This window comes from Chiloscyllium punctatum, chromosome 25, assembly GCF_047496795.1.
Source record: "Chiloscyllium punctatum isolate Juve2018m chromosome 25, sChiPun1.3, whole genome shotgun sequence".
NCBI classification, from domain to species: domain Eukaryota; kingdom Metazoa; phylum Chordata; class Chondrichthyes; order Orectolobiformes; family Hemiscylliidae; genus Chiloscyllium; species Chiloscyllium punctatum.
Genome location: NC_092763.1, coordinates 70,793,088 through 70,936,577, shown reverse-complemented (window position 1 = coordinate 70,936,577; position 143,490 = coordinate 70,793,088). Strand labels below are relative to the sequence as shown.

Sequence of the window (143,490 nt, the reverse complement as noted above, 5' to 3'; positions counted from 1 at the left end):
GTTGATTTGGTTGTTACCTATCCCTCAATCAGTATCATCAATATGGATGAACTTGTTCCAACATTGTTTGTGAGGCCTTTCTGATTTTAAGTTGGCTGCCACATTAGATTACAAAGCAACATGGACTGCATCTCAAAAAGGTTTCATTGATGAAATGTGAATGTGTGCTATACAAATGCACACATTCACATTCTATCTCTTCTTTCTAAGTAGGTTTCAAATTGCACGGCAATGACAATATTCATCTCCGATCCTCCCTCCTCAGAGAATGCACCTAGTATGGTCAATCCCTGGTGTAATGATGCCAGTTTCTCATGGTTAATAAAGCCGGTGTCAGTTTTGAGTGAATATTTATCTTCCTCTGCATTTAACATTTACTGTTACTGTTACCATATACAGATCTGCTTTTCAATAAAAGCCTTCAGTGATCAGCTGGTGGACGACATGAAGAAAACCTCATGGATTGGGATATTTCTTCCCTGAAAGTTACTGAAATCATTGAACCTCTTTTTTTTAAAAAAATGTCCTTGTTGGCCATTGATGATACTCCTTCAAGATATTTGACAAAACCAACCCAGATTCCTGGTCATTCTGAGTCTCAACCCTTTACATGTCTCTACCGATGTTCCACCTTATAACAGGCTATAACACTAATAATCATTTGATTTAATTTTCTCTTTCATTTGACTTCATAATACTGATTTTACTATGAATGGAAAGTTGATGGCCTTCTTACATAAGATAAAGCTATGTCAAAAAAGGGGCGTGGTAGTCTTACTGAATTTGTTGGACAAGATTCTCTCTTTAATTTCCACATGCTCTTTACGCAGGGAAAATTAATCAGCACCTCTGAAAGCATGATATTCTGTAATTGGTGTGCTTCTGAATGAGTATAGATCAGTGAATTGTAATATACATTGTCATATATTATTGGGTCTTCCATCTCAGCTTCCTCTGAGAATAGGAGTCACATTCTATATTACCCATCTGCTAAAGGCATGGTCATCTTTGACTGAATTGTGCAGGTCAGAAGACACAGAGCAGCCCTGCACGCAGGATGAGCTGGTGAACATACCTTCATTACTCTTCCAACATGGGAGGGTACCCATTGGGAAAACCGTGAGGCCTGTAATGGTGTTGGCAGAGTTTACAATAATTGGCACAAATGCTCATGAGACCCAAAGGACAGGAAAAGAAAAACAGCTAAAATATAATTACAGGGCCAAAAGGTGACTACAGATAATAAAAAAATTCAACCTAATTAAATTTGTCCGTTCCACAAATATCCCAAATTCTCTTCATTGATAACTCCAATTGGGTCTTAAATGGTCCCTGAATCTTTGCCTGCATTATTCTTTGTTTGATTGGCCATACTACATATGTCTTTGAAGAAAATGTTAGTGATGCCAGAGCTAAATTTTCCCTTTACTAAGTCAAAACTTCCATTTTCCTTAGAACTTAAATTCAAGACAATTCCTGGATTTGCCATTGTCAAAACATTTCAAATACCTTTCTTTGGTCTTCCTGTCTTTATCCCTGCCTAGCAACCCTGGTCACCTACTGCACATGGGGAGGACTTAGATCTGATATTGAGCAAGCCAAAGTAACATGTGAGGATGGAGGGGTTACACGTTCCAATAAAGGTTGTCCTTGTTTTAAGTGAGAGCTACTACCATTGTTGGATTGACTACTGGATTAGTGGTGCTGGAAGAGCACAGCAGTTCAGGCAGCATCCAACGAGCAGCGAAATCAACATTTCGGGCAAAAGCCCTTCATCAGGAATAAAGGCAGTGAGCCTGAAGCATGGAGAGATATGCTAGAGGAGGGTGGGGGTGGGGAGAGAGTAGCATAGAGTACAATAGGTGAGTGGGGGAGGAGATGAAGGTGATAGGTCAAGGAGGAGGGGGTGGAGTGGATAGGTGGAAAAGAAGATAGGCAGGTCGGACAAGTCAAGGAGACAGTAACTGAACTGGAAGTTTGAAACTAGGATGAGGTGGGGGTAGGGGAAATGAGGAAGCTGTTGAAGTCCACATTGATGCCCTGGGGTTGAAGTGTTCCGAGGCGGAAGATGAGGCGTTCTTCCTCCAGGCGTCGGGTGGTGAGGGAGCGGCGGTGAAGGAGGCCCAGGACCTCCATGTCCTTGGCAGAGTGGGAGGGGGAGTTGAAATGTTGGGCCACAGGGCGGTTTGGTTGATTGGTGCGGGTGTCTCGGAGATGTTCCCTAAAGCGCTCTGCTAGGAGGCGCCCAGTCTCCCCAATGTAGAGGAGACCACATCGGGAGCAACGGATACAATAAATGATATTGGTGGATGTGCAGGTTAAACTTTGATGGATGTGGAAGGCTCCTTTAGGGCCTTGGATAGAGGTGAGGGAGGAGGTGTGGGCACAGGTTTTACAGTTCCTGCGGTGGCAGGGGAAAGTGCCAGAATGGGAGGGTGGGTCGTAGGGGGGTGTGGACCTGACCAGGTAGTCACGGAGGGAACGGTCTTTGCAGAAGGCGGAAAGGGGTGGGGAGGGAAATATATCCCTGGTGGTGGGGTCTTTTTGGAGGTGGCGGAAATGTCGGTGGATGATTTGGTTGATGCGAAGGTTTGTAGGGTGGAAGGTGAGCACCAGCGGCGTTCTGTCCTTGTTACGGTTGGAGGGGTGGGGTCTGAGGGCGGAGGTGCGGGATGTGGACGAGATGCGTTGGAGGGCATCTTTAACCATGTGGGAAGGAAAATTGTGGTCTCTAAAGAAGGAGGCCATCTGGTGTGTTCTATGGTGGAACTGGTCCTCCTGGGAGCAGATACGGCGGAGGCGGAGAAATTGGGAATACGGGATTTTGCAAGAGATAGGGTGGGAAGAGGTGTAATCCAGGTAGCTATGGGAGTCAGTGGGTTTGTAAAAAATGTCAGTGTCAAGTCGGTCGTCACTAATGGAGATGGAGAGGTCTAGGAAGGGGAGCGAGGTGTCAGAGATAGTCTAGGTAAATTTAATGTCAGGGTGGAATGTGTTAGTGAAGTTGATGAATTGCTCAACCTCCTCGCGGGAGCACGAGGTGGTGCCAATGCAGTCATCAATGTAGCGGAGGAAGAGGTGGGGAGTGGTGCTGGTGTAATTACGGAAGATCAACTGTTCTACATAGCCAACAAAGAGACAGGCATAGCTGGGGCCCATACGTGTGCCCATGGCTACACCTTTGGTCTGGAGGAAGTGGGAGGATTCAAAGGAGAAATTGTTAAGGGTGAGGACCAGTTCGGCCAAACGAATGAGAGTGTCAGTGGAAGGGTACTGTTGGGGACGTCTGGAGAGGAAAAAACGGAGGGCTTGGAGGCCCTGGTCATGGCGAATGGAGGTGTAGAGGGATTGGATATCCATGGTGAAGATAAGGCGTTGGGGGCCGGGGAAACGGAAGTCTTGGAGGAGGTGGAGGGCGTGGGTGGTGTCTCGAACGTATGTGGGGAGTTCCTGGACTAGGGGGGATAGGACAGTGTCAAAGTAGGTAGAGATGAGTTCAGTGGGGCAGGAGCATGCTGAGACAATGGGTCGGCCAGGGTGGTCAGGCTTGTGGATCTTGGGAAGGAGGTAGAACCGGGCAGTGCGGGGTTCCCGGACTATGAGGTTGGAAGCTGTGGGTGGGAAATCTCCTGAGGTGATGAGGTTCTGTATGGTCTGGGAGATGATGGTTTGGTGATGGGGGGTGGGGTCATGGTCGAGGGAGCAGTAGGAAGAGGTGTCCTCGAGTTGGCGTTTGGCTTCAGCGGTGTAGAGGTCAGTGCGCCAGACTACCACTGCGCCCCCTTTATCCGCTGGCTTGATGGTGAGGTTGGGATTGGAGCAGAGGGATTGGAGGGCTGCGCGTTGTGAGGGTGAGAGGTTGGAGTGGGGGAGGGGGGACGACAGGTTGAGGCGGTTAATGTCCCGGCGGCAGTTGGAAATGAAGAGGTCGAGGGCAGGTAAAAGGAGCCTTCCACATCCATCAAAGTTTCACCTGCACATCCACCAATATCATTTATTGTATCCGTTGCTCCCGATGTGGTCTCCTCTACATTGGGGAGACTGGGCGCCTCCTAGCAGAGCGCTTTAGGGAACATCTCCAAGACACCCGCACCAATCAACCAAACCGCCCCGTGGCCCAACATTTCAACTCCCCCTCCCACTCTGCCAAGGACATGGAGGTCCTGGGCCTCCTTCACCGCCGCTCCCTCACCACCCGACGCCTGGAGGAAGAACGCCTCATCTTCCGCCTCGGAACACTTCAACCCCAGGGCATCAATGTGGACTTCAACAGCTTCCTCATTTCCCCTTCCCCCACCTCATCCTAGTTTCAAAATTCCAGTTCAGTTACTGTCTCCTTGACTTGTCCGACCTGCCTATCTTCTTTTCCACCTATCCACTCCACCCCCTCCTCCTTGACCTATCACCTTCATCTCCTCCCCCACTCACCCATTGTACTCTATGCTACTCTCTCCCCACCCCCACCCTCCTCTAGCTTATCTCTCCATGCTTCAGGCTCACTGCCTTTATTCCTGATGAAGGGCTTTTGCCCGAAACGTTGATTTCACTGCTCGTTGGATGCTGCCTGAACTGCTGTGCTCTTCCAGCACCACTAATCCAGTATTTGATTTTCAGCATCTGCAGTCATTGTTTTTACATTGTTGGATTGACGCTTAGAAACTGCAAAATGATGAGGCAGTATGTTTTGTTATTGATGCATTAATTATGTTTTAACTTGAACTCTCAACAATGGAAAATCCAATCAAGGCCCGAGTGTTGAACAATTTTCTTAGTTTTTAATTATCAAAGAAGTAGTATGTGTGTGGAATAAGCTGCCAGAGGAAGTGGTAGTTGCTAGTTCAATTACATTTAAAAGGCATTTGGATGGGTATGTGAATAGGAAGGGTTTACAGGGATATGGACCAAATGCTGGAAAATGGGTCTAGACTAATTTAGATATCTGGTTGGCATGGACAAGTTGGACAGAAGGGTCTGTTCAACTCTATGACTGTGATTGAAAGATTTGTGCTTGTGTCAATGAAATCAAGCACTTAAAATGCCAACTTAGTTTCCACATGCTTTCTGTCATTTGAAGACATTGCGCCAGACTATCATGGGTTTTTCAAAGCCTTGATTATTCTTTTCTTATATATTAATAAATTGGACTTTTTGGAAGAGAGCTCTATTCAAATGAATTTTGCAGTTTAGGAAGTGTCTTTTGGTTGTAATTTAGAGATGGAACCTTCATGCAGAGTCCTAAATAACTCAAAGAGAACTTTTGGAATCACCTGTGGCCTTCTTGAACAGTTTTTGTTCCTTGAAGCTGCTCTCTTTTCTATAATTTCTGGCAAGATTAAAGTATGATTCCATTTCATTGCAAAAAACAATAAATTGTAAGAATTTATATATGTACTGAAAGTGGCATTTCTCGTACGTCTCCTTTGGCATGATCTAGTCTGTAGTCTCCTCTGTTAAAAATTGCTACCAACATAACGTTGTTTAAACTAAATGAAGTGCATTAGCAAAAGATCATGCTGAGCAATCATCTCATCCATATGATGAGATGAATTATTACATGTGATGTTATATTTTATGAGGCTGTGTAAATGTTTGTTGGCTTGACTATGCCAATTTGGCAGAAGTAACATTGGCTGTCAGAGTATATTCAATTTATGTTTAATAATATTTCCACTGCTATTAATGAACTACAAAATGAGACTCTTTCAAAGTGCACTCACAAAACTTCATTAAATATCAAGCCTAACAGTATCACAATAATGGAACACAAAAGGAAACCCATTCTATTATGAATTGTTTTTTTACCTCACTCTTTAAAGTGTTTTTTTTTGTGTGCATACACGTTGAATGCTATAGATTGAATATTAAAATTCCCTTTGGGATTGACAACGTCTAAAAGTCACAGATGCCATTTTAATGTTCTTACAGAATGTCAGCTTTTGGAAGTCATGTCCTGAGACAGTGTTCCATTATAGAATCATAGTGAATGTGACTCATTGTCTGAATGTTGATCAGAGTGCCTATAAAGTTTCAAACAGCATCAATATGCCTTATGATTTTGTTACCACTTGATTCAACTATTCCAATGCACTCTTGGCTGGTATCCCAACCTACACCCTCCATAAATAGAAGCTTATTCGGAAATAAAAACAGAAAATGCAAGAGAAACCCAGCGGATCTGGCAGCATCTGTGGAGACAGAGTCTTCCTATGGGTGTGAAAGTCTGCTTCGCTCCATAGATCTCTAATCTCTGCAACATTTTGTTTTTAGATTATTCATCCTCTGCTTCCCATATTCTAACTGGCACTAAATTCAGTTCGCCCATGCTCGCTGGTCTAAGATTGTCTAATTATACAACATAACCTTAAGAGTCATATTCTCATCTTTGAATTCTTATATGGGCTCCCTCAACCCTGCTTCCCCCTCACCCAACAATGCCAGCCGCCCTACCCCCTCCCCCACATACCCATCTCAGTGACATCCTCTAGCCCCTCAACACTTGGCAGTCTCTGCCCATTCTGGCCTCTCACTGATTTCCTTTTGGCTCTGAAATGCCTTCCTAACACACCCTGACTCTCCACCTCTCTCTCTTCTCTCCTGAAAGGCCGGTTTCTTTTCATGAGTTTTTAGTCACCTGTCCTTTCAGCTGCCTCAGTACCAAATTTTGTTTGATAATCAATGGCTCCTGTGAAGCATCTTGTAATGTCTTACAACATTAAAGGTGCTACATAAATGCAAGTTGGTTTTGGTGTTGTTACTCATTAATATTTAACCTGGAATATATTTACAATAAAACATGGAGCTTCTAAAGATTGTTCGAACTGGAAAAGGTATGTGCTTGAGCAATTCTTGCCATAGAAATGACGAAAGCAGTAGTTCTGAACGCCTGCAATAAAATAATCTCAGCGGCAGCATGTATCCAGTTTTGAGTCATTCCAAAAAGCAACAAGTAACAGTTACAGCACATATTTCAATGTCAGTTTGCAGTACATGATGTAATTGCAAGAACACGGTTCATTTATATTTGTACCAGAAGTAACGAGTCCGAAATGGTACCACATTGATATAACAGCAGATTCAGGGACACATGGAAACAGCGTAACTCCAGCCTGAAACCTCCAAGGAACGTCAGTCACTGTCGGATTGTGATTCCCCTCTGACTTTGTTTTATTTCAAACATACACTTTATTCATGAAATCATCTAATAGTTCAAACTAAGGCTTTAAATCAGTTCTGTACAGTCTTTGCAGAGAAGAAGAAAAACATACAAAACTTTGGAATTTTGACATTTCTCCGCTGTTGCAAAAAACAAAGGCATTTTCTACTGCTTCAGGAGTTTACTGAAGAAGGAAATCAGGAGGGTGAAAAGGGGGTACAAGGTAGCCTTGGCAGAGAAGATTAGGGTGAATCCAAAGAGGTACTTTTAAATATACTAAAGGAAAAAGAATATTTAGTGAGAGAATAGGGCCCTTAAGGACCAAAGAGGACGTGTATGTGTAGAACTGCAGGAGACAGGCAAGATCCTCAATGAATACTTCTCCTCTGTGTTTACCATGGAGAAAGACATGAAGACTTGGGACCTTGGGGGAGTTAGTGGTGATATCTTGGGGACAGTCCAGGACCCAGAGGGTAATAGTGGAAGGATGCTTGTCAAACTGGAGGCCTGTGACTCGTGGAGTTCCTCAGGGGTTGGTGCTGTTTGTTAACTGTATCAATTATTTGGCTGAGCATGTTCAAGGCATGCTGATAATAAGTTTGTTGATTATAAGTTTGCTGATGACACTGAAATAGGCAGTATTGTGGACAGCGAGGAAGGTTATCAGGAATTGCAGCAGGACCTTGATCAGCTGGGGAAGTGGGCTGAGAAATGGCAAATGGAGTTTAATATAGATGTGTGAGGTCTTGCATTTTGGAAAGTCAAATCAAGATAGGAGTTTCATAGTGAATGGTAGGGCCTTAAGGAGTGTAGTGGAACAGAGAGACCTCGGAGTTCAGGTGCATGGTTCTCTGAAAGTGGAGTACCAGGTAGACAGTGCAGCGAAGAAGGCTTTTGGCACACTGGCCTTCATCAATCAGGGCATTGAGCATAGAAGTTGGAAAGTTATGTTGCAGTTGTACAGGACGTTGGTGAGGCTGCATTTGGAGTATTGTGTTCCATTTTGGTCACCTTGTTATAGGAAGAATGTTATTAAACTGAAAAGAGTGCAGAAGAAATTTACAAGGATGTTGCCTGGACTGAGTTATAGGGAGAGGTTGGACAAGTTAGGACATTTTTCTTTAGAATATGGGAGACTGAGGTGGGATCTTATACAAGTGTATAAGATCATGAGAGACATGGACAGGATGAATTCATTCTTTTCCCCAGAGTTGTGGAATCGAGGACTAGAGGGAATCAGTTTAAGGTTAGAGGGGAAAGAATAGAAGGGAAACTAAGAGCAACATTTTTACCCAGAGGGTGGTACGCATATGGAATGAGCTGCCAGCAGAAGTGGTTGAAGCGAGTACATTAACAACATTTAAAAGGCATTTGGACAAATACATGGATAGGAAAGGATTAAAAGGATATGGGCCAAGTGCAGGGAAATGGGGTGAGAGTTAATGGATATATAGGTGGGCATGGCCCAGTTTGGGCCAATGGGCCTGTCTCTGTGCCGTAGGACTCTATGACTGTATGCTGCAGGAAGTGATGTATATTCATTTTGTGGCACAAACAACCATGTCCCTGTTGGGACTTTAGATCCCAGCTGATTCAATAATACAGAGGGCAGCTGAAATCCCAACAATTCCCTGGTGGTGCTGAGAGTCATGAGATGACTTTTTATTTTACAGCAGCGGTTGCTGTATTCTGAAAAGAGTATAAATGTCCCAAAACATGAACTTGTGCAATTCCAGATTTCTTTCACCCAAGACATTTTTTTTCAAGATTAGTGTCTGCAATTCTTCATTATCCCGTGGCCAGCAGTTCTTTGTTCAGGATTAATAACTCTCAGCCCAACAGTCTTCAACTCCTTCCTCAACCCCTGACAATGTTCATTCCTCACCAGCACTGACAGTGTTCAATCCCTCCCTCCCCTCTCTGACAATATTCACCCCCTCACTCATCCCTCCAATAGTGCTCATAGAGATCTATAGTAGGAGAAAAGGCCCTAAAACTCATCAAATCTACACCAATCAGAAACCACCACCTACCTATTCTAATCCCATGTTCAAGCACCTAGCCCATAGCCCTTTGGCCCTTGCATTGCAAATACACATCTAAATCTTTCTTCAATGTTGAGGGTTTCTGTGTGAGTTTCAGCTTCCCACCACGCTCTGAGTGAAAATGTGTTTCCTCACATCTCTCGAAACCTCCAGCCACTTACCTTCAATCCATTGTTCCCTCCATCCAGGGGAAAAGAAATCCTTCCCTCACTCCAACAGTACTTATCCCCTCCCTTACCCCTCAACAGTATTCACCTCCCCCTTTACACCTCAACAGTATTCACCTTCTACCTTACCCCCAAAAATATTCACCCATCCTTTACCCCCAACAGTATTCGCCCCCCCTTACCCCGACAGGATTCACCCCCGCCCTTACCCTCAACAGTGTTCATCCCCTCCCTTATCCCAACAATATTCATCCTCTCCTTTACCCCCCCAACAGTATTCACCTCCTCCCTTACCCCCGAAAGTATTCAACTCCCTTACCTCCAACAGTATTCACCCCCTCCTTTACCTCCGACAATATTCACCCCCTCCCTTAACCCTAAAAGTATTTCCCCCTTCCTTACCCCTCAACAGTATTCATCCCCTTGCTGACCCCAACTGTGTTCACCTCCTTACCCCCGACATAGTTCACCTCCTCCCTTATCCACTGATAATGTTCACCCCCTCCCTTAACCCACCCAAGTGTTCACCCCTCCATTACTCCCAACAGTATTCACCCTTTACCCTCAGATGCAAGAAGGGGTAGCTTATTGCGGGTGGGTTATGTTGGGATGAGCACTGTCTGGGGTTGAGGTTGGAGTCAAGGGAGTGTGAGCATGAGCATTGTCTTTGGGGGTTTTCAGTGGGAGGGAGCACTAATTTGGGAGTGGGGTGAGCACTGGGTGATGGTGGAGTCAGGGGCGGGGCAAAAACTGTCTTTTTGGGGTTATGCATTAGTAGAGGTGAACACTTTCTGAGGGGTTGGGGGAGTGTGGGGGAGATCTATCAGGAGGCGTGGGAAGGTGAGGGGAATGAGCAGATAGGGTTCACTACCCCATTCCCCCAACAGACCCACCCCAGACACTGCTCACACTCTTACTGCCCCAACTCAGAGTGTCCAAATGCCCCCACTCCCTGACATACCGCACTTACCTCCTTACTGGTCTGTCCTCCTTCCCCTCAGACGCCGCTTTAATTGTAAAGGCAGTGATGTTGAGAGTGTGCAGAATGAGCTGATGATGATGCCAAACCATTTAAAACTGCATAGGTTCTGTTAACGCCCTTTCTTAAATGCCCCCCGCTGAGCCCCCACTGAGATTCACAGCAAATCCTTTCACAACTCACGTCATTTGTGGTTGTTGCCCTTGGACTTTCAGCTTTGGATGAGGTGCTTATGATTCATAATTACAGTGACAGTGTAAGTGTAGATGCTGTGCTGAGTGCTATTGGAAAGAGTTGTAAAAGCTTTGGGATTTATTAGGGTCTGGTGTTGAGATTTTCACAAGGGGAAGCCCGAAGGAATTGGAAGGCTGCTCAAGTCTGCTTTCAGTGATGGGAGCAATATTTTCAGCCAGTTTTTCGTCTGTAGAACAGCAGGGAGATAGAGTGGAGGAAGCAGTAAGTGGGAGCTGTGAGCAAAGGCAGGTGGAAAGGGCTCTCTGCAGACAGTGATATCTTGCAGAGGTATTTAGGGAACAGTTCTCTGACTTCCAACTCAGTCAGAAGGCATTTATATATCAGCAAGAGGTGGTGACAGTTATCTATAATCCATCTTGCCTCTGTACTGCAGCCTGAGTGCAGCTCTGTCAGATGTCACCAAGTATACATGGCCTTCAGTTTCTCCACCCTTCCAGGTGGGAGCAGGTGACATTGGCAATGATTCACAGTCAGCCTTCCACGGCTACATCAGGCCCTAGACCCCAAAAGGGGGCATCTTATGCTTTAAATCTTAGAGATGAAGTAAATATGGAATAAAAATCATGTCTCACTAACTTGATTGAGCTTTTTGAAGAAGTAATGAAGAGGAATGATGAGGGCAGAGCGGTGGACATGATCTATATGGACTTCAGTAAGGCATTTGACAAGATTCCTCATGGGAGACTGGTTAGCAAGGTTCGATCACATGGACTGGATGGAGAACTATTTGGATACAAAACTGGCTGGAATATAGAAGACAGAGGGTGGTGGTGGAGGGTTGCTTTTCAGACTGGAAGCTTGTGACCAATAGTGTGCCACAAGGATCGGTGCTGGGTCCACTGCTTTTTGTCATTTACATAAATGATTTGGATGTGAACATAGAAGGTATGGTAAGTAAGTTTGCAGACAACACCAAAATTGGAGGTGTAATGGACAGCAAAGAGTACAACGGTTTCTTGATCAGATGTGCCAACGGGACAAGGAATGGCAGATGGAGTTTAATTTAGATAAAGGTGAGGTGCTGCACTTTGGAGAGGCAAATCAGGGCAGGACTTATGCTGAACAAAGAGAACTTGGAGTGCAGTTTCATAGTTCCTTGAATTTGGAGTTGCAGGTAGATAGGATAGTGAAGAAGGCTTTTGGTATGCTTGCCTTTATTGGTCAGAGTATTGAGTACAGGAGTTGGGAGGCTGTAAGGGACATTGGTTAGGCAATTATTGGGCTACTGCTTGCAATTCTGGTTCCCCCTGATATAGGAAGGATGTTGTGAAACTTGAGAGGGTTCAGAGAAGACTTAGAAGGATGATGCCAGGTTTGGAGGGCCTGAGCTACATGGAGAGGCTGAATAGGCTGGGGCTACTTTCTCTGGAGCTTTGGAGGCTGAGGGGTGATATTGAGAGATTTATAATATCATGAGGGGTATGGATACAGGGTGGGGGAGTCCAAAACTACAGGGCATAGGCTTAAGGAGGGACAGGAAAGATTTAAAAGTGACCTAAGGAGCAACTTTTTCACATAGAGTTAGTGTGTTTATAGAATGAGCTGCCAGAAGAAGTGGTGGAGCTTTGTACAACTACAATGGGCGACACGGTGGCACAGTGGTTAGCACTGCTGCCTCACAGCGCCAGAGACCCGGGTTCAACTCCCGCCTCAGGCGACTGACTGTGTGGAGTTTGCATGTTCTCCCCGTGTCTGCGTGGGTTTCCTCCGGGTGCTCTGGTTTCCTCCCACAGTCCAAAGATGTGCAGGTCAGGTGAATTGGCCATGCTAAATTGCCCGTAGTGTTAGGTAAGGGGTAGATGTAGATGTAGGGGTATGGGTGGGTTGCGCTTCGGCGAGTCGGTGTGGATTTGTTGGGCCGAAGGGCCTGTTTCCACACTGTAATCTAATCTAAATATTTAATAGGTATATGAATAGGAAGGGTTTACAGGAGTATGGGCCAAATGCTGGCAAATGGGACTACATTTATTTACAATATCTGGTTGCATGGATGATTTGGACTGCAGGATCTGTTTCTGTGCTGTATACCTCGATGATCTCAGACTCTAAAAATATTCAGCAGGTCAGCAAACATCTGTGGTAATAAACTAAGGTTATTGGTTGTGATGACCCTTCTCGTTTTTATGGCCTCTCATTATCTTTTCTCTTTGAAGAGAGAGAAAATGAAGGAACTAGAATGTGGTTTTGCCAAAATAGCAGAACGTAATGCGACACGTTATTGGCCACCAGCAGGAGGCCAGGGGAAATGTTGCTGCATTTGTCTTTTCACAGGAGGGTGAAGGTACCAATGGGTTCTGTGACAGAGGCCTCAGATGAAGACTGAAATGGGGCAACAGACAGGGCAAGGCTGATTGGCATACACACAGATGCATTGTCCTTTCTCACTGTCAAACTGCATGAAGGAATCTGGCTCCACCTGGGTTGGGATAGCTGGTTGGCATGGACAATTTGGACCGAAGGGTCTGCTTCCGCACTATGACTCTATGACTCTTAAATTACAATAATACAGCATCTTGGATCTTTCAAAAATGTTCTGAAGCACTCCGTGTAGAATGAATCACTTGGAAATTCACCAACTGTTGTAATGTTATTTTCATTTTACAGAGATGCATTCTGCTGTAATTTAGTAACCCTCCTCTAGAGGGGGCACTAAGTACTTCCTGTTTATTTAGATACTTTCAAATCACATAAGAATAGTCAACATTAGGAAAACAAGGAGAGAATCATGAATGCAGTTGCATGAAATTGTTTTTACTTGCTACTATAACAAAGGCATTAAACCACTTATTTTAAATTATTAATGTGCCCATTAAAATGATATCATAGAAAAGTCTGAATTCATTATTAATATCACACAATGTAATTTCAACCCATATTAACAGTGATGCTAACAAATAAAAATGTCAAACATAATTTTCCTTCTGTTATTATTCTTTTTTTCTCATCACATATAAGCAAATCATTAATACTTATTTATAATGGAAAGCAAAGAGAAATGGTACAGGTGAAGGAGCAGCACTCCAAAAGCTATTGCTTCCAAATAAACCTGTTGGACTATAACCTGGTGTTGTGTGATTTTTAACTTTGTCCACCCCAGTCCAACACCAGCATCTCCAAGTCGGTACAAGTGGTGTAATTCTTTGATATAAACCTATTCAATCTACTATTTACTGTTAAAGTTGACAATGTTAGTAATTTCTTAATTATGATTTCTCACGATTTGGAGATGCTGGTGTTGGACTGGGGTGTACAAAGTTAAAAATCACACAACACCAGGTTATAGTCCAACAGGTTTAATTGGAAGCACACTAGCTTTCGGAGAGTCGCTCCTTCATCAGGTGATAGTTGAGGACTCCACTATCACCTGATGAAGGAGCAATGCTAGTGTGCTTCCAATTAAACCTGTTGGACTATAACCTGGTGTTGTGTGATTTTTAACAATGATTTCGCACTATATCTAATGCCCGAGCAAAAAGAGCAGATTGTTTTCATGATACCTAAGTTATCATAAATTAAACATTGGCTTCTGTAGTACATGATTGGTTCTTTTTTAATGATTGATTGGTCTGTGTGTTATGACTTCCAGGAGTTAAAGGTTACCAGATACCTTTTACAATAATGTATTAAAATCTCCTTCATTCTGCCCCATCCCGCTCTTGTTTTGACTTCATTGAATAATGCTGTGAAAGGGAGAAAGTTGCTGATAAACTCAGGAGCAGGGATTACCTTAGTTATGGCATGTAGAATTTATTGAGGACAAATAAGATTATGATTTGTCCCTCATACCAAGCATGGAATTATTCTGTCATTTAAACTGAACTGATTTTTCTATTGTTGAGTGTATGGTGCAGAAAAAGCACAGCAGGTCAGGCAGCATCCGAGCAGTAGGAGAATCGATGTTTCGTGACTTCAGGAATGAAGGGCTTATGCCTAAAACATTGATTCTCCTACTTCTCGGATGCTGCCTGACCTGCTGTGCTTTTCCAGCACCACACACTCGACTCTAATCTCCAGGATCTGCAGTCCTCACTTTCTCCCACCTGAATTTTCAATTGGCCAGTTTTAAAAGTAATTTTTTTTCTACTTAATACTAAAGGACTGTAATTTTTAAGTTTATTTTTCTACTTACACTAAGAAGGATTGTAATGTTTAACTTTTAACTTTGTGTTTCTTCATTTTTTTACTTTGCACCTAAAATTTTGTACATCGGAACCTTTGTACCTAAGATGGCAGCAGGAATGGCGACATTGTACACTTTTCACTGTATATAGAAGTGTCAATAAAATCTCATTCTAACTCTAATTGAAGCACAGTGGACATCATAAAGTAGAAGCAATAAGCCATTGAATTAATCTGAAATGGCTTTAATCCAAGTTATCTATTTCATAGAGAAGTTATTGTATATGAAAGTGGATACCAAGCTGGCTAATTACTGGCAGAGAAATCAAAAATCTGATTCTGCAGGCTTGTCTCATTGACTAACCAATTGAAAGTTCTCCATTCAACCCTTTCATTCTGTGCTCAATAGGATTGCAAACCAGTGTAGAGAATGAGGTTTAAAAACAGAAGTTGAGGAAGGGTCACTGGACCTGAAATGTTCACTTTGATTTCTCTGCTTCTGGACCTGCTGAGCTCCTCCTACCCTGCCACCTGTAAAAACACTTGCCGTTATTCCCAATTCCTCTGCCTCTGCCACATCTGCTCCCAGGAGGACCAGCTCCACCACAGAACACACCAGATGGCCTCCTTCTTCAAAGACCATAATTTCCCCTAAAAGAGGCTTGAAATCATGGAGGGCTTAGATAAAGCAAAAATCTGTCCACAGTGGCTGGAAGATCAGTAACATGGGGATTCAGGTGTGAGGTGGTTAACAAAAGAAATGGAGAAATGTTTACATAACATGTACGTAGGCTTTGGAATGGGCAGCTTGATAGGTTGGTAATTATAGATTTATAAATATACTTCAAAAGGGAATTGGACACGTACTTACAGAGATTCTTTCCTTAAAAGACCTGCCACAGAATTGAAGGGCTGAATGACCTCCTATGTCACACTGTCTGTGATTTGATTAAATCTGTAAAACTTGTATAGGTTTCTGAAACTCAGGGTACAAACCAAGCCTGCAAATTGGTTCCTGTGCATTGGAGATTGGGATGAGGAAGGGGAGGGAGGTGTCTGAGATGGGCCTGGAAGGGGAGGGAGGTGTCCGAGATGGTCCGGCAAGGTGAGGGAGGTGTCCGAGATGGTCCGACAGCAGAGATTTGGTAAAGAGAGACTGATAACCTTTGAATATTTTCTTGAACTTTTAGTGATATTCACTGCAAGACTGAGGTTCATTATTTCCAAGAAATATATTCCTTGTGTAATTACACCACTACTGTTGTGGTTTAAATAATTCTATGCCCTAACATTAAACTTGTGTGTTGTACTGGCACTTCAATGATAGATTAATCAAGAGTCATATTGCAGCAGTTTTTTTCTTTTAATAATCTCTGGCCCTTGCAGAATAATTTTTATTTGATTTCAAAGGTTGAGTTTCACAACAGTTTAAAAAGCTGGCTATGTCCTCTCCTCTGCTACACCCAAATAAACTTTGGGCCATATGTTATGGTTTCCAGCTTGTCAGAAACCATATGTATGTTGAAAGTGCATGTTGATGCTGCCTGAGAAATACTCAGGGAGCTTTAAAGTCCTGATGGGCAACTCTACTGCTTCCCCAGGGTCCTTCCACTGCTATCTCTTAGCTAGCTCTCGTGACTTTGGACCATTCCATGATACAGTCCTGAATAGTCATCTAGAAAATGTTGGAAAAGCTGGTCTACCATTTGCATAACCATCCTTCCAAACACTAACTCCCCTACACATGACTACCTCCCAGTCTGACCCAATTATACATCTCACCTACACAACACACTCATTTTATGGGGGGGGGGGGGGCACGGTGGCTCAGTGGTTTGCTCTGCTGCCTCACGGTCCCAGGTTCGATTCCAGCCTCGGGCTACTGTCTGTGTGGAGTTTGCATATTCTCCCCATGTCCGCATGGGTTTCCTCTGGATGCTCTGGTTTCCTCCCACAGTCCAAATATGTGCAGGTCAGGTGAATTGGCCATAATAAGTTGCCCATAGTGTTAGGTGCATTAGTCAGAGGGAAATGGATCTGGGTGGGTTACTCTTTGGAGGGTTGGTTGGGCTGAAGGGCCTGTTTCCACACTGTATCTAATCTAATCTATTCATTCATTAGCCCACCACCTGTTTATTAGCATTCAAAGAGTGGACATTTAAACTTACCTTGCAGCAGGTAAGTTTAGCCATGGGAAATACAACATTACAGGGATTGGGCAAGGGGGCGAGTCTCGGTGGGATGCTGTTCAGATAGGAAGTGTGGACTTTTTTGGCTAAATGACCTATTTCCACAGTGTTGGGTTTCAGTGAAGACGTGGTTGAAGATGCCCTCCAGCATATCTCATCCACTTCCCGCACCTCTGCCCGCGAACCCCACCCCCTCCAACCACAACAAGGACAGAACACCCCTTGTCTTCACCTTCCACCCCGCCAACCTCCATTTACATCGCATCATCCACTGCCATTTCTACCACCTATAAATGGACCCACCACCAGAGATACATTTCCCTCCCCACATCTACCCGTAAAGACCATTCTCTCCGCGACTCCATTGTCAGGTCCATGCCCCCCACCAACCCATCTTCCTCTCCCAGCACCTTCCCCTACCACTGCAGGAATTGCAAAGCCTGCATCCACAGCTCCCCCCTCACCTCCGTCCAAGGCCCCAAAGGAGCCTTCCACATCAACCAGAGTTTTACCTGCTCTTCCACACGTCATTTACTACATCCGTTGCTCCCAATGCAATCTCCTCTACATTGCGGAGACAGTACACCTACCTGCAGAGTGCTTCAGAGAACATCTCTGGGACACCCGCACCAACCAACCCCATCGCCGTGTGGCCGAACCCTTCAACCCCCCCCACCACTCTGCCAAGGACATGCAGATCCTGGGCCTCCTCCATCGCCACACCCTAACCACATGATGCCTGGGGGAATCTTCTGCCTCAGGCCCCTCCAACCCCATAGCATCAATGTGGACTTCACCAATTTCCTCATTTCCCCTCCCCTCCCCTCATCCCAGGCCCAACCTTCCAACTCAGTACCGCCCTCATGACCTGTCCGAACTGTCAATCTCCCTTCCCACCTGGACGCTCCACCCTCCTCTCTGACCTATCACCTTCACCCCCACCTCCATCTACCTATTGCACTCTCAGCTACCTTCCCCTCAGCCCCACCCCTGCCCATTGATCCCTCCACCCTCTCAGCTCAGAAGCCTCATTCCTGATGAAGGGTTTTTATCCGAAATGTCGATTCTCCTGCTCCAGGGATGCTGCCTGACCTGCTGCGCTTTTCCAGCGCAGAACTCTGGACACTGGCCTCCAGCTTCCTCCACAGCGATGTAGTGTACGTTTTTCTGGTCCTCCAGGGTAGAGGGCGCTGTACTGTGCGCTTTTCCTGGTCCTCCGGGATAGAGGGCGCTGTAGTGTAGGCTTTTTCTTTTTCCCCAGTATAGAGGGCTCTCTTTTTTGGTTTCAGATTCCAGCATCCGCAGTAATTTGCTTTTATAGAGGGCGCTGTAGTATGTGATTCTCCTGGTCCTCCAGGGTAGAGGGCGCTGTAATGTACGCTTTTCCTGCTCCTCCAGAATCGAGGGCGGTGTAGTGTGCGCTTTTCCTGGTTTTCCAGTATAGACGGCGCTGTAGTGTGCGCTTTTCCTGATCCTCCAGGGTAGAGGACGCTGTAGTGTGTGTTTTTCCTGGTCCTCCAGTATAGAGGATGCTGTAGTGTGTGCTTTTCCTGGTCCTCCAGTATAGAGGACGCTGTAGTGTGCGCTTTTCCTGGTCCTCCAGTATAGAAGACGCTGTAGTGTGCGCTTTTCCTGGTCCTCCCGGGTAGAGGACGCTGTAGTGTGCGCTTTTCCTGGTCCTCCAGGGTAGAGGACGCTGTAGTGTGCGCTTTTCCTGGTCCTCCAGTATAGAAGACGCTGTAGTGTGCGCTTTTCCTGGTCCTCCAGTATAGAGGACGCTGTAGTGTGCGCTTTTCCTGGTCCTCCAGTATAGAAGACGCTGTAGTGTGCGCTTTTCCTGGTCCTCCAGGGTAGAGGACGCTGTAGTGTGCGCTTTTCCTGGTCCTCCAGTATAGAGGACGCTGTAGTGTGCGCTTTTCCTGGTCCTCCAGTATAGAGGACGCTGTAGTGTGCGCTTTTCCCGGTCCTCCAGGGTAGAGGACGCTGTAGTGTGCGCTTTTCCCGGTCCTCCAGGGTAGAGGACGCTGTAGTGTGCGCTTTTCCCGGTCCTCCAGGGTAGGGGGAGCGGTCGTCGCTCTGCCTCTGGTTCAGTTCAGTCTAGCGGCTGTAAGATGGCAGACGAAGCGGTGCAGAGTTCAGTGGGGCCCGGGGTTTTGCAGGAGATCTTTACCAGCCCTTTGAATGTGAGTCTGCTGTTCCTGTGCCTGTTCCTCTTGTATAAGATCGTGCGCGGGGACCGGCCTCCCGAGGGCGAGCCAGCGGATCGCCAGGAGGAGCTGCCCCGGCTCCGAAGAGACTTCACTCCGGCCGAGATGCGGGACTATGACGGCGACAAAAACCCGCGAATCCTCATCGCCGTCAATGGCAAAGTCTTCGATGTGAGCAAAGGAAAGAAATTCTACGGACACGGTACAGACCCGAGTCCCGAGTGACCGCGGCCGGAGCGAGGCGGTTTTGTGAAGATTTAATCCATTTCCCCCCCCACCCCCCGCCCCCCTCCCCCCCCTCCCCCCGCCCGCCCCCCCCCCGCCCCCCCCTCCCCCCCCCTCCCCCCCCCGCCCCCCCCTCCCCGCCCCCCCCTCCCCGCCCCCCCCTCCCCCCATCTCCCCCCGCCCCCCCCACCCCCCCACCCCCCCCGCCCCCCCCACCCCCCCCACCCCCCCCACCCCCCCCCACCCCCCCCACCCCCCCCACCCCCCATCTCCCCATCTCCCCCCGCCCCCCATCTCCCCCCGCCCCCCACCCCAATCTCCACACCCCCCCGCTCCCATCTCCCCACCTCCCCACCCCCACCTCCCCAACCCCACGCCATCTCCCAAACCCCCCACTACCCCCTGCCCCCATCTCCCCACCCCCTGCCACCAACTCCCCAGCCCCCACCCCGCCGCCCCCCAGCGCCTATCTCTCCTGCCCCCGCCCCTCCGCCCCCCCGCCCCCCCTGCCCCCAGCCCCCCCTGCCCCCAGCCCCCATCTCCCCATCTCCCCATCCCCCCTGCCCCCTAGCCCCCATTTCCCCACCCCCCCTGCACCCCCATCTCCCCACCCTCCCTGCCCCCCCGCCCCCATCTCCCCACCCCCCGCCCCCATCTCCCCACCCCCCCTGCCCCCCAGCCCCCATCTCCCCACCCCCCCTGCCCCCCAGCCCCCATCTCCCCACCCCCCCTGCCCCCCAGCCCCCATCTCCCCACCCCCCCTGCCCCCCAGCCCCCATCTCCCCACCCCCCCTGCCCCCCAGCCCCCATCTCCCCACCCCCCCTGCCCCCCAGCCCCCATCTCCCCACCCCCCCTGCCCCCCAGCCCCCATCTCCCCACCCCCCCTGCCCCCCAGCCCCCATCTCCCCACCCCCCATCTCCCCACCCCCCCTGCCCCCCAGCCCCCATCTCCCCACCCCCCCTGCCCCCCAGCCCCCATCTCCCCAGCCCCCCATCTCCCCAGCCCCCATCTCCCCAGCCCCCCTGCCCCCCAGCCCCCATCTCCCCAGCCCCCATCTCCCCAGCCCCCATCTCCCCACCCCCCCTGCCCCCCAGCCCCCATCTCCCCACCCCCCCTGCCCCCCAGCCCCCATCTCCCCACCCCCCCCTGCCCCCCAGCCCCCATCTCCCCTGCCCCCCAGCCCCCATCTCCCCTGCCCCCCAGCCCCCATCTCCCCACCCCCCCCCGCCCCCTGCCCCCCAGCCCCCATCTCCCCACCCCCCCCTGCCCCCCAGCCCCCATCTCCCCACCCCCCCTGCCCCCCCGCCCCCATCTCCCCACCCCCCCGCCCCCATCTCCCCACCCCCCCCTGCCCCCCAGCCCCCATCTCCCCAGCCCCCATCTCCCCACCCCCCCTGCCCCCATCTCCACACCCCCCCTGCCCCCATCTCCCCACCCCCCCCTGCCCCCCAGCCCCCATCTCCCCACCCCCCCTGCCCCCGCCTCCCCCGACCGCCCCCCCGACCCGCCTTCCCCCCCCCCCCGGCCTCCCGCCCCCCCCCCGGCCTCCCGCCCCGCTCCCGCCCCCCCCCCCCCCCGGCCTCCCGCCCCCGCCCCCCCCCCCCCGGCCTCCCGCACCCCCCCCCCCCGGCCTCCTCCCCCGTCCCCCCGGCCCTCGCCCTCCCCCCCGTCCCCGCCCTCCCCCCGTCCCCGCCCTCCCCCCGTCCCCGCCCCGCCCCCCCCGCCCCCGCCCCCCCCGCCCCCGCCCCCCCCGCCCCCGCCCCCCCCGCCCCCCCCGCCCCCGCCCCCCCCGCCCCCCCGCCCCCGCCCCCCCCGTCCCCGCCCCCCCCGTCCCCGCCCCCCCGTCCCCGCCCCCCCGTCCCCGCCCCCCCGTCCCCGCCCCCCCGTCCCCGCCCCCCCCGTCCCCCGCCTCACCCACCCTCACTCACCCTCCCTGCCCCCCCCGTCCCCCTGTCCCCGCCCCCCCGTCCCCCTGTCCCCGCCCACCCTCCCTGTCCCCGCCCACCCTCCCTCCCACCCTCCCTCCCCCCACCCTCCCTCCCTCCCCCCCTCCCTCCCCCCACCCTCCCTCCCTCCCCCCCTCCCCCCCGCCCCCCGCCCACCCTCCCTCCCTCCGCCCCGCCCCCGCCCCCGCCCCCCCTCCCTCCCTCCCCCCCGCCCCCGCCCACCCTCCCTCCCTCCCCCCCCGCCCCCGCCCACCCTCCCTCCCGCCCCCGCCCACCCTCCCTCCCTCCCCCCCGCCCCCGCCCACCCTCCCTCCCTCCCCCCCGCCCCCGCCCACCCTCCCTCCCTCCCCCCCGCCCCCCGCCCACCCTCCCTCCCGCCCCCGCCCACCCTCCCTCCCTCCCCCCCCGCCCCCGCCCACCCTCCCTCCCTCCCCCCCGCCCCCGCCCACCCTCCCTCCCTCCCTCCCCCCCGCCCCCGCCCACCCTCCCTCCCTCCCTCCCTCCCCCCCCGCCCCCGCCCACCCTCCCTCCCTCCCCCCCGCCCCCGCCCACCCTCCCTCCCTCCCCCCCGCCCCCGCCCACCCTCCCTCCCTCCCTCCCGCCCCCGCCCACCCTCCCTCCCGCCCCCGCCCACCCTCCCTCCCGCCCCCGCCCACCCTCCCTCCCTCCCCCCCGCCCCCGCCCACCCTCCCTCCCTCCCCCCCCGCCCCCGCCCACCCTCCCTCCCTCCCCCCCCGCCCCCGCCCACCCTCCCTCCCTCCCCCCCGCCCACCCTCCCCCCCGCCCACCCTCCCTCCCCCCCGCCCCCGCCCACCCTCCCTCCCTCCCCCCCGCCCCCGCCCACCCTCCCTCCCTCCCCCCCGCCCCCGCCCACCCTCCCTCCCTCCCCCCCGCCCCCGCCCACCCTCCCTCCCTCCCCCCCCGCCCCCGCCCACCCTCCCTCCCTCCCCCCCGCCCCCGCCCACCCTCCCTCCCTCCCCCCCGCCCCCGCCCACCCTCCCTCCCTCCCTCCCTCCCCCGCCCACCCTCCCTCCCTCCCCCGCCCACCCTCCCTCCCTCCCCCCCGCCCCCGCCCACCCTCCCTCCCTCCCCCCCGCCCCCGCCCACCCTCCCTCCCTCCCCCCCGCCCCCGCCCACCCTCCCTCCCTCCCTCCCCCCCGCCCCCGCCCACCCTCCCTCCCTCCCCCCCTCCCTCCCCCCCGCCCCCCCTCCCTCCCCCCCGCCCCCGCCCACCCACCCTCCCTCCCTCCCCCCCGCCCCCGCCCACCCACCCTCCCTCCCTCCCCCCCGCCCCCGCCCACCCACCCTCCCTCCCTCCCCCCCGCCCCCGCCCACCCACCCTCCCTCCCTCCCCCCCGCCCCCGCCCACCCTCCCTCCCTCCCCCCCGCCCCCGCCCACCCTCCCTCCCTCCCCCCCGCCCCCGCCCACCCTCCCTCCCTCCCCCCCGCCCCCGCCCACCCTCCCTCCCTCCCCCCCCTCCCTCCCTCCCCCCCTCCCTCCCTCCCCCCCTCCCTCCCTCCCCCCCGCCCCCGCCCACCCTCCCTCCCTCCCCCCCGCCCCCGCCCACCCTCCCTCCCTCCCCCCCGCCCCCGCCCACCCTCCCTCCCTCCCCCCCGCCCCCGCCCACCCTCCCTCCCTCCCCCCCGCCCCCGCCCACCCTCCCTCCCTCCCCCCCCGCCCCCGCCCACCCTCCCTCCCTCCCCCCCGCCCCCCCCTCCCCCCCGCCCCCGCCCACCCTCCCTCCCTCCCCCCCGCCCCCGCCCACCCTCCCTCCCTCCCCCCCGCCCCCGCCCACCCTCCCTCCCTCCCCCCCGCCCCCGCCCACCCTCCCTCCCTCCCCCCCGCCCCCGCCCACCCTCCCTCCCTCCCCCCCGCCCCCGCCCACCCTCCCTCCCTCCCCCCCGCCCCCGCCCACCCTCCCTCCCTCCCCCCCGCCCCCGCCCACCCTCCCTCCCTCCCCCCCCCCGCCCACCCTCCCTCCCTCCCCCCCGCCCCCGCCCACCCTCCCTCCCTCCCCCCCGCCCCCGCCCACCCTCCCTCCCTCCCCCCCGCCCCCGCCCACCCTCCCTCCCTCCCCCCCGCCCCCGCCCACCCTCCCTCCCTCCCCCCCTCCCCCCCGCCCCCGCCCACCCTCCCTCCCTCCCCCCCGCCCCCGCCCACCCTCCCTCCCTCCCCCCCGCCCCCGCCCACCCTCCCTCCCTCCCCCCCGCCCCCGCCCACCCTCCCTCCCTCCCCCCCGCCCCCGCCCACCCTCCCTCCCTCCCTCCCTCCCCCCCGCCCCCGCCCACCCTCCCTCCCTCCCCCCCGCCCCCGCCCACCCTCCCTCCCTCCCCCCCGCCCCCGCCCACCCTCCCTCCCTCCCCCCCGCCCCCGCCCACCCTCCCTCCCTCCCCCCCGCCCCCGCCCACCCTCCCTCCCTCCCCCCCGCCCCCGCCCACCCTCCCTCCCTCCCCCCCGCCCCCGCCCACCCTCCCTCCCTCCCCCCCGCCCCCGCCCACCCTCCCTCCCTCCCCCCCGCCCCCGCCCTCCCTCCCTCCCTCCCCCCCCGCCCCCGCCCACCCTCCCTCCCTCCCTCCCCCCCGCCCCCGCCCACCCTCCCTCCCTCCCTCCCCCCCGCCCCCGCCCACCCTCCCTCCCTCCCTCCCCCCCGCCCCCGCCCACCCTCCCTCCCTCCCCCCCGCCCCCGCCCACCCTCCCTCCCTCCCCCCCGCCCCCGCCCACCCTCCCTCCCCCCCGCCCCCGCCCACCCTCCCTCCCTCCCCCCCGCCCCCGCCCACCCTCCCTCCCTCCCCCCCCGCCCCCGCCCACCCTCCCTCCCTCCCTCCCTCCCCCCCGCCCCCGCCCACCCTCCCTCCCTCCCCCCCGCCCCCGCCCACCCTCCCTCCCTCCCCCCCGCCCCCGCCCACCCTCCCTCCCTCCCCCCCGCCCCCGCCCACCCTCCCTCCCTCCCCCCCCGCCCCCGCCCACCCTCCCTCCCTCCCCCCCGCCCCCGCCCACCCTCCCTCCCTCCCCCCCGCCCCCGCCCACCCTCCCTCCCTCCCCCCCGCCCCCGCCCACCCTCCCTCCCTCCCCCCCGCCCCCGCCCACCCTCCCTCCCTCCCCCCCCGCCCCCGCCCACCCTCCCTCCCTCCCCCCCGCCCCCGCCCACCCTCCCACCCTCCCCCCCGCCCCCGCCCACCCTCCCACCCTCCCTCCCGCCCCCGCCCACCCTCCCTCCCGCCCCCGCCCACCCTCCCCCCCGCCCCCGCCCACCCTCCCTCCCTCCCCCCCGCCCCCGCCCACCCTCCCTCCCTCCCTCCCCCCCGCCCCCGCCCACCCTCCCTCCCTCCCCCCCGCCCACCCTCCCTCCCTCCCCCCCGCCCCCGCCCGCCCTCCCTCCCTCCCCCTCCCTCCCCCCCGCCCGCCCTCCCTCCCTCCCCCCCCGCCCCCGCCCGCCCTCCCTCCCTCCCCCCCGCCCCCGCCCGCCCTCCCTCCCTCCCCCCCCGCCCCCGCCCGCCCACCCTCCCTCCCCCCCCGCCCCCGCCCGCCCACCCTCCCTCCCTCCCCCCCGCCCCCGCCCGCCCTCCCTCCCTCCCTCCCCCCCGCCCCCGCCCGCCCTCCCTCCCTCCCTCCCCCCCCGCCCCCCGCCCGCCCTCCCTCCCTCCCTCCCTCCCTCCCCCCCGCCCCCGCCCGCCCTCCCTCCCTCCCTCCCTCCCCCCCGCCCCCGCCCGCCCTCCCTCCCTCCCTCCCCCCCCGCCCCCGCCCGCCCTCCCTCCCTCCCTCCCCCCCGCCCCCGCCCGCCCTCCCTCCCTCCCTCCCCCCCGCCCCCGCCCGCCCTCCCTCCCTCCCTCCCCCCCCCCGCCCTCCCTCCCTCCCTCCCTCCCTCCCCCCCCCGCCCTCCCTCCCTCCCTCCCCCCCTCCCCACCCACCCTCCCTCCCCGCCCACCCTCTCCCCCTCCCCGCCCCCCCTCCCTCCCTCCCCCCCCTCCCTCCCCCCCTCCCCCCCCCCCCTACCCTGCCCCTCCCCCCGCCCCCGCCCCCCCCTCCCCTGCCCCTCCCCCCGCCCCCGCCCCCCCCTCCCCTGCCCCTCCCCCCGCCCCCGCGCCCCCCCCTCCCCCCTGCCCCGGCCCCCCCCCCTCCCCTGCCCCTGCCCCCGCCCCCCCCCCCTCCCCTGCCCCCGCCCCCCCCCTCCCCTGCCCCCGCCCCCCCCCTCCCCTGCCCCCGCCCCCCCCCTCCCCTGTCCCTGCCCCCCTCCCCTGTCCCTGCCCCCCTCCCCCCATGTCCCTGCCCCCCCTCCCCCCATGTCCCTGCCCCCCTCCCCCCATGTCCCTGCCCCCCTCCCCCCATGTCCCTGCCCCCCGCCTCCCCTGTCCAACCCCACACCCCACGTTCACCAGCACCTCCTTCACCTTCACCCAGCTTTCTCAGCTTCCATTCCCCCCCACACCCCTCCCATTTATCTCTTAACCCCGACCCACAAATCTCGTTCCTGATGAAGGGCTTATGCCCGAAACATTGATTCTCCTGTTCCTCTGATGCTGCCTGACCTACTGTGCTTTTCCAGCAACACACTCTCGACTTTTAAGAGCAGTCGTTTGTTATTTCAGAATTCATTCCAACTTTTTGGCAAGTATGTGGAATTGAAGGTGATAGTTGACAGTTACTCTCAGGATGGTATCTTTTGGAAAACCACATTTAATAGTAGATTTCTCAAAGAGCGGGGTGTAACATGAACTTGGTATGTCTTTGACTGTGGTTTGAGTTTCATTAAACATTAAACTGTGAATTGCAAAATGTCATCTGATCTTCGATTATCTGCTGCTGTTTGTACAGGATCTGACAGTCTCTCAATTCCTGATAAACATGCATCTGTAAATGACTCCTTCACCAAACACAAACACGTCAGTGCTTGAAAATAATGCTATAACCCAGTTCAGTTAATTTTCTCCTGTAACTTTTTAATGAATAGTTCTCTGTGACTAGAAAATGCTGATAGTTTTGTGCGTTGAAGAGAATTACTGTCTTGTTGTTGGTGCTAATTTTGGATATTGAATCATTTACTGACTATTCAGGCAATGGCTAAGAATTAATCCTGACTTGTAAACAGGACTCAGAACAGCTCAATTGATTGTCTTATAAAATTTATGGCTGCATTCCACTTAATTTCAAGGTGCTTTGAAGATGTGTTTTTTTTTGTTGCACGCACCTTTATGGTAGTGAAGTATTTTGACCTACTTCTGACTGAAATAATACAAACAGGCTGGGTGGAAGCTTTCTTTGTTTAATCTGTGTTGATATGCCTAAACATGCTTAGGTACGATTTCAGATAGTGAGGTGTGGCAGTCATAGTAATCAAGCACACTAAAATGTCAGCTAGAACAGTCAGCAAAGATGTCATCCACTTAAAAATAATAGTTAGGTCCAACTTCTGGATGCGATCAATTTATTCCTACATGCGTTAGGACTATTATAGCCTCTCTTGCATCTCTATTATAGCCTCTCTTGCATGCCTCAGATCTAGAAATGTCCTTCTGTAGTTTTGGCTACATAATGTCACGATCTTGAGCTGCAAAGAAAGCAAGTGGCCAACTTTCAAGAACATCCTTTATCCCCTCCACCGCGTCCTGATTGATGTCCTTGTGATGTTTTCATTTGGTATTTGGCTGTGTTTCCTTTGCCTTACTTGTTATCTCCACCCAAGGTTCTATGAGTTATGTCCCTTTCAGAGTGTACATACCTCATGAGCGGGTCTTGTGGCATAGCTGTAGTGTCCCTAACTCTAGACCAGCTGATCAGAGTTCAAGTCCTACCCATAATATATTTGAGCAGGCTAATTAAAATACTTGTATTCTTCATGGTTTTTTATTATGATAGCAATTTTGTAGTTCTCCTTCTGACCACTCGATCCCCTCCGAAGGGAGTGTTTGATCTCTACTATTCCTTGGTCATTGGTTATTGGAAAATGTACATAATAGTGACTGAGGCAATGAAGTATCTTTGTAAAAGTAAAACCCCAGTTGAATTTCTTTTGACATGTTGCAACATCGAACTTTGTGGTTTAGCTCTTTTAGAAGATTGTAAAGTAGAATTAACCCAGTGAACAACAAATTTGGTGTGATATCAGGAAGGCTGTGAGAAATTGATCCAACTGGAATATAGTCTAGTGAAGGTGAAAACCAGAATTGTTTTCTAAGGAGAAAATGCCAAGTGTGGATACAGTTGGATGCTGTGATGTGTGTATTTTCGGGCCATTTGTGATAAATAGGGCAAAGGTAAATTGACAGGATTTACTGCCTTGAATAGCTCAAAGTTATCTTGACAATAATCTTGCTTTCAATGTTTAATAAACACAGATGTATCTACTCAGTACTCTCAAATCAGTGTTCCAACTTTAGGCATTAAGGAGCCTTGATGGATCTCTGTGTAGCCTTGAGTGTGTGATTTGTTTTGTGCTGGTGAGAAGAACTGGACAAAGTAGTCCAGGAGAGATCAGGCAAGCATTTTTTTTACATAGTTTGTTCTTTCATATATTTAATCTTTAATTGTATAGAATTGCACATTGATTTGTTCAAACTCCCTCTTCCACCCCACCCTGTCAAGTCTGGGGATATGAAGTCCAATTGTATCCTCAATTCTGATCAAGCTGAGATGCAGCAGATACTGAGGGTTGAAAATGAGGTCATTTTGGTTATTTAATATTGTACTATGCAAAAACCACCTATTGATTAATCAGCATCTTTAAAATAAAATCAATTTTCCTTCCTTTGAGTTATTTTTGATATTAAACTAGAAGGACAACTGATAAAAACTGAAAAGCATCCTTCTTGCCAAAGAGTGGAATGGGTGGGATTAGAGTGGTCTGCCTTGCAGCAGGCTGGCCTGTTCCTTCCTTCCTGCTGCTAATGCTTTTATTATCAAGTGTCCAAGCTGTCTCAGCAGGAGCTCCACCATAAATACACAGTGCTTTGTTAAAAATAGCTGAACGTCTTGAATACTGTTAGACTATCTATTGCAGTTCAATGCCCCAAACTTCGTTGAGCAGTAGTGCTTTTATATTTCCTTAGAGCGAATGTTTTATAAGGGGAATAAATAAAGTGAAAATACATTTTAGCAAAAATATGTCTGAGGACATGCGAATATACGCATTGCATTGTGGTGATGAATGCTCTGTGTTTAGCTAAAGACACTGTGGGTCTGTTCGACTCCTCCATTGTTTAATGTTTGTGTTTTACACTGATTCATTCCGTTCAGTTGTTTAATTTTATTTTATGATGTGGAGATGCTAGTGTTAGACTGGGGTGGACAAAGTTGAAAATCACACAACACCAGGTTGTAAGTACAGCAGGTTTATTTGGAAGTACAAGCTTTTGGAGCGCTGCTCCTTCAGGTAGCTGTGGGAGCAGCACCCCGAAAGCTTGTACTTCCAAATAAACCTGTTGGATTGTCATCTGGTGCTGTGTGATTTCTAATTTTAAGCTTTCTATTTCTTGAAATGTGTTTCATATTCTTTCATATTTCTGAATGGTTCAGCTGCCAGGATTACTCTGGTGAGTTGGACTTTGGCCCTCCTCCCAAGTACTGGGCTTTTATTGAGATCTAGTTTGCCCAAAGACCTAATCTGGTGCTTTTTAGATCACTTCATTATCCATTGATATATACTGGCATTGAGTAATTCAACTATTACTGCTTCTTGGAAGATCATCTCCAATTTAAAAAAAATGCCATTGCTGATTTGTGTTCTCTTCCCCTCCATTTGTCCAATAAGTTACCAGAAGTAAATATCATTGGGCTGGGGCATGGTTAGCTGTAACAGTCAGACTGGTCTTTCTATCATGCCCATGTCTGGTGGCTGGTAGTGGAAATGGGAGGTTGTGATCAAACACTCATTTATAGTCTGATGGGTAAACCAAAAAAATCTCTATTTTCAAACAAGGCTGATAATCCAGAGCTGTCCGGATGGATAACTATTGTTGCAAAGTATAATGGACAGAAACAAAACATTCAGTCCTTCCACTGACACTCAGCAGCAGTGTGTGCTATCTGTAAAATGCACAGCAAAAATTCAACAAAGATCCTTAGATGGCTCCTTCCAAACCCACAACCACTTCCATCTAGATGGACACGGGCAGCAGTTATACCACCAAAGGAATAACGCCACCTGCAAGTTCCCCTCCAAGCCATTCATTGTCCTGACTTGGAAAGGTATCACCATTCCTTCACTGTTGCTCCTAGAATTTCACCCTTAGAGCATTGCGGGCCAGCTTACAGCTTGTGGACAACAGTTCCAGAAGGCAGCTCACAGTACCATCTTCTCAAGGGCAGCTAAGGACAGCTAATTAATGCTGGCCAGACAGTGACACCCATGTCCCATGAGTGAATAAAAAAAGTTAACAGACACTACCATCTGAAAGAGACAGTCTTGGGTGGAGATAGAATTCAAGTACAAAGCAGATAAAAACTTAGTTCCCTTATGATTTTTTCCTACCAAATGTAACATCACATAACCTAATCCGTAATGCAGCACAAGTGACAAAGTACTGTGATGAAATGCTGAGAGATTTGATTTGACTGTTTAATGAGATAGACTAAACATTTCTAATAAAGCAGATGGCATGTTAGCCATTTCCATGTTAATGTCTCAGCATAATTTCAGGGTCAAGGATTAGAAAGTTTGAATTGCAGTCGAACATCTCTTATCCTCCCGGCTCAATTATTATTCATATGTAAACGTGTGGAGCTTTGTTTCTTTATGACTCTCAAATTTTATATTGTTTAGTTGATTTCTCTTCAAATCCTGTAAACTGAAAAGGAACTGTACAGCTTCTAATCCAGCACAGTTAAGCTCAGTTTAATTGCCATGTAGTATGTCTTTGTTTTCTGTGAGATAATTTCTCCCATGTCCCTGTATCTTTTTAAAGAAAAGAATTGTTAGGGAGGTGAAACTTCAGTTGAAGGTCATTATTGCATTAATAAACTACTGTTTTCCCTTAGAGGGTCCTTATGGCATATTTGCTGGAAGAGATGCATCAAGAGGCCTTGCTACATTCTGCCTGGATAAGGAGGCATTGAAGGACGAATATGATGACTTGTCTGATCTTAATGCGATGCAGCTGGAAAGTCTTCAGGAGTGGGAGATGCAATTCACTCGTAAGTATTGTATGATAATGGATGTCTGAACTTCCATTTGTATTGTCTGGGCCAAGAGAGATTAATCTCTTGTATAAAATTCATGGAAATGCAGTAAAGAGGAAGAATCTCAGACTGAATTATCCTTTGCTGTTATCCAACTGTACAAATATGTGTACAAAACCTCTTCATAATATTTTCTCCCACCACAGTATTTTTTTAAAAAGTCATTTGTTGACACATACCATCAATACAGAGTCAAATGCGAAATTGTCAGCTTGCTATTAAATCCTTTTTGATCTACTGTGCTTAATACTGTGGAATCTTATTCATAGAGGTTTGCTATCAGTTAGTACTTCCTGTCATATTAGTTGATTCCCCTGCCTGCGGTGGTTTATTGAGGAAGACACAAATGTTATGTTCATCTATCACAGAGGAAACAAATGTACAAAAAATTTACATTTTGGATACTAAATAATTGAAGGGATTTGGGGATAGCGTAAGAAAGTGAAGCTAAGGTGACTGATCATTATTAAGTGGTAAAAAGGGCTTGAGGGGCTGGTTGAACGACTCCTGCTCCTGTTTCTTATGTTCTCATATGTAGCAGAATTATGTATTCAGCTTGGATAAATACCAAGTGGTGAAATTGCTACATTCCAGAATAGTCTGAATTTTAATTTATGCCTGGGTTTCTTAGACGTCCTATTACACCTCTAAGGGGTAGAATCCACTTGAAGATGGAAGTCTGGGTACAGCAAAGATTTAAAAGCCTGTACCACAGAAAAGATTAGGAAGCAAATCACAATCATAATTCATCTCTAATGACTAATGTTCTTCTGTGAACTTCAAAAAAGCAGATTGGAAATGTTTACAGCTTCTAATACAAACAAATAATGTATGTTTTGTTTTCATGTAGCTGTGTAATTCCCGATACATTGTGGGGTATACTTGCACTTGAATGTTCTGACTGGAGAAAAGTGCTTTGCAGCTCATTGCAGTAACATAAGCTTTTACCAACAAGTTTTACTGATACTAACTCATTTGTGGAAATGGACCCACTAGCCTTTCAGGTTTGCTCTGAAACTTGATAAGCCTATTGTGTTAGTAACATTGATGCTTGGTTTCTCAGTCTGTCTTCAAAGTTCTTCCAAGGCCTCCATAGAAATTACAATCACGTATTTTACTCCATCTTAAATATTGGCAAGGTTTCAGCTTCAGTCACTAACAGTGATAACGTGAACCTTGATTAATCTTTGCTGAGCCAGAAGGTGGAGGCTTTGAGTTGTCAGTTAGACAGTCCTGCTGAGTGAAGAATGGAGTCTTATTCTGACAACCATGATTCTGCTGTTCATTGGGTGTGATAGGCTCTTGCTCATTGTTTGGAATGTATGAATCTATAAAATCACTTTTGTCAATAACAACTGACTACCCTATGGGTTAATATAAATCTGGGTACTGTTACAGTCCCAGATGAAAATGCTATATTTTGGTATTATATCTTTTATTTAAAGTGACTAAGCTTGAGATTCCAGGTGCAAACTAAGAGAATAAAGTCTTGTGCTCAATTATGTTGGGAAATAATCTCAGGAGTCTTAGGTGCAGGTTATCAAACATGTTTATTGAGCCAACGTTGATAGAGTTTAGCCCAGAAAAGATTGAGAGGTAGCACTCTAATTGAACGAAAATTCATCAGATATTTCTACATTGTAAGTCACATAAGACCATAAGACATAGGAGTGGAAGTAAGGCCATTCGGCCCATCGAGTCCACTCCGCCATTCAATCATGGCTGATGCGCATTTCAGCTCCACTTGCCAGCGTTCTCCCCGTAGCCCTTAATTCCTCTAGACAACAAGAACCTATCAATCTCGGCCTTGAAGACATTTAGCGTCCCGGCTTCCACTGCACTCCGTGGCAATGAATTCCACAGGCCCACCACTCTCTGGCTGAAGAAATGTCTCCGCATTTCCGTTCTGAAATGACCCCCTCTAATTCTAAGGCTGTGTCCACGGGTCCTAGTCTCCTCGCCTAACAGAAACAATTTTCTAGCATCCACCTTTTCAAAGCCATGTATTATTTTGTACGTCTCTATTAGATCTCCCCTTAATCTTCTAAACTCCAACGAATACAATCCCAGTATCCTCAGCCGTTCCTCATATGCTAGACCTGTCATTCCAGGGATCATCCGTGTGAATCTCCGCTGGACACGTTCCAGTGCCAGTATGTCCTTCCTGAGGTGTGGGGACCAAAACTGGACACAGTACTCCAAATGGGGCCTAACCAGAGCTTTATAAAGTCTTAGTAGTACATCTCTGCTTTTATATTCCAACCCTCTTGAGATAAGAGACAACATTGCATTCGCTTTCTTAATCACAGACTCAACCTGCATGTTTACCTTTAGAGAATCCTCGACTAGCACTCCCAGATCCCTTTGTGCTTTGGCTTTATTAAGTTTCTCACCATTTAGAAAGTAGTCCATTCCTATATTCTTTTTGCCAAAGTGCAAGACCTCGCACTTGCTCACGTTAAATTCCATCAGCCATTTCCTGGACCACTCTCCCAACCTGTCTAGATCCTTCTGTAGCCTCCCCACTTCCTCAGTACTACCTGCCTGTCTACCTAACTTTGTATCATCGGCAAACTTCGCTAGAATGCCCCCGGTTCCCTCATCCAAATCATTAATATATAATGCGAACAGCTGTGGCCCCAGCACCGAACCCTGCGGGACACCGCTCGTCACCGGCTGCCATTCTGAAAAAGAACCTTTTATCCCAACTCTCTGCCTTCTGTTAGTAGCCAATCCTCAATCCATCCCAGCAGCTCACCTCGAACACCATGGGCCCTCACCTTGCTCAGCAGTCTCCCGTGTGGGACCTTATCAAAGGCCTTTTGAAAGTCCAGATAGACCACATCCACTGGGTTCCCCTGGTCTAACCTACTTGTTACCTCTTCAAAAAATTCCAACAGGTTTGTCAGGCATGACCTCCCTTTACTAAATCCATGTTGACTTGTTCTAATCAGACTCTGCTCTTCCAAGAATTTAGAAACCTCATCCTTAATGATGGATTCTAGAATTTTACCAACAACCGAGGTTAAGCTGATTGGCCTATAATTTTCCATCTTTTGCCTTGATCCTTTCTTGAACAAGGGGGTTACTACAGCCATCTTCCAATCATCCGGGACCTTTCCTGACTCCAGTGACTCTTGAAAGATCTCAACCAATGCCTCTGCTATTTCCTCAGCAACCTCTCTCAGAACTCTAGGGTGTATCCCATCGGGGCCAGGAGATTTATCAATCTTAAGACTTTTTAACTTTTCTAGCACTATCTCTTTCGTAATGGCAACCATACTCAACTCAGCCCCGTGACACCTTTTAATTTTTGGGATATTACTCATGTCTTCCACTGTGAAAACTGACGCAAAGTACTTGTTAAGTTCTCCTGCTATTTCCTTATCTCCCATCACTAGGCTCCCTGCATCAGTTTGAAGTGGCCCAATGTCTACTTTTGCCTGTCGTTTGTTTCTTATGTACTGAAAGAAACTTTTACTATTATTTCTAATATTACTGGCTAGCCTACCTTCATATTTGATCCTCTCATTTCTTATTACACTCTTTGTTATCCTCTGTTTGCTTTTGTATCCTTCCCAATCTTCTGATTTCCCACTGTTCTTAGCCACTTTATAGGATCTCTCTTTTTCTTTAATACATTTCCTGACTTCCTTTGTCAGCCAAGGTTGTCTAATCCCTCCCCGGTTAATCTTTCTTTTCTTGGGAATGAACCTCTGTACAGTGTCCTCAATTATACCTACAAACTCCTGCCATTTTTGCTCTAGTGTCTTCCCGGTTAGCCTCTGCTTCCAGTCTATTTTAGTCAGTTCCTCTCTCATGCCCTCATAATTACCTTTATTCAACTGTAACACCATTACATCAGATTTCGCCTTCTCCCTTTCAAACTCCAGACTGAACTCTACCATATTATGGTCGCTACTTCCTAAGGGTTCCCTTACTTTAAGATCTTTTATAGAGTCTGGTTCATTGCAAAGCACTAGGTCCAGAATAGCCTGCTCTCTTGTGGGCTCCATGACAAGCTGTTCCAAAAAGCCATCCTGTAAGCATTCCATGAATTCCCTTTCTTTAGATCCACTAGCAACATTATTTACCCAGTCCACCTGCATATTGAAGTCACCCATGATCAATGTAACCTTGCCTTTCTGACATGCCTTCTCTATTTCCCGGTACATGTTGCGTCCCTGGTCCTGACCACTGTTAGGAGGTCTGTACACAACTCCAATTATGGTTTTTTTGCCTTTGTGGTTCCTCAATTCCACCCACACAGACTCCACATCATCCGACGCTATGTCATTCAATACCATAGATTTAATTTTGTTCTTAACTAACAAGGCAACCCCACCCCCTCTGCCCACCTCTCTGTCTTTTCGATAAGTCGAAAAACCATGGAGGTTTAACTGCCAGTCCTGACCCCCCTGTAACCAAGTCTCTGTGATGCCTACTACATCATAATCATTCACTATTATCTGTGCCATTAATTCATCGGCTTTGTTATGAATGCTACGAGCATTCAGGTAAAGTGCCTTAATGCTAACTTCCTTATTAGAGATGTTGTAAGTCATATGTCCTAAGTTATCCTTGCTTTTTTCTGCATTCTCAGTCTGCCTCAATTTTAAATCCGCCTGGAAACATGCTATCCTGCTGCTTATCTTTCCATTTACCTCCATACTCCCTGTCGCTTTCACTTTCCCTTCCCCCCAACTCAGAAGTTTAAAGTCCTACTGACCACCCTATTTATCCTCTAGACAGTACGTTACTCAAATTCCTAAATTGTCTGTATTAGATAAAAGAGGTAAAAACAATAACTGCAGATGCTGGAAAGCAAATACTGGATTAGTGGTGCTGGAAGAGCACAGCAGTTCAAGCAGCATCCAACGAGCAGCGAAATCGACGTTTCGGGCAAAAGCCCTTCACTGATGAAGGGCTTTTGCCCGAAACGTTGATTTCGCTGCTCGTTGGATGCTGCCTGAACTGCTGTGCTCTTCCAGCACCACTAATCCTGTATTAGATAGAAAGCCTTGTTTTTTTTCCACATTCCAAAAGTGGCAAATCAACTGTTATCCTGGTCTCACTGCTCCCTATCTTCCCAGGTTCCATCCCATCTCATTTCCAAAGCCTGTGTTTCATTTCTATCCTTAACTCAATCCTATTGCTTTATCTTGGTGATGGGGTCATTTTCACATTCCATTTCCAACTAAGGCCTCAGTTCAGCCACACAGCATTTTCACAGAAACCCTGCTGCGTCAACATCTGAGCATGTTTATGCAGTTTAACTAACTTTTCTTTTAACCTGACTACTTTATCTAATAAGAATAAATGAAGTTGAATCTTAAATGATTTATATGATTGTTGCCATAGAATCATAAGAGATGTACCACATGGTAACTCAAACTCTCTAACTCATTCAAATCCCAGCTGGAACTTCATGTGAATTTAAAGGTGAAGCCAATTTTCCCCTAATAGTCACAAGCTTCTGTAATTTATAAGAAACACGTTAATCTTTATGTACAGAGTTAGGAAAGTATAGCATGATTATATCATGCATGTAATACACAGACAACTTGTACTCCAAAATCTAGAATTAATGAGGTAAATCTGAGTTAATAGGTGAACTGTGGTCAAACATTTGCACGACACAGCAAGTAATGTGGTTAAGACACATCCCACTAATTTCTTGGAATACCCTAAAATGGAAGCAGTTACTGTGAGTCACAAAAAGTCTTTTAAAAACTCAATCATCTTCACTTGTGAAGATCTAACTTGAAAACTCCTCAAAAGCTGTGTCTTGAGTTGGCTCATGTCCTGATGTTTTGATCTCTTTCTCTGACGCTGCATTCCTATGGATTCTCAAGCAGCTCTCCAGCACAATTCTAGCTCTTTCACAGATAGTTAGCTTCTCAAAGCTGGTAATGCCCTTGGGTTTCTCTTAGCTCCAATACTTTGAAGCTGCATCAAGCAAATACAGTGACGGGCTTCCATCACACTTCCCCATGATGCTGAATTAGCGAACAACTCCTTGGACATTAATTAGGCGCATGCTCCTCACCAGTTTAGCTGTATCGATACACCTTCTCATTGTTGCTCCTCTGTCTCCACTCAGAATCAGTGACTTTCTGCCTTCTCAGTACTTTGGAAATGTTCCCGGGCTCTGACTGCCTGGAGCCTGCTAGCCGCAGTACATCTGTAGCCTCGAGTATCTTCTGTCTGCTTCCGACTGTCAGACAGACCCACAGCATGCCTATTCCTGCTTCCTGTTGTCAGGTTTTCATGCCATCACCCCACACAGGCACATTACTGTCTTTGAAATGGACACCATGATGTCTGAAACACTGGAGCATCTGCAACCTGATCTGCTATGTGCATGCATTGGGACTTCTGAGGCTTGTCAGGAAACAGTGGAAACAAAACCAGCGATGAATTGCAGTAATACATTTCATTGTTTGATAGCCCTTTCAAAACAAAAATTCTCTTGTATTTAAAATCTCTTCTTGTACAGTTATCTAATCTATATCTATTTTGTCCTGATATTTTATGATTCAAATGAACTTAATCTCTGTTGTGAAAGCAAAAGCCACAGAATTTTATTTTTACTAAATTTTCTGTGGACATGTAGTAGTGGAAATGAGTGGTGAGCATTTTGTTCCCTCACACGCACACTCAACTTTGAGTCTTTCCTCATTACATTTTTTCAAAGTGTGTTCGAATACTGTGATAATCATAGCTCTTGGTGTGGTGTTACTAGGATCCAACTCTTGATACTGTGTGTTTGGCATGATCAGTATAGAACAAATTGATTACAAGACTGGATAAAGTAGGGTTATTGTCCTTTTAAGCATGCACCTGTGTATAGTCCATGTTGTGATGTAACAGAGAAATTGAGCGAGCTGAAGGACGTGAGGTTTCACCCTTTGCATGGTAACACACTGCAGTGGTAACTAAAATGTGTGCCAGCATGTTTTTTGAGAGACTTCCTAAGATTGGAATGGTAGTTCAATTGAACTAATGCCTTTTAATAGTTGTTTTCTTTCTTCTCTATCTTTTTCAGAGAAGTACTATTATGTCGGAAAACTCCTGAAACCGGGAGAGGAGCCCACAGAATACACGGATGAAGAAGATACAAAAGATGCAAAAGAGGCTAAAGAATTGATAAAGGAGTGAAGTTCTGCAGTTTGGAGAGATCTATTTTTGTAGAATTGATCAAGCAACAACATTGCATTGAAATTTTTGAGTAAGATTTCTGCGGGGTGGGGAGGGCATGATTATTGCAACTGTTCGGTCTCATTAGTTTGACAGATGTTTTGTGGTGAAGCATGAAGATGTGTGGAGGGAGGTCCATCGTTCTGAGAACAGCACTCAGCTCTGAATATTATAAAACTACAATAACACGACTTGTCCCAGCCAAGGCAGAGCTGCTCAGTCTGATAATCAAGCTACTCCATTCAGTCAGGATAATTTGAACATGTGTAGCCAGTGTTTTCCTTCATTTATTTTATAGGAGAGGGAAAAGGCCTTTGCGCTCTAGAAGCTTGTGGGTGGGACAGCAGGGAAACAAGCATTCAGCTTGACCAGACCAGCTCAACATTTCACATGAGCAAATTGCATTAAACTACATTCCCACAGAGCTAACCCATATTTCACTTAGGTTGGGCTTGTAGCAGTATTTTCGGTTCAGACAGATGTGCATCACAAAACAAATTTACATTGCATATGGATACTGTAGGGTAAGCAGTTAATAACTCTGGTCAATCTTGTTGCTTGCCTCTTGTAAATGTGACAGAGCCCTTAGCAGATGCAATGCCTCAGCAAAAGTATCCAGCAGTAACTGAATGGGAATTTACAAATTCTGAACACTAAATTGATATGGGGGATCAATTCAGTTAAAATCACATTCCCTTTAAAATAATGAGCCTATGAACCAAACTATTTTAATGTGTGTGTTAAATAATTCTAGCAGTAGCCAATAAAAAAAACAAGACGTTTGTTTCTGTAGTTTTTCTAGTTGTTGGAATAAAGTGACCTGTTTCTGTGCCATTGTATAAACTCTTGTACAACAGTCGTCACAAATGGAATGCTGATATGTGACCTCATGAGAGAATTGTGCTTTGTAAAAAAAAATTCAAAATCCTATGTTTGCATTAAATATATTCCTAACCAGATTAAATGTTGTATACTAACAAAATATGGTAAGTCTGTACAATACACATCAGACAATACTGTGCAGCATGTGTTTACTTTTGTTGAAATAAAGAATGTCACTGCTTTGAATTCTAAAATGTACTGATTTACTTGTGCAAAAATTAGAATTGGAGTACAGTTCACAGAATAAGAGATCCTTTGGTACAGATGGCAGATACTCTTAATACACACTAAGGGTACAGCAGTGTCATAGTTGCAGAACTGAACCAGCAACACAGGAATTGAGTTCAAATTCTTAAGGCAAATCATGAAATTTTAGGTACAGAATAATGGTGCACTGTGCCAGGAAATAACTTTAAATTGCTGCATTACTATCAGAAACTCAGCTCATTAAATCTGTATTCTTAAGGAAAGGTCGCTTGCAGTTATTATTAAATCATAGCAAATAGGAGTATAGACCATTTGATATTTTGAGTCTGCTCTGCCATTCACTATGCTTGTGGCTGATCATCTGACCCGATACCCTTTTCCCAGTTTTCCACACTACCCTTTGATCCCCTTAGCCTTAAATGTTACATCAAACGTCTTGAAATCATACAATGTTTGGGCCTCGCCTGCTTTCTATGGTAGTGAATTCCATCGGCTTACCATTCTGCATGAAGATATTTCTCTTCATCTCAGTCCTAAGTGGTATCACCGTATCCTTAGACTGTGATCCCTGGTTCTGGACATAGCCACCATCAGCCACTTTCTGCCCTAATCTATCCGTTAACTTTGTACTATGGTGAAGGACCTTTCCAATTCACATTTTATACTTGAATTCAAAATCATTGTATCCAAATGTTCCACAGTATTTGATTTTTAGTGTTGAAATTCAGGTTAAAGAATTACATTTTGAGACATTTAGAAAAGTCAGTATAATTTTACTATAAAATGTACAAAAAGAATGTTCTAATAAGTAACTTTGATTACAAGCGCAGTCAAACTATTTCAACAGTACATTTAGTATTTGTGAATGAACTTTGTGTCAGTGCTGCCTGTAAACATGTATATTTAAAAGTATTTTACTCTGAAATATTTCTTCTAGCATCTGGCATGAAAGTTGGTTTAACAAATTTTGCATTTTGTGATATCAGTTGAATCAGCATCATTGTGTGCTCACACATAACGGCCTGGTGTGTGGGAGTAAGAACATGGGAGAAGCTCAAGCCCTAAGATTGTTGAACTCAATATTGAGAACCAGAAGGCTACAGAGTTTCCAAGTGGAAAATGAGGTGCTGTCCTTCCAGCTTGCGTTGGAGCATGGTAACAAGGCTGAGTCAGAGGTGTTGGCAAGGGAGCACTATGGTGTGTTGACGTAGCAGGCAACTGGAAGCTCAGTGTCTTTCTTGCAGACAGAATGTGTGTTCTGTGAAGCAGTCACCCAGTTAATGCTTAGTTTCCGCTAATGTAGAGGAGACCACGTTGTGATCAGAGAATGCAGTCAAATGGATTGCGTGAAGTGCCTTGTTATCAAATGATCTGCTATTACACACAACTCATTCTTAGCTACTAACAGTCCCCTTTAACAGCTAGTGAAAGTGAGTGTTATCAAACAAAATTTAGCACAAATATTACAAGTAAAGTCAAAGAGATAAATTTGAGAAGTATGGTATAGGAAATAAAAATGGAAACATTAATGGAGTTAATTCCCAAGATGATCAACCAATGTTCAATAATTGTGCAAAATATTTAATCTTGGCCTTGTCTTTATTGAATTATAATGCAACAAGTATTCATTTACATGACCATAAATCCTTGCAGTTATTTGATTAATATTAGTTTCAGTAGAATGTTACACGGTATAGGATGTATGGATAAAAAGTTTACTAGTAAAAACAGGTACACCTTTTTCCCTCATTGCTGAACTGGAAGTGGTGCAGCAAATAATCATTAGTTTATCTGCAGTTCTCACTTCACGTTCAGTTGAACTGAAATAATGTAGGTCTTCATCAATTTGATCTCAAATTGCTTTGGTTCTACACTGGCTGTGATACAAGCAGACAGAACGTTTTATTTTAGAAGCAGTTCCGAGAAGTTATCTTTTGAACTAATTAGCTTGCAAAGGCATCAAAAGATCTTAACAACTTTTGGAAACCAGTGAATGGTATACAGAATTCCACCTATCTAAACAGAATATTATAGCCACAGTTTAACTGAGTTACTAGTTCCAAGCTAGATCTTTTATAATGCATGTTGTAAATGAATTCTGCTTTGAAAAATGCAGTTCAACAAAGGTTGAGATTTAAATATTCCAACTTTTCATTTTAAAAAGACACCTTTGAAACAAATGAGTTTGAAGCTAGAGTGACTAGTAGAGGGAACAGGCATTATAAACCAAGTTCCTCTGTGCACCGGGGAATGGGTTAAGATTCACATTATCAACTGGAGCATCAGAGTTTAAATAGGAACCAGGGCCAAAGAATATTTGTAATCAAAACGTTTGCTGTCAGTTCGAGTACAAAGTCTACAGAAAGAACAAACTTATGTTTATATAGCACCTTTCATACCCTCAGAATGTCACAAACACTTCATTGGTATTGCTACTAAAATAGTTAATTGACTATGTCATTGCACAAAAAAGTGTGGTAGCTAATTGTACATAACATGAGATTAGCCATTGAATCATGTATATAAAGTGATTAAATTATATTTTTAGGTGGTGTTTTTGTGGGGAAAATATTGGCTAGGTCAAAATAGTATTGAGAAGGCAACTTCAATGTTACTGGAGGGAAACACTTGTAGACTCTTCTTATTTCTAATTGCCAAATATCTGGACAGTATTCTTATCTATGTTCACTCCCAAGTACAGATTTTGTTATCTCAATCATGCTCAAGAAGAGTGAATAATAAGCAGTCTCTGGAGTTGACCATATGTCAGTTCATACCTAAGCTGGTTTTAATATGTTACTTTGTTCAAATCAGATTAATTTACGTGCTTTGGCCTAGAAATCTACCAATGTATTTAAATGGATTTTATTATAAATAGCACAATAAATTGTGGAATTTAAAAAAATGTTTTGGTTCTTTAAATAAAATAAGAAGATTAGGTTATTCATTTATAAGAGGATAAGATTATGCATAAGCATCATTGTATCAGACCATCTAAATTATTTTTATTCACTTTAATTCTTTTTGTTTACATGCCATGCTGAAATTTGTTTGAATTGTTTTCATGTTTCATCTTTTGCTATTATTGTTATAAAGTCCATGGTCAACATCAAACTGCTTGTGAAAGTATGTCTGTTTCCCACTTGCTTCCATTTTGGAAAGATAATGCTGTTGGCCCGAATCTCTCTCCTAAGGCCAAGAATAATCTACAGAGCAACCACGGTGAATACCAAAATCTTCTCTTAAAAGCAGTAATTATCCACACATTCACACTTCATGTACAGATGCACCTTGATTATCCGAATGACGCTGGTGAAGAGTATTTTGTCGGAGAATCGAATGCTAGATAATTGTGGTTCCTCTGTATTGGGATGCAGCCAAAGAATTTATCTAATGAGACAGAGGGTTGTAGTGGAGGGTTGTTTTTCAGACTGGAAGCCTGTGACCAGTGGTGTTTTTCAAAGATCGGTCTTGGGTCCACTTTTGTTTGTCATTTATATAAATGATTTGGATGAGAATAGAGGAGGCATGGTTAGTAAGTTTGAGGATGATACCAAAATTGATGGTATAGTGGACAGTGAAGTAGATTATCTAAGATTACAAAGGAATCTTGATCAATTGCCCAATGGACTGAGGAGTGGCAGATGGAGTTTAATTTAGATAAATGTGAGATATCGCATTTTAGTAAAACAAACAAGGGCAGGACTTACACAGTTAATGGGTAGTGTTGTAGAACAGGGAGACCTAGGGGTTTAATTACTGAATACATTGAAATTTGTGTTGTAGGTAGACAGAGTGGTTAAGAAGGCATTTAGTACGCGTTCCTTCATTGCTCAGACCTTTGAGTATAGGAGTTGGGACACCATGTTGAAGTTGTACAGAACATTGGTGATACCTCTTCTGGAGTTCTGTGCACAGCTCTGATTGTCCTGTTATAGGAAGAATATTATTAAACTAGAGAGGGTTCAGAAAAGATTTACAAGAATGCTGCTGGGAATGGAGGGTTTGAGCTATAAAAATAGGCAGGGCAACTTTTTCACTGGAGCGTAGGAGGTTGAAGGGTAACTTTACAGAGGTTTATAAAATCATGAGGGGCATAGATGATATACATAGGTATAGGCATATTCACATGAGGTGAATAGTAAAAGTATTTTCCCTCAGGTGGGGGAGTTAAAAACTTGACAGCATTTTATTTTAAGGTGAGAGGATAAAGATTTTAAAAGGAACATGACAGGCATTTTTTTTTACACAGAGTGGCTAGTATGTGGAATGAACTGCCAGAGGAAGTGGTGGATGCAGGTACAGTTACAACATTTGAAATACATTTGGATAAGTTCATGAATAGGAACGATTTGGAGGGACATGGTCCAAGTGCAAGCAGGTGGCACTAATTAACTCAGGGAACATGGTCGGTGTGGACTAGTTGGACCAAAGGGTTTGTTTCCATGTCGTATGACTCTATGACTCTATGGTTCTTCATTTCTCTGTTAGAATCCATGAGATGATGCTTACGTTTACAATGCTTGATTGCAGTCTGGCTTTCTTTACCTTTGTGTGTTGTTTCAGCACTGAAGACTTCTGAACAACTAGACAGCTGACTATCCCAGTCCGCCTCTTCACTAACATTTTTCCCAGATCCTTTCCGGAAGCCTTTCCTTTGGTGTCCACTACAAGATTTGCTGGAAACATAATGTTCTTCTTTTAACTTGCTTTCATCTTCTATCCAGGAATATTTTAGCTCACTCCTGGATCCATTGGGAGCTGGATTTACATCATTGCTGCATGTTCGATATTTTTTATTAAGCTTATATTTCAAGGCTTCTTGGTGTATTCCTGACTTACAATTTGACCAGCTGTTCACAGCACTGAATTCATAAGAATTATTCTTGTGACTGTGCTTTACTATACTATCTGATTGATTCAGCCCATCGGTGCTGTCTTGGCTAGAACATCCTGGTGCAATCTTGGTTACCTCACAGTGAGACACCAGTTGTTTGTTGTACTTTTTGCTTGAATTCCTGGTCTGGTTATCATCCTCCAACCTTGGTACAACATTTTGAGAGTTTTTAATTGAAATTTTCCAATTGCTAGTTGGATTTTTCCATGGTTCTTTGAAGCCTGAATGGGAAGAAGTCCATAGATCCTTGGTGCTGGAATACAGGTCTTCAGAGGTACAGACTAAATCCTGTTCTTGGCTCATCAGGTCACAGACAGAAACAGCACATCTTTGCCCTGAGCAACGAACTGTATCTTTTAAGTGCAATTGGCACCCACCAATAAAATCTTCCCGAAAATCCAACTGATTGCCTGAATCCTTCCACTGCACCTTGAACTCGCGGTCATATTCTTTCAGCTGATGGCCAGCACTACTGCTTGAGGCTTTCTGCTTGGTGCCAGACTTGCTGATGGTGACAGTCCATCTGTAGCTGCTGTCATGGTCATAATCTCGCCATCTGTTTTGCGGTGTGATGCTAACCTTGGTGCAAAGTTGGCTCAGTTTGTTCTTCAAGTCTATTCGGAAGCTTTTCCCGTCATCAAAGACTGTTCTCCGCCACTCGGAGTGGTTAATGGAGTTGTTGGTGCCACAGCAGAGATTGAGATTCGAAGGGCACGCTAGCTGGTGATAATCCAGTAAACAACTAACAAAATCTTCATAGTGGTAAAGGGGGCGGCGGATCTGCTGGTCTACAGCAGTGACCTTACGTGAGTGCCCATTGCACAGATGGGCATCGTCACCTCCTGCAGGCTGCTTATGAAAGTGAGTGCCACAACCTTGCATTACAGTGATTTGTAGTGATCCAGATTGCTGAGGTGTTGAGACCTTTCCCTTGACTGGGCAATGCTGTTCCTTGGAGTCAGTGGGACCCTGGTCTATCAGGGAGGTTGTGATTGGAAAGTTGTTGGTTTGTGAGGTCAAAGTCTCTTTTTCTCCAGAACGTGACTTGTGCTTCTCCCCATCCACGTTTCTTTGCCACGTCTTAACCTTCATCCACTCTGAAGCCTCCACGTTTTGAAAGCCTTCCTTCTCGGCAACATCTTCACCTGGTTTCTTCTGCTCGTTCTCCTCCACATGCTCACGTTTCACCCTTTTCTGGCGACGTTTTGCTGTGTCATTCTCAGGAAGCTGTCTCTTCTGAAATCTCACTTCCTTCTGCAAGAACAACTGCAAACAAAGAGAGACGGTGAAGCAGTTGTCAAGTATAAAGGTGATGCTGAACAAGAATTTTTCATATCTATAAAATGTTTACTGGCATTTTATATCATTCGTACCAAAAAGAGATGATCATCTCACAATCCCTTTTCCGTTCTTGGGACCAAGGCATTGTTGGTTGATGATGCCCATTCCTAATTGTCCTTAAAAGTTGGTGGTGAACCACCTTCATAAACCGCTAAATCCATGTCATTTAGATACATCCACAGAGCTGTCAAGGAAGCGGCTTTTTAAGAAGTAATTCACACATGTGGGCATCACTGGCTAAACCAGCATTTCTTACCCATCTCTAACTGTCCAAAGAGCAATTAAGAGATGACCATATTGCTATGGATCTGGACTGACATAGAGTAATAGAATCATAGAGATGTATTGCAAGGAAACAGACTCTTCGGTCCAACTCATCCATGCCAACCAGATATCCCAGCCCAATCCAGTCCCACCTGCCAGCACCTGGCCCATGTCCGTCCAAATGCTTCATATTCACATTCCCATTCAGATGCCTTTTAAATGTTGTAATTATTCTAGTGTCCACCACTTCCTCTGGCAGCTCATTCCAAACACATACCACCCTCTGTGTGAAAAAGTTTCCCCTTAGATCTCTTTTACATCTTTCGCCTCTCGCCCTAAACCTATGCCCTCTAGTTCTCAACTCCCTGACCCCAGGGAAGAGACTTTGTCTATTTACCCTCTCCATGCCCTTCATAATTTTATAAACCTCTATAAGGTCAGCCCTCAGCCTCCGATGGTCCAGGGAAAACAACCCCAGCCTATTCAGCCTCTCCCTACAGCTCAAATCCTCTAACCCTGGCAATATTCTCGTAAATATTTTCGGAACCCTTTCAAGTTTCACAACATCCTTTCAATAGGAAGGAGACCAGAATTGAATGCAATATTCCAAAAGTGGCCTAACCAATGTCCTGTACAGCCGCAACATGACCTCCCAATTCTTGTACTCAATACTCTGACCAATAAAGGAAAACATACCAAACGCCTTCTTCACTATCCTATCTACCTGCGACTCCACTTTCAAAGAGCTATGAACCTGCAGTCCAAGGACTCTTTGTTCAGCAACACTCCCTAGGACCTTACCATTAAGTGTATAAGTCCTGTTAAGATTTGCTTTCCCAAAATGCAGCGCCTTGCATTTATCTAAATTAAACTCCATCTGCCATTTCTCAGCCCAGTGGCCCATCTGATCAAGATCCCATTGTTTTCTGAGGTAACCTTCTTCGCTGTCCACTACACCTTCAATTTTGGTGTCATCTACAAACTTACCTCTTATGCTCACATCCAAATCATTTATATAAATGACATAACATAGTGGACCAGCACCAATCCATGTGGCCATTCCACTGGTCACAGGCCTCCAGTCTGAAAAACATTCGTCCACCACCACCCTCTGTCTTCCACCTTTAAGGTAAAAACAATGACTGCAGATGCTGGAAACCAGATTCTGGATTAGTGGTGCTGGAAGAGCACAGCAGTTCAGGCAGCATCCAAGGAGCTTCGAAATCGACGTTTCGGGCAAAAGCTCTTCCACCTTTGAGCCAGTTCTGTATCCAAATGGCTAGTTCTCCCTGTATTCCATGAAATCTAACCAGTTTCCCATGGGGAACCTTGTCGTACACCTTACTGAAGTCCATATAGATAATGTCTACTGCTCTGCCCTCATCAATCTTCTTTGTTACTTCTTCAAAAAACTCAATCAAGTTTGTGAGACATGATTTCCCACTCACAAAGCCATGTTAACTATCCCGAATCAGTCCTTGCCTTTCCAAATACATGTACATCCTGTCCCTCAGGATTCCCTCCAACAACTCGCCCATCTCCAACATCAGGCTCACAGGTTTATAGTTCCCTGGCTTGTCCTTACCACCCTTCTTAAACAGTGGCACCACGTTAGCCTACCTCCAGTCTTCCGGCACCTCACCTATGACCGTAGGTAAGGACAGCAGATTTCCTTCTCTGAAGGACATAAGTGAAACCAGATGGGCTTTTTATGACAATTGATAGTGATGACATGATCACCATGCCAATTCTCTGTCGCAGACATTTTTAAAATTCAAATTTCACCATCTGCCATGGTGGGATTCAAACCCATCCCCTCAGACTTGGAAAGTACAGTCAAAGAAATCCTCAAAAGTTACCACATTTTGTAGTTAGGATATATTACAACCACAATATCTCAAATGGGAGGGGTGTGTGTGAATAATTAGGCTATTCGATTGGATGACAGTCAAGTTGATTGTTCTTTCAGTGTGTATTTGCAGCTACACCCAAGTAAGGTGTATTTCTCTGTCTCCACATCTGTCTCATAGATGTTGCAAAAGATAAAGGAATCAGAAAGAAGCTCCTTGCTATATATAACCCAAATTGCGTCCTGCCTTATGAGCCTTGGCACTTATATGGGCCGGTCTTGTTGAGTCTTTGATCAATGGTTAGCGTACTGAGGATATTAATGGTGAAGGATTTAGCAATGGCAGTGATGTACACTGAGATAGTAACAGAATACTCCCCACTTGTCTGGATGGGTGCAGCTCCAACCACACTCAAACAGCTTGACACCATCCAGGACAAAGCAGCCCGCTTGATTGGCACCCCATTCACCAATTTCAACGTTCATTCATATCACTGCCATTGCACCTTCAACAACAGTGTATAACATTGACAAGACACATGGCAGTAACACACTAAGTTTCCTTCAACAGCATTTGCCAGACCAGGGACGTCTACTACCTAGAAGGACAGAAGGACAGCAGATGATATGGGAACACCACAATTACAACTTCTGCTCTAAGCTACTCTCCATCCTGAGTTGGGACAATATCATCGTTCCTTCACTGTTGCTGAGATCAAAATCCTGTAAATCTCTTCCTAACAGTATTCAAGGTGTTCCTACACCCCAAAGAGTACAGTGTTTCAAGAAAGCAGCTCACCACCACCTGTGCAAGAGGAATTGGTGATGGGCAATAAATGCTGGCCTAGCCAGTAACACCAATATCCCAACAACAAACAACAAAATACTGGTTAATTCCTCTCTTGGTGGAGATTGGCATTGACTGGCAATTCTGTGATGTAAGTGTCTGGATGTTGTCTGGGCCTTGTTCTTAGTGGGCATCAATTACTTAACTGTCTGAGAAATCACGAATGTGAAATTGCAAATGTACTGTTCTTTGTCCAGTTACATCGAGAGGCTGGAGAAGCTTAGATTGTCCAACTTAGAACGGAAGAGAAGTGTTTAATAGTAATATTCAAATTGAAAGATTTTGCCAAGAATAAATAAGGTTTTGTTTCAATGGTGACTGTTGCCTCACTGACAGGACCCTTGAGGCCTGAGGCCTATTCTGAAAAACCTAATGAAATTGTATTTCCTTTTCATTCAAAAAATTTTGCAGTTTAAATGAACTCTATTCTCTCAGCTCTCCATCAACTCTCCTAGCCCTCCTTCAACAGGAAGCGGTTCGGGAAACACTGACTCAGAGCACTGCCACTTCACTCTTCTGAGTATGCCCATCTTGAAGAAGTTCTGCTCTTCTCTCCGATGAGATTAAAACATTTTTCAACATCTTTTAGTTCTGAAGATGATTTGTACCAGCCTTGGAAACATTAACTCTGTTTTTTCCCTCTCTCCACAGATGCTGCCAGATCTGCTGAGTTTCTTCCCCATTTTTCTGGTGTTATGGTTCACCTTTTCACCATCTGCAGTATTTTATTTTTATTTAACCAGTCTGTTATCGGCAATATCCTATACAGGATCTACAGTATGAGGCAGAGTTTCAAGTGGGAAAGATTAAATGTGTCCTTAGGTAAATGTTTTTGTACAATATGGCAAAATCTAAATCATATGATACCACCCGCAGGATAACACAAGGGGACATGTATGCAAATACATTCCAAGGAAGGCAAAAGACATGTGTAATGGTAATGCACTAACTGACAAACTTACTATAGTGTCATTTTCTACAGCTCGCACTTTGTACAACGTACAATATCTGTTGCCATACATTTTGCAATCCCAAATGTACATTTAGAAGATGATTTCTTTCTTTGATTTTATTGAGCTTGTACAGGTTTAGTTCATTGTACTTGGCAGTTAAAGAAAGCCAAAATATTGGTTGCTATGTTTATACAATCAATTGACATAAGGGAACAACAGGGTGTGTCCTGTCAAACATCAATGCAAAGTTGGGTGAGTGGACAAATCACATTTAAGTTTTGTTTTACAAAGGTGATTAAATATTATTCAACAGATCCAAGTGAAAACTTTTGGAAATGAGCCCACATCATTCCACAAACATCAATTAAAGGGAGTCTGGTTTACTCCATTTGCTACTGATACTGAAGAATGGTAGTGCAAGGGTAATGCAAGTTATTCTGCTTGGGTTCAGAATGTTCTTCAAACAGGACAGTGACAAACCTGCAGGTGGGGTAATAAATAAAGTATATGAATAAAGTATATTTTTGAAATAAAAAAAATAACATGTTCCTCTGCCATGGGGATGCAGACAGCTACCCCAGAGACAGGACAGTCAAATGGACAATGGTAACCCCATAAACTGGGGGTTAAAGAAGTTTCATTTGCTTTTATATAACAGGGCGCCCACTCAGTATGTGGGTTCCGCTGAAGCCACAGCTAAATACTAAGAGATTGGATGGTTAATAAAGGGAACTATAAATAGGATAACTATAAATTTGATTAATTCAATCTGTTCTTTGTAATGTTAAGACATGCAATGTATATATCTATGAACGACATGGCAAATTGTACAAGTACCAAAGATTTATTTCTATGAATAAAGTATATTTTGAAATAAAAAAAAAATGTTCCTCTGCCACAGTCCCTTTGACATTCACAGTCCTTCTAATGACAGGAATTGCAACCGTTGGCAGGAAATGAGGTGGTTACTGTGCAGTGATGAAGGGGAAGAGGGTTTAGATGGCACACATGTTTTGATATTTCACAGGAACACAACCCCCGAAATACTGATCACCTGTGTCTGAATTTGCGACACTTCATAGAGTTTTTACTCAATGAACAGTTTCACACAAACAACATGATGCAGTGTCCTCAGGAAAACTTTAGGTAAAGATTGTGTTGCAGATTTTTCTGGTGCTGACATGCTCTGTCCACAATTTGCTTAGTGCCATCCACCTCTCAATTTCCAGTCAGTGACAGTGCATTGAACTAGTCCCTTGCTGACTATTCCTCCTTTTCCTGGTACTTTCTTAAGCATGATGGTGCTACCTTTCACATGCCGACAATGCAGGGCGCTACCTCTGTCCACGCCAGTGATCCACAGGGTGTTTGTTCAACTTTCCAAATGCTTTCCCAAAATCAACATCTAAAAGCCAGAACCTCCTTCAATTTAGTGCCGGCTAAATCAGGTTTTGCTTTCTGACTGCAATTTGCATCCAAGTGCCTCAAGCCTCTCCTTTTCCATTTGCCACGTCTTCAGCTGTCCACCCAGGTTACACTAATGGCGCTATTGTACAGTAATGCAGTTTGTTGAGATTCATTGTTTCAAAGACTCACCCAGCTGAGTGGTAACAAAACCCTTTGATATGCAGTTGACATGCTCCATCTAGTGGCCCAATTAAGAATTGACTGAATGAATCAGTAGTGCCTGGGGAAAAAGAATTACAAGTTGCTTTGGCAGCAAACTGTACCTACTACTCTAGAGCTTCCTAAAGTAGGGATTGGGAGATCAAGTGCGGTCATGGGTTGAAATTTGGGGTCATGCACTCCAAGGTAGATTCCCTCCCCCTGCTCTCCTGGTCTTCTCCAACAAATCCCCCATTCTCCAACACCCATTCATTCTTCAGGCTTTACAATGGGGTAACAGTGGATAATGGTTCTTGGAAGCATTATTATATATTCTCTGATGTAATTTTAATGTTAGACTAGAATCAGCTACCTCCAAGTGTTTGATTTTGATTTTATTGTCACGCGTACTCAAGCACAAAAGTACAGGAACACAGTAAGATTAGATTCCCTACAGTATGGAAACAGGATCTTCGGCCCAACCAGTTTACACCGACCCTCCAAGACTAACTCACCCAGACCCATTTCCCTCTGACTAATGCCCCTAACACTACGGGCATAATTTAGCATGGCCAATTCACCTGACCTGCACATCTTTGGACTGTGGGAGGAAACTGGAGTACCCGGAGGAAACCCACGCAGACACGGGGAGAATGTGCAAACTCCACACAGACAGTCACCTGAGGCTGGAATCGAACCTGAGGCCCTGGTGCTGTGAGGCAGCAGTGCTAACCACTGAGCAACCGTGCCGCAAAAAGTGCATTGTGTCACCACACAAGGCACCACCTTAGTTACAAGTACAGAATCTTAAGAACAAGATAGAAAGAAAAAACAAAGTTAAAAGTTAAATATTGCAGTTATTATAATATAGTGTAGAAACATATGAAAGTTACACATGGCAGACCTTCTTAGGTTTGAGTAGAAAATAAAGAAATAAAGCTGCAAGTTCAAACATTATAATCTTTGTTAATTGCACTATTTGTTATGTCTGGATAGTGTCAATATAATTAAGAGTATCTTTCTGAAAAAATGATGTCATGAGTTATGTGTCACGTGTTTTATTACATCTCCACTTTCATTATGAAATAATTTACATAGTGGCTTACATCCACATGACAGTTGTTTAGTCACAGACCACAGCAACTAATTTGTGCATCACAAGACCCCACATATAGCAAACAGTATAAATAATGACATAATCTTGACTTTGCTGGTGGTAGGGAATGAAGGATGGAACTTGGATAGATACATGACACAGGGCTTTGTTTTGTGAACAGTTTTTATCTGTAGGTGAATTGCTCCCTCTAGTGGTTCAGTTGATTGTTATCAATTACACAATTGATTAAGTATACCGAGGAACCACGATTATCTGAATACCAATTATCCGAAGGATATCTCGAGGTCCCGACAGAAACATTACATTAAAGATGTGTGTCCAACACTGATCGTGTCTTTTGTTTAGAGTGATTAAAAGTGCTGCCAAGAACAGTCCTGGACTGATGGGAATGTAGGCATCATCTCTAAATGACTGACCTCCCATCCTCTCTCTCTCTCTCTCTCTCTCTCTCTCTCCCCCCCACCACACTTTCCTTGGAGTTCTACGCAAGGTGTACCATGAATCCCCCTTCCCCAGATAATCTCTCCAACATTGTCCTGTAGAGGACAGAGGTGGAACCTGTCAAAAAGTTGCAGTAAAACGTTGTGTGTGTGTGTGTGTGCGCGTGCGCGTATGTGTCTGTGTGTTTATGTGTGTGTGTATATATGTGTGTATGTATGTGTGTGTGTATGTGTCTGTGTGTGTATGTGTGTGTATATGTGTGTCTGTGTGTATGTATGTGTGTGTGTATGTGTCTGTGTATGTATGTGTGTGTATATGTGTGTCTGTGTGTATGTATGTGTGTGTGTATGTGTCTGTGTGTGTATGTGTGTGTATATGTGTGTCTGTGTGTATGTATGTGTATCTGTGCATATGCATGTGTGTGAATAAGTGTGTGTGTATGTGTGCGTGTATATGTGTGTGCATATGTGTGTATGTGTATGTATATGTGTGTGTATGTGTGTGTGGGTGTGTGTGTATGTCAATGTGTGTATGTGTATGTGTTGGCGTGTGTGTGTGTATATTTGTGTGTGTATGTGTGTGTATTTGTGTGTGTGTATGTGTGTGATGTGTGTGTGTGCATATGTGTGTATGTGTGTGTGTATATGTGTGTGTATGTGTATATGTGTGTGTGTATGTGTGTGTGTATGTGTGTGTGAATGTGTGTGTGTGTGTGTGTATGTGTATGTGTGTGTGTATGTGTGTGTATATGTGTGTGTGATGTGTGTGTATGTGTGTGTGATGTGTGTGTATGTGTGTGTGTATATGTGTATGTATGTGTGTATGTGTATGTGTGTGTGATGTGTGTATATGTGTGTGTATGTGTGTGTGTGTATGTATGTGTATGTGCGCGTGCTACTTGGAGACTCACCTCCCAAAAGGCAGTAGTAGCAGCAGCAGTCTTGTTGTTGGTGTCCAGTCCGGCTGCCCCAGAGAGGAGGTGGGACGAATGGAGGAGCGAGGCGGGGTTGGTGGGGGGGGCGCACGGTGCAGGAGGGGTCGGGTGGTGGGTGGTATTGGACGGGATTGAGGGCAGGGGGGTGGCAGCGTTGGACGGGTTTGGGAGGGCGGGAGGGGGCGGGGGCTTGCATGTGCTGTGGTGCTGCCTTATCTCCTGAACAGGGAGCAGACTTTACAGAAAACTCCGAACCCCAGAAGAAAGGCATTGAATCAATCAACCGAATAATTAATTATCCAAACGAAATAATGCCCACCCATCTCGTTTGGATAATCGAGGTTCCGCTGTATTGATTAAATAAAGCAAACATACTCAGCAAGTCTAAATTAACCTCAACAGGAAAAAGTACAAGGCAATATTTAACTGATATTCACACCAACCTGCCAAAGCTCCACTGGTGAATCCACTATCTGGTGTGGGACTGAGCCACACAGAGTAGAAAGATCCCAAATCAGATCAGTGTTTGGGACCTTTGGCTGGAATAGTACTCTAAACCAGGGCCTGGCAGGAGGGGAAAACTGCATATGAAAACTTTCATACATTTCTACATTATACTATAATTACTGCAGGGCCCAATAACTGGAGAATGGAAAGAAGAAAATCAAGATGACAAGGCAGAGGGGAAGCTGAAGACTGAGGCAACTGAAGGTGCGACCATCACTGGTGGAGTGATTACAGTCCGGGATGCACATGGTTCAGTATTACAGCAGTGTAGCTATCCTCAGACATCGATAAGACTGCAGAAAGATAGGTAATGGCTAAAACCTGGAGGGATTGAAAACAAGGATGAGAATTTTATAATGAAGACATTGCTCTAAGGGGCACACATGCTTGGACCGGGAGGGGAGCAAGGTCACAATCCTTTGAGAGAAGCAATTGCTCCTCATCTCTGTTTTAAACCTGTTGTCCCTTATCCTAACACTATGACCTCTGATTTAACAGTACCCCGCATCCTCTCTACATCTATTCTGTCAAGCCTTGTGGGCAACTTGCGTCAATTAGATCTCCTCTCATTCCTCTAAATACTAGAATACTATAGACCTAAACTGTTCAATCTCTCCTTATTGGACAAACCTTTTATCTCTGGAATTCTTTGAACTGCCTCCAAAGCAATTACATCCTTCCTCAAGTAAGGGGACCAAAACCATAAGCAGTACTCCAGGTGCAGTCTCACTAATGCCTTGTACATTTGTGACAACACTTCCCTACTTTTATACACCATTCCTTTAGCAATAAATGCTAAACTTCCATTTGCCTTCCTCATTCTTGCTGTACCTGCAGACAGGTTTTCTGCAATTCTTTCACACAAAGACACCAAGATCCCTCTGCAACGAAGCATTCTAAAGTTTCTCTCCATTTAGATAATAAATTGTCTTTTTATTCTTCATATCACAAAGGATACCCTCACACCGATCCATACTAAACACCATCTGCTAAATTTTAAACTACTGATCTCACCAATTGATGTCCAAATGTAGCCACTTCAAGCAGGCAACTGATTCTCAGGTGCTGAAACTGACCCATGAAGGAGTGGACATTAAAAAGGTATCAGAGAGCTATTACAACAAAGGTATCACGTTCAAATGCCAACTTTAATGACACTAGGCCATATAAGGAGATTTAGGTCAGAGCTTTGTCAAAGAGCTCATAGGGAAAGAAATCGAAGTGTGCGGCAGAGGGAAATACCTCAGAGCTAAAGACCGAGGCAGCTGAAGGTATGACCATCACTGGTGGAGTGATTACAGTTGGGGTCAGAACTAAAGCAGTGTAGATACCCTCAGACAGTTGTAGGACTGGAACGGATTAGAGAGATAGGGAAGGGGGCAACTCGGAGGGATTGAAAAGAAGGGTGAGAATTTTAAAATGATGACATTGCTTGACCAGGAGTTAAATAGTGAAATGGTAACCCCTCGGCATCAATGCCTCCAGGAAAATCAGGACATCTGAGGGAAGAAACGGAGAGGTGAAAGCTGCAGGAGAAATTCTCTCAAAGGTAGGTACTTACCTTTGCACTGTTTAAAAGCACAGTGAGAAGCCTATAAGAGTCCAGCTTCCTCTGAGCGAGCACCAGCTTTCTCTCCTCCCATGCAGTGACCTCCTTCTGCTCTTTCTCATTCTCCAGGTTTAGCTTTGATTGTCTGCTCAGGCGGTGTCTATCCTCCTGCTCTTTCTGCCTGTGCTCCCTCCTCCTCAGCTTCTCTCTCCGTTTCCTCTCCTTTTCCCGCTCTTCCTCCCTTCGTTTCCTAAAGGCAACCATTCTGAAAGTCAATGTGAATTTACACAGAACCATTCTGGGCATTGAGTTCACTTTAGCTTCATTTAACACTAGGGGTATAATTCACCTGTAAAAACAGCTGTGTTCACATTCCCTTTTGACCGCAACTGTACACATGGACCAGAGAATATAGAAATATAGAAAACAGGATAAGTAGGCCATTCAGCCCTTCATTCAACTCAGTAACCTGTTCCCACTTCTCCCCCATACCTTTTGATCCTTTTCCTAACTCCTTCATGCAACCATACAATGTTTTGGCCTTGATTGCTTTTTCTGGTTAAGAATTCCACAGGCGCATTTTTCAACACTGACCGAATACTGCTCATGGAAATTAATTTGACAGAATTATGAAATCCAGGGAAAATCGACACTGTTCTTTTTTTTAAAAAGTAGAAGTCTTGAATACTGGATCAGAAGTCATCACATATTAGAGTTATAATGAGAGTATTATTATCAGAATGTTTCACAGTACCTTGTTTCTCTTTCGATGAAAAGACTTTCTTCCCCATGCATGTAAGTGAAATAATTTGAAAAATTGTGAAATCATATCCATCCCTCATTCCATCTTCACCATTCTTCTCACAGCTGACCTTTTTGACCTAGCTTTTGGTCACCCTTTCTAAAATGCACTTCTTTGATTCAGTGTCCATTTTCGGCAGATTGCATCTCCAGATAATGCTTCAGAAAAGTGTTCTGAGTTGTGTCTACAGACACAAGTTATACAGTCTTAGAATTTTAATAGAATAGAAAGAGGTCCTTCAGCCCACTTCCAGCATCTGCAGAAATTTGCTTTTATCCGGTGTTTAACCCACTGCCAGGAATACCTACCCTGAAGAAGTACTGCTCTTCCCTCCAACAGGAATTTCGTTTGTCTCTCTCCCCCTGTCCACCTTCACTGCTCAGCTTTGACAAAGGGTCAGTTAAACTCGAAACGTCAGCTCTTTTCTCTCCTTACAGATGCTGCCAGACCTGCTGAGATTTTCCAGCATTTTCTCTTTTGGCTTCAGCCCATCGTGTCCACATCATCAAGTACCTATCTATTCTAATCCTATTTCCCAGCACTTGGCCCATAGCCTTGTAGGCTGTAGCATTTCAAGTGTTTATCTAAGCAGTTTTTAAATGTCTTGAGAGTACCTACCCCTCCTACACTTTTAGTTCCAGATTTCTGCCATCCTCTGGGTGAAAAGCATTTTCTTCAAATTCCCTCTAAATCTCCTTCCCCCGTGTGCTGCAGCAGGATATGCGAGTGCCATGTGATCTTTTTTTGCACTACGATTCAATGATGTGTAGCTTGTAGAACAATAATTGTTTTTACTGGTTCTCAGCTGAGGTCTGAAGAGGGACAATTTTAACCCTAACCTGTCACTTAAGAAATGGCCAGCACTGGGTGCAATGCCAGTTTTACACTCTAGCCAGATTGGTTCTTTTTTAAAAGCTGACAGATAGTGAAGTAAAAACTAGCAGTTTATTTTATTCAGAGTATTTTCATACCCAGTGCATTAAAAATGTTCATGTCCTGTAGAAATTATGCTTCGGTTGGTTCTGTAAAGTTGCAACTAAAATAACATTAACGTCTAGTCTTCTATATATGGGAGGTGTTGAGGCAGTTAGTTACATGTGGACATATACAATAATGTTATGCTGTACGTTTGCAGTAGAAGATATATGTTATCTGTATCACAATTACCCTTTCTCAAAGAAAAAAGTCTTGCATTTGTATAGTTCCCTTCACACCCTTAAGATAGTTGATTTAGAAGGTAACATGGAATGAATTTGCACACAGTAAGATTACACAAATGGATACACGACCAGTTCATCTGCTTTACTGCTGATGAATGAAAGGTGAAATTTAAAGTAACTCTCAGTACTTTTTGATCATTTATTGGATATTTCTCTTGCCTCCTTTGCTTTCCCCAAATAGACTACCTCACACTTCTCCTTCTCCCACTCTCTTTGATCAGTCCATTGATACCTTCCTGCAGCCTATAGCCACTTTCTTCACTGGCAACTACCCTGTCGAGTTTAATCCTATTCCATTACACACAAGTCCAAATCATTCAAACATATCACAAGTTCAGAGCTGACTGGAAATAGTGTCCCAGTTACAAAAATACCCATTAAACCCGCTACCATTTGCTCTGGGAACCAACATTGGATCCAATGATTTTGTACTTTCCTGACCCATCCATGAAGCCAAATCTGATTCTGTACTCATCTAACATTCACACAAGCATTTTTAAGGAAGAGCCAATGAAACAGCACTCAGGAACAAAACAAAAACACACTAAGTTTCTCGTTCTCTCTCTCACGCATAAATATGAGCATCCCACTCGGAAGGAACTACACTAGTACGGTACATAGCTTAAAGCCCACTAATCTATATTCTTATTAACTTAGCAATAGGAGTTTGACCTAATCATTAAATGTATTTATTTGAAATTCCTGAGCTAAGTTCTACTTATCCATTTATTGGGGATAAATTCTCCATGTTAATTCCCAACCAAGTAAGATAACAATGTTCCAAATATACATAGGAACATCCAAGTGAAAGCTAAACTGGATTCCTTGGTTGCTTGCATTTAGCAACTGAATTTCATTCAATTTCTAAGTAAGTCTGTGTGCACTGTACATTTTACAACGTATTCTGATTCCCTACCCCAACCACTATATAGATCATGCTACCACTAACCTTTAACAGAACAGCTTGCAAATGGGATCATTTATTGTCTAATTTTGACAGTGTCAAATAGGTTCTGCAGATATGAATCCAATGACAAATGTTTCCACCAGCAGGCATTGGTTCAACTATTGGTTTCTGTCCCGACCTCTCTGCTTTCTGTGTGTCCCCTTTTCGTGTGCAGACCAAAATGTTAAAATTTAAGAATTCCATAAATGCTGTTAGAAGTTGGAAGGCATTGGGGTCAGGGTGACAATATCTACCATTTAGTATCAGCTCAACAACTAGTAACTATCACAGTGGAGTACACAAAGCAGAGCATCACACAAAACTATACAATGGGTTTATACCACTGATTTTGTTGACTGATTATCTAGTTTAGTAGTTATTGCAACGTGGACTCTTGACTGACTTGGAGACACTGTTCACAAGTTTCTTTTACTCGATATAGTCTCACCCACAAAGTAGATTCTGATTTACCGTTCAGCCTCCTTGGCTTGTTCCTCTTCCTTGTCCCTCCGCTTTTGTTCCTCACGCTGCTTCTCCAACTCTTGCAGCTTCAACCTCTCCAGGTTTCGCTTTTCAATCGCCGAGTCGCTAAGGTGCTTGGTTGTGTCAAAGGTCACCTGGAAGAGAAAGTACGAGACCGGTCCCTGTACGAGTTACTGCACCTTAAAACAAGCACACATTAGGAGTAAAGATACTGTTCATCAGAAGGTGGCATGAATAAATCAGCCAACTAGCAGGGAATCAAATTGATCATATCCCTCAAACTCCAATGTACAGATGCAAACAGGACTAATTAATGAAATTGAAGGAAATTTAGAATAGTCTACTGGGAAGCAGAGATTAGAATTTATTCCTTTCCCAAGGCTAAATAGGTGTATTTTTTTTCCTTATTACACAATTAGCCTCCAGTGGCATGTGCTACTATGAAGCAATAACTTATTCTAACAACAAAAAGACTTGCATTTGTATTGCACCTTCTTTTTTTTGCCAAAGCACTTTACAGCCAATGAACACTTCTAAAATGTAGTTACTGCTGTCACTAGTCACTAGTCCTTCGAATTCTCTTCCACAGAGAGGGATGGAGGTTAGGTTAGTGGATATATTGGCCAAGGTAAATTTCTCTTCAACAAGGATTATAGGTGGAAGCAAGACAGTGCACCTAGAGTCACAATCAGTGCAGCCATGATTTCATTGTACAAAAAACTGAAAGACTGCAGATGCAGGAAATCGGAAACAAAAACTAAAAAAAAGCTAGAGAAACTCAGCAGGTCTGCGGAGAGAAGCAGGGTTAACATTTCAAATCCAATGACTTCTTCGGAATCTTATTAAATGCTGGAGCAGGTCTAAGGGCTGACTGGCCTAATCATGTTACTAATTCCTCTGGTCTTACGTCATGCAGGAAATAAGACAGCCAATTTGCACGTAGCAAGTTCCCACAAACAGCAAGGTAATGCAGCCCAGATAATTGGCTGTATTTTGTGATGCGAACTGAGAGATAATATTGGTCAGGACACTGAGGTTACCATCCTGCTCTGCTTCAAAATATTTAATCATATGTAACAAATGCAAAGACTGTAACTCCATACCTTTATGTTACATGCCACTGCCTTTCCATCATCCCCTTTGTGCATCAACTTCATTCCCCGTAAGGACTCCATCGCCTTCACAAAGCCTGAATAATCCTGGTATTGGATGTATGCTTCGAAGGTGGGGAGGCCACCAAGGCTGGAAGTGTTGAACTTCTTCCCTGTCATTTCCTCTCGATAGGGATCCAACATGGGAATGTCAACATTTCGGATCTTTCCAAATCTGCCAAAGACCTTTTGAAGGATCTCTTCCATTGGCTTTTCCCTATTGAGCTGCTTTGAAGAGAGCCACTTGCAAGGTAGCCCTTCCATATGGATAGTGTCGGGTCTCTCACCAGGCAAAGCCTCATTCATGCAGTCAGCAGTCTTAAAAAAGGACTCCCAGTCACACGGGCTGGGAAAGTTGACTTGAGTTACAACTGCCAGCACCTTCGCTGTCTCATTGATACCGTTCACCTTAATAGTTTTGTTGTTAAACTTTTCCCAGACAGTTTGAACTTGATTCTTATTTTCAACTTCTGCCTCAAAGCGAATGAAGTCCATTGTGCTGCGTGAGACTTTGAGCGATGTAATCTGATCTGGGTATGCCATTTTCTTCAGGGTCTCCATCACTTCCCAGTTTGAAATGAGTCTTGAGGATAACTTAGTCTTGGGAAACATCACACTGATTGTCAGCCTTGCAATTGGTTTCAAGTATAGACACTGAGGAGCGAAGAGTTCCACAGCATCAGAAGTATCGAACAATCTGGTGGCTGCCATGGCAACATTAAGCTCTGGAGATAAAGAGAAAAATAATTATTAAAAATAAGAATATATTTAGAAAATGTCTTGCAATGAACATTATCATAACTGCCTAGAAAAGCATTAGTGCAAAGCAGTGGCAAGGTCTTTGGATTATTATTTATTGTCAGTGACAGTTACAATGCTGTATGCATTTACATGGGTGGAGTGGGGTAGACATCAATCTGGTAGGTAAAAACAATGACTGCAGATGCTGGAAACCAGATTCTGGATGAAGGGCTTTTGCCCGAAACATCGATTTTGAAGCTACTTGGATGCTGCCTGAACTGCTGTGCTCTTCCAGCACCACTAACCTAGACATCAATCTTCCAACCTCTGCAGTTTGTCCTCAAACCTAGTCCACTCAAAATTCAAAACTAGCCTCCACCTTTCAATGGTTATAAGGATCTCCTTGGCAAGGGTTTGCAGAGTTTTAACAGCATCTCCCTAGTTGCAACCCATACCAGCTAGAAGAAGTGCATAGGATCACCACCACTAGAACGTTTCCCTTCAAGCCACATACCATGCTGACTCAGAAACGCACTGCTGTTCCTTTAGTATCCGTACAGTCATACAGCATGGAAAAAGACCCTTCAGTCGAATTAGATACATACCAACCATTTTCCCAAACTAGGAGGCACTGTCAGTGTCGTTATATGTGGCACAGGTCTGGCCTATTCCCAGAACCTGTGCCGTCGCAGTCACCCGAGCCATCTTCCAGTTTATATGGAGATCAAAGGTGGCCAGGGTCCGAAGGGACTCGACGTACAAATCTCTGGGCAACGGGGGCAAAAACACACCAAATGCCACCCTCACCCTGATTGCCACCTTTGTGTGTGGCTGCATCAAGCTGTGCGTGATCCCCGGTACGCAAACACAAAGTGTCACTACATACTGAGGTTCTACCTGTCCAAGGTGTTGCAAAGGATGGGCCTGACCTCACTGCCGCAGAATGCTCCGAGTAGTTGGACCGTTCCCTACCACCTGTCCTTCGTGGAGAAGTTTATGAAGAAAAACACCTTTGACCACAAGTCCATCAGGAAGTGGTCGGCACGTAGTGTACTTGAGACCCTTCGGGAAAAGGAGAGGGCAGATCCTATCAAGCGGTTCCCTGAGCAGACTGTCAAAACCATTTGGCAGAATGCCTCATCGCCAGAACTTTCCAACAAGCACCAAGACATGGCTTGGCTGGTGGTGAGAAGGGCTCTGCCTGTGAGATCCTTCATGCACACCCGGACTCTGCCGCACCGCACGCTGGCCTCGAAGCAGCTGTGGGGGGGACGAGACTGTCACACACCTCCTTCTGGAATGTGCCTACGCAAAGGTAGTCTGGAGAGGAATGCAGTGGTGTTTGTCGAGGTTCGTCCCGAGCAGCGCCGTGACGCAGGACTCCATGCTGTACGGTCTGTTCCCCGGGACGCACACCGAGACGAACATCAACTGTGCCTGGAGGATCATCAACTCGGTGAAGGACGCTCTCTGGGCGGTCCGAAACCTGTTGATCTTCCAGCTGAAGGAGCTGACCCCGACTGAGTGTTGCAGACTGGCACATTCCAAGGTCCAGGACTACGTGTTGAGGGACGTGCTGAAGCTTGGGGCAGCTGCCGCCAAGGCGCGGTGGGGAAAGACCACCGTGTAACTTATGCCTGCCTAAAGAAGAACAGGGGGCCCGCGCAGTAAGTGGGCTCCACTGACACCTCAGCTAAATATATGGATGGTCAATATACAGACCGGTATATATGAATGATTAATTCCGATCTCTGTATGTAAAGCAATGTAATGTGTGCATAAGAATGGCATGACCAATTGTATAGGTATAGATATCCAAATAATTTTATGAATAAAGTATATTTGAAATTTTTAAAAATTTCCCAAACTAGGAGAGTCCCCATTTGCCTGCAGTTGACCCATATCCATCCAAATCATTCCTATTCATGTGTTTACCCAAATGTCTTTTAAACATTATAACTGTACCTGCATCCACCACGACCTTTGGTAGTTCATCCCACACACAGCCACTCTGTGTAAAACAGTTGCCCCACACGTTCTTTTTCAAATCTCCTCTCACCTTAAAAATATGCCCCATTGTTTTGAACTCCCCCACCCTAGGGAAAAAAAAACCTTTGCTATTCACTTATCTATGCCCTTCATGATTTTATAAACCTCTATAAGGTCACCCCATAATCTCTGACCCTCCAGTGAAAAAATGTCTCAACCTATCCAGCCTGTTTTTATATCTCAAACCATCCATTTCCAACAACATCTTGGTAAATCTTTTCTGAACCCTCTCCAATTTAATAATGTCCTTCCTTTAGCGAGGCAATCAGAACTGCACACGTACTCCAGAACAGGCCTCACCAATGTCCTTTAGAAATTCAACATGATGCCCCAACTCCTATATTCAAAAGTCTGAGCAATGAAGGCAAGCGTCCTAAATGCCTTCTTAACTACCCTGTCTAACTGCGGCACAAATTTCAAAGAATTATGTACCTGAACCCCTAGGTCTCTCTGTTCTACAACACCAGCCAGGGCCCTACTATTAATTGTATAAGTCTGGACTTTGTTTGTTTTATCAAAGTGCAATACCTCACATTTACCCAAATTAAACTCCATCTGCCACTCCTCAGCCCATTGATCAAGATCCCTTTATAATGTTAGATAACCTTCTACACTGTCCCCAATTTTGGTGTCACCCACAAACTTACTAACTATGCTTCCTATATTTTCATCCAAACTGTTTATACAGATGACAAAGAAAAGTGGACCCAGTACCAATCTCTATGGAACACTGCTGGTCACAGACCTCCAGTCTGAAAAATAACCCTCCACCACCCTCTATCTCCTACTTGTATCCAATTAGCAAGCTCGCCCTGAATCCCATGTGATATAACTTTACTAATTAGTCTACCATGCGGAACTGTGTCAAAGGCTTTACTAAAATCCGTATGAACAAGATCTACCACTCTACCCTCATCAATGGAACATAGAACTGTTCAGTACAGGAACCAACCCTTCAGCCCATGACACTGTGCCAATCAGAATGCCAAATTAAACTGATCCATTCTGCCTACCTATGATCCATATCTCTCCATTCCTTGCACAATCATCTGCTTATCCAAAAGCTTCTTAAGTGTCCCCATCGTATCTCCCTCCACCACCACCCATGGCAGTGCCTTCCACAGTCCTACCACTTCCTGTGTAAAATGTTTGCCCCTCACATTTCCTTTGAACTTTCCCCCTCTCACCTTAAATACATGGCCCCCAGTTTTAGACATTTCAACACTAGGAAAAGTTTCTGACCATCATCTCATAATTTTAGAGACTTCTATCAAGTCTCCCCTCAGCCTCTGCCGCTCCAGAGAAAACAACCTGAGTTTTTCTAGCCTGTCCTTATAGCTCGCACCCTCTAATCCAGGCAACATTCTGGTAAATCTCTTCTGCACCCTCTCCTAAGCCTCCACATCCTTCCTGTAATGTGGTGACCAGAATTGAATGCGATACTCTTAAGCATGGCCTCATCAAAGTCTTATAAAACTGCAACATGACATCCTGATTCTTGTACTCAATTCCCCGACAAATAAAGACAAGCAAGCCATATTCCTTCTTTATCACCCTATCTACTTGCGTGGCCACTATCAAGGAGCTATGGACTTGAACCCCAAGATTCCCAACAATGCTGTTCAGGGTCCTGCCATCAACTGTATACTTTTCCTGAACATTTGATGTCCCAAAGTGCAGCACTACACAGTGACATTTCTCCATCCATATCTGCAACTGATCTACATCCCGTTGTATCCTTTGAAAACCTTCCACACTATCCACAACTCCACTGACTTTGTATTGTCTGTAAACTTACTAACTCACCCATCTACATTTTCATCCAAGGCATTTATATATATCACAAACAGAAGAGGTCCCAGTACTGATCCCTGCGGGACACCACTAGTCACAGACCACTGGCCTGAAAAACACCTTTCCACCACTACCCTCTGCCGTCTATGGGCAAGCCAATTCTGAACTTACGTAGCCAAGTCATCATGGATCCCATGAATCTTAATTATCTGATGAACCTACCGTGAGGGATCATGATGAAAGCCTTACTAAAATCCATGTAAAAAACATCTACTGCTCTACCCTCATCAATCACTTTCATCACCTCCCTGAAAAATTCAATCAAGTTAGTAAGACATGACCTGCCCTGCACAGAGCCATGCTAACTGTCCCTAATTAGACCATGCTTTTCAAAATGCATGTAAATCTTATCCCTCCAACAAGAATTGTCCACAAAATCTTCTCAACCATTGATGTGAGACTCATCAGTCTATAGTTTCCTGGATTATTCCTATTTCCCTTCTTGAATAGAGGAACATTAGTTACTCACCAATGCTCCGAGACCTCTCCAGTGGCTAATGAGGATACAAAGATCTTGGTCAAGGCCAAACTTTTTAGTTACTTCCTCAAAAACCTCAATCAAGTTTATGAAACATGATTTTCCTTGTACAAAGCTAAGCTGACTATCCTTAATCAGTCCATGCCTCTCCAAATACATGTAAATTCTTTCAGAATCACCTCCAACTATGTACCCACCAACTTTGTCAGGCTCACAGGCCTATAGTTTCCAGGCTTTGCTTACAGCCTTCCTTAAATAAAGGCACTACATTAGCCACCCTCCAGTCCTCTGGCACCTCACCCATGTTTATAAACGATACAACTATTTCTGCTAGAGACCCGCAATTTCCTCCTTAACTTTCCTGGGATACACTTGATTAGGTACTGGAGATTTAGAGTCATAGAGTTATAGAGATGTGCAGCATGGAAACAGACCCTTCAGTCCAACCTGTCCACTCCGACCAGATATCCCAACCCAACCTAGTCCCACCTGCCAGCACCCAGCCCAAATCCCTCCAAACCCTTCCTATTCATAGACCCATTTATCCACCTTTATGTTTTCTATAGCTTCTTTTGTAATGTGAACTGTTTTCAAAACATCAATATTTATTTCCTGAGTTCTCTAGCCTGCATTTCATTCTCCACAGCAAAAATGGGTGCAAGACATTCTTTCGTATCTCTCCCATCTCCTGAGATTCAACACCTCATTGGTCTTTAAGGGGCCTGATTCTATCTCTAGTTGCTGTTTTGCTCTGAATGTACTTGTAGAATCTCTTTGGATTATCCTTAACCTTATCTGCCAAGACTACCTCATATTTCTGCTTTCCTGATTTTCCTCTTAAGAATGGCCCTACACTTGTGATACTCTTCAAGACATTCAGTTGATCCCAGTTGTCTATATCTAATATATGACTCTTTTGTCTTCTTGACGAGGTCCTTAAAATCTTTATTCATCCATTGTTCCCTACTCTGATCAGCGTTACTCTTCAGTCTAACAGGAATGTAATGTCTCTGAACTCTTGTCCTTGCATATTTGAAAGACTCCCACTAATCAGTCATGCCTTTGCTGCAAACAGTCTAATCCAATAAACTTTTGACGATTTTTGTCAAAATTTCCCTTTCTCCAATTAAGTACTTTAACTTTTATGGAAGGCTTATCCTTTTCCATAATTATTTTAAACTAATAGTATTATGATTACTAGTCTCAAAGTGTTCCCCTATTAAAACTTCAGACCCTTGCCTTGCCTTATTTTCCAAGAGAAGGTCCAAGTTTTGTTCTTTCTCTGGTAGGTAATTTACAATTGATAAAGAAACTTTTCTTGAACAAATTCTTCACCATTCAAGCCTTTAATACTACGGCAGTCCCAATCATTGTTTGGAAAATTAAAATTGCCTCCTGTTACAACCCTATTATTCTTACATACATCTGAGATCTCTCTACATATATACTCCTCAGTTAGTCTATGACTGTTGGGGGGCCTATAATACAATCCCCTCAAGACGATCACCCCTTTCTTATTTCTAATTTCCACCCACTGGACGATTCCTCAGAAATATCCTCTTTAATTACAGTAATAATGTTTTCCTTAATCAAAAACACACACCCCTTTCTTTCTTGCCTCCCTTTCTATCCCTCCTAAAGCATCTAAAATGTAGAACATTGAACTGTCAATACTGTCCTTCCCTTAGCTATTACAATTTTCTGTAACAGCTGTGAGATCCCACCCAGGTCAAAATCCTGGAACTCTCTCCCTAACAGCTCTGCGGGTGTATCTACAGTACCTGGACTGCAACAATACAGGAGGGCAGCTCACCAACACCTTCCCAAGGACAATGAGGGAGGACAATATATTTCAGCTTGCTAGTGACATCCACACTTCCAGAATCATAACTTACCCTCTGTGAATGAGTAAGAGCTCACAGTGTAATTTCCCCCCCACTAACTGATAAATTCATCCTTCAGCCAAAGGGGAAAGAAGTAACATAATCATCAGGTTGGCACAGCAGAAGGTGCTGTTCTAGAAGTGACGCTACCGTTCCATTAAATCTGATTCTGGCAGAGCTTGAGGTTGACACTAATTGGCAGAGTTAGCAGTGTCACACCACTTGCCAGCACAAATACAATTGACATTGCTGAACATATATTTGCCTCAGAGAAAGTGAACAAAAAGGCAGTAAAGAAAGGTCATAAAAATAATAGATGATTAATTGACTTGAATGGAGAATGGGAAGAAATAGGAGAGCAGTATTCCAATTGCAGTACCATGCCGCCAGTGTCTGGAATGGTGCCTGAGAATAAAATCCCTTTAGTAATCTCTACACATTCGCAGTCAGTGTTTTGCCTTCTCTCTGGCACTGACATAATGGATTGAATGGTCTCCATCTGGGAGGTGTCATTCTATGATTGTAAATTGAACATTGTCACTGCACTTCCTCATTCCCAAGTAGATGGTACAAACCAAAACATCAAGTTGCAAGAGATGTACATTGAAGCAATCCTTCAGGAACATATGATTCAATGACGTCCAACTAGTGGGGACCTCTTAAATTGTCAAACCTGGCTGCCTGCGATTCAGCAGTAAAGCTGAAACCCTCTTTTTTTAGCTTTTAATGAATGAACAATGTCGTGATGTGGACTGCAACATGATGCAGCTGCATACAGTCCAGAATGAGGCAGAGATTTCAATTTGCGAGCAAGTTGGAGACTTCACTTAAAAGAAGCTTTTATTTCAAAGGGAATGTAGCATTAAAGTCAACAAGTTCTGCTGAAACCATAAAAGGCAAGAGCCTGACCACAGCTAGAACACTTTGGGCAAAACAGAAATTGCTGGAGAAATTTCAGAAGAGTCTGTTGAAAAGAAGGATCACTGGATTCGAAACGTCGACTCTGCTTCCTCACCACAGATGCTTCTAGAACTGCTCTGATTCCCCAGCAATTTCTGCTTTTGTTTCAGATCTTCAGCATCTGATATTCTTTGTTACATTTAAGATGAGAACACTATGAACAGTTTTGATCCCCTAACCTCAGGAAAGATGTAACCACATTAGAGGCAGTCCAGAGATGGTTTGCCAGGTTGACTCTGGGCATGGAGGGATTTTCTTACAAGAAGAGGTTGTGCCAATGGATTTTGAAACAATGAGAGGTGACCTGACTGAAACGTATAAGATTCGTAGAAGGCTTGGCAGAGTAGATGCTACGTGTGGTAAGTCTAGGACCAGAGGGCATGATTTCAGAGTAAAGGGTCACCAAGTTAAGATAAAGATGAGGATTTGTTTTCCCTCAGACACTAGTGAACTTGTGGAACTCTTCACTGCAGAGGGCTGTTCAGGCTGGTTCATTAAGTATATTCAAGACAGACTCTCAGGCAAAGAGAAACAAGGATTATCGGGAAAAGTGGTGGCATTGAGGATTATCAGATCAGCGATGATCCCCCTCAATGGTGAAGCAAACTCGATATACTGAATAGCCCTACTCCTGCTCCTACATCATACACTCTTCTAACAATGAGCACTAGTGCTGGAAATCTAAAATAATATGAGAATGCTAGAAGCATCCAGCCACCCCCACAAAGGGTAAAATAAACAGTTAAGTGTGAATTTTGAGTTGGGACCATTCAACTGAACGCACAAATGCTATAAATACTGTCTGGGATCCCTGAACCTTATACTGCTCTACAATCCAGACAGCTGACACATTCAGTAACTGACCAACCGTGAGAGTCGCTAATCCTTCCCTCACTAGTGAGGAAGTGTTTGGCTTTCAGCTGACATCAACGCAGCTGATGCTCGAAACTCAAGTGTCAGAGAAATCCCAGTTAATAACCGCCAGCTCATCACTGCATGGTGTCTTCTAATAAACAGCTGTACCATCTGTCTGTATGGGACTCTTACATTAGATTCAAGACACCTAATTTTCTCTCAATTTGATCTCAGTTGTAACAATGTGATACTGCTTCTTTTAAAAGACCCAGCCACATAAATAAATCCAATGAGGAATTCAACAGAAAGAATGCTTAGAATGTGCAGCCCGCTACTGAATGCAGTGGTTGGGGCAAAGCAAACAGAGACATTGAAGGGGACGAGATAAATATGTGAGAGAGAAAGGAAAAGAAGGACATGCTGATTGGATTAGAATGAAGAGGGTGGAAAGACGCTCATTTGGAACATTGACATGTTGGGCTGAATGGCCTATTTGACTTGTAGAAACTCTCAGTAATTCTACATAATAAAAGGGCCTAGATTTCCATTTGCAATACAATTTATCTTCAAAATCCATCACCAACTGAGCACTTAATGTGAATATATATAACAATATTATAGGATAGTGAAGAAGGCATTTGGTATGCTTTCTTTTATTGATCAGAGTATTGAGTACAGGAGTTGGGAGGTCATGTTGTGGCTGTACAGGACATTGGTTAGGCCACTGTTGGAATATTGCGCGCAATTCTGGTTCCTTCCTATCGGAAAGATGTTGTGAAACTTGAAAGGGTTCAGAAAAGATTTACAAGGATGTTGCCAGGGTTGGAGGATCTGAGCTACAGGGAGAGGCTGAACAGGCGGGGGCTGTTTTCCCTGGAGCGTCGGAGGCTGAGGGGTGACCTGATAGAGGCTTACATAATTATGAGGGGCACGGATAGGATAAATAGACAAATTCTTTTCCATGAGGTCAGGGTGTCCAGAAATGGAGGGCATAGGTTTAGGGTGAGAGGGGAAAGATATAAAGAGACCTAAGGGGCAACTTTTTCACACAGATCCCCCTCAATGGTGAAGCAAACTCGATATACTGAATAGCCCTACTCCAGCTCCTACATCATACACTCTTCTAACAATGAGCACTAGTGCTGGAAATCTAAAATAATATGAGAATCCAGCCACCCCCACAAAGGGTAAAATAAACAATTAAGTGTGAATTTTGAGTTTGTATATGTGTATGGAATGAGCTGCCAGAGGATGTGGTGGAGGCTGGTACAATTGCAACATTTACAAGGCATTTGGATGGGTATATGAATAGGAAGGGTTTGGAGAGATATGGGCCAGGTGCTGGCAGGTGGGTCTAGATTGGGTTGGGATATTTGGTCAGCATGGACGGGTTGGACTGAAGGGTCTGTTTCCATGCTGTACATCTCTATGACTCTATGAGTCCTCAGGTGTGATTCCTAAGCTCTACTGACTTAGTGGAGCTCAGTCAATGCCATCGAGTCTCAGTCATTGGTCTTACAGGCTAAGAAAACAAAGACGTAACAACCAAGACTGTTATTACTCACTGCCCAGGGACTCCCTGTCATAAAGTGTAAGTGGATCAAGCTCAAGTGGCAAAATGATCCTGGACATTTATTTCACATGTTGCTCACAGCATCTTTTTCATTGATTTCCTAAAATGCAGAAAGAGGCCATTCGGCCCATCAAGTCTGCACTGACCCTCTGAACAGCATCCCAGTCCTCCCTATCCCTGCAATACCACATTTCCCATGGCTAATTCACCTAGCCTGCATGTTCCTGAACACTATGGGGCAATTTAACATGGTCAATCCACCTGACCTGCACACCTTTGAACTACGGAGAAAACTGGAGCACCCGGAGGAAACCCACACAGACCATCACCTGAGGCTAGATTCAAACTCGGGTCCTTGGTGCTATGAGGCAGCAGTGCTAACTACAGAGCCACTCTGCTGCCCATTTTTTCAAAGCAGATTTGACAGGTTGAATGGACCACTCCTGTTCCTATGCTCCCATAAGTCAAGATGGTACGTGCCGTTGGATGGGAAACGCAGGTGCTGGCATTTCCATGTATCTGGTACAATTTTCTTCTAGATGGTAGCGGTTGTGGGTTTGAAAGGTGCTATCTAATGGAGCCTTGGTGAAATTCTGCAGTGCATTTTGTACACACTGCTGCTATTGAGCCTCTGCCCTTGACCCCATTGTGATTATACCAGAGGCAGGTTGACTTTGATGGCTGACACCACCAGTGGATCATTTGAGACCCTGAAGAGGGCATTCAATGCCAACTTGAAGGCCACATTCTGCCACAGCTGGGATTGAAGAAATGGAAGGAGAGTTCCAAGTTCCTAGCGTGTCAGAGTTTTCAGTGTGGGCTGGTGGTCAGTCCCTCACCGAGAGCTTCAGTGAGCCTCCACCATGGTTTTAAGACCCCACAGTGTCTCAAACCCCAGCCCTCCAACCTCCTTGCTCTTGCCTGCTTTCTTTGCATCCAATGAGACTCCTAAACATTGCCAAATCCTGATCCATCACCATACACCTCTGTTCTGAGATTCCATCCACAGGTTGGAGTGCAGGTTCATAGTTTCTTGAAAGTGGAGTCCCAGGTAGACAGGATAGTGAAGAAGACATTTGGTATGCATTCCTTTATTGACCAGTGCACTGAGTATAGAAGAGAGTCGTGAGTATGTTGCTGGAAAAGCACAGCAGGTCAGGCAGCATCCGAGGAGCAGGAGAATCCGCGTTTTGGGCATAAGCCTTTCATCAGGAATGTTAAATATAGAAGTTGAGATGTCATGTTGTGACTGTACAGAACATGGTTAGGCCACGTTTGGAAGACTGCATTCATTTCTGTTCTCCATGCTATAGGAAGAACGTTGTGAAACTTGTAAGTGTCCAGAAAAGACTTAAAAGGATGCTGCCAGGGTTGGGTGGTTTGAGCTATAGGAAGAGGCTGAATTGGTTGGGCCTATTTCCCCTGGAGGGTCAGAGGCTGACGGGTGACCTTATAGAGATTTATAAAATCATGAGGGGCATGGACAGGGTGAATAGACAATGTCTTTTCCCTAGGATGGGGGAGTCCAGAACAAGAGGGCCTAGGTTTAGGGTGAGAGGGGAAAGATATAAAAGGGACCAAAGGGGCAACTGTTTCATGCCGAGGGTGGTGCGTGTATGGAATGAGCTGCCAGAGGAAGTGGTGGAGGGTGCTACAAATACAACTTTTAAAAGGCATCTGGTTAGTTTTATGAATAGGATGGGCTTCAGAGGATATGGGCCAAATGCTGTCCAATGGGACTAGATTAAATTAGGATACATGGTCAGCATGGATGAGTTGGACTGAAGGGTCTGTTCCGTGCTGTACAACTCTATGACTCTAATCAAGAAGGATGGAAATTCTCGATATTTTCTCAGCAACCTGTTGAGAGATATCATTACACACCTCTGGAGCAGGTGGGACTTAAACCTGGATCTACTTGGATGGGAATTCCACCTGAAATCTCTGACTTGCCAATTGTTCGCTAATTGGCTGCAGGTCGAGATTAGAGTGGTGCTGGAAAAGCACAGCAGGTCAGGCAGCATCCGAAGAGCAGGAAAACCGACGTTTCAGGCAAAACCTTCACCAGGACGGGCTTTTGCCGGAAACGTCGATTTTCCTGCTCCTCAGATGCTGCCTGACCTGCTGTGCCTTTCTAGCACCCACTCTAATCTAGAGTCTGATCTCCAGCATCTGCAGTCCTCACTTATGCCTCTTTGGCTGCAGGTAACTAATGCTCCCCTCAGAAGTCTTCCTCAGCCCCTCATGTCCCAATGACCTTCAGACAGACGGAGGCAGGGGATCAGGCACTTCATATAGTCCACCTGAATAGGTCTCTTCAACTGCCCTGGCAATCTACCCCGTTTCGAAAAGAAGTGGATCACCACTGCATTCCTAAGGACAATAAGGGAGGGGTAATAAATGCTGGCTGGCTTAGCCAGTGAACAAATAAACATCCTTTTATTCACTTTACATTAGATCTGTAAACAATCTCATGCGATAAGAGCATATTGCAACAATGTCAATGAAGATTCACAAGGAAGAGGATCATTGGAGCAGCAGCATGTCAGAAAATCTAGCATTCCCAGTGCAGATATTATAATAAGTTACCAACATATTATCTCCTGTGAGGAAACAACTTATCAAAATTACAGTGTGTACAACAGGATATGCAACAGGATGTCAGGTTCATTTGTAACACTTTTGACAATATGAAACAGATCCAAAACTTGTACAACAGTACACACAGGAATAACACACTTGAAAATATTTGGTACAATGTCCATTATCTATGCTTCAGAAATATCTCATTGCAATGCAACTTAATTTAATTCCCTTAGATCAATGCATAACTGAGTCCTTCCATTAGTAAGCATGATATTAATACTTCTTTTGTTCTTTTTTATTGGGTTTCACTTCTATTTTAATACTATTGGGATTTAAATCTGAAATGTTACTCCAATTTAAGGTTCAATTATTAGATGAAAGAAATATCTACTCATTGTGAAATCTATTTACAAAATATGTAACATGGTATATCATACTGTCGTTTAGAAAAGGCTATAATTCTATTTTCTTTTTTCTTCTAATGATTTCAGTTGTCATATATCCATTTCCCACTGTAACAAAACTCAATTGGTAATTGATATAAATAGTTTGCTGTATTTTTTTAAAGATAGACAGCAAATGCATAAAGAGCAGAAAAGAGTGAAACAGCTTGGTCCATTTAACTTGTGTCAATGCAATCGCCAAGTGTTCCTAAGCTCATTAACAGTTGTATATTCTTCAACAGTTGTTTAGTTATTGCAGCAACAGTAACTACCTCTGTAATAGGACCTTCAAAATCATTGTCAATAATGTTAATCTAAAAGTGTCTATGCTACACATAACAGTTATGTCATTAGTTGTGACAATAATCAAGACAGCAAAAAAAGACAAACAAATTTCCACAGCATTCTATCAATTACCTTGCAAGAATTAAAACTTGATCCCAATTTAAACAATAATAATGTAAAAATTGTAAAGTTTAGCCCTACTCAACCCGGACCGGGCTGCCCTCTCATTTCAGAGGGAGATGACTGGTGGTTGTTTAATCTGAGGGTCACTGCATCTCAGGTAAGCGGAGAGCTGGTGAAGGACAGTCGTGCAATAGAAACTTCAGCCGTCGTGGGAACTCAAACCATGCTGTTCGCAACATACTGCATCAAAAACCAGCCATCCAGCCAATTGAGCTAACTGACTTCAAGTGATAGTGAAACAAAAACAGAAGTTGTTGGAAAAGCTCAGTAGGTCTGGCAGCATCTGTGAAGGTAAATGAGAGTTAATGTTTTGGGTCCGAAATATTAACTCCTATTTCCCTTCACAGACGCTGTCAGACTTGCTGAACTATTCCAGCAACTTCTGTTTTTGTTTCTGATTTGTAGCATTCACAGTTTATAGGATCCCTCCAGTGTGGAAACAGATCCTTCGGCCCAACAAGTCCACACCAACCCTCTAAAGAGCAATCCACCCAGACCCATTGCCCCGGACTAATGCACTTAACCTACACATCTCTGAACACTATGGGACAATTTAGCAAGCAGAAAGTGAGGACTGCAGATGCTGGAGATCAGAGCTGAAATTGTATTGCTGGACAAGCGCAGCAGGTCAGGCAGCATCCAAGGACCAGGAGAATCAACATTTCAGGCAAGAGCCCTTCTTCAGGAAACAATTTAGCATGGCCAATTCAACTAACCTGCACACCTTTGGATTATAAGAGGAATCTAGAGCACCCAGAGGAATCCTGCACAGACCTGGAGATAATGTGCAAACTCCACACAGACAGTCGCCCGAGGCTGGATCAAACCCAGGTCCCTGGAGCTGTGAGGCAGCAGTGCTAATCACTGAACCACTGTGCCGCCCAATGAGCTGGATGTAATTTTGCTCACTGAGCTGGAAGGTTTGTTTTATTCCCAAATAATTTTGAGCTGGCTTTAACTAATTATTTACAGATGTCACAGTACCATAAGCCATTCTGGGTAAATGGGATGGCAAAATACAGTAGTGTACAAAGAACTGCAGATAATGACATGCACACAATTTGGATCAGCCACAATTTACCAGTTATATTTTATTCCTTTTCCTGATTTGGACATCCTACTGGCAATGGGAACTGCGTTTTCTCAAGAACTTGGCTGAACTGGCTATAAATGGTGCACCTTGAGTCGGCAGAGACAATATTGTGCTCTCTTGACTCGTCAAATATACACTTAAATTGACTTCTGGAGAAGCAGTTGGCAGCAAGAAGCCACCTGCCTAATTCAGGGGCACGGAAGGCAACAGGAGATATCATACTCCCAGCCTGGGTGAGATCATATGTACTGACCAGACCGAGTGGGTTCATTCACTCACTCGGCCATGGGGAGAGAACCCTTTCTGTCGAGATTTGAACCAACGTGCATGCACAAGCGCCCACAGCAAACATCCACATGCAGGATAAATGACCACACCATGTTGCCGTATTAGAGAAACCTTTGTACGACTTGCCTGAGCCAGGAGCAAGGCCTGTCCCTCATACTGAACTCCCCACGTTCACTCGGCTGGGCATTATTCACGACGCACAACTTACTCAATGTTGTTTCACACAGCCTGGCATCTCGCGAGCTCTGGCCAAAAAAGAAACATTAACGTTCTTACTTCAAATAATAAAACAAAATTGGTGGGAAAATATAAGTCAGTGAGCGCAGAGCTCCGCACAAACGCCATTGATTGTGCCTGTTAATATCTGAACTTCATCCTCGGCCGCTTCCGCGAGCAATCCGCGATCAACTTGTGCCGCCCTCTGCAAAATAAAACGGAACCTTCCAGCTGATTCCCAACAAGCAGAGACGGGGGGGAGAGAGAAAGAGAGAGAGAGATACAGCCAGGAACTCCCCAGCTGGTAACACTGAGCAAGCGCAGCTTCTCCCTCCTCCTGGCTCTCTCCAGTGGAGACAGACGCTGTGTGGACACAAGGACGTGTCACCGTAGCACAAAATAACAACAAGATGTGGGAATCAGAAAGCTTCCCGATCAGATCTAGAGTCAGGCAGGGCTGCCCACTCTCTCCTGCTTTGTTTGTGTGTTGCATAGAGCTCCTTGCTGAGTCCATCAGGAAGGATGCAAGCCTGAGGAGGCGGGGGGGGGGGGGGGGACTATTCCAGGCAGCAGAGCCCTGCAGATCAAAGCTTCCTGCTACACTGGACAATGTTGTCATTTTCTGCCCCATCTGCTGTCAGTCAGTGCATAGATTCATGGGTATCTGGGAGCCAAGGTAAATTGAGGCAAGAGCAAAGCCATATTCTTTGTGAACTGAGCCAACTACCCTTTATTCTCTTCATTGTCAGGACAGGCTACCTGCAGGTGCTAGGAGTATGATTCAGAGGGGCCGGGTTATGCACAAAATCTTGGGGATCACCAATGTGAGGCAGAAACTGGGTTTTTGGGAGCCCCACTCGCTCTCCATTGTGGGTAAAAACCCGGCCATCAGATGTGAGGCAGTCTTGCTGTTGTATGTGGCAGGGGTCTGTTCCTGGGCCACACACTGTGGCAAACATTGACAATGGCTGAAGGACCATCAGTTTGGTGAAGGCACTCTTTGGTCGTCCCAAAACTTGTTGGTCTTCCAGTATAGTATCTCAACCTAGTATTGCAGACAGGCACATTCCAAGGTCCAGGACTAATTGCTGAGGGACGCACTAAATGTTGGTACTGTTGTTGTCAAGGCACAGTGTCAGGTCTTTCTGATGAATTTACATGGGAGACCGGACAATTTCAGGAACCTCCTAATGCTGCAAATATATGCAAGTATTATCGAGTACTAGTAAGAATTCCCTTGGGCTTATTTGCTGGATAGAGTCACACTGCAATGTTTCTTTATTTCTCCAGACAAAACTGCACAGGATATGTATTGTTTGTAAGATATTTTTACAAATACAGTATATATTTGAAATACACAGAAACGTTCTGGGTCTGTGCGAGTTGCTCTTCAGAGGGTCGCTATGTGCATTGTAGCGATTCTGTGAATCTATGACTTATGAAGGAACTGTACAGTATCAACGTGAGTCATGAACATGGAAGTGATGTCATGTGACACGGCCGACTGATTTACGGTGATATATTTGTAACTTCTGATTGGTCAACTTCATATATTATGGTAATTAGGGTTTGCACATTAGTTAGTTACAATGTAATATTTCAAACACAAAACAGTGTCTGTATATACAATTTGTAATATAATGTAAAGTAAAGGATTTGCAATACCATTTATGACAAAATTGATGAGTTCAAAGCCTAAACCCTAACTGTGATGTGTGTGTGCACAATTGGCATGTGAATGAGAGTAGGTTGTTAGTTAAGACTATACTCTTATGGATCATTTCTATAGTTTTTTCCTAGAGAAATGGGTTCTTTAGAGTGAGGCTTCACCAACCATGAGGAGGATTTATAGTGTTCTCTTCTGAGCAGAAAGTTGGTAGTGAGTGTTGCTGTTAGCAGTTGCTCATTGCCGTTGATGATTGTTCCTTCTCTCTTGTGTAGAGAGTTGGAGGAAGAGAACCCAGTCTGAGTGGTTGGTTTCTGGGATTTCCAAAGAAAGGTTCTGTCTTTGTTTATCAGTTCTGAGTCAGCTTAAATGGCAGGGCTGGACTTATGCCCTTCCTTCAAAACCACCAGTGCAGGGGTACAGTAACTCACTCAGCCTCCAGCCGAGCATCTAAACTCAATCAAGGTGTCGTGGCAGTGGGGTGCAGTGTGGAACAGCTCCAGAAGGAAACAACATCAGGCAACACGTCCCTCGCAAAGTTGTGCGTGATGTTCTCCCCGTGTCAGCGTGGGATTCCTCCGGGTGCCCTGGTTTCCTCCCACGATCCAAAAATGTGCAGTTTAGGTGAATTGGCCATGCTAAATTGGCCATAGTGATCAGGGATGTGCAAGTTAGATGCATTAGTCAGGGGCAAATATAGGGTAGGGCAACAGGTCTGTATGGGTCGCTCTTCGCCGGGTCATTGTTGGGCCGAAGGGCCTGTTTCCTCACTGGAGGGGGATTCTAATTTTAATTCTACAAAGAGCCTCGCCCTTTGCCTCCGCAATAATCTTTTGCTCCAGAGTCCACCTTGTGGAACAGGATAAGCTGTGTTTGTGTTTCTTCTTCCAGCGAGTGCACCAGCAGCCTGACGGTGAAAGATGGCTCAGTCATATCATCTCAGTCTGACACCCTGAGGATCAGCAAATCGTTTTATACCAGACTGTATGATATACAGCCCACAGGCAGCGCAGCCTCCCAGTCCTTCCTGTTCTCGAACACGGAGAGATCTTAGACACAGCAGGGGCTAGGGGCTGGATGAGCCGTTATCTCTGGATGAGTTGACCGAGGCCCTCGAGCCCTCCGAAAAGAATGAAACTGCCGAAAGCGACAGTTGCATTCGGACCTGTGCGACTTCAGGACTGCTGGAGGCGTACGCTTCTGTCAGTTACCATGTGCAAATTCACGGGGAAAGGTGCTATCACTCTCACCCATAAGCAGGAGGGGGAGAGGACGGAAATGACCAATTGGCAACCAATTTCACTTCTGCATGCTGGCTCCAAAATCCTGTCTTGAGTCATCGCCAACCGGTTCAGGTGAATTCTGGGATCGGAGATTCACCCTGATCGAACTTGTGCCGTACCGGTAAGGACAAAACCTAAAACATTACGGCGCAGTACAGACCTTTCGGCCTTTGATGTTGCGCCGACCCGTGAAACTAATCTGAGGCCCATCTAACCTGCACTATTCCATCATCAACAGGCCCTTCTGCCCAAAAAGTTCCGCACCGACCCTCCGTAGTGTAACCCACCCAGACCCATTTCCCTCGGATTAATGCACCTAATATGATGGGGGAGTTAGCATGGCCAATTCACCTGACCTGACCCAGCATGCACATCTTTGCATTGTGGGAGGAAACCGGAGCACCCGGAGGAAACTCACGCAGACACGGGGAGAATGTGCAAATTCCACACCGACAGCCACCCAAGGCTGGAATCGAACCTGGGTCCCTGGCGCTGTGAGGCAACAGTGCTAACCACTGAGCCACCATGCTGCCCCTGTGACCTCTGAGGGCCTCGCACACCTCAGAGGTATGACCGCCTACGTCCAAGACAGGAGAGGGTGGACGCCTGCCTCATCATCCTGGACCAGGAGCAGGCGTTTTACAGAAGGTCACACACCTACATGTGGTACGCGCTCTCCAAAATGGGCTTTGGGTGGGAATCCACAATTGTATCCGAGTGCTCTACGCCGACATCTTTAGTGCAGATTCAATCAATGAGTGTGAATCAGAAAGTTTCCGGATCAGGTCTGGCTGCCCACGCTCTCCTGCTCTGTTTGTGTGTTGTATAGAGCCCTTTGCTGAGTCCATCAGGAAGGATGCGAGCCTGAGAGGGGTGGCTATTCCAGGCAGCAGAGCCCTGCGGATCACAGCCTCCCTGTACATGGACAACGTCGCCGTGTTTTCCCTTTGCTGGATAGAGTCACACGCCGAGGTTTGTTTCTCCATTTGCTACTGTACAGGATCGAACTGCTTTAATAACCATGTGTGCGTGTCAAGATATTTTTATGAATAAAGTATGTATTTGAAATAAACAAAAACCTCCTGGGTGGGTCTGTGTGAGTTGCTCTTCAGAGGGTCTCTATGTGCATTGTAGTGATTCTGTGAATCTATGACTTATGAAGGAACTGTACAATATCACCATGAGTCATGAACCTGGAAGTGATGTCATGCAACACTGCCTGCTGAATTATGGTGAAGAATCTGTAACTTTTGATTGGTCAATTGCATAGATTATGGTAATCAGAGTCTGTCAATCAATGAGCCAGGCCAGATCAGTTTTTCCAACAATCGACAGTTGTTTCAGTGTAATAGTTCAAACACAAACCAGTGTCTGTGTATATAATTTGTAATATAAAGTAAAGGATTTGCAATACCATTAATGACAAAATTGATGAGCTCAAAGCCTAAGCCCTAACTGTGATGTGTGTGCGCGCAATTGGCATGTGAATGAGAGTAGGTTGTTAGTTAAGACTATACTCTTATGGATCATTTCTATAGTTTTTTCCTAGAGAAATGGGTTCTTTAGAGTGAGGCTTCACCAACCATGAGGAGGATTTATAGTGTTCTCTTCTGAGCAGGAAGTTGGTAGTGAGTGTTGCTGTTAGCAGTTGCTCATTGCCGTTGATGATTGTTCCTTCTCTCTTGTGTAGAGAGTTGGAGGAAGAGAACCCAGTCTGAGTGGTTGGTTTCTGGGATTTCCAAAGAAAGGTTCTGTCTTTGTTTATCAGTTCTGAGTCAGCTTAAATGGCAGGGCTGGACTTATGCCCTTCCTTCAAAACCACCAGTGCAGGGGTACAGTAACTCACTCAGCCTCCAGCCGAGCATCTAAACTCAATCAAGGTGTCGTGGCAGTGGGGTGCAGTGTGGAACAGCTCCAGAAGGAAACAACATCAGGCAACACGTCCCTCGCAAAGTTGTGCGTGATGTTCTCCCCGTGTCAGCGTGGGATTCCTCCGGGTGCCCTGGTTTCCTCCCACGATCCAAAAATGTGCAGCTTAGGTGAATTGGCCATGCTAAATTGGCCATAGTGATCAGGGATGTGCAAGTTAGATGCATTAGTCAGGGGCAAATATAGGGTAGGGCAACAGGTCTGTATGGGTCGCTCTTCGCCGGGTCATTGTTGGGCCGAAGGGCCTGTTTCCTCACTGGAGGGGGATTCTAATTTTAATTCTACAAAGAGCCTCGCCCTTTGCCTCCGCAATAATCTTTTGCTCCAGAGTCCACCTTGTGGAACGGGATAAGCTGTGTTTGTGTTTCTTCTTCCAGCGAGTGCACCAGCAGCCTGACGGTGAAAGATGGCTCAGTCATATCATCTCAGTCTGACACCCTGAGGATCAGCAAATCGTTTTATACCAGACTGTATGATATACAGCCCACAGGCAGCGCAGCCTCCCAGTCCTTCCTGTTCTCGAACACGGAGAGATCTTAGACACAGCAGGGGCTAGGGGCTGGATGAGCCGTTATCTCTGGATGAGTTGACCGAGGCCCTCGAGCCCTCCGAAAAGAATGAAACTGCCGAAAGCGACAGTTGCATTCGGACCTGTGCGACTTCAGGACTGCTGGAGGCGTACGCTTCTGTCAGTTACCATGTGCAAATTCACGGGGAAAGGTGCTATCACTCTCACCCATAAGTAGGAGGGGGAGAGGACGGAAATGACCAATTGGCAACCAATTTCACTTCTGCATGCTGGCTCCAAAATCCTGTCTTGAGTCATCGCCAACCGGTTCAGGTGAATTCTGGGATCGGAGATTCACCCTGATCGAACTTGTGCCGTACCGGTAAGGACAAAACCTAAAACATTACGGCGCAGTACAGACCTTTCGGCCTTTGATGTTGCGCCGACCCGTGAAACTAATCTGAGGCCCATCTAACCTGCACTATTCCATCATCAACAGGCCCTTCTGCCCAAAAAGTTCCGCACCGACCCTCCGTAGTGTAACCCACCCAGACCCATTTCCCTCGGATTAATGCACCTAATATGATGGGGGAGTTAGCATGGCCAATTCACCTGACCTGACCCAGCATGCACATCTTTGCATTGTGGGAGGAAACCGGAGCACCCGGAGGAAACTCACGCAGACACGGGGAGAATGTGCAAATTCCACACCGACAGCCACCCAAGGCTGGAATCGAACCTGGGTCCCTGGCGCTGTGAGGCAACAGTGCTAACCACTGAGCCACCATGCTGCCCCTGTGACCTCTGAGGGCCTCGCACACCTCAGAGGTATGACCGCCTACGTCCAAGACAGGAGAGGGTGGACGCCTGCCTCATCATCCTGGACCAGGAGCAGGCGTTTTACAGAAGGTCACACACCTACATGTGGTACGCGCTCTCCAAAATGGGCTTTGGGTGGGAATCCACAATTGTATCCGAGTGCTCTACGCCGACATCTTTAGTGCAGATTCAATCAATGAGTGTGAATCAGAAAGTTTCCGGATCAGGTCTGGCTGCCCACGCTCTCCTGCTCTGTTTGTGTGTTGTATAGAGCCCTTTGCTGAGTCCATCAGGAAGGATGCGAGCCTGAGAGAGGTGGCTATTCCAGGCAGCAGAGCCCTGCGGATCACAGCCTCCCTGTACATGGACAACGTCGCCGTGTTTTCCCTTTGCTGGATAGAGTCACACGCCGAGGTTTGTTTCTCCATTTGCTACTGTACAGGATCGAACTGCTTTAATAACCATGTGTGCGTGTCAAGATATTTTTATGAATAAAGTATGTATTTGAAATAAACAAAAACCTCCTGGGTGGGTCTGTGTGAGTTGCTCTTCAGAGGGTCTCTATGTGCATTGTAGTGATTCTGTGAATCTATGACTTATGAAGGAACTGTACAATATCACCATGAGTCATGAACCTGGAAGTGATGTCATGCAACACTGCCTGCTGAATTATGGTGAAGAATCTGTAACTTTTGATTGGTCAATTGCATAGATTATGGTAATCAGAGTCTGTCAATCAATGAGCCAGGCCAGATCAGTTTTTCCAACAATCGACAGTTGTTTCAGTGTAATAGTTCAAACACAAACCAGTGTCTGTGTATATAATTTGTAATATAAAGTAAAGGATTTGCAATACCATTAATGACAAAATTGATGAGCTCAAAGCCTAAGCCCTAACTGTGATGTGTGTGCGCGCAATTGGCATGTGAATGAGAGTAGGTTGTTAGTTAAGACTATACTCTTATGGATCATTTCTATAGTTTTTTCCTAGAGAAATGGGTTCTTTAGAGTGAGGCTTCACCAACCATGAGGAGGATTTATAGTGTTCTCTTCTGAGCAGGAAGTTGGTAGTGAGTGTTGCTGTTAGCAGTTGCTCATTGCCGTTGATGATTGTTCCTTCTCTCTTGTGTAGAGAGTTGGAGGAAGAGAACCCAGTCTGAGTGGTTGGTTTCTGGGATTTCCAAAGAAAGGTTCTGTCTTTGTTTATCAGTTCTGAGTCAGCTTAAATGGCAGGGCTGGACTTATGCCCTTCCTTCAAAACCACCAGTGCAGGGGTACAGTAACTCACTCAGCCTCCAGCCGAGCATCTAAACTCAATCAAGGTGTCGTGGCAGTGGGGTGCAGTGTGGAACAGCTCCAGAAGGAAACAACATCAGGCAACACGTCCCTCGCAAAGTTGTGCGTGATGTTCTCCCCGTGTCAGCGTGGGATTCCTCCGGGTGCCCTGGTTTCCTCCCACGATCCAAAAATGTGCAGCTTAGGTGAATTGGCCATGCTAAATTGGCCATAGTGATCAGGGATGTGCAAGTTAGATGCATTAGTCAGGGGCAAATATAGGGTAGGGCAACAGGTCTGTATGGGTCGCTCTTCGCCGGGTCATTGTTGGGCCGAAGGGCCTGTTTCCTCACTGGAGGGGGATTCTAATTTTAATTCTACAAAGAGCCTCGCCCTTTGCCTCCGCAATAATCTTTTGCTCCAGAGTCCACCTTGTGGAACGGGATAAGCTGTGTTTGTGTTTCTTCTTCCAGCGAGTGCACCAGCAGCCTGACGGTGAAAGATGGCTCAGTCATATCATCTCAGTCTGACACCCTGAGGATCAGCAAATCGTTTTATACCAGACTGTATGATATACAGCCCACAGGCAGCGCAGCCTCCCAGTCCTTCCTGTTCTCGAACACGGAGAGATCTTAGACACAGCAGGGGCTAGGGGCTGGATGAGCCGTTATCTCTGGATGAGTTGACCGAGGCCCTCGAGCCCTCCGAAAAGAATGAAACTGCCGAAAGCGACAGTTGCATTCGGACCTGTGCGACTTCAGGACTGCTGGAGGCGTACGCTTCTGTCAGTTACCATGTGCAAATTCACGGGGAAAGGTGCTATCACTCTCACCCATAAGTAGGAGGGGGAGAGGACGGAAATGACCAATTGGCAACCAATTTCACTTCTGCATGCTGGCTCCAAAATCCTGTCTTGAGTCATCGCCAACCGGTTCAGGTGAATTCTGGGATCGGAGATTCACCCTGATCGAACTTGTGCCGTACCGGTAAGGACAAAACCTAAAACATTACGGCGCAGTACAGACCTTTCGGCCTTTGATGTTGCGCCGACCCGTGAAACTAATCTGAGGCCCATCTAACCTGCACTATTCCATCATCAACAGGCCCTTCTGCCCAAAAAGTTCCGCACCGACCCTCCGTAGTGTAACCCACCCAGACCCATTTCCCTCGGATTAATGCACCTAATATGATGGGGGAGTTAGCATGGCCAATTCACCTGACCTGACCCAGCATGCACATCTTTGCATTGTGGGAGGAAACCGGAGCACCCGGAGGAAACTCACGCAGACACGGGGAGAATGTGCAAATTCCACACCGACAGCCACCCAAGGCTGGAATCGAACCTGGGTCCCTGGCGCTGTGAGGCAACAGTGCTAACCACTGAGCCACCATGCTGCCCCTGTGACCTCTGAGGGCCTCGCACACCTCAGAGGTATGACCGCCTACGTCCAAGACAGGAGAGGGTGGACGCCTGCCTCATCATCCTGGACCAGGAGCAGGCGTTTTACAGAAGGTCACACACCTACATGTGGTACGCGCTCTCCAAAATGGGCTTTGGGTGGGAATCCACAATTGTATCCGAGTGCTCTACGCCGACATCTTTAGTGCAGATTCAATCAATGAGTGTGAATCAGAAAGTTTCCGGATCAGGTCTGGCTGCCCACGCTCTCCTGCTCTGTTTGTGTGTTGTATAGAGCCCTTTGCTGAGTCCATCAGGAAGGATGCGAGCCTGAGAGGGGTGGCTATTCCAGGCAGCAGAGCCCTGCGGATCACAGCCTCCCTGTACATGGACAACGTCGCCGTGTTTTCCCTTTGCTGGATAGAGTCACACGCCGAGGTTTGTTTCTCCATTTGCTACTGTACAGGATCGAACTGCTTTAATAACCATGTGTGCGTGTCAAGATATTTTTATGAATAAAGTATGTATTTGAAATAAACAAAAACCTCCTGGGTGGGTCTGTGTGAGTTGCTCTTCAGAGGGTCTCTATGTGCATTGTAGTGATTCTGTGAATCTATGACTTATGAAGGAACTGTACAATATCACCATGAGTCATGAACCTGGAAGTGATGTCATGCAACACTGCCTGCTGAATTATGGTGAAGAATCTGTAACTTTTGATTGGTCAATTGCATAGATTATGGTAATCAGAGTCTGTCAATCAATGAGCCAGGCCAGATCAGTTTTTCCAACAATCGACAGTTGTTTCAGTGTAATAGTTCAAACACAAACCAGTGTCTGTGTATATAATTTGTAATATAAAGTAAAGGATTTGCAATACCATTAATGACAAAATTGATGAGCTCAAAGCCTAAGCCCTAACTGTGATGTGTGTGCGCGCAATTGGCATGTGAATGAGAGTAGGTTGTTAGTTAAGACTATACTCTTATGGATCATTTCTATAGTTTTTTCCTAGAGAAATGGGTTCTTTAGAGTGAGGCTTCACCAACCATGAGGAGGATTTATAGTGTTCTCTTCTGAGCAGGAAGTTGGTAGTGAGTGTTGCTGTTAGCAGTTGCTCATTGCCGTTGATGATTGTTCCTTCTCTCTTGTGTAGAGAGTTGGAGGAAGAGAACCCAGTCTGAGTGGTTGGTTTCTGGGATTTCCAAAGAAAGGTTCTGTCTTTGTTTATCAGTTCTGAGTCAGCTTAAATGGCAGGGCTGGACTTATGCCCTTCCTTCAAAACCACCAGTGCAGGGGTACAGTAACTCACTCAGCCTCCAGCCGAGCATCTAAACTCAATCAAGGTGTCGTGGCAGTGGGGTGCAGTGTGGAACAGCTCCAGAAGGAAACAACATCAGGCAACACGTCCCTCGCAAAGTTGTGCGTGATGTTCTCCCCGTGTCAGCGTGGGATTCCTCCGGGTGCCCTGGTTTCCTCCCACGATCCAAAAATGTGCAGCTTAGGTGAATTGGCCATGCTAAATTGGCCATAGTGATCAGGGATGTGCAAGTTAGATGCATTAGTCAGGGGCAAATATAGGGTAGGGCAACAGGTCTGTATGGGTCGCTCTTCGCCGGGTCATTGTTGGGCCGAAGGGCCTGTTTCCTCACTGGAGGGGGATTCTAATTTTAATTCTACAAAGAGCCTCGCCCTTTGCCTCCGCAATAATCTTTTGCTCCAGAGTCCACCTTGTGGAACGGGATAAGCTGTGTTTGTGTTTCTTCTTCCAGCGAGTGCACCAGCAGCCTGACGGTGAAAGATGGCTCAGTCATATCATCTCAGTCTGACACCCTGAGGATCAGCAAATCGTTTTATACCAGACTGTATGATATACAGCCCACAGGCAGCGCAGCCTCCCAGTCCTTCCTGTTCTCGAACACGGAGAGATCTTAGACACAGCAGGGGCTAGGGGCTGGATGAGCCGTTATCTCTGGATGAGTTGACCGAGGCCCTCGAGCCCTCCGAAAAGAATGAAACTGCCGAAAGCGACAGTTGCATTCGGACCTGTGCGACTTCAGGACTGCTGGAGGCGTACGCTTCTGTCAGTTACCATGTGCAAATTCACGGGGAAAGGTGCTATCACTCTCACCCATAAGCAGGAGGGGGAGAGGACGGAAATGACAAATTGGCAACCAATTTCACTTCTGCATGCTGGCTCCAAAATCCTGTCTTGAGTCATCGCCAACCGGTTCAGGTGAATTCTGGGATGGGAGATTCACCCTGATCGAACTTGTGCCGTACCGGTAAGGACAAAACCTAAAACATTACGGCGCAGTACAGACCTTTCGGCCTTTGATGTTGCGCCCACCCGTGAAACTAATCTGAGGCCCATCTAACCTGCACTATTCCATCATCAACAGGCCCTTCTGCCCAAAATGTTCCACACCGACCCTCCGTAGTGTAACCCACCCAGACCTATTTCCCTCGGATTAATGCACCTAATATGATGGGGGAGTTAGCATGGCCAATTCACCTGACCTGACCCAGCATGCACATCTTTGCATTGTGGGAGGAAACCGGAGCACCCGGAGGAAACTCACGCAGACACGGGGAGAACGTGCAAATTCCACACCGACAGCCACCCAAGGCTGGAATCGAACCTGGGTCCCTGGCGCTGTGAGGCAACAGTGCTAACCACTGAGCCACCATGCTGCCCCTGTGACCTCTGAGGGCCTCGCACACCTCAGAGGTATGACCGCCTACGTCCAAGACAGGAGAGGGTGGACGCCTGCCTCATCATCCTGGACCAGGAGCAGGCGTTTTACAGAAGGTCACACACCTACATGTGGTACGCGCTCTCCAAAATGGGCTTTGGGTGGGAATCCACAATTGTATCCGAGTGCTCTACGCCGACATCTTTAGTGCAGATTCAATCAATGAGTGTGAATCAGAAAGTTTCCGGATCAGGTCTGGCTGCCCACGCTCTCCTGCTCTGTTTGTGTGTTGTATAGAGCCCTTTGCTGAGTCCATCAGGAAGGATGCGAGCCTGAGAGGGGTGGCTATTCCAGGCAGCAGAGCCCTGCGGATCACAGCCTCCCTGTACATGGACAACGTCGCCGTGTTTTCCCTTTGCTGGATAGAGTCACACGCCGAGGTTTGTTTCTCCATTTGCTACTGTACAGGATCGAACTGCTTTAATAACCATGTGTGCGTGTCAAGATATTTTTATGAATAAAGTATGTATTTGAAATAAACAAAAACCTCCTGGGTGGGTCTGTGTGAGTTGCTCTTCAGAGGGTCTCTATGTGCATTGTAGTGATTCTGTGAATCTATGACTTATGAAGGAACTGTACAATATCACCATGAGTCATGAACCTGGAAGTGATGTCATGCAACACTGCCTGCTGAATTATGGTGAAGAATCTGTAACTTTTGATTGGTCAATTGCATAGATTATGGTAATCAGAGTCTGTCAATCAATGAGCCAGGCCAGATCAGTTTTTCCAACAATCGACAGTTGTTTCAGTGTAATAGTTCAAACACAAACCAGTGTCTGTGTATATAATTTGTAATATAAAGTAAAGGATTTGCAATACCATTAATGACAAAATTGATGAGCTCAAAGCCTAAGCCCTAACTGTGATGTGTGTGCGCGCAATTGGCATGTGAATGAGAGTAGGTTGTTAGTTAAGACTATACTCTTATGGATCATTTCTATAGTTTTTTCCTAGAGAAATGGGTTCTTTAGAGTGAGGCTTCACCAACCATGAGGAGGATTTATAGTGTTCTCTTCTGAGCAGGAAGTTGGTAGTGAGTGTTGCTGTTAGCAGTTGCTCATTGCCGTTGATGATTGTTCCTTCTCTCTTGTGTAGAGAGTTGGAGGAAGAGAACCCAGTCTGAGTGGTTGGTTTATGGAATTTCCAAAGAAAGGTTCTGTCTTTGTTTATCAGTTCTGAGTCAGCTTAAATGGCAGGGCTGGACTTATGCCCTTCCTTCAAAACCACCAGTGCAGGGGTACAGTAACTCACTCAGCCTCCAGCCGAGCATCTAAACTCAATCAAGGTGTCGTGGCAGTGGGGTGCAGTGTGGAACAGCTCCAGAAGGAAACAACATCAGGCAACACGTCCCTCGCAAAGTTGTGCGTGATGTTCTCCCCGTGTCAGCGTGGGATTCCTCCGGGTGCCCTGGTTTCCTCCCACGATCCAAAAATGTGCAGCTTAGGTGAATTGGCCATGCTAAATTGGCCATAGTGATCAGGGATGTGCAAGTTAGATGCATTAGTCAGGGGCAAATATAGGGTAGGGCAACAGGTCTGTATGGGTCGCTCTTCGCCGGGTCATTGTTGGGCCGAAGGGCCTGTTTCCTCACTGGAGGGGGATTCTAATTTTAATTCTACAAAGAGCCTCGCCCTTTGCCTCCGCAATAATCTTTTGCTCCAGAGTCCACCTTGTGGAACAGGATAAGCTGTGTTTGTGTTTCTTCTTCCAGCGAGTGCACCAGCAGCCTGACGGTGAAAGATGGCTCAGTCATATCATCTCAGTCTGACACCCTGAGGATCAGCAAATCGTTTTATACCAGACTGTATGATATACAGCCCACAGGCAGCGCAGCCTCCCAGTCCTTCCTGTTCTCGAACACGGAGAGATCTTAGACACAGCAGGGGCTAGGGGCTGGATGAGCCGTTATCTCTGGATGAGTTGACCGAGGCCCTCGAGCCCTCCGAAAAGAATGAAACTGCCGAAAGCGACAGTTGCATTCGGACCTGTGCGACTTCAGGACTGCTGGAGGCGTACGCTTCTGTCAGTTACCATGTGCAAATTCACGGGGAAAGGTGCTATCACTCTCACCCATAAGCAGGAGGGGGAGAGGACGGAAATGACCAATTGGCAACCAATTTCACTTCTGCATGCTGGCTCCAAAATCCTGTCTTGAGTCATCGCCAACCGGTTCAGGTGAATTCTGGGATCGGAGATTCACCCTGATCGAACTTGTGCCGTACCGGTAAGGACAAAACCTAAAACATTACGGCGCAGTACAGACCTTTCGGCCTTTGATGTTGCGCCGACCCGTGAAACTAATCTGAGGCCCATCTAACCTGCACTATTCCATCATCAACAGGCCCTTCTGCCCAAAAAGTTCCGCACCGACCCTCCGTAGTGTAACCCACCCAGACCCATTTCCCTCGGATTAATGCACCTAATATGATGGGGGAGTTAGCATGGCCAATTCACCTGACCTGACCCAGCATGCACATCTTTGCATTGTGGGAGGAAACCGGAGCACCCGGAGGAAACTCACGCAGACACGGGGAGAATGTGCAAATTCCACACCGACAGCCACCCAAGGCTGGAATCGAACCTGGGTCCCTGGCGCTGTGAGGCAACAGTGCTAACCACTGAGCCACCATGCTGCCCCTGTGACCTCTGAGGGCCTCGCACACCTCAGAGGTATGACCGCCTACGTCCAAGACAGGAGAGGGTGGACGCCTGCCTCATCATCCTGGACCAGGAGCAGGCGTTTTACAGAAGGTCACACACCTACATGTGGTACGCGCTCTCCAAAATGGGCTTTGGGTGGGAATCCACAATTGTATCCGAGTGCTCTACGCCGACATCTTTAGTGCAGATTCAATCAATGAGTGTGAATCAGAAAGTTTCCGGATCAGGTCTGGCTGCCCACGCTCTCCTGCTCTGTTTGTGTGTTGTATAGAGCCCTTTGCTGAGTCCATCAGGAAGGATGCGAGCCTGAGAGGGGTGGCTATTCCAGGCAGCAGAGCCCTGCGGATCACAGCCTCCCTGTACATGGACAACGTCGCCGTGTTTTCCCTTTGCTGGATAGAGTCACACGCCGAGGTTTGTTTCTCCATTTGCTACTGTACAGGATCGAACTGCTTTAATAACCATGTGTGCGTGTCAAGATATTTTTATGAATAAAGTATGTATTTGAAATAAACAAAAACCTCCTGGGTGGGTCTGTGTGAGTTGCTCTTCAGAGGGTCTCTATGTGCATTGTAGTGATTCTGTGAATCTATGACTTATGAAGGAACTGTACAATATCACCATGAGTCATGAACCTGGAAGTGATGTCATGCAACACTGCCTGCTGAATTATGGTGAAGAATCTGTAACTTTTGATTGGTCAATTGCATAGATTATGGTAATCAGAGTCTGTCAATCAATGAGCCAGGCCAGATCAGTTTTTCCAACAATCGACAGTTGTTTCAGTGTAATAGTTCAAACACAAACCAGTGTCTGTGTATATAATTTGTAATATAAAGTAAAGGATTTGCAATACCATTAATGACAAAATTGATGAGCTCAAAGCCTAAGCCCTAACTGTGATGTGTGTGCGCGCAATTGGCATGTGAATGAGAGTAGGTTGTTAGTTAAGACTATACTCTTATGGATCATTTCTATAGTTTTTTCCTAGAGAAATGGGTTCTTTAGAGTGAGGCTTCACCAACCATGAGGAGGATTTATAGTGTTCTCTTCTGAGCAGGAAGTTGGTAGTGAGTGTTGCTGTTAGCAGTTGCTCATTGCCGTTGATGATTGTTCCTTCTCTCTTGTGTAGAGAGTTGGAGGAAGAGAACCCAGTCTGAGTGGTTGGTTTCTGGGATTTCCAAAGAAAGGTTCTGTCTTTGTTTATCAGTTCTGAGTCAGCTTAAATGGCAGGGCTGGACTTATGCCCTTCCTTCAAAACCACCAGTGCAGGGGTACAGTAACTCACTCAGCCTCCAGCCGAGCATCTAAACTCAATCAAGGTGTCGTGGCAGTGGGGTGCAGTGTGGAACAGCTCCAGAAGGAAACAACATCAGGCAACACGTCCCTCGCAAAGTTGTGCGTGATGTTCTCCCCGTGTCAGCGTGGGATTCCTCCGGGTGCCCTGGTTTCCTCCCACGATCCAAAAATGTGCAGCTTAGGTGAATTGGCCATGCTAAATTGGCCATAGTGATCAGGGATGTGCAAGTTAGATGCATTAGTCAGGGGCAAATATAGGGTAGGGCAACAGGTCTGTATGGGTCGCTCTTCGCCGGGTCATTGTTGGGCCGAAGGGCCTGTTTCCTCACTGGAGGGGGATTCTAATTTTAATTCTACAAAGAGCCTCGCCCTTTGCCTCCGCAATAATCTTTTGCTCCAGAGTCCACCTTGTGGAACAGGATAAGCTGTGTTTGTGTTTCTTCTTCCAGCGAGTGCACCAGCAGCCTGACGGTGAAAGATGGCTCAGTCATATCATCTCAGTCTGACACCCTGAGGATCAGCAAATCGTTTTATACCAGACTGTATGATATACAGCCCACAGGCAGCGCAGCCTCCCAGTCCTTCCTGTTCTCGAACACGGAGAGATCTTAGACACAGCAGGGGCTAGGGGCTGGATGAGCCGTTATCTCTGGATGAGTTGACCGAGGCCCTCGAGCCCTCCGAAAAGAATGAAACTGCCGAAAGCGACAGTTGCATTCGGACCTGTGCGACTTCAGGACTGCTGGAGGCGTACGCTTCTGTCAGTTACCATGTGCAAATTCACGGGGAAAGGTGCTATCACTCTCACCCATAAGCAGGAGGGGGAGAGGACGGAAATGACCAATTGGCAACCAATTTCACTTCTGCATGCTGGCTCCAAAATCCTGTCTTGAGTCATCGCCAACCGGTTCAGGTGAATTCTGGGATGGGAGATTCACCCTGATCGAACTTGTGCCGTACCGGTAAGGACAAAACCTAAAACATTACGGCGCAGTACAGACCTTTCGGCCTTTGATGTTGCGCCCACCCGTGAAACTAATCTGAGGCCCATCTAACCTGCACTATTCCATCATCAACAGGCCCTTCTGCCCAAAATGTTCCACACCGACCCTCCGTAGTGTAACCCACCCAGACCCATTTCCCTCGGATTAATGCACCTAATATGATGGGGGAGTTAGCATGGCCAATTCACCTGACCTGACCCAGCATGCACATCTTTGCATTGTGGGAGGAAACCGGAGCACCCGGAGGAAACTCACGCAGACACGGGGAGAACGTGCAAATTCCACACCGACAGCCACCCAAGGCTGGAATCGAACCTGGGTCCCTGGCGCTGTGAGGCAACAGTGCTAACCACTGAGCCACCATGCTGCCCCTGTGACCTCTGAGGGCCTCGCACACCTCAGAGGTATGACCGCCTACGTCCAAGACAGGAGAGGGTGGACGCCTGCCTCATCATCCTGGACCAGGAGCAGGCGTTTTACAGAAGGTCACACACCTACATGTGGTACGCGCTCTCCAAAATGGGCTTTGGGTGGGAATCCACAATTGTATCCGAGTGCTCTACGCCGACATCTTTAGTGCAGATTCAATCAATGAGTGTGAATCAGAAAGTTTCCGGATCAGGTCTGGCTGCCCACGCTCTCCTGCTCTGTTTGTGTGTTGTATAGAGCCCTTTGCTGAGTCCATCAGGAAGGATGCGAGCCTGAGAGGGGTGGCTATTCCAGGCAGCAGAGCCCTGCGGATCACAGCCTCCCTGTACATGGACAACGTCGCCGTGTTTTCCCTTTGCTGGATAGAGTCACACGCCGAGGTTTGTTTCTCCATTTGCTACTGTACAGGATCGAACTGCTTTAATAACCATGTGTGCGTGTCAAGATATTTTTATGAATAAAGTATATATTTGAAATAAACAAAAACCTCCTGGGTGGGTCTGTGTGAGTTGCTCTTCAGAGGGTCTCTATGTGCATTGTAGTGATTCTGTGAATCTATGACTTATGAAGGAACTGTACAATATCACCATGAGTCATGAACCTGGAAGTGATGTCATGCAACACTGCCTGCTGAATTATGGTGAAGAATCTGTAACTTTTGATTGGTCAATTGCATAGATTATGGTAATCAGAGTCTGTCAATCAATGAGCCAGGCCAGATCAGTTTTTCCAACAATCGACAGTTGTTTCAGTGTAATAGTTCAAACACAAACCAGTGTCTGTGTATATAATTTGTAATATAAAGTAAAGGATTTGCAATACCATTAATGACAAAATTGATGAGCTCAAAGCCTAAGCCCTAACTGTGATGTGTGTGCGCGCAATTGGCATGTGAATGAGAGTAGGTTGTTAGTTAAGACTATACTCTTATGGATCATTTCTATAGTTTTTTCCTAGAGAAATGGGTTCTTTAGAGTGAGGCTTCACCAACCATGAGGAGGATTTATAGTGTTCTCTTCTGAGCAGGAAGTTGGTAGTGAGTGTTGCTGTTAGCAGTTGCTCATTGCCGTTGATGATTGTTCCTTCTCTCTTGTGTAGAGAGTTGGAGGAAGAGAACCCAGTCTGAGTGGTTGGTTTCTGGGATTTCCAAAGAAAGGTTCTGTCTTTGTTTATCAGTTCTGAGTCAGCTTAAATGGCAGGGCTGGACTTATGCTCTTCCTTCAAAACCACCAGTGCAGGGGTACAGTAACTCACTCAGCCTCCAGCCGAGCATCTAAACTCAATCAAGGTGTCGTGGCAGTGGGGTGCAGTGTGGAACAGCTCCAGAAGGAAACAACATCAGGCAACACGTCCCTCGCAAAGTTGTGCGTGATGTTCTCCCCGTGTCAGCGTGGGATTCCTCCGGGTGCCCTGGTTTCCTCCCACGATCCAAAAATGTGCAGCTTAGGTGAATTGGCCATGCTAAATTGGCCATAGTGATCAGGGATGTGCAAGTTAGATGCATTAGTCAGGGGCAAATATAGGGTAGGGCAACAGGTCTGTATGGGTCGCTCTTCGCCGGGTCATTGTTGGGCCGAAGGGCCTGTTTCCTCACTGGAGGGGGATTCTAATTTTAATTCTACAAAGAGCCTCGCCCTTTGCCTCCGCAATAATCTTTTGCTCCAGAGTCCACCTTGTGGAACAGGATAAGCTGTGTTTGTGTTTCTTCTTCCAGCGAGTGCACCAGCAGCCTGACGGTGAAAGATGGCTCAGTCATATCATCTCAGTCTGACACCCTGAGGATCAGCAAATCGTTTTATACCAGACTGTATGATATACAGCCCACAGGCAGCGCAGCCTCCCAGTCCTTCCTGTTCTCGAACACGGAGAGATCTTAGACACAGCAGGGGCTAGGGGCTGGATGAGCCGTTATCTCTGGATGAGTTGACCGAGGCCCTCGAGCCCTCCGAAAAGAATGAAACTGCCGAAAGCGACAGTTGCATTCGGACCTGTGCGACTTCAGGACTGCTGGAGGCGTACGCTTCTGTCAGTTACCATGTGCAAATTCACGGGGAAAGGTGCTATCACTCTCACCCATAAGCAGGAGGGGGAGAGGACGGAAATGACAAATTGGCAACCAATTTCACTTCTGCATGCTGGCTCCAAAATCCTGTCTTGAGTCATCGCCAACCGGTTCAGGTGAATTCTGGGATCGGAGATTCACCCTGATCGAACTTGTGCCGTACCGGTAAGGACAAAACCTAAAACATTACGGCGCAGTACAGACCTTTCGGCCTTTGATGTTGCGCCGACCCGTGAAACTAATCTGAGGCCCATCTAACCTGCACTATTCCATCATCAACAGGCCCTTCTGCCCAAAATGTTCCGCACCGACCCTCCGTAGTGTAACCCACCAAGACCCATTTCCCTCGGATTAATGCACCTAATATGATGGGGGAGTTAGCATGGCCAATTCACTTGACCTGACCCAGCATGCACATCTTTGCATTGTGGGAGGAAACCGGAGCACCCGGAGGAAACTCACGCAGACACGGGGAGAACGTGCAAATTCCACACCGACAGCCACCCAAGGCTGGAATCGAACCTGGGTCCCTGGCGCTGTGAGGCAACAGTGCTAACCACTGAGCCACCATGCTGCCCCTGTGACCTCTGAGGGCCTCGCACACCTCAGAGGTATGACCGCCTACGTCCAAGACAGGAGAGGGTGGACGCCTGCCTCATCATCCTGGACCAGGAGCAGGCGTTTTACAGAAGGTCACACACCTACATGTGGTACGCGCTCTCCAAAATGGGCTTTGGGTGGGAATCCACAATTGTATCCGAGTGCTCTACGCCGACATCTTTAGTGCAGATTCAATCAATGAGTGTGAATCAGAAAGTTTCCGGATCAGGTCTGGCTGCCCACGCTCTCCTGCTCTGTTTGTGTGTTGTATAGAGCCCTTTGCTGAGTCCATCAGGAAGGATGCGAGCCTGAGAGGGGTGGCTATTCCAGGCAGCAGAGCCCTGCGGATCACAGCCTCCCTGTACATGGACAACGTCGCCGTGTTTTCCCTTTGCTGGATAGAGTCACACGCCGAGGTTTGTTTCTCCATTTGCTACTGTACAGGATCGAACTGCTTTAATAACCATGTGTGCGTGTCAAGATATTTTTATGAATAAAGTATATATTTGAAATAAACAAAAACCTCCTGGGTGGGTCTGTGTGAGTTGCTCTTCAGAGGGTCTCTATGTGCATTGTAGTGATTCTGTGAATCTATGACTTATGAAGGAACTGTACAATATCACCATGAGTCATGAACCTGGAAGTGATGTCATGCAACACTGCCTGCTGAATTATGGTGAAGAATCTGTAACTTTTGATTGGTCAATTGCATAGATTATGGTAATCAGAGTCTGTCAATCAATGAGCCAGGCCAGATCAGTTTTTCCAACAATCGACAGTTGTTTCAGTGTAATAGTTCAAACACAAACCAGTGTCTGTGTATATAATTTGTAATATAAAGTAAAGGATTTGCAATACCATTAATGACAAAATTGATGAGCTCAAAGCCTAAGCCCTAACTGTGATGTGTGTGCGCGCAATTGGCATGTGAATGAGAGTAGGTTGTTAGTTAAGACTATACTCTTATGGATCATTTCTATAGTTTTTTCCTAGAGAAATGGGTTCTTTAGAGTGAGGCTTCACCAACCATGAGGAGGATTTATAGTGTTCTCTTCTGAGCAGGAAGTTGGTAGTGAGTGTTGCTGTTAGCAGTTGCTCATTGCCGTTGATGATTGTTCCTTCTCTCTTGTGTAGAGAGTTGGAGGAAGAGAACCCAGTCTGAGTGGTTGGTTTCTGGGATTTCCAAAGAAAGGTTCTGTCTTTGTTTATCAGTTCTGAGTCAGCTTAAATGGCAGGGCTGGACTTATGCTCTTCCTTCAAAACCACCAGTGCAGGGGTACAGTAACTCACTCAGCCTCCAGCCGAGCATCTAAACTCAATCAAGGTGTCGTGGCAGTGGGGTGCAGTGTGGAACAGCTCCAGAAGGAAACAACATCAGGCAACACGTCCCTCGCAAAGTTGTGCGTGATGTTCTCCCCGTGTCAGCGTGGGATTCCTCCGGGTGCCCTGGTTTCCTCCCACGATCCAAAAATGTGCAGCTTAGGTGAATTGGCCATGCTAAATTGGCCATAGTGATCAGGGATGTGCAAGTTAGATGCATTAGTCAGGGGCAAATATAGGGTAGGGCAACAGGTCTGTATGGGTCGCTCTTCGCCGGGTCATTGTTGGGCCGAAGGGCCTGTTTCCTCACTGGAGGGGGATTCTAATTTTAATTCTACAAAGAGCCTCGCCCTTTGCCTCCGCAATAATCTTTTGCTCCAGAGTCCACCTTGTGGAACAGGATAAGCTGTGTTTGTGTTTCTTCTTCCAGCGAGTGCACCAGCAGCCTGACGGTGAAAGATGGCTCAGTCATATCATCTCAGTCTGACACCCTGAGGATCAGCAAATCGTTTTATACCAGACTGTATGATATACAGCCCACAGGCAGCGCAGCCTCCCAGTCCTTCCTGTTCTCGAACACGGAGAGATCTTAGACACAGCAGGGGCTAGGGGCTGGATGAGCCGTTATCTCTGGATGAGTTGACCGAGGCCCTCGAGCCCTCCGAAAAGAATGAAACTGCCGAAAGCGACAGTTGCATTCGGACCTGTGCGACTTCAGGACTGCTGGAGGCGTACGCTTCTGTCAGTTACCATGTGCAAATTCACGGGGAAAGGTGCTATCACTCTCACCCATAAGCAGGAGGGGGAGAGGACGGAAATGACAAATTGGCAACCAATTTCACTTCTGCATGCTGGCTCCAAAATCCTGTCTTGAGTCATCGCCAACCGGTTCAGGTGAATTCTGGGATCGGAGATTCACCCTGATCGAACTTGTGCCGTACCGGTAAGGACAAAACCTAAAACATTACGGCGCAGTACAGACCTTTCGGCCTTTGATGTTGCGCCGACCCGTGAAACTAATCTGAGGCCCATCTAACCTGCACTATTCCATCATCAACAGGCCCTTCTGCCCAAAATGTTCCGCACCGACCCTCCGTAGTGTAACCCACCAAGACCCATTTCCCTCGGATTAATGCACCTAATATGATGGGGGAGTTAGCATGGCCAATTCACCTGACCTGACCCAGCATGCACATCTTTGCATTGTGGGAGGAAACCGGAGCACCCGGAGGAAACTCACGCAGACACGGGGAGAACGTGCAAATTCCACACCGACAGCCACCCAAGGCTGGAATCGAACCTGGGTCCCTGGCGCTGTGAGGCAACAGTGCTAACCACTGAGCCACCATGCTGCCCCTGTGACCTCTGAGGGCCTCGCACACCTCAGAGGTATGACCGCCTACGTCCAAGACAGGAGAGGGTGGACGCCTGCCTCATCATCCTGGACCAGGAGCAGGCGTTTTACAGAAGGTCACACACCTACATGTGGTACGCGCTCTCCAAAATGGGCTTTGGGTGGGAATCCACAATTGTATCCGAGTGCTCTACGCCGACATCTTTAGTGCAGATTCAATCAATGAGTGTGAATCAGAAAGTTTCCGGATCAGGTCTGGCTGCCCACGCTCTCCTGCTCTGTTTGTGTGTTGTATAGAGCCCTTTGCTGAGTCCATCAGGAAGGATGCGAGCCTGAGAGGGGTGGCTATTCCAGGCAGCAGAGCCCTGCGGATCACAGCCTCCCTGTACATGGACAACGTCGCCGTGTTTTCCCTTTGCTGGATAGAGTCACACGCCGAGGTTTGTTTCTCCATTTGCTACTGTACAGGATCGAACTGCTTTAATAACCATGTGTGCGTGTCAAGATATTTTTATGAATAAAGTATATATTTGAAATAAACAAAAACCTCCTGGGTGGGTCTGTGTGAGTTGCTCTTCAGAGGGTCTCTATGTGCATTGTAGTGATTCTGTGAATCTATGACTTATGAAGGAACTGTACAATATCACCATGAGTCATGAACCTGGAAGTGATGTCATGCAACACTGCCTGCTGAATTATGGTGAAGAATCTGTAACTTTTGATTGGTCAATTGCATAGATTATGGTAATCAGAGTCTGTCAATCAATGAGCCAGGCCAGATCAGTTTTTCCAACAATCGACAGTTGTTTCAGTGTAATAGTTCAAACACAAACCAGTGTCTGTGTATATAATTTGTAATATAAAGTAAAGGATTTGCAATACCATTAATGACAAAATTGATGAGTTCAAAGCCTAAGCCCTAACTGTGATGTGTGTGTGCGCAATTGGCATGTGAATGAGAGTAGGTTGTTAGTTAAGACTATACTCTTATGGATCATTTCTATAGTTTTTTCCTAGAGAAATGGGTCCTTTAGAGTGAGGCTTCACCAACCATGAGGAGGATTTATAGTGTTCTCTTCTGAGCAGGAAGTTGGTAGTGAGTGTTGCTGTTAGCAGTTGCTCATTGCCGTTGATGATTGTTCCTTCTCTCTTGTGTAGAGAGTTGGAGGAAGAGAACCCAGTCTGAGTGGTTGGTTTCTGGGATTTCCAAAGAAAGGTTCTGTCTTTGTTTATCAGTTCTGAGTCAGCTTAAATGGCAGGGCTGGACTTATGCCCTTCCTTCAAAACCACCAGTGCAGGGGTACAGTAACTCACTCAGCCTCCAGCCGAGCATCTAAACTCAATCAAGGTGTCGTGGCAGTGGGGTGCAGTGTGGAACAGCTCCAGAAGGAAACAACATCAGGCAACACGTCCCTCGCAAAGTTGTGCGTGATGTTCTCCCCGTGTCAGCGTGGGATTCCTCCGGGTGCCCTGGTTTCCTCCCACGATCCAAAAATGTGCAGCTTAGGTGAATTGGCCATGCTAAATTGGCCATAGTGATCAGGGATGTGCAAGTTAGATGCATTAGTCAGGGGCAAATATAGGGTAGGGCAACAGGTCTGTATGGGTCGCTCTTCGCCGGGTCATTGTTGGGCCGAAGGGCCTGTTTCCTCACTGGAGGGGGATTCTAATTTTAATTCTACAAAGAGCCTCGCCCTTTGCCTGCGCAATAATCTTTTGCTCCAGAGTCCACCTTGTGGAACAGGATAAGCTGTGTTTGTGTTTCTTCTTCCAGCGAGTGCACCAGCAGCCTGACGGTGAAAGATGGCTCAGTCATATCATCTCAGTCTGACACCCTGAGGATCAGCAAATCGTTTTATACCAGACTGTATGATATACAGCCCACAGGCAGCGCAGCCTCCCAGTCCTTCCTGTTCTCGAACACGGAGAGATCTTAGACACAGCAGGGGCTAGGGGCTGGATGAGCCGTTATCTCTGGATGAGTTGACCGAGGCCCTCGAGCCCTCCGAAAAGAATGAAACTGCCGAAAGCGACAGTTGCATTCGGACCTGTGCGACTTCAGGACTGCTGGAGGCGTACGCTTCTGTCAGTTACCATGTGCAAATTCACGGGGAAAGGTGCTATCACTCTCACCCATAAGCAGGAGGGGGAGAGGACGGAAATGACAAATTGGCAACCAATTTCACTTCTGCATGCTGGCTCCAAAATCCTGTCTTGAGTCATCGCCAACCGGTTCAGGTGAATTCTGGGATGGGAGATTCACCCTGATCGAACTTGTGCCGTACCGGTAAGGACAAAACCTAAAACATTACGGCGCAGTACAGACCTTTTGGCCTTTGATGTTGCGCCCACCCGTGAAACTAATCTGAGGCCCATCTAACCTGCACTATTCCATCATCAACAGGCCCTTCTGCCCAAAAAGTTCCGCACCGACCCTCCGTAGTGTAACCCACCCAGACCCATTTCCCTCGGATTAATGCACCTAATATGATGGGGGAGTTAGCATGGCCAATTCACCTGACCTGACCCAGCATGCACATCTTTGCATTGTGGGAGGAAACCAGGGCACCCGGAGGAAACTCACGCAGACACGGGGAGAACATCACGCACAACTTTGCGAGGGACGTTTTGCCTGATGTTGTTTCCTTCTGGAGCTGTTCCACACTGCACCCCACTGCCACGACACCTTGATTGAGTTTAGATGGTTGGGTGGAGGCTGAGTGAGTTACTGTACCCCTGCACTGGTGGTTTTGAAGGAAGGGCATAAGTCCAGCCCTGCCATTTAAGCTGACTCAGAACTGATAAACAAAGACAGAACCTTTCTTTGGAAATTCCATAAACCAACCACTCAGACTGGGTTCTCTTCCTCCAACTCTCTACACAAGAGAGAAGGAACAATCATCAACGGCAATGAGCAACTGCTAACAGCAACACTCACTACCAACTTCCTGCTCAGAAGAGAACACTATAAATCCTCCTCATGGTTGGTGAAGCCTCACTCTAAAGAACCCATTTCTCTAGGAAAATTTTTTTTTTTATTTCAAAAATATACTTTATTCATAAAAATATTTGATGGTCTGTACATTTGATCATGCCATACATATGTCCACATTTACAAACACAGATTCGAATTTATCAATGTCATTTACAATCCTGTGCATTTTTCAATCTTGTACATATATTTGGCTGAGGCATCAGCAGAGCCCAAAAAAAACATCTGTATGGGCCCCATGTTCTTCTTTAGGCAGGCCGATCTTACACGGTGGTCTTTCCCCACCGCGCCTTGGCGGCAGCTGCCCCAAGCTTCAGCGCGTCCCTCAACACGTAGTCTTGGACCTTGGAATGTGCCAGTCTACAACACTCGGTCGGGGTCAACTCCTTCAGCTGGAAGATTAACAGGTTTCGGACCGCCCAGAGAGCATCCTTCACCGAGTTGATGATCCTCCAGGCGCAGTTAATGTTCGTCTCGGTGTGAGTCCCGGGGAACAGGCCGTAGAGCACGGAGTCCCGCGTCACGGCGCTGCTCGGGACGAACCTCGACAAGGACCACTGCATTCCTCTCCAGACTTCCTCTGCATAGGCACATTCCGGAAGGAGGTGTGTGACAGTCTCGTCCCCCCCGCAGCCACTTTGAGGGCAGCGTGCGGTGCGGCAGAGAGTCCGGGCGTGCATAAAGGATCTCACAGGCAGAGCCCTTCTCACCACCAGCCAAGCCACGTCTTGGTGCTTGTTGGAAAGTTCTGGCGATGAGGCATTCTGCCAAATGGCTTTGACAGTCTGCTCAGGAAACCGCTCGACAGGATCCGCCCTCTCCTTTTCCCGAAGGGTCTCAAGGACGCTACGTGCTGACCACTTCCTGATGGACTTGTGGTCAAAGGTGTTTTTCCTCATAAATTTCTCCACGAAGGACAGGTGATACGGAATGGTCCAACTACTCGGAGCGTTCCGCGGCAGCGAGGCCAGGCCCATCCTTCGCAACACCGGGGACAGGTAGAACCTCAGTACGTAGTGACACTTGGTGTTTGCGTACCGGGGATCCACGCACAGCTTGATGCAGCCACACACAAAGGTGGCCATCAGGGTGAGGGTGGCATTGGGCGTGTTTTTTCCCCCATTGCACCGGTCTTTGTACATAGAGTCTCTTCGGACCCGGTCCATCTTTGATCTCCAAATGAATTGGAAGATGGCCCGGGTGACTGCGGCGGCACAGGTCCTGGGGATAGGCCAGACCTGTGCCACATATAGCAATACTGAGAGGACCTCACACCTGATGACCAGGTTTTTTCCCACGATGGAGAGCGACCGTTGCCCCCATCTGCCTAGTTTCTGTCTCATCTTCCTGATCCGCTCCTCCCAGGTCTTGGCGCACGCCCCAGCCCCCCCGAACCAAATACCCAGCACCTTCAGGTGGTCAGTCCTGACGGTGAAGGGGATAGAGGATTGGTCGGCCCAGTTCCCGAAGAGCATGGCCTCGCTCTTGCCTTGGTTTACCTTGGCCCCCGAGGCCCGTTCGAACTGGTCGCAGATGCACACGAGTCTGTGCACGGACAGCGGATCCGAGCAGAAAACAGCGACGTCATCCATGTACAGGGAGGCCTTAACCTGCAGGCCCCCGCTGCCAGGAATAGTCACCCCTCTCAGGCTCACATCCTTCCTGATGGATTCGGCTAATGGCTCTATGCAACACACAAACAAGGCGGGTGAGAGGGGGCATCCCTGCCTGACTCCAGATCTTACAGGGAAGCTATCTGATTCCCACCCATTGATTGAGACTGCACTGACAATGTTGGTGTAGAGCAGTCTGATCCAATTTCCGATTCCCTCCCCAAAGCCCATTTTGGAGAGGACATCCCTCATATATGTATGCGATATCCTGTCAAAGGCTTTCTCCTGGTCCAGGCTGATGAGGCAGGTGTCCACCCCCCTGTCCTGCACGTAGGCGATCGTATCCCTGAGGAGTGCGAGACTCTCAGAGATCTTCCTGCCCGGTACAGCACAGGTTTGGTCCGGGTGGATCACCGATCCCAGAGCAGACCTGACCCGGTTGGCGATGACCTTTAACAGGATTTTGTAGTCTGCATTTAACAGTGAGATCGGTCTCCAATTTCTAATTTCCTCCCTCTCCCCCTTCCGCTTGTAGACGAGGGTGATGATGCCTTTCCTCATGGATTCACTCATGGTACCTGCCCGGAGCATACTGACATACACCTCCAGCAGGTCCTGGCCGATCAAGTCCCAAAGAGCGGTATAAACCTCGACCGGTAAGCCGTCGCTTCCGGGAGTTTTATTCTTTTCGAAGGACTCGAGGGCCTTGGTCAGTTCATCCAGAGATAGCGACTGGTCCAGCCTCTCTCGTGTTCCGTCATCTAGGACCTCCGTGATAGAGGACAGGAACGACTGGGAGGCCGCGCTGTCGGTTGGCTTCGAGTCATACAGGCTGGCGTAGAAGGATTTACTGATCCTCATGATGTCAGCCTGAGATGACGTTACCGAGCCATCTTCTTTCTTCAGGCTGCTGAGCACGGAGCTCTCTTTGTGCACCTTCTGGAAGAAGAAACGTGAGCACGTCTCGTCCTGCTCCACCGAGCGGACCCTGGACCGGAAGATTATCCTGGAGGCCTCCGAGGCAAAGAGCGAGGCTTGCTGGCCCTTCACCTCCTTGAGGTCCTCCGTGACATCCACCCCCATCGTCTGCAGCAGGAGCAGGTTTTGCATACTTTCCTGGAGCTGGGACAGTTTTCCCTGCCTCTCTCTCGCCTCCTGAACACCTTTGAGGATAAAGAACCTCTTGATGTTCCCTTTTACCGTTTCCCACCAGTCCGCTGGAAACTCAAAGAGGGGCTTCACGGTTCTCCAACCTGCGTAATCCCTCTTGAGCTCTTCGATGTTTCCCGGGGTCAACAGCTTAGTGTTCAGTTTCCACGTTCCCTTGCCCGCCCGCTGTTCGTCCTGTAGGTGACAGTCGGCCAGCAGGAGGCAGTGGTCAGAGAAGAACACCGGCTTGACGTCGGTGGATCTGACCGAGAGCGTTCGGGACACAAACAGGTAATCTATCCTTGAGCGGATAGACCCGTCTGCCCGTGACCAGGTGTATCTACGCTGCGCTCCATCTGCAGGGGCGCTGAAGACGTCGTGCAGCTTGGCGTCTTTGACCGTTTCCATCAGGGCCCTGGACGTAGCGTCCGGTTTACTGTCCCCCCCGCCGGATCGTCCATCTGCATCAATGATGCAGTTGAAGTCTCCGACCAGAATGACCGGCCTGGACGTAGCCAGCAGCAGTGGAAGCTGTTGCAGGACGGCCAACCGTTCACTCTTACCCACTGGGGCGTACACGTTGATTAGTCTCACGGGAGCGTTTCTGTATTTGACATCCACGACGAGGAGGCGCCCGCCCACCACCTCCTTAACCTCGGAGATGGTGAAGTTGCCTCCCCGCAACAGGATACCCAGGCCGGAGGCACGGCTATCGTTGCCCCCCGACCACACTGACGGCCCGTGGGCCCACAAGCTCAACCATCTCCTGTAACTGCTGAGGTGCGGTATCCCACACTCCTGCAGAAACAGGATATCGGCTTTGACGTTGGCCAGGAAGGCCAGCGTTGAAACACATCGTGTAGCCGCTTTAATGCTACGCACATTTATGCTGGCAATTTTAAACCCCATTTTAACAGTTTACGGGGCTACCAGTGTCCATTTTCTTCTGGTCTTGCTCCAGTGGGGTAGCTCCGTGCATCCCCGTGGTGACAGCAAACTGCTGGACCTTCCCAGGGCTGAGGTAGTTGTCCGGCTCCACGCTGGAGTCATTTCCCCGCTCTGGTGTCATTGTGTCAGACCCAGGGTCCGCATCTCCCCGTTCTCCATCTGACAGCAGGGCTGTCACTGGGACGCTGCTCCCAGTTCCCTGGAGCTGTGGGCCGGTGGGTACCCCTTGGTTCTCACCGGGTAGGGGGAGGCCTTCACCCATCCCCTCAGAGGGATTGTCTTTTCCTTCTTGGGCGGTGTTGCCCTCCTTTCTCCCCACGGCGCTCTGCCTCTTCCTCCGGAGGCGACCCTTCTTGCGCCCGTCCTCACCCTCGGAGGAGCTGCTTGTATCCTCCTCTTGGAGGTGTCTCTTCCCCCTTCGCTTGGTGGCTTTGGGGCCCTCGAGAGGTTTCCTTTTCCTGTTTTTAACGATAATCCACTGCTCTGCCTCCTTTGATCCCTCCTCTTCCATTTCCTCCGTCGGTCCTGCTTATGATCCATAAGAGTATAGTCTTAACTAACAACCTACTCTCATTCACATGCCAATTGCGCACACACACATCACAGTTAGGGCTTAGGCTTTGAACTCATCAATTTTGTCATTAATGGTATTGCAAATCCTTTACTTTATATTACAAATTATATACACAGACACTGGTTTGTGTTTGAACTATTACACTGAAACAACTGTCGATTGTTGGAAAAACTGATCTGGCCTGGCTCATTGATTGACAGACTCTGATTACCATAATCTATGCAATTGACCAATCAAAAGTTACAGATTCTTCACCATAATTCAGCAGGCAGTGTTGCATGACATCACTTCCAGGTTCATGACTTATGGTGATATTGTACAGTTCCTTCATAAGTCATAGATTCACAGAATCACTACAATGCACATAGAGACCCTCTGAAGAGCAACTCACACAGACCCACCCAGGAGGTTTTTGTTTATTTCAAATATATACTTTATTCATAAAAATATCTTGACACGCACACATGGTTATTAAAGCAGTTCGATCCTGTACAGTAGCAAATGGAGAAACAAACCTCGGCGTGTGACTCTATCCAGCAAAGGGAAAACACGGCGACATTGTCCATGTACAGGGAGGCTGTGATCCGCAGGGCTCTGCTGCCTGGAATAGCCACCCCTCTCAGGCTTGCATCCTTCCTGATGGAGACCAGAATTGCACGCAATCTTCCAACAGTGGTCTAACCAATGTCGTGCCCAGCCGCATCATGACCTCCCATCTCCGGTACTCAATACTCTGACCAATAAAGGAAAGCATACCAAACGCTACCTTCACTATCCTATCTACCTGTGACTCCTCTTTCCAGGAGCTCTGAACCTACACTCCACGGTCTCTTTGTTCACCAATACTGCCTAGGACCTTACGATTGAGTGTATAAGTCCTGCCATGATTTGCTTTCCCAAAATGCAGCACCTCACATTTATCCAAATTAAACTCCATCCTCAGCCCATTGGCTAATCTGATCAAGATCCCGTTGGAATCTTTGGTAACTTTCTTTACTGTCCACTCCACCTCAAATTTTGGTGTCATCTGCAATCTTACTAACTATACCTCTTTTGCTCACATCCAAATTACTTATGTAAATTACAAAAAGTAGAGGGCCCAGCACCGATTCTTGTGACAATCCACTGGTCAGAGGCCTCCAGTCTGAAAAACAACCCTCCACCACCACCCTCTGTCTTCCTCCTTTTAGCCAGTTCTGTATCCAAATGGCTAGTTCTCCCTGTATTCCATGAGATCCAACCTTGCTAATCAGTCTCCCATGAGGAACCTTGTCGAACACCTTACTGAAGTCCATATAGATCACATCTACCGCTCTGCCCTCATCAATCCTCTTTGTTACTTCTTCAAAAAACTCAGTCAGGTTTGTGAGACATGTTTTCCCACGCACAAAGCCATGTTGACTATCCCTAATCAGCCCTTGCCTTTCCAAATCCATGTACATCCTGTCTCTCAGGTTTCCCTCCAACAACTTGCCCACCACTGACGTCAGGCTCACTGGTCTATAGTTCCCTGGCTTGTCCTTAACACACTTCTTAAACAGTGGCACCACGTTTGCCAACCTCCCATCTTCCAGCACCTCACCTGTGACTATCAATGATATAAATATCTCAGTACGAGGCTCAGCAATCACTTCTCTAGCTTCCCACAGAGTTCTCGGATACAGCCGATCAAGTCCTGGGGACTTATCCACTTTCATGTGTTTCAAGAATCCAGCACACCCTCCTTTGTAATATGAATATTTTTCAAGATGTCACCATCTATTTCCCTACTCTATAGTTTCCATATCCTTTTCCACAGTAAACACCGATACAAAGTACTCATTTAGTATCTCCCCCATCTCCTGCGGTTCCACACAAAGGCCGCCTTGCTGATGTTTGAGGGGCCCTATTCTCTCCTTAGTTACCCTTTTGTCCTTAATATATTTGTGAAAACCCTTTGGTTTCTCCTTAACTCTGTTTGCCAAAGCTCTCTCATGTCCCCTTTTTGCCCTCCTGATTTCCCTCTTAAGTATACTCCTACTGCCATTTATACTCTTCTAAGGATTCACTTGATCTATCCTGTCTATACCTTACATATGCTTCCTTCTTTTTCTTAACTAAACCTTCAATTTCTTTAGTCATCCAGCATTCCCTGTACCTGCCAGCCTTTCCTTTCACCCTGACAGGAATGTACTTTCTCTGGACTCTCATTTTCTCATTTCTGAAGGTTTCCCATTTTCCAGCCGTCCCTTCACCTGTGAACATCTGCCCCCGATCAGCTTTTGAAAGTTCTTGCTTGATTCCATCAAAATTGGCCTTTCTCCAATTTAGAACTTCAACTTTTAGATCTGGTCTATCCTTTTCCATCATTATTTAAATTTAATAGAATTATGGTCACTGGCCCCAAAGTGCTCCCCCACTGACACCTCAGTCACCTGCCCTGCCTTATTTCTTAACAGTAGGTCAAGTTTTTCACCTTCTCTGGTAGGTACATCCACAAGCTGAATCAGAAACCTTTCTTGTACACACTTAACAAATTCCTCTCCATCTAAACTCTGAAGACTATGGCAGTCCCAGTCTATGCTTGGAAAGTTAAAATCCCCTAACATAGCGAATTTAGTAGTCTTACAGATAGCTGAGATACACCTCTGGGCTCACCCATTTCTGGGCTCATAGCAGAAGCAATGAGGCAAAGACTGAAACAAACACATCCGACCCTAATTCTGGAACAGATTCATGGATGACACTTTTGTAATAATTAAAAGAACAGAGATGAGAGCACACACTGGATTATCAACACCCTGCTCACAGGGATCAGGTTTACAAGGGAGAAGAAAATTAATAACCAACTCCCATTCCTAGATGTAGTGGTAGAAAGAACACGAAATGGAGAATGCACTACAAAAGTGTACAGAAAAGCCACACACAAGAACCAGATCCTGAATTACAACAACAACCCCAACACACACAAGATAAGCTGCAATCGGTCCCTGTTCAAAAGGGTTACAATACACTCCCAATCTGTAGAGACAAAAAGACTTCCACAAACTCTTTGCCAAGAATGGATATCCCTGCAACTTCACCCGCAGTTGCTTGGCAGACAAACAAGGTGACAAAGTCATGCTACCACTCAACACACTAACCACTCTATCTTATATAAAAAACATCTCAGAACTGACAGCTAGACTCCTCCAATAACTCGGATTCATGACAGCGCACAAACCGACAGCCAGATTCAGACAACAACTCATCAGAACAGACGACCCAATACCCATCGTGTGCAAGACTAACGTGGTGTACCAGATTCCAAGGAGGCACTGCACAAAACACTTTATAGGACAAACAGGCAGACAACTAGCAATCTGCGCCAACTAGCCACTAAACACCACGGACCAGCTGTCCCTATTATCTATACACACAGACAACACGGACCACAAATACGATTGGAACACAATAATAGGACAAGCTAAACAGAGGACAGGCAGAAAATTTCTCGAGGCATGGCACTCATCCTTGGACTCCATCAGTAAACACATTGACCTCGATCTAATATACCAGACACTGGAAAGAACATCCGGAACCGGTAACTGAAGGGAACCACATAAATCCCAGGAGATACAGTACAGCAGCTCTTCACGGGAGCCTCCACAGCTCTGAGGATGTCACCTAGCCAGGTGATGAAACGTCTGCAAATCAAATTCCCAGCTCTGTGAATATACCTACAAGAACAGCAACCGGCACCCGAGCCACAAACCTTTACCCAAACCCTTGAGCCGAGGTTCCCAGCTCTTGGGGGCGGAACTGTACTGTGATGACGAATTTTGATCTGTCGACAGTAATCCGCAAATTTACAAAGAGTCGCTGTATTTAGGAAACGGATTGGCATCAAATACATCGGAGGTCTGATCAGAACTGGGAATTTCTTTATGACCGTTTTGGTTTTTAATAAAAGAAATCCAATACAAACGTAGATCATGCGGGTGAGTCGAACTTTAAGTCCAGCCCCCCCGTTCTCTCTCGTCAGCTCACGGTCTGCTTCCTGCTCTGTCGCTGGAAATAAGAGCCCGGGTTCCGGGACCGTTCAGGCTTTCGCCTAACGGACTGAAACACCGGGAGCAATGGGGTTGGGTGAACGGGACTCCAGGCTGACCTCCTGCCAGAGCCTGGCCTGTGGGGCACTGGCAGGGTTGCTGAGCCGTTCCCTCAGCTGCCCGCTGGAAGTGGTCAAGGTCCTGAGCCAAGTGGGGACTTTCCACAGCAAGAGGGGCTTCCTGAGGACCTTCCAGATCCTCTCGGAGGCCGAGGGGCTGCGGGCCCTGTGGAAGGGAAATGCTATCGCGTGTGCACGGCTTTTCCCCTACAGCACCGTGCAAGTGTCCACTTACAACAGGTAAGGGACGTGCACATTTCACCGTCAGGGAAATATATGCTTGAAATGCAAGACTCCCGGCCTGGGAGGTGGGTCTTTATTCAGATGTTCATTTCACATGTCTCTAAAGGCACTTTTCTTTTGAATTTGTACAATTCTTAACGTCCGCGTTTTATTTTTAAAAAGAAAGTGATTGATTGAAGTAATGGGTTCAAGCTGAGCTAATTCTGTTCATCTCCAGGCTGTGCCTCAGTTGGCGGTGTTTGTGTGTGAGCTGGGTTAAGTCTGTTGCCAGGACCACTCACGCCTCCCTCGGTATCCAATCCTGAGCTCTCTGTCACTCGTCAGACATTGACGCGCTGTTTCAGTTCCGGGTGGGACATGCAATTTTATACACAGCAAGTCTTTTTTTTTAAAGAACATGGGCAGGAACATCTCAACGTTTGGAACAAAAGTCTAGGAACGATAGTCAGGTGTAAGCCACATTCTGCTGTGATAAAGTTACAATCACCGGCATAAAGTCTCAATGCTAGTGTTTGCTGAGACCAGTTCTTTCTGAAGTTAGTTAAAAATCACACAACACCAGGTTATAGTCCAACAGGTTTAAATGGAACCACACTAGCTTTCGGAAGGCCGCTCCTTCATCAAGTGGTTGTGGAGCGGCCTTCCGAAAGCTAGTGCTTCCGATTAAACCTGTTGGACTATAACTTGATGTTGTGTGATTTTGACTTTGTACATCCAACACCGGCATCTCCAAATCACTTCTGAAGTTAGTTTTAGGATCATTGAGGAAGGAGAGAAAGCCCCTGCTCCTAATTGCTGATTCCTGCATCATGAGCATTTGTACTGTGGGCTCCTGTAGTGGAATGGCCAATCCATACCAAGTCCAAAGATGTGCAGGTTAGGTGAATTGGTCATGCTAAATTGCCCGAAGTGTTAGGTGGATTAGTCAGGGGTGAATACAGGGGAATGGATCTGGGTGGGTTGCTCTTTGGAGGGTCAGTGTTGACTTGTTGGGCCAAAGGGCCTGTTTCCACACTGTAAGTAATCTAATCTAATCTAGGTCTGGGTTCAAGTCCTACCTGTTTCAAAGGTGTCGATTAGATTAGATTCCCGATTAGATTGTGGAAACAGCCCTTCAGTCCACACCGACCCTCCAAAGAGTAACCCACCCAGATCCATTTCCCCTCTGACTAATGCACCGAACACTATGGGCAATTTAGCATGGTCAATTCACCTGACTTGCACATCTTTGGACTGTGGGAGGAAACCCACGCAGACACTGGGAGAATATGCAAACTCCACACAGACAGTTGCCCGAGGCTGGAATCGAACCTGGGACCCTGGTGTTGTGAGGCAACAGTGCTAACCACTGAGCCACCGTGTGTAGTAACACCTCTGAACAAGTTGGGCGGCACAGTGGTTAGCACTGCTGCCTCACAGCGCCAGAGACCCGGGTTGAATTCTTGCCTCAGGCGACTGTCTGTGTGGAGTTTGCACATTCTCCCAGTGTCTGCGTGGGTTTCCTCCGGGTGCTCCGGTTTTCTCCCACAGTCCAAAAATGTGCAGGTCAGGTGAATTGGCCACGCTAAATTGCCCCTAGTGTTAGGTGAAGGGGTAAATGTAGGAGAATGGGTCTGGGTGGGTTGCGCTTCGGCGGGTCAGTGTGGACTTGTTGGGCCGAAGGGCCTGTAAGTAATCTAATCAAAGTTGATTCAAAAATAAATGTTTGGGAAAACGGGAGGTGGGCGGTGTGCAGGATGAGGCTATTTAGACCTAGACAAGAAAACCCCAAAGACATGCAGATGCTGGAAATCCAAAACAAAATAGGAAAGGCTGGGAAAAGTTCAGCATGTCTGGCAGCACCTGAAGATAAAGCAGAATTAAGGTTTCTAGACCCAGGTACCCTTCTTCAGAACTGATTGTAGCTGGGAAAATGCTAGTGTATATATTAGAGGCGAGGTGGGGGAAGGAGTAAAGAATATTGGAAAGGGGGCCCAGAGAGAGAGAGAGAGAGAAATATGTCTGGGTAGACAAAGGAGCAGGTAGAAGTCAGACTGGAACCTCACCTAGGTTCATGTGAAGGATAATAAGGTTCTAGAGTAATGTTGTTTCCCATTGATCCCAACAAGAATTGATCCTCAGCAAAACAGGGAATAAACAATGAGCATTATCGAATGGGTTTACATTTACTTGGTGTAGTTCAAAATTGCAAAACCTGTGCCCAACCCCCCCCCCCCACACCCCCACCCCCCCTCCCTCTCCATCCAAAGCCCCAAAGGAGCCTTCCACATCCATCAAAGTTCACCTACACTTCCACAAATGTCCGCTCCTGATGCAGTCTCCTTTACATTGGGAGACTGGACGCCATCTCGCAGAGCGCTTTAGGGAACATCTCCGGGCCACCTGCAACAACCAACCCACCGCCCCGTGGCCAAACATTTCAACTGTCCCTCCCACTCTACCAAGGATATGCAGGTCCTGGGCCTCCTCCACTGCCATTCCTTCACCACTTGATGCCTGGAGGAAGAACGCCTCATCTTCCGCCTTGGAACCCCTCAACCCCAGGGCATCAATGTGGACTTCACAGTTTCCTCATTTCCCCTACCCCCACCTTACCCCAGTTCCAAACTTTTAGCTCAGCACCATCCTCATGACCTGTCCTACCTGCCAATCTCCCTTCCCATCTATCCGCTCCACCCTCCCCTCTGACCTATCACCTTTACCCCCACCTCCATCCACCTATTGCACTCTCAATTACCTTCTTCCCAGCCCCACCCCCCTCCCATTTATCTCTTCAACCCCGAGGCGTCCAGCCTCATTCCTGATGAAGGGCTCCTGCCCGAAACGTCGATTTTCCTGCTCCTTGGATGCTGCCTGACCTAATGTGCTTTTTCAGCACCACTCTACTCTTGACTCTAACCTCCAGCATCTGCAGTCCTCACTTTTGCGTAGTTCACATTAGCAGATGTATTTGTCCTGTTTTAACTCTTTTTTTTTATCACTAATTGTGAGTTTTCTAAATAGTAATTTGGCTTATGAAAAATGGAAATTTCTGTATTCATACTTGCCATCTCTCTAGTTCATGAGCAATATTTTATGATTAAAATCTCTCATCCTTCATTTGGAACAAAAAGCTACTCCTATTTATTTAAATGTTTACTTCCTCACTGTGTGTTCTCTTCAGGGCAATGCGTGTTTTTCATTCATATTTCTGCATTGTTCAATATTGTTAAAAATAAGCTAAAAATGGACTAGTTTCCTGGGTTATCTAACTATATGGTTTTATCATTGGAGTGCTGGTTTTTCTCTGAATTCTTTGTTCTCCTGTTGTTACAGTTACTACAGAGTGATATTAATTGTAGAAAGTCGGTCAGATGGCCTAAGGCAGCAGAAGGCAGACCCATCAAAATGAAGAGCTGACAAGCTGCCATTGTTACTAAATCCCTGATGTGACTGTGCAGTCTGCAAAATCTGGTCACTCAGACAACACAGTGGAAATAAAGAGCTCCCATTGGTCCCACTCCCGCACTGTTCTTTCCACTTTGCCCTGCTTTTGCTTTTCAAATACTTATTCAATTTTCTCAAAGTTTATTATTAAGTTGACTCCCACCACTCTTTTAGGCAGTGCATTTCAGACCATAGCAACTCATTAGATTTAAAAAAAATACTCCTGCCTCTGTTTCTGTTGCAGTTTTACCTTGAAATATGATCTTTTGCCTCCTAACCCCCACCATCAGGAACAATTTTTCTCCTTACTTACTCTTGGCAAAGTCACTGATTTTTAAACACCTCTGAATCGTCTCTAGTCAAAGGAGAATTAATCCCAGCTCTGCATCGTTCTAATAGCAATTTTATTAGCTCTAATAATCGATAGCCCAAGCTTTTCGATGGTCAGTTTTCCAAGTTGGAAGTGACGACTGTTACCCACACCTCTTGAGACATTGCTCTTTATTTCCCAGGTTTGTCAGCTTCTTCATGGATGACTTTGGTCACATCTCCCATTGGAGTGCCATTGTAGCAGGGAGCCTGGCTGGGATCGTGGCTGCTGTCTTGACCTACCCAGCAGAGCTGATCGAGACCCGTCTAATTGTTCAGAACAGCACAGCTCCCACCTACAGAGGAATCGTCCATACTTTCCTCACCATCTACACCAAGGAGGGATTCCTAGCACTTTACCGTGGGGCTTCATTGACAGTACTGGGTAGGTACACAAAACTTTCTATACAATGAGAAATGTCCTGTTTTTGTAGGTTTTTGGGTTGTTGCTGCACTGACTATTAACAACTGAGATTGGAGGAGTGCACCGTCGCTCTTTAGTACCACTGGTCTGCTGGTCCCAATATAAAGCTCAATGCTTTATCCTAATACCAATATGCCCAATTAGATATTTATCTATGTTCGGTTTAGAATTAAAAGTCCCATCAATCGTGTTTCTTTAATAAACAAATGTATTGATCTATAATAAAACAAATTATTTGACAATGGTGCAAGCTGTTTGATACACAGTTTGAAATATGAAAGTATATTTCCTCCCTTTAAATAATCTAACATGTACATTAATTAAAGAAAGAAAACTTTCTTTGCAGAAGTTAATTTTGGGGTTTAAAAAAACTTCATGGCCAAATAATGGTTAGTTCTTGAATGACAAGAGTACGAGGTATGTTATTCAAGATGGCTTTCAGTTGGTGTCCTGTCCTGGTGTCTGGTGCCACTAAATAAAAGCAGTTATCATTGGGATCTTTGCAGACATGGCTAATTCAAGACCCATCAAAGAACTCAGGGGTTTCTTATTGTTTGGGAGAACATGTAAATCTGTATATCAGTGATCACAATGGAAATATCAAAAGCATTTTCTCAGAAGAACAGCAGATGAACAGGATCACCTCTTTCTCTTTAGCACTCACTCAGCAACCGTACCCCAGCCAAATAATATTGAAATGAAAACCAACTTCTATCAATCGTAAACATGGGTGTTTGATTTCCAGTAAGTCTAAGCAATTAACTTAAGACACACGATTTCCAGTTGGTGTTTTTTTTAAAAAAAGTCCCAAATTGTCCTCTTTGTGACTTTTTTTTCTGAAAGTAAACATTCCGGGTATCTCCTCCATCTTTTCAAATGAGCCACAGTCCACAATTCTTAAAGCACAAATCCTTAAAAGATTAAGGTGATAATGATGTAAATTCATGAACGATTGTAAATATTTATGTTCTCTGATTTTTGTCAGGCTGCTTAGGAGACTCTGCAGTTAGCCTTAAGTAATCAAAGTTAGGACAGGATAGTTCAGTTGAGGTTCTCACTCCCAATGACTAGCTATCAATTCCTGCTGCAAGTACAAATGGGAACAGTTTTGGTAATTTCTCTCAGAATGATGGGCAATGCTCCTGTTAAAGTACAGATTTGAGACGGCCCCGGGAATCCCTTGTAGACTCAGACCTCTAAAGCCTCTCCCTTGGTTCGTCCCAGAGATCGTACTCTTTGGAAGTCTGGAATTAGAATCCTCTTACAGACGGTTTAGTTTAATTTTAGTCATCTCCTTTATTCACTAATAGCATCACTGTTACAACATAACACTGATACCTATAAGCTAAACTGACTAAGTTCTAATAATCTAGGAGAGTAGGGTATCAGCTCTTCAGGTGACCCAACAGGCTACTCCAACGTACTGATACAAAGTGGCTTCCTTTATACAAAAGTTTACAAAAACACTGCATGTTCTTAATTAGACAGATAACAGTGAAAGACAATAATTTGTAAGGAAGAAAAGTTAATTGACAGGTCTGTGTGCGCTTGACTAATCACTCCTACAGGCCTTGAAGCTATCCATCAGGTGGGAAAAAATAAATCCAGCTGAGTTGGGCATCTGCTGGCGAGATAAGTTCTATAAAGAAGTACCAGTCTAAATTAAGTGGGAGATGTCATAAGGTAACCTTGCACAGCTCGCATGTCCGATATCATTTTTTTACGAAATGGCTTCTTAGCAAGGAGGGCAAACTTTTGGCCATAAAATGGCTTCCCGACAGATTGTGTCAGAATCTCTTCAATGTGAGGTTTAGAATAATTTTAAGCTGGGAACAGATTCCTGCTTTTTATCTTAAGCACAGAACCATTCTGTACCTGAGGCTGAAACGTTACTGAAAGATTGTATTTAAAATGATTAATTAGTCTCGAATTAAACATTTCATCTTATCAAGTTTGTGATTTAAATTCAACTAAGACACAAGATCTGATTAATTAGAATTGACAGTGCGGCAGTGTAAGGTCTGTAGAGTGATCTGCAAGAATAGCAGGTAAGTTAAGGCTTCATCAATGTTATCTTTTACAGAGTTTGTATTTAATAACTGGTAATGGCTACTCAAAATCATCAAAAAGTCTCAAAATGCAATTAAATTCAATCCAAAGCTGGTAAGCACTAAAAGTTAATTTTCTACTGGATTCAACGGCCTCAGCACTAAAATGGTCTCTCTCTCAAGTGTCCTTTTGAACTCTCAAGTCAGCCAAGTTTTTTTTCTCTCTATGTCTGCCCGCTTGCAAGGGGTAATAAGAATCCATTATAGTGAACAAGATCCAATAGTTAATAACAAAACTTTTGATAGTACCAAGTTTTGTTTCAGGCTGTGAATGTTATCACTTAGTGCCCTGTTCACACAGATTCACCAATGCCAAGGCAAATGCTCTTAATTTTCCTGAAGAACGGCTCATGCCCGAAACGTCGATTCTCCTGCTCCTTGGATGCTGCCTGACCTGCTGTGCTTTTGCAGCAACACATTTTCAGCAAATGTTCTTAATTGCCTTACAGCATTCTGTTATCACTTGCTGAGCAAGATGTCCCTATCTTCTACTTTCCTTGAGATTCCCCCCTTTTTCTGAGCCTTCCTGCCTGTCTATTTTTAAGTGCAGTAAATGTGTTCTATAATTCAGCATTACATTTTAGTCTAAATGTTTAAAGACAAGTTTTAAGGCTATAGACTTTCTCACTTCCTGTCAGTACTGCCACTTCAATGATCATTTAGAGTCATAGAGATGTACAGCATGGAAAGAGACCCTTCGGTCCAACCTGTCCATACCGACCAAATATCCCAACCCAATCTAGTCCCACCTACCAGCAACTGGCCCATATCCCTCCAAACCCTTCCTATTCATATACCCATCCAAATGCCTCTTAAATGTTGCAATTGTACCAGCCTCCACCACATCCTCTGGCAGCTCATTCCATACACGTACCACCCTCTGCATGAAAAAGTTGCCCCTTAGGTCTCTTTTATATCTTTCCCCTCTCACCCTAAACCTATGCCCTCTAGTTCTGGACTCCCCGATCCCAGGGAAAAGACTTTGTCTATTTATCTTATCCATGCCCCTCATAATTTTGTAAACCTCTATAAGGTCACCCCTCAGCCTCCGACGCTCCAGGGAAAACAGCTTCAGCCTGTTCAGCCTCCCCCTATAGCTCAAATCCTCCAACCCTGGCAACATCCTTGTAAATCTTTTCTGAATCCTTTCAAATTTTGCAACATCTTTTTGATAGGAAGGAGACCAGAATTGCACACAATATTCCAACAGTGGCCTAACCAATGTCCTGTACAGCCGCAACATGACCTCCCAACTCCTGTACTCAATACTCTGACCAATAAAGGAAAGCATACCAAACACCTTGTTCACTATCCTATCTACCTGCGACTCCACTTTCAAGGAGCTATGAACCTGCACTCCAAGGTCTCTTTGCTCAGCAACACCCTGAGTAATGTCCAGGTGACAAGATGGTCAGGAATGAAAATGGATTAGAAAAGTGTATGAGTAATTGAAGGAAGAATTATGTAACAGAATGACACAATCATTAAATGCCTTAATCAAACCAGCCTCCACCAAATTTCCAGGCAGTGTGTTTCATACCCTAACAACATGCCATGTCAAAACATTCTTTCACATCTCCCTTACTTTGTTTGCACACCCATATTCGCTTGTTCCCGTTTCTTTTACAAGCGGAAATCGTTACACCTTCTCTACACTATCCAGCCAGTTCACGATTTTGAAAACCTCAATTAGACTTCCTCTCTGCCCCTTATTCTCTCAGGGAGAACAGTCACAATTTTTAAAAACCTGTCCTCATAAATATAGTTTCTCATTCCTGGAACTATTTTAGTAAATCTCTTGCACACTCCCTTCAATGCATTCACATCTTTCCTATATGTCTCCCATAACTGTATACAGTATTCCCACTGAGGTCTTCCAAGTGTCTTGTACAAGTTCAGCATCCCCTCACTGCTCTTGTACTCTATGCTATTAGTAAAGGTGAGGATGCTGTATAGACTTTTGTTAATGCTCTCTCCACGTAATCTGCCACTTTTCAATGACCCGTGCACATCTTCACCTAGATCCCTCTTACACCTGCTTTAGAATTGGAGAAAGTGAGGACTGCAGATGCTGGAGATCAGAGACAAAAAGTGTGGCGTTGGAAAGGCACAGCTGGTCAGGCAGCATCTGAGGAGCAGGAGAGTCAACGTTTCGAGCACAGGCATTTCTTAATGTGCTCAAGATGTCGACTCGCCTGTTCCTCGGATGTGTCTTGTGCTTTTCCAGTGTCACATGTTTTGATCTTGCTTTAGAGTTGTCTTTGTGTTCTTCTGCCCAGCGTGCATCTAGTTACAAGTACAGTAACAGTAATGCTGGTTGTGAGGGCATGGGGGTCAGGTTAAGTTTGTGATGTTTGACAAAGCTGCCTGTGGGTGATGCTATTTTAAAGAAAGCCTCCCCATCCCCCCCCCCCCCCCCCCTCCAAAAGGACGGATTAAAGAGAACATTAATTCCCATTTCACTACTACTTTTCCATTAATGGAGTTTCTCAGAACTGGTTATTAAAGGACACCTGTAGGGTCACTGTCATAGTCATACAGCATGGAAACAGCCTTCAGTCCAACTTACCCATGCTAACCAACTTTCCTAAACTAAACTAATCCAATTTGCTCGTCTTTGGCCCACATTCCTTTAAACCATTCCTATTCATGTACCTGTCCAAATGTCATCTTAAATGTATCAGTACAGTCAGTTCCGCTATAACATTGGTTGTTCCATTCTTGTGCAATCCCATGCTCTAAGAAAGTTGCATGCTCGCAGCATCATTTAAACTGATGGGGCTGGAATCATTTTATAACCAATGTATGCTTTAAAAGCTTGTGCTTTAGAAACAGTATTCCTAATTCATCAGTTGCGTTACAGTGAGTTTGCATTAATGAAATGCACATTATAGCAAAGCAACCAGTATCTGCATCTATAACTTCCTCTGGTAGTTCATTCCACACACAAACCAATCTCTCCAAGTAAAGGTTGCCTCTCAGGTCGCGATTAAATCTTTCTCCCCTCACCTTAGAAATATGCTCTCTAGTTTTGAACTCCCTCCCCCAAGGGAAAAGGCCTTTTCTATTCACCATATCCTTTATTCCTGATGAAGGGCTTTTGCCCGAAACATCGATTTCGAAGCTCCTTGGATGCTGCCTGAACTGCTGTGCTCTTCCAGCACCACTAATCCAGAATCTGGTTTCCAGCATCTGCAGTCATTGTTTTTACCTTCTATCTATTCCCTTCATGACTTTATAAACCTGCATCTTTTTGGCAGTGGAATGTTTAACCCTTGAGTCCCCAATGTGCTTTGAAAGAGAAGTAAAACATGGAACTGATCGCTTCATGGCTTTCTAGCTTCCTCATTCCCTCCTTTTGATCATTCAATGATCAACCAGGTCCCCTTACAGCCTTTAGCAAAAACATTCGGACAACAGAGCACTAGCGTGCAGGAGATTACAATTAGTATTGTAATTCCGATGTATACCAGCAGGCCTCCAAGAATGTCCCCAGTGACCACCCTCCCATGCCATCGCTAAACCCCTTATCAATAGTTTGGAGAGTCTGGATTTCCCCATGTGATATGCTTAGAGAGGTCAGTGATGTTAGTGGGCTTGTCAGGGATGTAAGTGCAAGACTCTGCCACAACAATAGCACAGGTGCCACCCTCCTTGGCTAGGAGGAAGTCCAGGGCCAAATAATTCTGGGGGGCCACAGTCCTAACTGCAAATAGTTCTACGTTAATTTCAGTTAAAGCATTAGCCGTATCATTGGTGACCCTTTCCTATATGGTCCTGAGCTGACTAAGGTCTTGGGCATGTAAATAGATTCCCGCTGGGGGAGAGAACATTCCCACTCAGGTGGGGAACCTGGTAAGAGACCTTCTACATCTCAGGGGGGTGAGGGCAGGTTTCCCAAAACTCAAATGTGAAGTACAACGTACTGCATGTAGCATGACCCCTCCCAATCTGAGGAAAGCCAGGGGTAGGTTTTCAACCCGCAAATGAAGTATGTGTCATTGTAAGCTGTCAGGGTGGAAACAGCGCCCCCCCCCCCCCCCCCCCCCCCAACCCCCCACCCCAACAGCCTGGAGAGTTATTCCACAGGTGGCCTGGAGTTCTGTTGTGGACAGCAGACCAATCAAATGTAAAGTACCCATATTAGAACATAGAACATAGAAAAATACAGTGCAGTACATGCCCTTTGGCCCTCGATGTTAAACCGATCCAAGCCCACCTAACCTACACTAGCCCACTATCCTCCATATGCCTATCCAATGCCTATTTAAATGCCCATAAAGAGGGAGAGTCCACCACTGCTACTGGCAGGGCATTCATGAACTCACGACTCGCTGAGTAAAGAATCTACCCCTAACATCTGTCCTATACCTACCACCCCTTAATTTAAAGCTATGCCCCCTCGTAATAGCTGACTCCATACGTGGAAATATTCTGTTAAGTTCTGAATAGGTTCAACCCAGGGAGTGGTAGAGGAGCATTCACTCATTCCCACATAAGCACCTTTGGAGGACTTCCCTTTCTGCATGAAAACAAATGGTGTAGCTGATGGTGTTGTTGAGAACTACAAGGGAGGGAGGTCTATGTGATTGTTTGTAAATAGGGTGATACCAGCCCCTGAATGAGGTCACGTTATACCCTGCTGACTGCCACTCTCGTGCATTATCGGTGTTAGCAAGATCACCGGAGAGGCTTCGACGCAGTAACCATTTGGCCAATTGGTGCCAGTGAAAAGGTCAGGGCCACAAAAGGATTCCCCCCCCCCCCCCCCCCCCACTGAGTGGGGTGGCATGTGGGCACGTACCCAGCAGTGGGTGTCTCTGCCCTGTACGTGGACTGTCTGATAGGCTAGGTGCAAAAAGATATGATGCTGAGGGGTGTCAATTTGGAGTCCATCTGTTCCCAAGGCCCCATTTCCCAAAGTCACCAACAGGTCACAAGTATGGAAAATGTCCTTGTCCTTAGTTGGTGTCTGCTTCCACGCTGACTCTTTTGCAGTCGAGTCTGTGTATCCACCGGGGATGCCCTTGTACTTTCACAGGAGTGGTTAGCAGCACCTGGAATGGTCCTTTCCATCGCGGTCCCAGCTCCTTTCGTTCCCAGTCCTTTATCAGGATGAAATCCCCTGGCTCAACAGCGGGCCATCTCCTTCAGGCAGATCGTTGCTTTCTCTGTAAGCCTGGCATACCTGCGAATGCAAACCATGGAGAGTTTTGGTTAGCCCCTGTGGGTACGCCCCCACTCCCTCTCCCAGGGTGTTCATATCTGATCTCAGGGAGAAGGGGGTCAGACTATCCCAGGTCCCCATGGGTCCTCTTGAGCTTCCTGTAAACCACCTCAGCTGGAGATAGACCAGTTTTGCTAGAAGGGGTAACCCTCATGTGGAACAGGATTAGAGGGAGGACCTTTGACTAACTGAGGCCTGTTTCCTGTTTTAGCTTTGCCAGCTTTTAATTTAGGGTACCATTTGCCCATTCCACCACTCCAGCGTCTTTTGGGTGGTGGGTACAGTGGAATTGTTGTTTATTGCTAGTTCCCTGCAAATCCCCTGGTTAATCTTAGCCACGAAGTGTGGCCCATTGTCTGGGCTAACGGTCTCTGGGAGTCCATTTCGGGGAATTATTTCCCTCAGCAGTATTTTCACCACAGTTGCAGCTGTGTTGTCCATCGTTAGGATTGCCTCAATCCATCTGCTGAAGGCATCTATTATTACCAAACAATACTGATAACACTGTACTCTGGGTAGTTCTAGAAAATCTAATTGTAAACAATTGAAAGGCCCACCAGGCAAGGGCGTAGTCCTGGAACTGCAAGGCATCCCCTTTCCAGCATTAGTCATTTTACAGATCAAACACGCTTGTGCTCGTTTCTCAGCTGTCTTCTGGAATTTGGGGTGCCACCAGGTCTGGAGCAAAGTGCTGACCATTCCATCCTTGCCTAGGTAGGTACAGTTATGTACATAGTCTACTACAATAGGTAAAAGCAAAGAGGGAACACAAACCTGTCCTGCAGGGATCATCCATAGTTTGGTATGGGCATCAATGGTGCAGCCCATCAGTGACCACCATCTGTGTTCCTCTGCAGGGGCGCCCCCCAGTAAATGACGTATCTCACCCAAATCTGGCCTACCCATCGTCATACATTTGTAACTAGGTGTTGCTCTGAGCCCAACTGAACTAGGAGAGCAGGGTGTAACACTGCCTACTTGGTGGCGACATCTACTTGTGTATTGCCCTTAGAGACTCTGTCAGTTGTACCAGTGTGGGCTGAGCATTTGACCACTGCTAGGCTGGAAGGTAACTGTAAGGCCTGTAAGAGATTACATACAAAAACAGCGTTACTAATGGGTTGCCCTGTGGAGGTTAAAAATCCCCTATGTTCCCAAAGGGCGCCTTAGTTGTGGGCGACGCCAAAAGCATCGCAAGAGTCTGTGTAAATATTGGCCGAACTCCCCTCTGCCAGGATGCAAGCCCAAGTGAGGACAAACAACTCTGCTTTTCGGGCTGACAGTGCAGTTTCGAAGCCTGTGCATTCAACCACCTCATCATGTGGCAATTGCGTATCCAGAGCATCGTTGACCTGTGGGTGAAATGTAGGAGCTGGCATCCACATAAAAGGTGAAGTCCGCATGTTTAATGGGCAGCTCAGCTAAATCACCACGAGCAGAGGTGAAAAGATGATTCTGTAGCAGGCAGTCGTGTTCAGGAGATGAGAGGTACTGCGGGGGTTCCATCAGGAAGGTGGCCGGATTCAGGGTGGTGCAATGAGAAAAGGTCAGAAGCGGGTTGTTGAATAGGGCTGCTCCGTATTTGTTTTGGCCTGTGCAGAGTGTGTGGTTAAAACCCCCACCAGCTGGTGTAGGGTGATGTTTGAGGCTGCTGATACGAGGACATGTATAGCAGGAAGTCCCTGTGAGCATGGCTGGAGGCCGGACACTACCGGGTCCAGTTTGGTTGAAAAGTGTGCCACCAGCTGCTTCCGTTTGGGTGAGGACGGCTGTGGCACATCCATCCGTAATGGTGATATACAGTTGGAATGGTCAATTGTACAGGGGTTGGCCTAGGACTGGGGCTTGTAGAAGGCTGTTTTTTTTATTTCGGTCAATGCCGTCAGCTGCTCGGTTGAAAGGGTGAAGTCGGGGAAGGGGGTAGGGGCAGTGGTTGATGCCGGTGGAGTCAGTAGGCGAGTATACAGGGTGACATTGGGAATCCATTGCCGACAGAGATTTAGAAGGCCGAGGAGGGCCTGCATCATTTTTGGGGTTGTGGGCGGTGGGGTTTCTGCAATGGGCCGAATGCGTTTCTCTGTCAAGAGGAGAAGACTCAAAAATTTCACCTCCTTTTGGCAGTGCTTGACCTTATGGGGCAGAACCAAATACCCAAGGGAGTGTAAAACATTCAGTAGTACTGTGGTATTGGTCTCACAGTTAGACAGGCTGTTACTGGCAACGAGCAGGTTATCTACATGTTGGACAGCTGTAGATCCTTGTGGGAGTTTCAGGGTCCGTAACTGACTGTGGCAGGTTTGTGAGAATAGGGTGGGTGAGTGGACAAGCCCCTGGGGCAGGCTGGTCCAACGTCCCTGGTTGGGTTGACTGAGGATGCATGGCGGGGTCAGGATGCCGACCTTCTGTTGTGAGGGTATTTCAAACGGCCCTGTGTGAAGTGTTGCCACAGTCCCCTGGTGTTGGAAGCGAGTGTTGTGTCAGGGTGTAGGCAAGGTGGCACACATCTTTAGGTTTAAACCATGGGCCAACGATTTGAGTCAGAGAGTCATAGAGATGTACACCACGGAAACAGACCCTTTGGTCCAACTCGTCCACGTCGACCAGATATCCCAACCCAATAGAGTCCCACCTGCCAGCATCTGGCCCATATTTCTCCAAAACCTTCCTATCATATACCCAGCAGATGGCTTTTAAATGTTGCAATTGTACCAGCCTCCACCACTTCCTCTGGCAGCTCATTCCATACACGTACAACCCTCTGAGTGAAAACGTTGCCCCTTAGGTCTCTTTTATATCTTTCCCCTCTCACCCTTAGCATGTGCCCTCTAGTTCTGGACTCCCCGATCCCAGGGAAAAGACTTTGTCTATTTGTCCTATCCATGCCCCTCATGATTTTATAAACCTCTATAAGGTCAACCCTCGGCCTCTGACGCTCCAGGGAAAACAGCTTCAGCCTGTTCAGCCTCTCCTTAAAGCTCAAACCCTCCAACCCTGGCAACATCTTGTAAATCTTTTCTGAACCCTTTCAAGTTTCACAACAACTTTCCGATAGGAAGGAGACCAGAATTGCACACAATATTCCAACAGCCTAACCAATGTCCTGTACAGCTGCAACATGACCTCCCAACTCCTGTACTCAATACTCTGACCAATAAAGGAAAGCATACCAAACGCCGCCTTCACTATCCTATCTACCTGCGACTCCACTTTCAAGGAACTATGAACCTGCACTCCAAAGTCTCTTTGTTCAGCAACACTCCCTAGGACCTTACCATTAAGTGTATAAGTCCTGCTAAGATTTGCTTTCCCAAAATGCAGCACCTCACATTTATCAAAATTAAACTCCATCTGCCACTTCTCATTATATTGGCCCATCTGATAAAGATCCTGCTGTAATCTGAGGTCCCTTCTTTGCTGTCCACTACTGATTTTAGTTTGGTGTCATCTGCAAACTTTCTATCTATACCTCTTATGCTCGCATCCAAATCATTTATATAAACCTCCAGTCTGAAAAACAACCCTCCACCACCACCCTCTGTCTTCTACCTTTGAGCCAGTTCTGTATCCAAATGGCTAGTTCTCCCTGTATTCCATGAGATCTAACCTTGCTAATCAGTCTCCCATGGGAACCTTGTCGAACACCTTACTGAAGTCCATATAGATCACATTTACCGCTCTGCCCTCATCAATCCTCTTTGTTACTTCTTCAAAAAACTCAATCGAGTTTGTGAGGCATGATTTCCCACGCACAAAGCCATGTTGACTATCCCTAATCAGTCCTTGCCTTTCCAAATCCATGTACATCCTGTCCCTCAGGATTCCCTCCAACAACTTGCCCACCTCCGACATCAGGCTCACTGGTCTATAGTTCCCTGGCTTGTCTTTACCATCCTTCTTAAACAGTGGCACCACAATCTCCAGTTTTCTGGCACCTCACCTGTGACTATCATTGATACTAATATCTCAGTAAGAGGCCCAGCAATCACTTCCCTAGCTTCCCACAGAGTTCTAGGGTATACCTGATCAGGTCCTGGGAATTTATCCACTTTCATGTGTTTCAAGACATCCAGCACTTCCTCCTTTGTAATATGAATATTTTTCAAGATGTCACCATCTATTTCCCTACATTCTGTGTCTTCCATGTCCTTTTTCCACAGTAAATACTGATGCAAAATACTCATTTAGTATGTCCCCCATCTCCTGCGGCTCCACACAAAGGCTGCCTTGCTGATCTTTGAGGGGCCCTATTCTCTCCCTAGTTACCCTTCTGTCCTTAATGTTTTTGTAAAAACTCTTTGGATTCTCCTTAACTCTATTTGCCGAAACTATCTCATATCCCCTTTTTGCCCTCCTGATTTCTCTCTTAAATATATTCCTCTGCGTCTATACTTGTTTGAGGATACACTCAATTTATCCTGTTTATACCTTACATATGCTTCCTTCTTTTGCTTAACCAAACCCTCAATTTCTTTAGTCATCCAACATTCCCTACACCTACCAGCCTTTCCTTTCACCCTAACAGGAATATCCTCTCTCTGGACTCTCATTATCTCATTTCTGAAGGCTTCCCATTTTCCAGCCGTCCCTTTACCTGCGAACATCTGCCCCCAGTCAGCTTTTGAAAATTCTTGCCTAATACCACCAAAATTGGCCTTCCTCCAATTTCGAACTTCAACTTTTAGATCCAGTCTATCCTTTTCCATCATTTTTTTAAAACGAATAGAATTATGGTCACTGGCCCCAAAGTGCTTCCCCACTGACACCTCAGTCACCTGCCCTGCCTTATTTCCCAAGAGTAGGTCAAGTTTTGCACCTTCTCTGGTAGGTACAACCACGTAGTGAATCAGAAACCTTTCTTGTACGCACTTAACAAATTCCTCTCTATCTAAACCCTGAAGACTATGGCAGTCCCAGTTCATGTTTGGAAAGTTAAAATCCCTGACCATAACCACCCTATTATTCTTACAAATAACTGAGATCTCCTTACAAATTTGTTTCTCAATTTCCCTCTGACTAATCCCAATAAGGTGATCGTCCCTTTCTTACTTCTCAGTTCCACCCAAATAACTTCCCTGATGTATTTCCAGGAATATCCTCCCTAAGTACAGCTGTAATGCTATCCCTTATCAAAAATGCCACTCCCCCTCCTCTCTTGCCTCCCTTTCTGTCCTTCCTGTAGCATTTGTATCCTGGAACATTAAGCTGCCAGTCCTGTCCATCCCTGAGCCATGTTTCTGTAATTGCTATCTTATCCCAGTCCCATGTTCCTAACCATATCCTGAGTTCATCTGCCTTCCCTGTTAGGCCTCTTGCATTGAAATAAATGCAGTTTAATTTATCAGTCCTACCTTGTTCTCTGCTTTGTCCCTGCCTGCTCTGACTGCTTGACTCTCCTTTGTTCTCAACTGTCTCAGATTGAAATCTTTCCTCACTATCTCCCTGGGTCCCCCCCCACCTCCTACCTTACTAGTTTAAATCTTCCCGAGCAGCTCTAGCAAATCTCCCTGCCAGTATATTAATCCCCTTCCAATTTAGGTGCAATCCCGTCCTTCTGGTACAGGTCACTTCTACCCCAAAACAGCTTTCAATGATCCAAAAATGTGAATCCTTCTCCCATACACCAGTTCCTCAGCCATGCATTCATCTGCTCTATCCTCCTATTCCTGCCCTCGCTAGCTCGTAGCACCTGGGACTACCAACCACATTTGCTGCCTCAGGTAGTGTGGGATTCGAACAAAATAAGCAGAGCCTTCCTTACCTTCAACCTCACCAACAACCGAAACTGAGCATTCCCATGCTCTCAAATGGAGTATAATACCGGCTTTGTTCTGTGGAGCGTCCAGTAGAGTCACAACAAACAGGGGTCAGGAATGGCAGTGTGAAGGCAGATTGTTCAGTGCTGAGCCCCGACCACTGGGGGACCGCAAACTGGGGGAATTGTGCCTGGCCGTGCAGTCCCACCATAATGCCCTCATCCGTACAGGGGACAAAGCATATCCCTGCCTGCCAGGTTCCATCCGATCTTAACTGTTAGTGTGAAGGAAATCGAGCAAGCTCATCCTCAGAACTCCACTTTCAGCGGAACAGTTTTCGGATATATATCGCTTGACCCTTCAAACCCAACGAGTGCCATGGTCTTGCCTGCCAGCTAAAATCCCTTATTCCTCACAATTTTCTGATCAAGGGTGGAATTGGTTACCCCCGTGCCTATCATAAATAGGATTGGAGTTCCAGCTGTCTGCAAGGTAATGTGGGGTTCCTGCTGAGGGGACATGCTGACAACTGGGAGGTTACTATTTGGGAATCCGGTGAATGGATTGTTCGAGGTGAGTCCAGGGCGGCAGGTCCAGGCCTGGAAAGTCGCGGTTTGGGCGAAGGGGAATTCAGCCTTCCAGCGACAGGCCTCCCACAGTTGAAATACTGGCCTGGCTGCCTCATTGGGAACCGGCCCCATCTCCCTCTTATCCAAGGTGCATCAGGGGACGCCCCTGGTGCCCCCCCCCCCCCAAGGCCCCTGTGGGGAGAGGCGGCTTGGTGGGCGTCGCTGGACCGGCCTCTGGGGGAGAGTTTGTGCCCAGAGTGTATCCCAGTTCCACTGGAGTTCGTTAGTACTGACTGGGGGTTTGCAGCGCTCGGGGCGGGGGAGGGGGTGGGGGGTGGGGGGGAGCAGCTGAACGATTGTCTGGCTGAACACATGGAGCAGTCTGGGGTAAAACACCCCAGGGCACCTTTACCGGTCAGTTCTGCCCAATTCAGATGTTTGTGTCACTTACTCAGCCCCAGGAGACGTTCCCTATGGGGAGGTCAGAGTCGCGGCCCCGAATGTTGATGTCTGTTTTGTACCACAAATCCGGACGGCACAAGTTTCAGTACATCAGCAGATGCTTTATTATTGGACAGCCAGCGAGAGATTCTCAATGTCCCCAAAAGTAGACATGTGTCTACTTTTGGTGAGACTTCTCCACGAATCTCTTCCCTACACACAAAGACAGTATTTTTTATCGGGATTAAACAAAAGGTTTATCAGTCACATGGTCGATTGTCATTACATAGTTTAATGTAGATAATTATGAATTTACAAAGCCCGATGAATGTCGATATCCAGTGATAACATCTGAATGGATTACAGGAACTGTTTATCATATACTTCATGATTATATGTTGATGAGAAGAGATTAAGACAAAAGGGAATTGCCTGCTGTAAATGGGGGATTTACATACCTATGCTAATATAGAGGGGAAGTAAGACAATGGGAGCAGGAGGTAGTTTAAGCTCCTTCGAAGCTCCTCGGATGCTGCCTGAACTGCTGTGCTCTTCCAGCACCACTAATCCAGAATCTGGTTTCCAGCATCTGCAGTCATTGTTTTTACCGGCAGTTTAACAGGGTTGTGGCCAAAGCTATTAGTCTTGTCTGGGAAGGACAAATACCTCTGTGAGGCTACAATGGATTTGTGGCTCCACTGGGCTCCATTTCTGAGATATAGTCAGCCTCTCCCGCCCCCTCCCCTCCTCCCACCCTACTGAGATGTTCTGTCTGTATTGTATGAGGACAGGTTTCCAATTGATACTGCAGTGAGTCTTTTTAGCAGTGGAATGTTTTACCCTTGAGTCCCCCAATGTGCCTTGATAGAGAAGTAAACATGGAACTGAACCCTTCGTGAATTTCTAACTTCCACAGTACTCCAGGAATAATGTTTTAAGAGTTATGTATTCTATATTTCTCTGCATCTGTTGGCATATTACCAATTGGTTCAGTCACTGTAATAAAAATGAGAGTGCCATTTTCCTATGAGTAATTCACTCTGCAGGTTCAGAAGTTAGAATATTGTTGGTACTTGTGAGTAGGTGGGGTCCCCAGGACTGTCATTCCACAGGTTGGAATGAAAAGAAATGGGAAACCCATGCCAAAACACATTGTTTTGTAGTCATTTGGTAAACACTGTAACTGTTCAAATATGTCCATAGTCTCATTTCTTCCTGTTTCTGTAACGGTCTCCAATCCTACAACCATTCCAGAACTTTGGCATCCTCTTGTGGATCCCATACTTGCTTCATCCCACCATTTGTAGATGTGCTAATTGGTATATTGGGTCCAGATCGATGTGCTTATTGATTGAATCTGTGGATGAGTGCCATGCCTCTAGGAATTCCCTGGCTATTCTCATCATCCACAGATTCAATCAAGAAGCACATTGATCTGGACCCAATATACCGGCCACTGCAACGGACAGCTGGAACTGACAACCGGAAGGGACAGATTCAAACCACTACAAATGCTGAGGAAAGATCACAGAAGCGTTTCACAGGAGGCTCCCAAGCACTGAGGATGTCACCTAGACAGGGGATGAAACGTCTGCAACACAAATTCCCAGCTCAGCGAATAGAACCACAACAACGGTTAGCACTGCTGCCTCACAGTGCCAGGGACCCAGGTTCAATTCTGTCTTGGGCGACTGTCTGTGTGTAGTTTGCACATTCTCCCCGTGTCTGCGTGGGTTTCCTCCAGGTGCTCTGGTTTCCTGCCACAGTCCAAAGTTGTGCGGGTCAGGTGAATTGGCCATGCTAAATTGCCCGTAGAGTTAGGTGCATGAGTCAGGGGTGAATGTAGGGGAATGGGTCTGGGTGGGTTGCTCTTCGGAGGGTCAGAGTGAACTTGTTGGGCTGAAGGCCTGTTTCCACACTGTAGGGAATCTAGTTTAATCAATGAGTAAGAACAACCGTGTATTATTTAGGAGAGCAGAATTAGACTGTTCAGCCCATAATGTCATCCCATTGCTACTGTACTCTCTAAGACCATGGCTGATCCACCTCAACTCTACCTTCCTCTGTTTGCCCCTGTATCCCCCTCGATTCCATTGAAATCCAAGAATCGATTGATCTCTGTCTTGAATGTTTCCATTAACTGAACCTTCACAGCCCTGTGGAGTCGAAAAACACCAAAGATTGACAACCTTTCAAATGAAGAAAATTTTCCTCATCTCAGCCCTAAACGGCCTTTATCCTCAGATATCTTGTGTTAGATTAGATTAGATTAGATTACCTACAGCATGGAAACAGGCCCGTCGGCCCAACAAGTCCACACCAACCCTCTGAAGAGGAACCCACCCAGACCTATTCACCTACCCCATATTTACCCCTGATTAATGCACCTAACACTATGGCAATTTAGCATGGCCAATTCACCTGACCTGCACATCATTTAGATTGTGGGAGGAAACTGGAGCACCCGGAGGAAACCCACGCAGTGGGGAGAATGGGCACTCTCCATACGGTCGCCCAAGACAGGAATTGATTTTCAGCCAGGAAAATAGTTTTTCAGGATCTATCCTCTCAAGACCATTATGAATTTTACATGCTTCAAGGAAATCATACTCTTTCCCCCAATTTTAACTTGAAATTCCTGCCTTTCCTCTTCTAGGTTCAGTGCCATTTTCTGCCGGTTCCTTTTTGGTCTATATCAACCTGGATAAACTCTGGAATAAGCCCAGTGTGAAACTCACCCCTTTGCAGAATTTTGGCAATGGCTGTCTGGCAGCGGGTGTTGCCCAAACACTCTCCTTCCCTTTTGAAACTGTGAAAAGAAAGATGCAGGTGAGTTCTGAACTGTGCTTATGTGCAACATCAGAAATGTGAAGTGATCTGAGCTGTGCCTGAGGTGTTTTATCTTGATTGAACGCCCAGGTACTTTTCCTTTTCTGGTCAATAACTGCAGCAATCCAATTTTCGTTGCATGAATTCCTCAACTCCTCCTAAGAGCCATTCAATGTGAACTCCTGTGGCATCTTGTGCGGCTATGTGTGTGCGCACACTTCCTGCTCTGACCACCAGTCTGCGCTGTTGGCCCATTGCTGATTCCGAAACCTTTTATCCAATTGCCTTTTCTTTTAAAAGCATCTCCTCCAGGTTTTATGGAGCAGTCACTTGCCGCATTTGCAGCAATTACAACGTAATGTAGGTACTGCTAAAGCATTTCGTCACTGAATACATGAGTCAGATATGATTCAAACCTCAAGGGGCTTACTGTGTACAGATGCTCTGAAAGAGGATTTGACTAACTCTCAAAACCCATCTGACTGACAGCGGGCAGTGCAGAACCAATGGCAGAATGATCGAAATTTGTCTTATTGGCGGATTCATTGCAAGCTGGAAGTCCGGTTCTCCAGCAGATTTTGATGCACTTTTTGATATTGGGGAATATCCACAGCAAGTACAGTAAAGAACAGATGCAGTTGCAAATTTACAATGGCAGTGCAGACACACAGTAAGTCTCCCTGTTTGCCTTAAATGTTGTAACTTGTAACCAGAAATATAAATGGATTTCCATGTCCAAGGTTGAAACTACTTCTGTACCGACCAGCTTCACAGCAGCAAATAGAAGATGAATTATGCCTTTACCTTGTCTAAGTGTGCACTAAAATAAAATGGGCCTATGATCTGTTGTTCCTACAGCACAAACATAATTAAATTTGTCTCTCTCGAACTCACTATCGGATTCATTTGGAAGAAGCCTGAATAATTCAATTGTCCATGTCATTCAGGCCACAAAATTATTTTCTTTGGTCTGTCTCATCTCAGAGCAGCTGAAATTGTCACTTGTGTGTTCTTTATATCCAGATTCAATTACTTCAATGTTCTCTTAGCTGGCTTTGCATCTTCCATCCTCTGTAGCCATCAGTTTACCTAAATGTGTTTGGTGCCCATCTCTTAATTCACACTAATTCTCATCCTTTGTTTTCAAATTATTCCATGGTCTTGCCCTTCCTACGTTTGTATCTTGTTCCAGCCTGATAATTCTCCCAGAGGAATTGTTTTTGTTTCCTATATCTGCCATGTTGTAGTGCCTGATTTCCTTCATTTCACCATTGGAACTTGTCCCTTCTCATTGGCTGGGTCCCAGCATGTAGGAGCTCTGCTCAGAAACATCTCTGCACTTTGTAAAGGCTACGTCTTTTTATTCGTCTGGATTTTACAATTGTGGACTGAAATGATACCACACAGGTTTTTAAAATTGCAATGCTTTGAAAAGCCAATCACCTGACTTACAGCAAACATTGTTTCAAGCAGACCCTCGAACAGTAAACAAAGTTTAGGTTGCAAATGTACTGAAGTCGTTGTGGAGGGAGAGGGGGGTGGTGCTGGTGGAATGAGTCTGTATCCAGATGGAGTTTTGGTTGTCAACAAGATGTTGATTGGTCAATGGATTAGTGACCAGTTAATAGTGACAAAGGTCTTTTGCCTGCCAAAATCATATGATTAGTTCTTGGGTAACTGAACATCTTGACCAAGTCCCAGGATCTCTCTACAGGAAGCCATTTTAAGCCCGTGCTGTACATCTCTATGACTGTATGACTAAAACAGTTTAACTTCCCTTTAGCTGTTGCGGTAACCTTTTCTTTAATTGATAAATCAAACCTTTTGTGTAGTGGAACCAGCCACTGCACCTCGTGTAAATCATTTGGAAAAGGATACCCAAAGAGAAACCTTTTGGTCAGCAAGAACTAACTCAACCAAACTTGTGAATAAAACCACTGAACTGCTTTCCCAATTTGAGCTTAATTAAATTTGGCATCATGTTTGGCACAACATTGTGGGCCAAAGGGTCCATTCCTGTGCTGTATTGTTCTTTGTTTCCCTCTTCACATCTGTCTCTGTGTGTGGCTGTATGTAAGGAGGGTGGTTATAAGGAGATTAGAGCTTTAATGTGTACTGTTATATGCCAGTAATCTATAACTGTGTTTTCCTGCCGTTGGAATCTGATGACCTGTAATAAATTGCTTCTTGCCGGGCAAGGAAACCTGTTCCATGATTCCTATCAACCTGAGACTGAAGATTGAGTGAATTGGGGAATTTTGAGACTTATTTTAAAATCTTTAAATGACTGGGAATAATGGAGCTTGATTACCAGTCACAGCTACTCCAGTGAGTGGTGACACTTGTAACATGTTTTCTTCTCCTTGTCAGATGATTCTTTTTAAAAGAAATGGGCAGGACGGTGGCTCAGCAGTTAGCACTGCTGCCTCACAACACCAGGGTTCCAGGTTCAATTCCCACCTCGGGACTGTGTGAAGTTTGCACGTTCTCCCCGTGTCTGCGTGGGTTTCCTCCGGGTGCTCCGGTTTCCTCCCACAGTCCAAAAGATGTGCAGGTCAGGTAGGTTGGCCATGCTAAATTGCCCATAATGTTAGGTGTATTAGTCAGAGGGAAATAGATCTGGGTGGGTTACTCTTCAGAGGGTCAGTGTGGACTTGTTGGGCCGAAGGGCCTGTTTCCCCACTGTAGGCAATCTAATCTAATCAAAAACATGCCTCTTTGATCAAGCTTCTAATAATTTTAATAAGGATTTGTTGCACCCAGGAGTGTTTCTCATATTTTGTTGTGGTAAAGGTGACATCTAAATGTAGTTTGAGATTAATCATTTGTTTCCATGTGTGAACACCATTTATCTCTCTCCATAGGCACAGAGTCCCCTGCTTCCCCACTACGGAGGGGTGGATGTACATTTTGCTGGTGTTGTGGACTGTTTCAAGCAAATTGTGAAGACAAAAGGTGTCCTGAGTTTATGGAATGGTCTAACAGCAAATCTAGTAAAGGTGAGTGCTGTTTCCATAAACCTAGCACTCATTAGATTGATCTGTACTGCACTACATTGTCTGACCTTGATTTCTCTGTATTCAATGTAACACGAGGGTGTATATTAGACACATAGTCAATTCATTGTCATTTGTGGGTATCAATATATTTGACCTTTCTGTTTTTGTTCCTTGTCTGTCTCTCTTGTGAGTTACCCATGCCATAATGGCCCCACCCAGCCATATTGGCACCACATACTGCCGTGACAATTCAGCACAGATGCCTTCACCCAAAACAAGTAATGCTCTGTTACTGAAAATTCTTTATTACAGACTGTATCAAGTCCTTGTTATTTGTAGAGAGTAGGGGTACAGGCCTCCAGTGGATAACATAGAAACATAGTGACTGTGTGGGTTTCCTCTGGGTACTCCAGTTTTTTCCCACAGTTGTGGGTGGCACGGTGGCACAGTGGTTAGCGCTGCTGCCTCACAGCGTCAGAGACCCGGGTTCAATTCCCGCCTCAGGCGACTGACTGTGTGGAGTTTGCACGTTCTCCCCGTGTTGGCATGGGTTTCCTCCGGGTGCTCCGGTTTCCTCCCACAGTCCAAAGATGTGCAGGTCAGGTAAATTGGCCATGCTAAATTGCCCGTAGTGTTAGGTAAGGGGTAAATGTAGGGGTATGGGTGGGTTGCTTCAGCGGGGCGGTGTGGACTTGTTGGGCCGAAGGGCCTGTTTCCACATTGTAAGTAATCTAATCCAAAGATGTGTAGGCCAGGGGGATTAGCCATAGGAAATGCAGGGTTACAGGGATAGGGTTTGGGTGGGTATGAGGGGGGAAGAGATGCTTGGAGAAGTGGCCTGATTTCACCAGTTCCCCCCGCCTCCTCAGTAAAACTGCACAAGTCTCCATGTCCACCTTGTAATGGTGGTTCAGAATCTTCTACACTTCAATAAAGTCACACCTCGCTCTTCTAAACCCATTGGGAACACTGTTAACCTCCTCAACCTAAACTCCTCATATAACCTAATCTAATAAACCTCCTCAGAACTATCTCCAATATATTTGCATCCTTCCTTTCAATAAGGAGATGATGATCTAGATTAATATTCATGATGTGCTCTCATCAGTACTCTATAACTGAAGTATAATGTCATTTCTTATTATGATCAACTCTCTTGTACATTACGTATAAGATTCCGATAGCAAAGACTTCATGTTAAATCATTATTTGAGGATATATGCTTATTTAAAGTTATATCACCTACATGTTAGGAAAAGTTCTTAGAAGCCAACACCTTAGGGGCAGAAGTGTGCTGTTAATAGTGCTGCCACTCAGTCAGTTGATCTGTATCTTAACTTCATTCTGAGGGGAGGTGATGGCATTGTGGTATTATCACTGGGCTATTGATCCAGAGATCTCAGTGTACTGGAGACCTGAATTTAAATCCCACCACAGCAGAAGGTGGAGTTTGAATTTCAAAAGAGAATCTGGAATTAAGAGTGTAATGAATCCATTGCTGGAAAAACTCATCTGTTTCACTAATATTCTTTAATGAAGAAAATGGTCACCGTACTGGTTCTGGCCTACTTGTGACTCCAGACCCACACCAAAGTGGTTGACTCTTAACTGCCTTCTGGGGAATTAGGGATGGACAATAAATGCTGATTTCTCAGCAGTATCCACATCCTGTGAGTGATTTTTTATTTAAAATCTCCAGCCTTGGCTCCAAGTCCCTTAGTATCCTTGCCTTCCAAAGATCTAACAGTCCCGGACAGGCCAATTCTAATTTTAATGTTTTGGAGCAGCAATGATTGATCCTCTCATTTTATGCTTTACTTATTGTCGCTGCCAGAGCATGTGACCAAAGCCTGTTTTGTCCAAAAAAATGTGACTAGGGTTCGGATGTTGTTGTAGAATTCCTGATTTTCACTAAACCGATGCTGGATGTCTGAACCAGGTGGAGCTCCACCTGTCTAATGAAAGACCCCTTTCGTCAGAACATCACTTTTGAAAGGACATGCTTGCCTTTTGGAGCTGATTCAACCAATGACAACCAACTTCATTACTTCATTACTTCATTGTGACAGTATGTCACTTCTTGAGACAGAGGAGAAAAAATAGTGATAATTTTATTTGGGAGAAAATATGATATTTCAGAACTAGAGCAAGTTAACTGTAATATTTATAAATGAAAACAGATCAAACATAAATTTCCAGCTCGCATATGGTATCTGTGTTAGTGTTGTGAAGTTACAAATGTCATATGATGACCCAGTGATGGAAATTGACTCCTTTTCCAATTGTTCAGTCATGTGGAAAAGTCTAATGGAGCAGATTGACTTTTCAGTCAAAAAAAACCGTTAACTTGTGTGAACAGGAATTAACGCAATGCATAAAATGTGTCCCACAAAGCTGATTTTCAGAAAAATTATGCTGCTGTTTTTGTCTTGGAAGAGTGTGTGTTAATCTGAAGTCTGCACTAAATGAGGCTTTGCTTTGGCTCATTTTATTATTGTGAAGAGTAATTAAGAATTTGCCCTGGGTGGGGGGAGGGGGAGGATGGTGGTCACAATGTCCAGACTGGAGCTTGATTGACTGGAGTTTATTAAATTGCATAAATTCAGCATTTGGATGGGGACAGCTGCTGTATCAACAGACATAGATCAAAAGCTTTTTGAATTATCTCTACATGAAACCTCTTTATAATCCCAAGAGGTGTTTTTAGAGCAATAAGTCCTTTTCACATTTCTGTCCAATGTATTCTGTCCTTTGCTTCAGCATTAACTCAAGTTATAAGCTAAATATTACCACACTTTCAATAACAGATTATCATATACCCTCATATCTAAGCCTCTATTAGATTTGGTGGGGCGATCTGCCACATTCAATTTAAGCCTTTTGCCTTTTGCCTGTCTGTTTCAATCACTTTTTTGTAATTCACAGATTGTTCCGTATTATGGTCTGATGTTCAGCACATTCGAGTTCTGCAAGCGGGTTTGTCTGTACAAGAATGGCTACATCGTGTCTCCCCTGAGCTATCGGCTGAGTCCAGGTGTAGACCAGAGCTTGGGGGCTGAGGAGCTGTGGGAGCTGAGGAGGTTGATCAGGGAAAAGAGGTTTGAGACTAACCAGTCCACACTAGGCACCAAATGGTGGGGCTGAGGAAACCGGCTCTCGAGGCCTATGACAGGACATTTGTTCATCTTGAGCACTGACGTCACTTCCTTGCACCAAAGAACCTGTTTTCCTTTAAAACCTGTATACTCCTCCCGCTCACATCACACTCAGCATTGTCAGTTGCCCAGCGCAATAACCAAGATGGCATCTGTTTCTGAACTATTGGAGGTCCATATTGAACAATTGGGCCAGTCTGACATTAATGTGCTGACCACAAACTTCAGTGACTAATCCTGTGATTACTTCAGTTTTTTTTAAACAGTCAGTTATCGTTTTTACTTGCCTCACTTTCTTGAGGTAATGTTGCATCTGTGGATATTGTCTGCACCCACGAATCAGTAGCTGGTCATAATAAACAGCGTGAGAGTTTTGAACGAGCCCGCATCAGAACGGAAGTGAGATGTCAAGTGAAACTAAAGTTCTGTCAATCAACCAAAAAGACTTGCATTTTACATTGTGCCTTTTAGCTTAGAAAAATGCTGCTTTCTGGGGAAAATGGATTTCAAAACCAAAGAGAATAGAAGGTGTGATTTAGTACTTTCTGGACTTGCATAGTCCAGTTTAATTACAGTACAATTTCCCATTTTGAGAGTGTTATGGAATGTTAATTCCTGTTTCACTGTACTGATGTTTACAAATGAGCTTGTTGTTAAAATGGGGAAAAAATTCCTGACAAGCCAAGATCTACAAGAAGAGAAACTGAAATCCGTGTTTGTGGATGATCTCCTTCAGTGTCTCTGGTCAGCAAGTGTTCCACATTGTCACCTTGCCTGAGCTAGATCTGAAATTCAAGCAATTTATTCAGGGAGTAAGAAACAGAAGGGTTACATTTTTAAATTGGTGCAGTCCCTTGACCAAGTGTTAGGTCACACCACAATATTACTAATTTGGTTTGCTGACCCTACTCCCACTTGTAACAAAGGAATGTAATATTATCATCTTCTTCTTTGAAGAAGTTACCCTGTGCAGTCCATGTGATCTGCCAGTTTCACAATAGTCGAGCAATAACAGAATCATGCACTGTGATAACTTTAGAATCTAAACATATTAATGGATTTTTTTAAAAAATTAGCCAAGTGAAACTCTATCTTTAATATCCTTTGAGGCCAAAGTAGATTTTTTTTGTTTGTTATATGTCTGCTACATGTAATAAACACTTATGCACAAAATGTTTGTTTATTGTGTATTGTTCAATCTGTCTATACATATACACCCTGCCATCTCTAACACATCTGTATGAGGTAAATGATTTATCAGGATGTAACATTCACTGCAACTTTTCATGATAATTCTGTGATCCTGTTTTATGTAGGTACAGGACGTTGGTTTCTAACTGGTTTTCTAAAGACTATCAGAAAATGATGACTTCATATGTTAGTCGACTTTTAAACTAAAAGAATTGTAGATGCTGGAAATTGGAAACAAAGACAGAATTTACTGGAAAAAACCCAGCAGGTCTGGCAGTATCTGTGGAGACAAATCAAAGTTAACATTTCGGGTCCAGTGACCCCTCCTCGAACTTTGAATTCTGAAGAAGAGTCACTGGACCCAAAACGTTAACCCTGCTTTCTCTCCACAGATGCTGCCAGACCTGCTCAGCTTTTCCAGCAATTTCTGTTTTTGTCACAGTTTTAAACCACTTGGCATCTCATTCCATCTAATAGTTATTCCCACAAGGCATACATCTGACCAACAACATTGCAGCAAGCTAAATGTCACCATTCTACTTCTGAATTAGCAGTTCTGCTTCAGGCTCTGCCTGTGCACTATTGGATTGACTGTATTTGCTGCTTTTGCTCATTGGGCTATGGGGATATTGATGTACAGCAGGGACTTGATTTGTCCTGCGTTCAGAATGTTGAAAGGATACAAGAAACCAGCAAATCTGTGTCCTCTGATGAAATCAAAATGGTGAGACAGAGTAGAATCCAAGCAAGACCATTTTGGAACAAGGTCAGGAATCCTTTGTAGTAGAGATTAGGTAGTAGAGTAGATCTTTACACATCCCCAAAGATAAAAGCGATGTTTCCTGTCAATAGTCTGACTTTCAAGGACTGAGATAAATAGGCTTTTGTTATATAGGGTATCAGGGTTACAGAGCTAAGTGAAGTTGAGGTGTCGACCGGCAATGATCGAATTGATTAGGTTTGAGGAAGTGAGTGACCGTCTCCTGTTCTCATGTTCCAACTATAAGCCCTTTCTTCCATGTAACTGAGTGGTACAGGACTTTGATAAACATGTCAGCAGAGATCAGAATGCATTTGAGTTCAATTCTCATTTCTTGCAATGGGCAACTTCTCCAAACTTGCTAAATTCTCCTCATTACTGCATGTGAACTTCACCATTATTTTTGCAGTGGGGATTCAATAGCCTTGTCAATCTGAAGTGGTCCAATGCAGCACTCTGTAAGTGTGCAGGTGTCTTGATGCTGTGAAAAATATACAAACATATTAAGTAGGGGCAGGATTAAGTCATTCAGCTCCTCAAGCCTGTATTGCAATTCTGTTCATGGTTGATTTGTTTATGGTCTCACGTCCACACTGCCCCCAAATAACATTTGACTCCCTCTGAATTCCATAAATCTATCTCCCTCTGCTGTGAAAGTGTTCAATGAATTTCATCTCAACTGTCTCAGGAAGACAGTTCAAAAGACCATCAACCTAAGAGAAAAAAAGATTCTCGTCAAATGTGTTTGAAGTGGGAATGCCCAGATCTTTAAACTGTGCCCCTATGTTCTCCTGTGTGGAGAGACCCTATTTTTAGCATCCACCCTCTCCAGTCCACTCAGGATCCTGGTTGTATCTAAAAGATCTATTTCAGTGGATACAAGTACAGTCTATCCAACCTCTCCTAATAAGATAAACCTGCCCTACTCCAAGTATCAGTCAAGTGAGTGTTCTCTGATCTGCCTCTGACCTGTTTACATCAGCTGTGTTTTGTTTACTAATTCATGGGATCCATAAGCAATGTCTTTAACTCTTAACTGCCCTCTCAAATATTGGCTTAGCTAGCAAGCCAATATTTGAGAGGGCAGTTAAGAGTTAAAGACATTGCTTATGGATCTGGAGTCACATAGAAGCCAGACCAGGTAAGGATGGCAGATTTCCTTCCTTAAAGCACATAAGTGAATCAACTGAGTTTTCATGACAATTGACATTGATTACATAGTCACCATTGAGCCAGTTTTTTTTAAATTTCAGATTTTTACTCCGTTCAAATGTTACCATCTGACATGGGTGGAATTCTAACCCAAGTTCTCAGAAAGTAATCTGCTAAGTATGGTGGACTGTCACTTTAACAGTCCAATCATGTGATATAAAGATGATGTTATTAGCCATTTTAGGTTCGGTTTGGAAACCCTAAGTCTAACTGTGCTTCCTGTGTAGCGAACACCTCCTTAATAAAGTGCCTGTTTTTAAACACTTTGATCTCCTGGTCCTCCTCAGAAGATAACAACCAGTGTTTTTGGTTATTAGTCCAGTAATTAGTTTGTATTCTGTTTTGATATTTTAATAGACCATTGGTTGGGTTACTGCCTCTGATTAATAGCTTTTGTACAGCTTGCCTGCCTGCCTCCGATACAACAGTAATTTTCACAGTGTTGGTTTGTAAGGACATTCCACAATTCCAAATGCCTATGGCCTGAAATGAAAGCTGGGGATCACATCTTGTGATTGAGGTTACATCATGTGAGTTATATCATGTGGGAGCCAATGAGTAAAAGCCATCTCAGGAAGAGGGAGTTTTTTTTTTCTCTTTTCCTAACCTCAGACAAATCATGTTGATTGTGATTTTTTTTTGGTCTTCATCTCTTCACATGTCGGTGTCACTGGCTGGGTCAGCATCCATTGTTCACCCCTAGGTGCACTGGAGAAGACGCCTTCTTTAACTGTGCAGTTCATTTGGTATAGTTCCATCCAGCTAATCAGTTGCCTCAGACTTGTTCAAGGATTGAAATCAAGACCTTCCCCATCTGAATGAGGTAGAGCTACATTGTATATTCCATGTAACAATTGGACAATCTGCTTCCAGTGTAGACATTACAGTGATCATATTTGGGTTCTTGTTCAGTATATTGTCACCATCTCTGAAACAAAAGGCCCAGATTGAAGCCTTATCTGAGGTGTCATAAAATCTCTGCACAAGTTGATTAACAATATCTATGAAAATATAATAGAAAGAGACGAATCTGATCACATGGATCTGGAGACAGCACTACATATTCTCGAGACCGGAACTGATTGTGACTCGGTTAGTGTTCCAACACTTATCACTTCATAATGCCTGGGCCACACTTTAACAAGCTGCAACCTGAAGGTGGATCTGCTGGGATTCATTCTGTAACATTGAATTTTGCAGCACAGAAATAGGCCATTTGGCCCATCTCATCAATGGTGGGTATGTGCCAAATGAGTCTCCTCTCATCTTACCTGCATGCTTTCTCTTCCATTTTCCCATAACCCTGCATATTGTTTCTATTGAAATAATCATCAAACATCCTCTTGAATGCCTCAATTGAACCTGCCTCCCCAACGTTTCCAGGAATACATTCCACGGCCTACCTACTCGCTGTGTGAAAAAGCTTCTCTCGCGTTTCATTTGCTTCCTTTGCAAAGAGCTTTAAAACTGTCGCCTCTGATTCTTGATCCATTTGCAAGCAGCGGCAGTTTCTCCCTAATTACTTTAACCAGTTTACCGGATCTTGCATGAACTTGAAAATGTCCACCTCTTAGCCTTCATTCCAAGGAAAACAGTCCCAATTTTCTAATCTTTCCTCATAACTGAAGTATCTCATTCTCACAACCATCCTATCAAACCTCTTCTGCACTCTCTCCAATGTATTCACACCCTTCCTATGGTATGGCATCCAGAACTATACACTGTGCTCCAACTGAGCTCTAATCAGTGTCTTGTATAAATTCATCATAATCTTCATACCTTATTTTTAAAACCTAGAATACTGTATGTTTTATTAAACCCTGTCCTGCCTGCCACCTTCATGATCTCCACACAGATATACCTAGGTCTTTCTCCTCCCACACTTTAAAATATTGTCCCTTATTTTACACTGCCTGTCCAAGTTCTTTGTAACACAGTGCATCACCTCACATTGCATTCAACTTCATCCATCACCTATCTGCCCACTTCATCAATGTGCGTTTGAAGTTCCTCACTGCCTTCCCCTTCAGTTACAATTCTCCAAAGTTTTGAGTCATTATTCTCCTGCACTCAAACCTGGGAAAGATTTGAAAGGTAATTTTCAGTGCCTTGTGCAATTTCCTCTCCCCGTTCTTACAATATCTTTGGTTGCATGCCATCCAGTCACAGTGCCTTATCATTTTAAATATCAAAAGCTTATCCAGTACCTTCTCGCTATTAATTTTAAGCTCTTCTAATGACTGCGGTTCTTCCTCTGTCACTGTGGTTTGGACTGCATCTGTCTCATAGGTAAAGTCAGATGCAAAATATTCAGTTAGACCAAGTTAAAATCCCCTGTTTGGTCCTTAATTGGCCCTTCACTTCCTTTTACCACCATTTTACTATTCACATATTTTTAGAAGACTTTGTGATTTCCTTTTTTTAGCTGCCAGTCTTTATTCATCCTAGTTCTCACATTTGCTTTTATACCTCCCATTTGACGCTTCACTATTCATCTTGGTTTTCATCTATATTTATGATCAAACATCTCCAGTGAGCACATTTTTTCTATCTCCCTTGTAATACAGGGAGCTGTGGATTTATTTGTCCTATATTTCCCTTTTGTTTGCAGGAATGTACCTTCACTGTGCCCAAACTATCTCCTCTTTGAGGGTAACCCATTGTTCAGCAACTGTACTTTTCCCCTCCGACCTCTGGTACGAGTTTATTCAGCCCAGCTCTGTTCTTGCCCCATTGAAGTCAGCCGTTTACCAGTTCATTACTCTTACTTTGAATTCATCAATGATATTTTCTACCATCATCCTAAACAATTCAAAATAATGATTTCTGCCCCTTAAATGTCCCCAGTGTCACTTGGTCTACCCAATTCCCAAGAAATAAGCTTTGCAGTGTCTCTTGTTGGACTGAATGTATATTGTTGTAGGAAATTGCCCCTCACTAAACCTTACTCTACTATTATCTGTGTGTGGTGACTGTGTGTGTTTTATTTATATATATTATATAAACATATATATAAAATATATATGAATAACTCGACCCTAATATTAACAATTCCATGATGTTTATAACTGTCTGTAATTTCTTTGCAGATTTGTTCCTTTATATACCTCCCAGTAGCTGGTGTTCTGTATATTTTACTGAGCAATATAATTACACATCTCTTATTCCTTAGCTTTAGACAAACCAATTCTATCCTTGAACCCTCTGAAACTTTCTCCAACATTGTGGTGGTCTCCTTCAGCAAAAATGCCACTCCTTCTCTTCTGACTTTCCCAACTTTTCTACACACTTTGTAACCAAAGATAATTTAACACTCAGATATGTAAGCCAGGTTTCCATTATTGCCATAACATCATAATCCCATAAGACAATCTGTGACTGTAACTCCTCAATCCGATTAACTATAATACTGTGTATTCACACACATGCAGTGTACATCTAATGAAAACTATCCTGTACATATTACTTTTGGCAGTCAGGAAGACTAATTTTATGCTCATGCTTGTTGGCAATGGAGTTTATAGAATCTCCACAGTGTGGAAACAGGCTATTTGTCCCAACAGGTCCACACTAACCCTCTGAGGGGCATCCCACCAAGATCCATCCCCTTAGTCTATTCCTGTATCCTTACATTTCATCTAACCCACACACCCCTGACACTATTGGCAATTTAGCGTGGCCAATCCACCTAACCTGCACACCTTTGGAGTGTGGGAGGAAACCAGAGCACCCAGCAGAAATGCAAGCAGACACTGGGAGAACGTACAAACTCCACACAGACACTCACCCAAGGCTGGAATCAAACCCAGGTCTAAGCACTGAGCCACTGTGCTGCCTATGTTCTGGAGTATGTTAGTATGTTCTGGAAGTA

At 46.2% G+C, this 143,490-nt stretch overlaps 3 protein-coding genes and 10 non-coding genes across 13 annotated transcripts; 11 read left to right on the top strand and 2 right to left on the bottom strand.

Annotated features, from left to right (window-relative positions):
• The first annotated feature begins 18,961 nt into the window (after positions 1-18,961).
• On the top strand, positions 18,962-38,735 carry LOC140496052 (membrane-associated progesterone receptor component 1-like). The gene is made up of 3 exons (XM_072595528.1): positions 18,962-19,316; positions 30,259-30,414; positions 37,508-38,735. The coding sequence occupies exons 1-3, from the start codon at positions 19,019-19,021 to the stop codon at positions 37,618-37,620; spliced, it is 567 nt and encodes a 188-aa protein (XP_072451629.1). The 5' UTR covers positions 18,962-19,018; the 3' UTR covers positions 37,621-38,735.
• Positions 38,736-40,328: 1,593 nt separating this feature from the next.
• Positions 40,329-75,457, bottom strand: LOC140496051 (A-kinase anchor protein 17B-like). Its single transcript, XM_072595527.1, has 5 exons — positions 75,052-75,457; positions 59,607-60,379; positions 58,492-58,637; positions 55,065-55,302; positions 40,329-44,911 (listed from the first exon to the last, which is right to left on the bottom strand). The coding sequence occupies exons 2-5, from the start codon at positions 60,363-60,365 to the stop codon at positions 43,145-43,147; spliced, it is 2,910 nt and encodes a 969-aa protein (XP_072451628.1). The 5' UTR covers positions 60,366-60,379; positions 75,052-75,457; the 3' UTR covers positions 40,329-43,144.
• Positions 75,458-76,899: 1,442 nt separating this feature from the next.
• Positions 76,900-77,115, top strand: LOC140496122 (small nucleolar RNA U3). Its single transcript, XR_011964168.1, has one exon. It is a non-coding gene; the product is annotated as a small nucleolar RNA U3 (small nucleolar RNA).
• Positions 77,116-79,597: 2,482 nt separating this feature from the next.
• On the top strand, positions 79,598-79,813 carry LOC140496118 (small nucleolar RNA U3). The gene has a single exon (XR_011964165.1). It is a non-coding gene; the product is annotated as a small nucleolar RNA U3 (small nucleolar RNA).
• A 2,482-nt stretch (positions 79,814-82,295) lies between these two features.
• On the top strand, positions 82,296-82,511 carry LOC140496117 (small nucleolar RNA U3). Its single transcript, XR_011964164.1, has one exon. It is a non-coding gene; the product is annotated as a small nucleolar RNA U3 (small nucleolar RNA).
• Positions 82,512-84,993: 2,482 nt separating this feature from the next.
• On the top strand, positions 84,994-85,209 carry LOC140496116 (small nucleolar RNA U3). Its single transcript, XR_011964163.1, has one exon. It is a non-coding gene; the product is annotated as a small nucleolar RNA U3 (small nucleolar RNA).
• A 2,482-nt stretch (positions 85,210-87,691) lies between these two features.
• Positions 87,692-87,907, top strand: LOC140496115 (small nucleolar RNA U3). Its single transcript, XR_011964162.1, has one exon. It is a non-coding gene; the product is annotated as a small nucleolar RNA U3 (small nucleolar RNA).
• Positions 87,908-90,389: 2,482 nt separating this feature from the next.
• On the top strand, positions 90,390-90,605 carry LOC140496114 (small nucleolar RNA U3). Its single transcript, XR_011964161.1, has one exon. It is a non-coding gene; the product is annotated as a small nucleolar RNA U3 (small nucleolar RNA).
• A 2,482-nt stretch (positions 90,606-93,087) lies between these two features.
• Positions 93,088-93,303, top strand: LOC140496113 (small nucleolar RNA U3). The gene has a single exon (XR_011964160.1). It is a non-coding gene; the product is annotated as a small nucleolar RNA U3 (small nucleolar RNA).
• A 2,482-nt stretch (positions 93,304-95,785) lies between these two features.
• On the top strand, positions 95,786-96,001 carry LOC140496111 (small nucleolar RNA U3). The gene has a single exon (XR_011964159.1). It is a non-coding gene; the product is annotated as a small nucleolar RNA U3 (small nucleolar RNA).
• A 2,482-nt stretch (positions 96,002-98,483) lies between these two features.
• On the top strand, positions 98,484-98,699 carry LOC140496121 (small nucleolar RNA U3). Its single transcript, XR_011964167.1, has one exon. It is a non-coding gene; the product is annotated as a small nucleolar RNA U3 (small nucleolar RNA).
• A 1,652-nt stretch (positions 98,700-100,351) lies between these two features.
• On the bottom strand, positions 100,352-100,562 carry LOC140496123 (small nucleolar RNA U3). The gene has a single exon (XR_011964169.1). It is a non-coding gene; the product is annotated as a small nucleolar RNA U3 (small nucleolar RNA).
• Positions 100,563-108,783: 8,221 nt separating this feature from the next.
• Positions 108,784-137,629, top strand: slc25a43 (solute carrier family 25 member 43). The gene is made up of 5 exons (XM_072595526.1): positions 108,784-109,153; positions 113,095-113,336; positions 130,130-130,302; positions 133,167-133,301; positions 136,227-137,629. The coding sequence occupies exons 1-5, from the start codon at positions 108,882-108,884 to the stop codon at positions 136,443-136,445; spliced, it is 1,041 nt and encodes a 346-aa protein (XP_072451627.1). The 5' UTR covers positions 108,784-108,881; the 3' UTR covers positions 136,446-137,629.
• Positions 137,630-143,490: the final 5,861 nt, after the last annotated feature.

Coding starts and splice junctions, on each gene's coding strand:
- slc25a43 (XM_072595526.1), top strand. CDS start 108,882: ATGGGGTTGGGTGAACGGGACTCCAGGCTGACCTCCTGCCAGAGCCTG. Junction 109,154..113,094: donor CAAGTGTCCACTTACAACAG/GTAAGGGACGTG, acceptor TTTATTTCCCAG/GTTTGTCAGCTTCTTCATGG. Junction 133,302..136,226: donor TAACAGCAAATCTAGTAAAG/GTGAGTGCTGTT, acceptor TGTAATTCACAG/ATTGTTCCGTATTATGGTCT.
- LOC140496051 (XM_072595527.1), bottom strand. CDS start 60,365: ATGGCAGCCACCAGATTGTTCGATACTTCTGATGCTGTGGAACTCTTC. Junction 58,638..59,606: donor CAGTGGCATGTAACATAAAG/GTATGGAGTTAC, acceptor TTTCTCTTCCAG/GTGACCTTTGACACAACCAA. Junction 55,303..58,491: donor CAAGCCAAGGAGGCTGAACG/GTAAATCAGAAT, acceptor GGTTGCCTTTAG/GAAACGAAGGGAGGAAGAGC.
- LOC140496052 (XM_072595528.1), top strand. CDS start 19,019: ATGGCAGACGAAGCGGTGCAGAGTTCAGTGGGGCCCGGGGTTTTGCAG. Junction 19,317..30,258: donor AAAGAAATTCTACGGACACG/GTACAGACCCGA, acceptor GTTTTCCCTTAG/AGGGTCCTTATGGCATATTT. Junction 30,415..37,507: donor GTGGGAGATGCAATTCACTC/GTAAGTATTGTA, acceptor TATCTTTTTCAG/AGAAGTACTATTATGTCGGA.